The following is a 121,244-nucleotide window of genomic DNA, read 5'->3' on the forward strand; positions in this document are numbered from 1 at the left end:
ATTGAGAATTATGAGGTTGAGAGCTTCTCCCGAAAGTGTAGGACTGTAACTTCCTGAGCATAGGCAAAGCCGACGCCGCTCGTTTTTGTTTCCATATTTCGAGCACGTTTTGCATTCAGAAACTTACATTGTGCAGCTATTGAATAAAGATGAGGAGAAGTTCAGTCTTTTAGGATTTACTTTGATTATATTATTGGGCCATTTTTCCAGCAATAAACCAACCATTAGAATCCAATCAGTACTCATCAGGAACATCGCTCAACGATGAGCCAATACAACTTATTAATTTGTAGTATTCTCAACATCCCAAAGAGACACTAAATCATGATGAGCATTGGATCTTAACAATGTGACTACGGACTGTTTTTTCGACCCTATAAAAGCAGCAAGAACTGAAAATCCACAAAACCCACGCGCGCGCACAACACTTGAAATGAAGAAATTTTCTAGCCTAATAGTATGTGCCTTGATCTTGGCTATTGCGAAGAACCCAATCTTCGCGAATGCGGGAGATCCCGACATTCTGACGGATTTCCTGGTCCCTCCAAGCCTCAATGCAAGCAATATCACTGGGCAATACTTCACATTCACCGATTTCAGGTATTTTGAAGCAAAAGCAAATCTGACGGGATGAACCACGGCCCTCATAGCCAAAGCGACACAGAAAGAATTCCCAGCCCTCGATGGGGAGAGCGTCTCCGTTGCCAAAATCATCTACCCATCTTCAGGGATCAACCCACTGCACATGCACCCGCGGTCGGCCGAGCTCCTGATCGTCCTGGAAGGCATCCTGGAGTCGGGTTTGTCGACACGGAAAACCAGCTCTTCCTGCAGACCCTCCAGGCCCACGACCTGTTCATCTTCCCAAAAGGGCTGGTCCACTTCCAGGTCAACACGAAGCCTGACTGCAAGGCCGTGGCGCTCGGGGTGTTCAGGAGCGCGAGTGCTGGGACGGTTTCAATCCCGGCTAGCGTGTTTGGGAGTGGGATCGACATGGACATCCTTGCAAAGGCTTTCCACACAGATGATCAGATCATATCCGAACTAGTACAGGCCAACAAGTAACATACTGTAGATGAGGTTCATAATCTGCAGTCTGGTCCTTTATGAAGATCTCATTCCTACCTCAAACAGAGGTGTTCAACAAGTTAAATAACATGCCGATTGGATAAAAAGAAGATGTGTAATTGTGTTGGTCCAATGATTGTAATATTTGATAAGTAAATGTCTTGAATTCTCATGACACAATCAACTGTGAATGGACAAAATCTACGAAAAGCCCTCATCCTGGAGAGAAACCAACTGCACAAAACCCCCACATGATGTCCCAAATGCCCAACAAAAAGTCCCAAGAATCCCAAGTACTACCTAGGACCTACCACAAGTCATGATCTTAAACTACAAATTATCCAGCAACAGAAAAGTCCAAAGTAGCAGCACAGCAACATCACAACAGAATTCAAACTCTACAAATACAGTGACACCTATCGCTATCCACGTATTCAAAACAAGCCGCATTTCCATTTCCCGCAATTTACTTTTAGCCTCTTCAGGAACCTGTCTCTTGCAATCCGGCACCGAAGATTCAAATGCCACTCAAGCCGAAACCTCAATGGCCGACAAATCTCTTCCGAATTCCTCGTCTTCGCACAATGGTAGATAATGGCATTCCATGCAAGTTTTAGAAAGGTTATTTTCAGGCTCCTACTTGTGGAGTCTAGGAAAGAACAGACATTGCATTGTAACTTTAAGGTCCTCATGCACGTAAGCATCTTTCAATCTGCAAAAGCAAGGCAAGAAAGGGTAGACAGTATCGGGCAATGAAGTTGTCAGTTCTCCAACTTCAAATTCACCACTAAATCACTCAACATGATAATACAGAAGCATGAATGATGAATCCAGCAAGCAGCAAAAATATTGCGCTCAAGGTTTTAGATAAATCGACATCGCCATTTGAACTGAGAAACTCTTTTTAGTGCCACATCCCTGCACTTAGGATTTGCCTAATATTTGAACCATTCTAAGTCGAAATAATAAACCACTTTCTTCATTCTCCATTCATCAAAATAGCAATACAAGTTTAAGCTTTGTACAAGTCTGTCACCTAAATGATTATCAAAATATATGTGAGCTGAAAATTGTGGAAGTTCCCACGTCTCAATGGAAATCAGAAGTATAAACACTTTTTGAGATTGCCGTTCTGGGCGATGCCGTGTCTTGCAGTCACGGGACGTCAACGATGGCACTGTCAATATCGGATGCATCACCCTTGAGCTTAGCTAGGGACAACTATAACAGGACAGGAGTGGAAAATTATGAGGATGAGAGCTTCTCGTCCAAAAGTATAGGACAGCAACTTCCTGAGCATAGGCAAAACTGATTCTGCACAATTTTTGTTTCCATATTTCAAGCACATTTCGCATTCAGAAGCTTACATTGTGCAGCTATTGAATAAAGATGAAAAGTTCAGTCTTCTAGGATTTACTTGGATCAAATTAGTCGGCCATTTTCAGTAATAAACCAAACATCAGAATCCAATCAGTTCTCATCAGGAACATTGCTCAACAATGAGCCAATATAACTCATTACTTTGCAGTATTCTCCTCAACATCCGAAAGAGAAACTAAATCACGATGAGCATTGGATCTTAACAATGCAACTATGGACTGCTTTTCGACCCTATAAAAGCAGTAAGAACTGAGTAATCCACAAAATACTCACACACACCCAACACTTATAATGGAGAAATTGTCTAGCCTGATAGCATGTGCCTTGATCTTGGCTATTGCGAAGAACCCAATCTTCGCAAATGCGGGAGATCCTGACATCTAAAGGATTTCCTGGTCCCTCCAAGCCTCAATGCGAGCACAATCACTAGGCAATACTTCACATTCACCAATTTCAGGAATTTCAAAGCAAAAGCCAATCTGACGGGACAAACCACGGCCCTCATAGACAAAGCAATACAGAAAGAATTCCCGGCCCTCAAGGGGCAGAGCGTCTCCGTGGCCAAAATCATCTACCCGCCTTCAGGTATCAAACCCCCGCACACACACCCAAAGTCAGCCGAGCTCCTGATCTTCGTGGAAGGCATCCTGGAGGTCGGGTTCATTGACACGGAAAACCAACTATTCCTGGAGACCCTCCAGGCCCACGACCTATTCATCTTCCCAAAAGGGCTGGTCCACTTCCAGGGGCCGTGGCGCTCGGGGTGTTCGGGAGCGCGAGCGCTGGGACAGTTTCACTCCTGGCTAGCGTGTTTGGGAGTGGGATCGACGTGGACATCCTCACAAAGGCTTTCCACACGGATGATCAGATCATATCCGAGCTAGCAGAGGCCAACAAGTAACATACTGTAGATGAGGTTCACAATCTGCAGTCTGTTCCTTTACGAAGATCTCATTCCTAACTAAAACAGAGGTGTTCAATAAGTTAAATAACATGCCGATTAAATTAAAAAGAAGATATGTAATCGTGTTGATTTAGTGATTTTTTTTACATTTGATATGTAAATGTCTTGTATTCGAATGACTCAATCAACTGCGAATTAACAAAATCCACGACAAGTCACCCAGATGTACCTTAAAAATGTCCCAAGTGCCGTATATAATGTCCCAAATGCCCAACAAAATGTCCCAAGAATCCCAGTACTACCTACATAAATCATGATCTTAAACTACCAATGATCCAGCAACAACAAACTCCAAAGTAGCAGCACGGTAACATCACAAGTAAATTCAAACTCTCCAAATACAGCAACATTGATGACTATCGGCATTTCCGAAATAAGCAGCATTTCGATTTCCCGCAATTTACTTTTAGCCTCTTCAGGAACCCGTCTCTTGCAATCCAGCACCGAAGATCCAAAATGCCACTCGAACCAAAAACTCGATGGCCGACAATTCTCTTCCAAATTCCTCTGTCTTCGCTCAATGGTAGATAGTGGCATTCGGCATATTCGAAACAAGCCGCATTTCCATTTCCCGCAATTTACTTTTAGCCTCTTCAGGAACCTGTCTCTTGCAATCCAGCACCGAAGATCCAAATGCCACTTGAGCCGAAAACTTGATGTCCTACAAATCTCTCCTGAATTCCTCGTCTTCGCACAATGGTAGATAATGGCACTCCATGCAAATTTTAGAAAGGTTATTTTTCAAGCTCCTACTTGTGGAGTCCAAGAAAGAACGGACATAGCGTTGGAACTTTAAGGTCCTCATGCATGTAACCATCTTTCAATCTGCAAAAGCAAAGCAAGAAAGGATAGACGTATTGGGCAACGAAGTCGTCGGTCCTCCAACTTCAAATTGACTACTAAATCACTCATCATGATCATACAGAAGCATGGATGATGAATCCAACAAGCAGCAAAAATATAATGTAAAGAAATGGGAAAAAGCGTTATTATAATTTGGAAAAAGAAAAAAAAATGATCCGTTGTTGGGGGCAGTAGCCAACATTTTCGGGGGATTTGAACCCGACGTGAATCGAACACGCAACCTTCTGATCTGGAGTCAGACGCGCTACCATTGCGCCACGGATCCACCAGATGAATTTTATTGCCATCGAATAATATATAAACAAATTTCACGACACTTGCTCCTCTCCCTTTCTACATGGAAACAATGGAATCTGTTCGGACTTTCTTTAAGGGCTGATTGCTATTTGAGTATGTGATTCGTCAAATTAAAAAAAAGAATTTGCGATGTGGCGTGACCTATGCTAATTGGCCTAAAGCATGATGCCAAAGTATGTTGTGACATTTAACACTACCGAGATGATTAGCTTAGCGATAAAGACGTTCTTTATCTTTCGCGAGCTGGATTCACATTTTGAGAGAGCTTCTATTACTGCTTTACTTAACATCATCATATCTCACGTGAAGAGATTTCATGGTTGTTGGCATCATACTGGGAGACGGGCTCGTCAACTTCGGACTTTGCAGAGGGGGTCGCTAATCCCAGTCGTCTTTCCTCACCATTTTACCAATAAAAAAACATGTGCCCTCTAATTGACGTTGTTGCTGGTCTTTTTGCCGTTTCTTTTGTGCGCTTATTCGGATGTGCTTGTGTTATGTAACGCCCCTATGAATACAAATCAGAAAACTAATAGCAGTACTGTACATATGTAGCAGCTTCATACGGGACCGACCAAATCTAGTAGTGAGAATTTTTCGAAAAAACAACCGAACTTTAAGCCGTTGGCTCTGGCACTAGAACTGCTCCCAAAGCTACTCATCCCATCGTGAATAGCTTAATTAGTTAGACTTGCTTCATCGCTTACGTGATCGATCCAACCGTATAAGACCAAACCAATTCTGCGCATTTTGACAACGCCGTCCACTTTGGTAATCCAGTGAATGCAGCCAACCCTTTTCGCATCGTAGCTTAAACCCCATATAATATCAACCGTGGTTCTATTCTTTTGCCCAGCAAATTGTTCCTGACATTTTGTTCATTAGCCAAGTGATAGGACTATTCTACAAGCAGTAACCTCCATTTTCAGTGATGAAACACTGAGAATAGGCTTTTAAGATGATAAGATTGTAAAGGAAGAGTTTCAGGCAAAAGTGACTGAGCACATAACTTCCAAGTTCCAGCTAATACATGCTCCGCAGAAGCATTCGCCTTGCAACTTTGGATTCTACACAGCCAGCAAATGAGAACCCATGGAGATTATTCTTCGGTTTTAACCATCTTTTGTCTGTTGAGATCAGAACAAACTGTACAATCCTACCTATCGCGCTTAAGGTCTTAGATAAATCGACATCGCCATTTGAACTGAGAAACTCTTTTTGGTGCCACATCCCTGCACTTAGGATTTGCCTAATCTTTGAACCATTCTAAGCGAAATAATAAACCATTTACTTCATTCTCCATTCATCGAAATAGTCATACAAGTTTAAGCTTAGTACAAGTTTGTCACCTAAATGATTATCGATCGTGTCGAATGAATCAGAGAATGTAGGGTTCCTTGTAATATGTGAGCTTAAAATTGTGAAAGTTACCATGTCTCAATGGAAAATCAGAAGTCTAACACATTTTTAGATTGTTGTTCTGGTCTATGCCGTCTCTTGCAGTCGCGGGATGTCAACAATGGCACTGTCAATATCGGATGCATCACATCCTTGAGCTTAGCTAGGGACAACTATAAGAGGACAGGAATTGAGAATTATGAGGATGAGAGCTTCTCGTCCAAAAGTATAGGACAGTAACGTCCTGAGCATAGGCAAAACCGATTCTGCTCGTTTTTTGTTTCCATATTTCAAGCACGTTTCGCATTCAGAAGCTTACATTCTGTAGCTATTGAATAAAGATGAGAAGTTCAGTCTTTTAGGATTTACCTGGATCAAATTATTTGGCCATTTCCAGCAATAAACCGACAATTAGAATCCAATCAGTTCTCATCAGGAACATCGCTCAACGATGAGCCAATGTGACTTATTAATTTGTAGTATTCTCAACATCCCAAAGAGAAACTAAATCACGATGAGCATTGGATCTTAACAATGTGACTACGGACTGCTTTTTAGACCCTATAAAAGCAGCAAGAACTGAAAATCTACAAAACACACACACACAACACTTGAAATGGAGAAATTGTCTAGCCTGATAGCATGTGCCTTGATCTTGGCTATTGCGAAGAACCCAATCTTCGCGAATACGGGAGATCCTGACATTCTGACGGAGTTCCTGGTCCCACCGAGCCTCAATGCAAGCAATATCACTAGGCAATACTTCACATTCACCAATTTCAGGTATTTCGAAGCAAAAGCCAATCTGACAGGACGAACCACGGCCCTCATAGCCAAAGCGACACTGAAAGAATTTCCGGCCCTCGAGGGGCAGAGCGTCTCTGTGGCCAAAATCATCTACCCGCCTTCGGGGATCAACCCGCCACACACACACCCGCGGTCGGCCGAGCTCCTGATCGTCCTGGAAGGCATCCTGGAGGTCGGGTTCGTCGACACGGAAAACCAGCTCTTCCTGCAGACCCTCCAGGCCCACGACCTGTTCATCTTCCCAAAAGGGCTGGTCCACTTCCAGGTCAACACGAAGCCTGACTGCAAGGCCGTGGCGCTCGGGGTGTTCGGGAGCGCGAGCGCTGGGACGGTTTCGATCCCGGCTAGCGTGTTTGGGAGTGGGATCGATGTAGACATCCTCACAAAAGCTTTCCACACGGATGATCAGATCATATCCGAGCTAGTAGAGGCCAACAAGTAACATTATAGATGAGGTTCATAATCTGCAGTCTGTTCCTTTATGAAGATCTCATTGCTACCTCAAGCAGAGGTGTTCAATAAGTAAAATAACATGCCGACTGGTATAAAAAGATGTAATCGTGTTGATCTAATCATTTTTATATTTGATAAGTAAATGTCTCGTATTCTCATGACACAATCAACTCTGAATGGACAAAGCCCACGACAAGTCCTCATCCTGCAGAGAAACCAACTGTATAAAGCCCCCAAATGTTCCTTAAAAATGTCTTAAGTGGCGTATATAATGTCCCAAATGCCCAACAAAAAGTCCCAAGAATCCCAGTACTACCTACCACAAGTCATGATCTTAAACTACCAATTATCCAGCAACAGCAAAGTCCAAAGTAGAAGAACAGAATGCAAACTCTCCAAATACAGCGACACCGATCGCTATCGGCAAATTCGAAACAAGCCGCATTTCCATTTCCCGCAATTTACTTTTGGCCTCTTCAGGAGCCTGTCTCTTGCAATGCAGCACCGAAGTCCAAATGCCACTCGAGCCGAAAACCCGATGGCCGACAAATCTCTTCCGAATTCCTCGCCTCCGCACAATGGTAGACAGCTGCATTCCATGCAAGTTTTAGAAAGGTTATTTTCAAGCTCCTAACCGTGGAGCCCTAGAAAGAACAGACATGGCATTGGAAATTTAAGGCCCTCTTGCATGTAAGCACGCATGATGACATTATTTCAATCTGCCAAAGCAAAGCAAGAGAGATAGACGTATCAGGCAACAAAGTTGTTGGTCCTGCAACTTCAAATTGACCACTAAATCACTCATGTCATGATTATACCGAAGCATGAATCCAAGGAACAGCATAAAGCAGTATCATCACAATTTGAAAAAAATTAAAAAAGACAGAGCAAAAGAATTGATCCGTTGTTGGGGGTGTGGTAGCCAACATTTTCGGGGGATTTGAACCCGACGTGAATCGAACACGCAACCTTCTGATCTGGAGTCAGACGCGCTACCATTGCGCCACGGATCCACTTAGTGTTCTACCTCTGCTTTGTTTATACTAAGATTATTAATAGTGAAACTGGGCCGATACCAATCTTTAGGTCCAAAGTCTTTGTATAATGGACTAATACTGAAGGCTTATGGAACGAGCAAAGCCTGGCCCATATTGTGAATGGTCCCTTTGCCTACCACGCTGGACGAGAGCATGCACTGACCGGTGAGGTTTCTAAACTCATGACGAGACTTCTTTTTTACTTCATCAGGGAGTTCGAAGTGTGAGAGATCTTCACCTTCATGACAGTAAACTCCGTATAAAAACAATGTTGAGCATGTCCAGAAGACTCTATAGGGTCTCTTCTTTGTATTTCGAATCTTTTGATACTTTTATATGATTTTCTTTTCCAACTACGGTGCTTGATAACACATGAAAAATCATCAATCCTCATCGGACTAAAGGTGGGTTTCTCGTCACAAATTGCCCCTTCCTCTTCCTTTCACTTGGACAGCTCGGTTGTCCGTACGGTGGAAACAGGTATCTTTTGGCACAAGTTTAAATATTGTATTAAAGTGACATGGGGCCAACTTGGTTCCATGGTGTAGTGGTTAGCACTCTGGACTTTGAATCCAGCGACCTGGGTTCGACTCCCGGTGGGACCTGCAGGTTTTGTTGCAAGTATCATTCACCTTGTTTTTCCCTTTTTCAACTCATAGCAATTAATGAATAGAGAGATCTTTAACTATTGATAAATCGACGGTGATCTCGCATTTACAAGATGTTCATTGAGAGTGGACACAATACCTTCCTGTGACTAAGATCTTTTCATGACTTTTGATATATCTATTAATGTTAGAGTAGCTACTGTCATATCAGACCGAGGATAGCATAGTCAGACTTAAGAATTTGGTTCAAATTCAAACCGCTTTACATGAGACTATTTATCTTAATTCAGAGCAAGTTAGGAATGCTTCTTCTTCAAGGACTTTCGCTGTTACTTTGCCTTAGAGTAAGATGAGGTCCTATGCTCCTAAGGTCCGTTGTCACAAGTTGATTATGGTTCACCCTAACATTTCAAAACTTAAATAGTTTTATTTGTGGGCTTGCCATCTTGAACAGGTTTGCTTACGAGGGATGGGATTAAGAAGTGGAATCCTTCTTTAAAAGTATGTTGGTTCCTTTCCTGAGTATAGGAATCAAATATCTGCCGAATTTTTCTGAGCTATGCAATGGCCTTAGCTCATCTTGGAAGGGGAAAGCTACCAAGAGTGCCAATTTTGACCTAACTTGGTTTGCAACCATGTATTACATTTGGCCTCCAAGAGACAGTAAACTTCACGAGGCTGATTTCATTATTTCTAGCACTATTTTCACCCCGAGAAAATCAATGTTCAAAATCCGTTTTCAATTTAACAAATTTCAAAGGAAAGCATTATTCTCACGAACGTTCATATTACAATGATATACAATGGCACCCCTGAAAATGTTGCCTGAATGGAATGCCAGAAGAAGATTTAAATAAACAATGAAGAATACAATTCACCAATCGTTAATTCTACAACAACAGAACCCAAATCTAATGGTACAAAGACAATTAAATAACGGAGTGTGCATTGTTACCGCTGCTTGAGTAGATAGCTCGATGCCATTAAAGATTCACAATAAGGTTGGATACTTGGCATCTAGGAATTCTCTAAGAGTCCGAGCAACTTTCTGCCCGCCCATCAGTTCAGCTAAGCGATCCACGGGAAGAAGGGCGAGTTCCGCCAAGCTTTTACATCCATCCATTATGGCTCTATAATTTGAATCCGTCACACCCGGTAGACGTCTCAAGAATTCCACAGCAGATGTATTGTAGTTTTCAGCTCTGCATACAAGAATGTAAAGCAGAGTAGTTTCACCAGCTGATTCAGCTTTCTTTAGAGAAGAGTGGACAGAGAAACACAAATCTCGTGGTCGGAAACCTAATGACTTCTTGGAGCTTAGCAATTAGAAATGCATACCTCACATCATTTTCCACAATACCCTCTTCTGAGGGGACGCCAACTCTAATTGCCTTCGTCTCATCAGGTTCATCTTGATTTGCTTTCAAAGAGAAGAAAATTTCAGCAGTAGCATGAAGACTGCGTGACCAGATTATTCGCAAGCGCGGGAAATGCAAAGAGAGCAAGGATAACTTGGATATGATGCTATTGGGAGTTACGTCATCACCAATGTCACTTGCAGACTGCAAAACAATCAGGATGAGTCAGACCAGCCAAATATCAAATACCACACTTCCTATAGTTTTAGTAAAGTTACCTGAAAAGAGAAGCTCTTGTCTTGTGAAAATTCAATGAGAAGAACAGGTATTCTATAATAGCGCGCCATTGTTTCCACCTGGTGGAAGAGGCGACCTGACGTGAAGCTCGAAAAGAGATCTTGGATACTCTTTCTTTCTACACAAATCAAAGGTGAGAGTATATAATCTCCAACCTCCAAAGTAACAGGTATTATACGCATGCCTTTCTGGTGAAGGACATTTGGCAGGCTGCTCATGAACTCCCTCATATCCACGATAACCTGAAATATTACCAGTTCAATTTCAATCAACTGCCAGGGAGTAGCTGCCAGAGATGCTAGAAGAGGAAGAATGGAACCTGCATCTCTCTCTCAGCTTCTTTTCTCCCGCCAGCCTTTCTCGTTATAGAATTTTGGGAAGATGAAGCTTGTTGCTCCATGGAAGCATTCAGTCCAAGGGAGTGACCATCCTGAGGGAACCCACGATTAAAACAAAAGCCATAATGTCCTTACATTAAGAAAACATGGATACATCAGGTTCAAAACAGCAGGGAATTAGTGACAGTAAAATAATTTTTGGGAGATCTCCAAATATGCAAATCAACTACTAAACCTGCAAATTCATTAATATTGAGGATTAGAGAGAAATCATTTCATATGGATCAAGGATGAGTGAGAAATGAAAATTATGGAACCTGATCAACTGGTATCATCATCATTGATTTCTGCCTGATCAAAGATTCAAATGCTCCATTTTCTCTACGGATACTAGCCTCAAATTTCTGAACTTCAGTAGACTCCTCATAGAAAAGAAAGTATATTTTTAACCTTTTGGAGGGATTCTCAGCTTTGTAGACTTCAATCTCCCTGACAAAAGTCATGTCTGGGTGGTACACAATTATCACAGACGGCTTCAAGATATCCAATATCGGCTGCTCACTTTCTAAAGCATGAAAATGCAGAGGAGGCAGTGGCTTCACACTTCTGGATTCTGACCAGTCAGACTCCTTCTGGAGAACTGCTCTGTCTACAGAATGACCAGAGATGTTACCTTCACAATAACCACCAGATACCAATCCATCTGTTAAATGTTCATCTTCAGAAGCAGGTACTGCTTGATTACCATCTGTCACAACTTTCTTCCTACCACTGCTGCTTCTATGCCGAGAGCTCTTAGCATTTACTCTTCCTTTCTTATTTTTATCTTTTGTTCCATTGCTACGTCCTTCATCACCAACATGAGGCTGGCTACAGTCCCCGGGCTTTTCCAGCTTAGCTCTATTTCTCATTTCTGATACTGCGGCCAAAAGTGCATCGTGTTCCTGCTTACTAGTACTGCTAACTTCTGCAGTTGGTGTAGTTGTTACATGAAGAGTTCCATCAAGAATGCCAAAACCTTTAGGAACTTTAGGTTTCTTCTTGTAACGTGTTTGTGCATCACGCAGTTCAACTTTGCTGAGCAAGTACTTCTCCCACACTTCTCGCATCACCTTTATATGTAATAAAAAATACCAATTACGAACCTACAAGTGATGAATGCTTATTCACAACGAATATGAGGTTAAAACAGGTTCGAAAAGTGTTCCCTCCAATCACATGAATGCAGCAATCTCTCTCCAAGCATCTCTACAATTAAATATCTTCCTCCACCTTCCGAAATTTCATCTACCATTTGCATGAACAAGTATATACATACACTACCATGAATTTGGTCAACTAAAAGTTTTTTCTTTTTTATCACAATTGCACGAACATGTGTCAATAAAATGTGCGCTTGTGTGCCAGTATGATGCTTCTCAACTATGGTAGAAGAATATCCATTTTCACTTTCTTCAAGGTCAATCACAACTATTCAGTGGGTTCCAGAGGATAAAGCAGTCACACAGATAGCACCAACCAGAAGTGCTACTTAGATGCATCTGGAGAAATGTGAACATAGGTGCTATACAACTAATAATTATGGGATGCAACTAGCCAGACAAAAACCTTCAGAAAGATTGGGGAGATAGCTCAGAGGTGGGCACTAAAAGGGGGATCTTATGTCTTATGCCAAAAAAAAAATCACTAAACCTTCTGTGGGTTGTTCGTGATGATATCTTCCAGCTGCATACATGAACATTCATCTTTGCAGGTGATCAACACAATGCCACTATCACTTTCCTCATCCTCGACAAGACATTCCTCGCCAGTCAAAGTTGCCTTCTGTCTTTCCTGTTCTATCTCCTCAAGAACCTCCTGCCACAAAAACCACACCTCAGTTTCAACTCCATATTTGCGTAAATTCATCTAGTTGTTTTCTTATTAAAATAAATCAAAAACTGAAAGAGAAGAAAAAGAAGATCAAGCCATGAAAGCAATATATCAACCACATATAATATTGGCATACCAGTATTTAAAATATGTACATATGTGTGTGCGTGCGTAAGTGTGCACGTATTATAAGAACTACACACAAAGAGGAACTTCCTCACTCACACGTAAAACCTTCCATTTCGGTGCCTCCTCCAACACTTCCTCCAAAACTATAACACCTGTTGATGAAGAACCACCAGAGTCTACACATATGAAGGGGACAGAGGAATTTCAGATATAGCGCCCAATCATCCAAACTTACTAATGCTTTTAAAAGCTTGCTACTATTTCCTGGATAGAGTCTTTATGTATTAATCAGTATTCCTAACCCAATTCATCTAAAGAGATGGTCAATGAAACAAACAGAGAAAAAGAAATCTCTGTAAGAACAATATATCTTCTTCTTAAGCAGGATCAGAAGGCAGCAATAGAGTTGGCCTGAGTAAAGCTATACCTGTTTCTTCACGAATGTCTCCCCCTCTAAGTTTCCTTTTTTTGCTGGTTGTGCTCTTACCAGACCCATCAAGTTTAATTCCATCTGACCTCACAAATCGATAGACACGCTTCTTTGCAAGCTCAAATATCTTATAGCTGGACTCTGCAAATATCCAAACAGACCGAAAACTCTCTGACACCCGCAGTGTATCCAAATACTTCAAATAACTGACTGCATCATACCTATGCAGATTAATTACTAGACTAATCAATAACCAATCCTTGGAACAATAAGGCTGTATATTTAAATTTTCCTCTTTTATTTAAGACAATTCTCAATGAGGACGAATGAAAGATCACAATTACAGTAATCCATCAATTCACTTAACATTGAGTTCATGCATATCAACACTGATCAGGAAAATTTTCCCAATGGCAAGTAATTGAAAACAATTCTGCACACAAGTTATAACTAAAAGCAGAAAAAAATCAATTATGCACATTTCTTCCTATCCTGAAGATCAACTAATTATGAGCAAGAAAAATCCAAATTAAGCTGTAGAATTTCAATACCTAACAAGATAATCCAGCAACTTCCTTAAAGTCTTCAAATCCGAAACTAGCTGCTTCGTCTTCTTTCCCAACGTATGCCAAATAGGATCCAATTGCCTCCGCACAATCTCATCAAAAGACTTGAACAACCCATTCTCCACAGTCAAATCCTCCACATCCACCTTATTCGTCTTCCTCATCTCCTTCAAACACGCATCCATTACCTCAATAATCGCTTTCTGAATCCCCACCATATTCTTAGACATTGGAACCCTTATATCCATGACCACAGGCGGATCCTTCTCCAATTCTTGTGATACATACACCTAAAGACACACATATACACCTTCAAATAAACCAAGAAAAATTAAAGAAATAGAAAAGGCAATGTCAAAAATTTACTTACTCTAGAATATCCATGGAGCCTACTTGAAATTCAAAGTAAATGGTGTATGTTTTCCTATCAAGTCAAACTGAAGATGAAAATGCTTGACCCATCTCTATATTGTTTTTTGGTCGAAACCCATCTCTAGATTCAGCTGGACGATTTCATAAGATTATCAATTGGGCTAGTTGAAATGAAATTGTGCCTATTCAAAAGTAATCTCCAGTATTTCTTTTCTCAAAGCAAGTAAAAACTCGTCTCATCGTGCGCCATATCGAAGTGACTATGCTGATTTCTCTTCCACTCTAGAGTACCTGAAACCTCGGCCAGAGGTGCAACTTCCTAATGAACAAGCACTTCATGATCCGCTCTGCCTTGGCAAACCCCGCGACCATCGCTTGTGGCTTATCCGAGAACGCCCTCACGTACGCATTCTTATTCAACGACTTCAGAATCCTCACGATGAACGCCTCGGTGGAGGTCTCCGCGATGGCATGCGCATTCGGGATCACGATCCCGGCCACGGTCGAGGCCGGGACCCGGCTCGTCAGCAGGTCGACGATCAGGATCCTGGGGGTGATGAAGAAGGCGCCGCCGGAGGCGTAGAGGGAGTGGCGGTGGGGGGCGGGGAGGTCGGCGGTGATCTCGGCCGGGATCTGGAGGGGGGCGGCGGAGCGGGAGCGGAGGTGGTGGAGGAGGCGCTGCTTGAAGGGAGGGGCGGGGGAGAGGAGGAGGAGGGAGCCCTGGGGAGGGGAGTGGAGGAGGAGGAGGGAGGCGATGAGGGAGGAGAGGGAGAGGCCGGAGGAGAGGATCACGAGCCCGCCGTTGGCGTCGTCGAGGAGGTCGGTGAGGACGTGCTCGTGGAACTGGACCATGTTGTCATGCGGTGGCGGGCGGCGGTCGGCGGTGGCGGTGCTAGGGTTTCTTTTGGGGGGAGAAGAATGGCGGGAAGATGGAGAGGGACGGTGTTTGGTGGCTGACGGAGGAGGGATGGGTTTTCATCGGGAACGAGTCAGCAGTTGCAAAGTCAAAGCAGCGGAGGCCCTCAGTGGGTCCCACGTATTTTTTGAATTTGATAGGGAAAATGACATAAATAGCTCCCGAACTTTGGCCCAACGTGTAATTTGATCGCTGAACTTTTAATTTGTTCAATGTAGTCCCTGAACTTTAGCCGAATGTTAAATTTAGTCTCTAAACTTTTAATTTGTTAAATGTGGCTCCTGAACTTTTAGTACATGTTCAATTTAGTCCTTGAATTATATGAAAATATTCAATGTAGTCCTTCCATTAATTCAAGTTCAGGGACTACGTTGAATATTTTCATGTAGTTCAGGGACTAAATTGAACATGTACCAAAAGTCCAGGGACCACATTGAGCAGATTAAAAGTTCAAGAACCAAATTGAAGATTAGACTAAAGTTCAGGGACTACATTAAACAAATTAAAAATTCATGGATCAAATTGCACATCGGATCAAAGTTCAAGGACTGTTTGTGTCATTATCCCAATTTGATATAATATCACAAATGGTCTTGAACTTTAGTTTAATTAGACTTGTCAAATGAGTGAGTCGGGCCATGTTTTTGTCAGATCATAAATGGTCTAACCCAAATTGACCCATTAACCTATTTATGACGCGCAATGCAATTTTCTTGACCCATACCACCCATATTACTAAAACACTTATGTAGTTAACTAAATCTAGGAAAATTCATATCCAAACTAAGATAAGAATGCGAAGCGAGTGAGCACAAGATTGAGTGAGGACGAAAGAGATGAATTGAGTTTAAATCAATTGTAAACTCATTTATAACCCATTTATGACCCATTTAACACCCATATTAGACTTATACTCATTTATGACCTATTTACTAAATATAACTAACATATTTATGACTTATTTGCTAATATTTGGGTTAAAAAATGGGTTTATGACCAATTTTGATAAGTTTAGGTTCAATGTGCAATATGATTTATGAACTCAATCCCCGAATGTAAAATATGATCTCAAAACTTTTAATTTATTCAATGTGATTTCTGAACTTTTGGTACCTATTCAATTTGGTCCCTGAACTGTATAAAATGTTCAATACTATCCCTCTATTAATTCAAATTTACGGACAATATTTAACATTTCTATATAGTTCACAGACTAAATCGAATATGTATCAATAGTCCAGGAACCATATTAAATAATTTAAAAGTTCAAAGATGACATTGCACATTGAGCTAAAGTTTACGGAGTTCAGAGATAACATTACACATAGGGCCAAAGTTCATGAACCATTCGTATCATTTTCCCTTTGAATTTCCGTTCTCCAGTCAATCTCATCAATGGATTGTTCGCGTTGTGGGCCGTCGGATCAAATACGGCGGGAAAAGTAAACCCCGACTGGTTTTGCCGACGTAAATTTCTACTTTGTGGTGATTGTAATTCATTTTTAGCAAGAGATCTACCAATTTACGGTAAGTTCCTAGCCAAACGTGATAGATGATCAATACTTAGAATAAGCCGATTTTGTGACAACAAGCAAGATTGGTAAGTAACATCACAAAAGATCAGAAAGGACTCAGGGCGTGTAGCAAAGCTTCACCGTAGAATACGCTGATTAGACACTAGCAAAACTGCCGCGGAGTTTCATGCTTCATTATGGGGGAGAGGGAACTCCGATGAGGACACCGGACAATAGCTTCCTTTCCGGCGCCTAGTTTTCGAGCCACGGATTTTCTTTGCTTTTCGAGTCCGTGGCAATGTAGAATCACTTGCAATTAGCTCATCAGAGAGAGAGAGAGAGAGCACGAGAGAGAGAGAGCATAAGGCTTTGTTATTTTTCCAACCAGGACATCCAAAATTGAGTACAATCCCACACTGTAAGAAGGAACTTGTCAACGCCTGAAGATGGCAACCGCCGGAAATAAACCATCATTTCTGCCGTGTCTGACTTCATTTCTATTCAACTAGAGCCCCTGACGTCGCCGTTGCTCATCTTGATCCTTCGCAAGGCCAGAGAGACCGGTTTCTCCAGCACGGAGACATTGATGTTGTTCCAAACCTCCGATTTAGTCGGGAGCTGAGCGATTCTCTCTGCGATGCTCATGTCTTCGGGGAGGACCGAGCCGAAAGCGGTGTACTCCCTTTGCCACTCTTCGTGCTTCGCCAAGCTTATAAAGAACTCAGGCCCCGACCCGACCCATGCGACAGTCCCCCTCTTTATGGTCGGACAAGCTTCCTTCGGGGCGTTCCTAAATGGATTTCCTTGAGCTTCTAGGGTTCCTTGAATCAGTGCGAATGGAGGGCCAAACGGGGCCTGCAGAGAAACGCTTCATATCAGAAAATCGTGTCCCCCGAGGCAAAGTGTCCAGATGGGTGTTAAAGCTGCTAAGAAGAAGCTGTTTCTTCTAAGGTAACCTTTCCATCCACAGAATTCATTTATCGATAAACAACCAATGCCCCAAAGGTTGAAACTACAAAATTCAGAAAACTGGAGAAGAATGATGGACCGTAGACACTGAACTAACATTGCGAGTTTTAATCACGAAACTAGTTATTGCCGATGTGGCCAATCTAAATTTAACAGTTCATTATCAAACTCGCAGTATAACACAGATGGCAGAGGCAACGATAACAATTCAGAACCTGCAACCCCCTTTGTGAATATCGAGAAGCGAAAATGGGAATCTTGATTCGGGATGATAGACAAGGAATCTCAACTCTAAGGACTGTAAAATACATATAACAGACATGCATAGACCTAATAGAATTCACAGGAGTATCCTGCTTCACCCTACTGCATTGAAGTTTACGAGAACTGAAGAGGGAGAAAGAAAACGAGCCTTACATTTGGGACGTGATTGCCTTGTGAATCCCACAACTGCCCTCTACTCTCTGCGCGATGAAATTGGCAACCGGCACAGTGCCGCAATGCCAACAACTCATGGATATAAGAAACTGAGTGCGGGGCACAATCAGGATAAAGCTGCAGGAATTCTAAAACTGTTAGAAGCTCTATGTTATCCATAAAGCTTCACTCCAGAGGAACAATCCTCATCATCTATGCCGCGTTAAGAAGAAATAGTAAGTAGAGGAGTGGCCAAAAGAATATGAAGGTGTACCTTAATATGCATGGTACCGTATTCTGTTTCCAAGCCAATTATTCCCTGAGAAAGGAGAAAAGGAAATAAAGAAATCGAAGCAGAGAAAAGTCTCGATCTGAATAATCTCAAGACATTAACGTCTAAGACGACGAAGGACACTCTAAGGTTGACAAAATTTTAAGCGCATTGACCAATATTATAGAGGCCAAATTCTAGGGTCTTCGTAAGGGCCAAAGTCTTCATCTTAAAGCGCATATGCTGCAGGGCAATTGTCACACAAATATGCTTTTTCTGAAAATGGATGGGACAATTACAGACACAGTGCCACAGGGAAAGGCCCCAACTTGCTAATCTAAGCCATGTTCAGGTCAACTTGAATCTTTTGCAGATAAATGGCAAAATGTATTTCAAGACTCAAGAGCATCCTGTAGATGGGCATTCACCTCTCCTTTCCCGTATACAAGGCCAGAGGTCCAGATAACTGTTTGACCCGCCTCCTGACGATCAGGAGCCAAGGAGTCCTTCTGTTTCTTCAACCAGCACTGGAGAGCAAAAAATGCATGTTCAAGTAAAGCCGGACATATAATTTGCACTGGAAAGGACGAAAGAAAAATGCCTACAGCAGAACTAAAGTAATCGATTAAAACCTCAAAACATATGCATGAATTGGGAATGGCATCTAATCATAGAGCTCGAGAATAACAGCACAGTGTGACAGCCAGACATTAAATTCTGCCATTTAACTGGGTATCAAACACGTGAACAAATTGCAGGAACTGCTTCAGACTTAGAAGTGCATCATCTGGAGAAAAATTTGAGATCTAATAGAAGGCTCAGCAAAACCAACAAATCAAGATAAGCATTTGACAATCATGACACATCTCTTGCATCATGTACAGCACATGAGCTCTGCTTAACAGAATCAACCATCATCTGATTCATCCATCGAACACCGTATTCCAGACTTTTCAAGCATGTGACAGGTTACTTTTCCACTTTTTGAGCATCAGTCTAATTAACAGGCTTGACTGCCAACATGACGTAGCACACCAAATGACGCATTGATGGATGAGGTTTTACTAGTTGTCAGCACAAATGAATGCTTCTCTGCCTTTCAGCCACTATCAGACTTAAATCAACCATTCCTGGTCTTTTCAGAAATCTGTGTGTTTTTATCATACATGTCAGATTGTAATGCGCATAACACGGCATCAATCAGATTATCGCGCCATTTTGCATCACCTAGCACAGGCACCCGATTAATTCGACTACTCTGCCTCTCAATTACAAACCCACACCATAATGCATTTCAAAAATAGAGCACAGCTTCTGAATGAGCACCAAAAATCCAACAAATTACCAACACAAGCTAGAACACAAGATTCAAGAGAACAAACAAAAACGAAACCAGCTAACCTCACCGAATTTCGACCCGCACGCCTCCCTATTGCCGCAATACACCCACGAATCGCACAAGCACGGCCCGTCATTCCCGCCGCACATCGCCTTGCAAGCCCTGCAGCACTCCACCGAAGAATTGAACTTGAAATCGGAACCCCACTTCACCGCCGGGCCCCAGAGCTCCAAATTATCAATCCCTCTGCAACACTCCCCACTCCCAACCCCGAATTCGCCCTCCGCATTATCGCCCGGACCGGTCCCCTCGACCAGCCTCAGGGGATCGGAGCTCCAATTGCCCCAACCAGGCGCGAACGCCACGGTCGCCAGAGTGTAGACCAGGGTGCAGGAGATCACTCCGATCAAGAGCAGGATCAGAGTGGTGCATCGGCCGGGCTCTGCGTCGTTTTGCTTTCGACCCATTTGAAGTTAGGAACTGCAGAGCAAATCCCTGATCCCAAGATTCAGACTTGGGCGGGCGTTGACCGGAAGGGAGAGGGAATCTTGAGGAAACGGAGGTGGAGGGGTGGTTTCCTTATTGGGTTAATGGCGAAATTGAGGAGGGTTTGTCATTGATGGGGCTTAAACAAAGATGGAATCGAAGCTGGCAAAGTCAACGGCCGACGTAGACAAGGAAGGAACAAAGAGTGTGTATAATTCTACGAGAAGCTGACGAAGTTAGGCTTTGGTAGGGTCCAGATTCGCATGTCCCGTCAGCCAAAGCTGTGGATGCTTTAAAGAGACTGAGATTCAGGGACGGGAAGAAGCTTCCCCATCTAGCGACGGGTTCCAGCATCTTTTCTTTTTGTCAGCATTGCTTTGAAGGCTTTCTTGCTCAGGAAACAAGGAAGAATGCTCTGTCACGGGACAGGAGACGAGGATTTGTGAGCTTTATGACAACGAGATCTAACTGTGTTTCATATGGTACGTGGAAAGATGGATCATGGTCGACAGGTTACAACATAAATGAACCAGCTTTATTTATATGATTTGTACACAAACTATGGTTGTTCCACACATATTTCATTTTGTCGCTGCTATGCTGTCATATCATCTCTCTTTATGCTCCACTGTAGCCTTTATGCCAAATCCAGCTGATGCAGAGTGGAGGGTATTGGTTGATCTCTCATGGAATAGTGATGCCTGCAAGGTAGCAATCAGATAATGCACTGGGAAATTACGAGTGAGATACAACCAACAAGGAAAGAGGACACTGATTTTGGACAGTTGAAATTGGATTGTTTGTGAAGTGACTCCCTGTATTGTAACATGTTCATGAAATTAGCTGGTCCATCAAATTTGTCTTACAGTTCCTATTGGGGCCTACCTATGCACCATCCTTAATTCCCCCGACCTAATTCCGTCGGAAATCCTAACAAAAGTTGGGGCAATTTGGGATTGACTGTCATAATGAGAATTTTGGGGACTTGAGTTGACAAAGAATAATTTAGAAGATAATTTTTTTTTAGAAATGACCTAACAACATGAGAACCACTATTCTAGATATATTAGTTAACCGTGAAAGAGTGAAAGAAATTGCTGTTAGATTAGAGGATCAAGATAGAAGTCATTACTTCCACACTTGAATTGGGGAGGATCTTCCTCCCGCAGCCCTTGACGAGCTTCTTGGCCCGATCGACGTCGATCATCACAGCCACCTCCGGCGTGACCAACGGGCACACGCACTCGGCGTGGGTGACCCGGATGCGGGCGCAGCACGTGGCTGAGGGCGGCTGGCCCATCGCGATAGCCATGCACGCGCCGATCCCTTGTCGTATCTCATCTTGGCATTGGCTTGGACTCACCTCCTGACCCCAAGCCACATTGATTGAACCCAATTAAAGCAAGAAAAACACCGAGGCCCATGAGACATCGCCAGTACCCTTCATGTTTTAACACTTCGCTCTCTCTTCTCTACCTTTTGTTTGAGGCCCTATCGTCCTTATGGAACAACTCAGAACGTTTGGCCCATGTATTTATAATGCTCAAAGAGAATGTGCTCGAGGAAAGAAGAAGTGAGGTTTCATTAGTGGAATGGCCCATTAAGCATTTTGTATCATGAAGTGCAGAAGAAGATAAAGGAGGCTTCACCAACTCTGCAGCACTCGTGTAAACACTTCAAGACAGTTGAAACTACCCCATAAAGAGGCTCAAGTGGAGTGACCAAACTCAATTCTCACAGGCTTGTGGAAGGAAGCCAGATTCTTCGTTGTCGGGAGTTGCAAGTGTCAACCTTTGAAGCAATTTTTCGACCAAAAAAAAAAAAAACCTTCGAAGCAATTCCTATGTTGGTAACTCTATCCAGTGTTGGAATGAATTGGAACTTCGCACGATGTGGGGTATGAATTGCCCAGCCCTCAGACAACGCACTTTGCTTAAGTTGGTAATGTCTAGCATGCATTGTAAACTTTCACCTAAAGTGAAATTTCCATGATATTACTGTACTATGACTGTTCGAGACATTCTTTGACCTTTTGAGCCAAACCGACATTCTTGGAGAGTTTGCTCCGTGGTTTCTCCCTTACTGAATTTTCCACGTTAAATCCTGTATATTCCTGTTTTGCATTGCCTCGTTGAGTATAGTGTTTATTGAGTCCATCTAATTACACAGAGGGGAAAAGAAATTTCCTCGTCATGATAGCAGTTCCGTTACACAAGGTGTGATATGGTAACACCATGGTCTTTAACCAAAAGTTTTCACAGTACGCTAAAAATAGCCGCACAACAAAGTAACTTAAGAAGGCAGGCACAACAACAACTCCACATATATTATTGTGTTTTATCATAATCAGAGAATGCACATGCCATGAATTATCATCGCGAGCAACCACTCCGAAATTCAGAGGAGGTAGTGACTTCTTTACTTTTTATTCAAGTTGATGTGCGAAATTACCAACTGCAGCTTGGACAACCGGACAAACTGATCTAGGTATTGATCATCAAATGACTAGACAATTGCAGGAGGCTTGACGTACAGAATTTTGTTCAAGGTTCTCGGATCATCTACAGCTTTGATAGTGTAGGTGCTGATGTCCTCCTTACTAAACGCCACTGCATGGGAAACATTTTCGAATCAGGCCTACAAACATGTCGAAGAGCCACTTATCTCTGTAGAGCTGCTTTTTCAGTCACGTTCAAGTTAATACTTCTGTTAGTAACTAGATTTATTAGACAAATAACGACCATATGCATTTGTCATACCCTCTTCCAAATACAGGAAGATGACTGCTCGAGGTTATCATCAAAGTGTAGATAACCTTCCAAACTAGGAATATGCTGAGCATGCTCCATTTGCCAAGGAAATGCATGCACTGTGATATCATCAAATTAGTCACCTAAAGGACAAGCTAATGCAACATGAAAGCCCCAGCATCTCTAGACAAGCAGTTGCCTGGAATTGTAGTTCAAGCTTATTCTGGAATTGATCCTCCATATCCCACTGATGCAAATGAATTGAAGGTACATATAGAAAATTCCAAACCAAATTAAATCCGGTGCCTCCAATGACCAGTAACCTGCTCTTCCTGACCATCGGCGAGGTTTTCCCGGTAGCGTAGCTCTCTTCAGCGACTGCCAATTTTGGTAAAGGTTAGAGAGAGAGAGCGGGAGATTTCCAATTTCTGTTCGAGAAGTGCAACGTAAAATTGAAGGTCAGACTCCGAACGTTTAGGCTGAATGAGTGACATGGCAAATTAGATTTTGTTCGTTATGTGCAAGGAGAAGGAGAAGGAGAAGCAAAACAACAATAACTGTCTAAGAAACAAAGCAATCGATGTGAGGACATTATGGTCATTTCGAAACGGATTGTTGTTGTCGACAAATTTACGAGGATGTATGAAGAATTTGTAACAGGAGGATGCTTGACCAAGATTGACTTCCACAGGCTTCTGTGTTGAAGCCAGATTCTTCATTTTCTGAAGTGGTCTCTGTCAAAGGTTTGAAGCAATTCAATCAGAAACTCAATGCACTTTGTTTCGGCTTAGTACTGTTTGGCGTGGTGATGAACTAGCACTCCGATGCAAGATATGATTCATGGCTGTTGGCGACATTCTCTTACCTCTCAACCGATGAGTGCTAAGCTGATTCCTAAGAGAGATTCGGGAGATGATCACGTCCACCGTGAGTTTTACGATCGAAGAGAGATACAGGCTATTGCCCGATGCGATGATCGAGATGGGGTCGAGAGCAATGCATTTTACAAGACGGGAAAAGAAGTCATACAGATTATGAGTTCTTGCCGGCACAATCAGCAAAGGGTTGGAGATTCACTCCATTTTTCACACTGTCTCAGTCTCTTCACTCTCGAAAACGGCATACCTTATGTCTTTTTCTCTTTTTTCCTTTGTTGTTTTTTTGCTACTGCATAAGGCTTCGTTTTTTACATACTTCTACTATTGATTCAATACGGTCGTTCATGCGGGGACTAAAAATCACAGCTGACGTCGATTTCGGCTTCTAGATCAGCTTCTTCATCAGGGTCGGGTTCTGAGGCCGCACCCAGCCTGCCAGCTCTATGTCCTTGCCCCGGCGTCCGTGCCTCTTGTATGATCTGCATTGTTTCTTCCTCACTCTGAACGGGTTGGTCCTGTTCTGATTCGTAGTTCGATTTCTCACCTTCGATCAACTCCTTTGGCAAGTTCTTCAGGAACCAAGTATGCTGCTTTATCTCTGGGAGAGTGATCCTCTTCAATGAAGAAATAGAAGAGGAGTGTCAATATCAATTACTAATTATGAGAGCTATTCGTCAACTCTCATGAATATTTCCTTTTCATACTCGAACTTAATCTCCCCTTCAGAGTGGAACACTAGAGAAACTAAACATTAGTTTTAGCAAAAAAGTTCCCTGGCAGACCATAACCAATGTACTTTTCTAGACAGAATGTCTAGTAAGGCTTGTATCTTGTCTACCAAAATGCGATGACAATGCATGTGGCATTATTTGATTGTTATGTTTCCGACACAAGACCCACAATCAAGGAAGTTGGGCGTCGTAAAATGCTCTGCTCGTCCCTCTTCTAGGCAAGTTCCGAGATACCACTCATGCTCTGGCACATATGAAGAAATGAACAATAGTCACAGGGTTACCTCGGCAGGATTGGCGACAAATATGCGAGAAAGCAGTTGCCTGCAATCCACAGAGACGCGCACATAGTCTGGTATGGAGTATTGGACAGTCAATATTCTCTGTTAAGAATAGTGCAGAGTCAATACAGGTGAAAATCGATATGTTTTATTTCTCCAATGGGACAATGAAATGCATTCTACTTCACTTAAGGCGCAGAGTGAACTCACATCAATGGTCTTCCGGAAATTCCTAGGATCGTCAGGATCCTCGAATGGGTATGCTCCAACCAGCATCACATATAGAGTCACCCCGCAAGACCAAACATCTGCAATCTATTGAAGGCAGCCCCAGCGGCTAGTGTTATCGCACAAAGAGGACTCGATTATTTTACGGACTCAGCAGGACCCATTTTCAGGTATGGTTATACATGTCTCTCATGTTCAGCTACGGTCAAGTAAGAAAGACTGTCCTTTAGTATGATTGCAATAAACTACGTAGAAAGATCATGAAGCCACAGAAGTGCGTAGAAATTGAAACGACACGAGAGAAACAATAAGAAACAGAACATTCCGGATGAAACAACTAACGAATATGAGATTATTAGACTTAATCAATGGCAGTTATGGATAGGAATTTGATGATATTGGGATTAATTCCTGGACAAGACCGACCTTAACTATTGACAATTAGTTACACATAAACTTGCGACCATTCGGCTCTGAGCCGGACCTGATTGGTTCAATGCCTATCGAACAAGGAGTTCACATTACTGGCGACATAAGAGCTTTACTTAGCAGTCAATTACAAGCTACCTGACTGACACTACTTTATAACCCATGTAAAATCAAAACTTTAGTGTTTGTAGCTTTATTTAATTTTACATATCCCTGGGAAATCTGACAAGATGAATGATGCCTTAGTCATGTTATGTGCCTACCAGGATTATAAGAGAAGCACTTCCCTCCAAAACAATTGGAAACTGGGAAAATAGTATTGTACAAACCTTGCCATCATATTTCTTTCTTGACAGAACTTCCGGTGCAATGTATGCTGGCGTTCCAACTGTTGATTTGGGTTGTGAATGCAACAGACCAGACTGTGGTTTACATACACAAGCAATCACAGGCGAATATGAGGAGAAGAATCAAAGATTAGCAAGAAGTTGGCAAAAAGACAACCGGACCTTTGAGTAACCAAAGTCGCATATCTTGAGACGAGGCATTGGACTTCCGTCGAGTAGTGTGTTTTCCAGTTTAAGGTCCCGGTGACAAATTTCCTGCAATGAACAATAGAAACTACTTGAGAAAAATCCATTGTGACTTTGGAAGAGAGAAGCATCTATGCTTTGATTAGACAATTAAACCCAAAAATGAGGGAAAAAGAAGAGAGCGATGACGCAGAATCAAACCATGGTATGACAATAGCTGACTCCGGATATGAGTTGCTGAAAGAAAAATCTTGCCTGTCACATGAAAGGATCGATATGCAAACATAAGTGATGGAACCCTCTTTTGCACCAAATTGATTCGGATGAAGCCCGTTTTATGCTCAAAAGGGCCAGGCAAAACAAACCTCATCTTCGCTAAAACGACCTGCAGCACATATCCTCTCGAAAAGCTCTCCACCAGCCGCATATTCCATGACAATAGCCAAATGAGTAGGGGTCAACAGGACCTGTATTGAACAACCAAAGTACTTGCTCATTTTAGCCTCTTTTTACAAGCAGAAGTTCATTAGATTTGGCTCCTAAAGTTAGTTCAACCAAGCCTATTTCGCTGGGAACGTATGCATAAAGCACTTGGCTGCTCGGGAAGAGCTCAAATTATTGCCTCGCCTTTTCCAAGACCCAAATTATTGCATGAATATACTTAAACACAGCAATGTGACCAGGATGGAAACTTAAACCACAACCTCCTTAAATCTGACAATGTTTGGATGCCTCAAGGATCTGTGGTTGATGATTTCCCTCAGGACTTTCTCATCAATCTGATAACAGAAATTAGTCAGGGCATGTATCTGGTAAAATGATACTGAGGAACTCATAAGCTAGTACCTCGGATGAAATTGATGAGAAGGATATAGTAGTAGCTAAAACCGAGGTCTTAAGGATCAATCACTCCCTAATCAAATAAAAAATCCAACTTGCGATTCTCCTCGTTAAGTCTAAGATGCGATCATCACAATTGCCTTGAAAGCTAGAGAAATACTTAGTAATCTATTCACCGGTGCTAATAGAAAGATAAGAGTACTGCTGATTAAAGTTGCCGAGCCTACTCATAGAAGCAAAAAAACGAGGTTCCATTAAAAACGCCAAAGAAAGATGGGAAACATTTTGAATAGCTGCGCACATCTATCAGCAAGCAATTCTTGGTTCCCCACAACCTAAAGAGAAAGCATACCCTTAGCTGAGCGCACAATGAACCTCTAACGGTACCTTAGATTCAATGTCAATACAGCCATTATCAGTGGGTCATCAATAGACAGAGATCTCCTTGAACCGGTGACGCAGAATTAACACACGATAAAATAGAGTGAGAAACTGTTGTCTACAAGAAGGAAGGCAAAAAAATTAAACCTTGTTTCCCCTCTCTATATACTTGACAGCAAGAAGCTCCTTTGTCTTCCTATCTTTCACCAACCTCGCCACTCCGAAATTCCCAGAGCCGAGCTCCTTCAATGACTCATAACGCTCTTCCATTCTCCGCACTCTCGCTCGCCAATCAAACACACCACCTCAGCTGAAACTTCACCGATCATCAATCACAAACAACAATCACGTCTAGCATCCCAACAAGAAAAGCAAAACACTAAAACAACAGAACCCAAGAAAGATGCGATCATATGAGAAACAAACAGCAAAAGTTACGAAGATTTCTCAAAGAGACGAGCTCAACGAAGAAGAGAGATTCTTACAAGCCGACCCCAAGAAAAGGAGAAAGAACTGGTCTTCCGGAGGTCTTCAGGACTTGAACCGTGGAGAAACGCAAATTCCAAGAACCTTTCACTGGTTGGCACAACTGGTGGCTCAAGACATTTTCTAAAAGAAGAAAAAGGGTCTTGAAAAAAAACTAAACGAAGAAGAGAAAAGACAGAAAAACGAAGCTGAAGAGGTCGTCTACGTATGAAGATGATCTTCAATATCCAAGAGACTTCAAGGACACGTATGACATTATAATACTCGACTGACACTGACAACAGACCAACAGTTTCTGTCCACTTCAGCGACACGACACGCCGTGCGTATTGCATTGGTTCGCCTGGGGAGTGTTTCTTGAATAAACAAAGACATCATGTAGACTCATTTACGAAAAATCTGAGAGTTCAAGTCTAACTTAATGATTTCCTATATGAGTATTGCGTAAGGAAAGCAACAACAACAAAGCGGGCCGTACAAATCACTGTCAAAGACTCTAACATAGTCCAAGTCAACCGTATAGTTAATTAATTTATAATTTATGGGGAAAAATAGAATAGGCCAATCATTGGGTGCTATGCGATTTTAATACTCTGCCGACGCCAGTTCTATGAACTATTTGAGGCACGCTGATGACGCCCTTCCCCCTGTGCGGCCGTCAAGGAGACTAAGACAATGCCAACGTTCCAAATTATCAAACCAGCGAAATATCTCATTTTATGAAATTTGATGCTCCATTCGTCTCACGAAAAATATTACGTTTTTTAAAAATATTTTTCAGGAAGTAGGAAAATGACACAATTTTCCGATGTTCGATTGAAATCTAAAAAAGTTTCAAAAAATATTTTCCGTTGTTTGGTATGAAAAAGATTTTCTTTCTTGCACTACTTTTAATAATAATTTTATTTTTTAAAAATATATTTTTTTTTTTTTTCCTTCTTCTTCTTCTTCCTCAACCGGTCGCCGGCCACAGCGGCGGCCGGCGGCCGGCCAGCTCGAGCCATGCCACAGGCCGGCGAGGCTCAGACTCGCCTGATCCGGCGCGATCAACCTTGCCCAAGGCCTGTCGGGCGAGCTCGGGCCTCGCTAGATCCGGCGAGCTAGGCGAGGCTGGCAAGGCTCGCCTCACCCGAGGTCCCTAGACATCGGCGAGGCTCTAGCGACCTCAGGCGAGGCTCAAGCCTAGCCCAGCTAGCCGGATCTGGAGGGGCTCGAGCTCGGCCTCACCACAGGCCGACGAGGCTCAACCTCGCCGGAATCTAGCGAGCTCGAGCCTCGCCGGTCCTATGGCCGGTCGCCAGCCACTGCGGTGGCCGGTCGCCAGCCACTGCAGTGGCCGGCAACCAGCCGGAGAAAAAGATAGAAAAAAAAAGGAAAAAAAAAGAAAATTAAAATATTTAAAATGAATGGTGAAAGAAGGAGGGGGAAAATGTTTTCCTCTTTTCAAAAAGAGGAAAACATTTTCCTCAAAAGTGAAGGTGTTTTGTCCATTTTCTGAAAAATGTTTTCCGTGGGAAGTTATTTTTCGTGAAACGAACACCGAAAAATAAGAAAAACGTTTTTCTGAAAGTTATTTTTCGTGAAACGAACGGAACCTAAAGTTCTTTTCCAAGCCATCTTGCACCAGCGCACCATTTGGAAAAGAAGACCGCGATACATCGACGGAACCATAACGATGGACGAGCTTGCCCGTTCCCGAGGTCTTTAGAGATCTTTCGTGGGTATTGCTCGAACCGAACGTTTCGTAAGGAAACACATAGGATAGTCATGACTAAGGGCGATTATTTTCCGAACCTTTCATTAGCACGACACAACACTTAATCAAACAGCCAAAAGCATATAAAAGATCTACATGTTAAAACGACGACGGTTTATGAAAATCACAGAATCGGACAAATCCACTACACAGATTGCATAAGTTATGTAGTCTCGAATGGAGATCAGTCTCTCTTCTTAGCACGAATATACGGCTATACTACAGAAAAAGTTTCCGAATTGCCTCTTGACAATTGATATTCGTATACATAGTAGGGGAAAGCTATATGGATTGGGACAGGGATTTTAGGGGAAATGATCGCTTGATACGTCAAGCTCTTATTTGAACAAAAATTAAAAACCGCATACTTATCTTACGTCTAAAACTAGGAAATCGCGTAGTTAGCAGGCATAGGGAGCGCCCCAATTTAATAACTGTACCGGGGACGTAGAACGTTTAATATACAAAACTGGAGAAAGACAAACATCTCTCCAAGCGCAGCATATTCATAGTATGTCCTCAAATTTGGAGGTTGTACATGCCATGGGGAGCGACATTTCACACTAGGATCCTGAGAAGCAAAATCCTATATTGTTCGTGTTTAAGCCGATGCGAGAAATTACCATGCAGAGTCAGTTTTGACAATCAGACGATCTGATCAAGATATTGATCCACGGTGGTGTATTTGACATCGGGGTAGAGCTCTGAAGCTTCCACTCCGAATGATGGCTCAATCTCGACGCCGGTTTGGTCTCCTTTCACGAAAACGGAATGGGATATTGCCAACATCAAATTGAGTGGAAATGCCGCCTCTGCAACATGAGTGGACAAGTAGACCGGTCAACGTCAGAAGCTTTAAATCTCGGAGAGAAATCTAATAGCAACGCATCCCTGACCTTGAATGTTCTTCAGAACTTGCTCCTCTGGAACATAAACCCTCTCCAGGGTCTTGCCGATCTTTCTCTCCCACAAAGACACGAGATCATTAATCGAGTAGGTGTTGGCGGGAGGTTTGATGTACAGAGTTTTGTTCAAAGTCCTAGGATCATCCACAGCTTTGATGGTATAGGTGCCGATGTCATCCTCCTTGTTAAACACCGCTGCATATTGACAAATTCTTTTTTAAAATTTGGCTTAATAAATATAAACGGAGCCATTGATCAATTTGGCCTAGACGGGTGACTTTCGGCTCGCAATTTTAATTATTTTTTCAATTTTATCTTTTTTCTTTCTTCTCGGTAAGTCTCATCGGTCCTGGCAGACAAATGCATCCATATGTTCGCCTCGCCTCAACCACGGCGAACCTCGCCGTTGATCGGGCGAGGCTCAACCTCGCCATCGCGATAGATTGGACGGCGAGCTCGGGATAAGAAATCGAGCCCGCCGTTCGTCGCGACGGCGAGGCTCGACCTCTCGCCGAGCCTCGCCCTTTGGCGACTATGGATTTAAAGTCGGATAGGCCTCGCGCCGCCCTTGTTGCTGCCGACCGGCCGAGGAGAGAACCAGAAAATAAAAGAAGAAAAAAAAAAAAAATTAAAATTGAAAAAAATAATTAAAATTGCCACGTCAGCGTTGGGGATGAAGATGGACGGCGCACGTCAGCGCCGGCCGGCCAAAATTAGCCGGAAGGACTCAATTGACAAGCATTTAAAAGGTTTAGGACTGAATTGACAAACTTAAAAGGTTTAAGACTGAATTGGCCGTACAATAGGCTTAGACCGATTTGACAATTTTCCTCCACAGCTTTGATGGTATAGGTGCCGATGTCATCCTCCTTGTTAAACACCGCTGCATATTGACCAATTCTTTTTTAAAATTTGGCTTAATAAATATATCACGGAGCCATTGATCTTCCTAGAGTGACTTTCGGCTCGCATTTGAAGAAGAATTCTCTCGGTAAGTAGATTCATCAGGAAACTGGCAGACAAATGCATCCATATGTTCCTTTCTCAACCAAATACATTAAGATAACCTTCGTAATGTGGTGACCAGGCGGTATTGTGCCGAGATAACCCACATCTCTTTTATATCATCTATTAGTCTCCGAAAATGAAGACTACTGGATGTCAAAAACCCAACATCTCCAGAATTGCTTCTTACCTTTTGTATTTCCATCCCCTAAGATGACAACTTCATCTCTAGGGGGAGCTGTAGCCCCGGGCTGTGCCAATGTTAGAAGGAAGCAACCTGCAAAAGAGTTAAAAGACACATAGGTATAAGGGATTCCCTCATCCTCAACAAGGCGGCGGATCTTGGCCTTGATAGCAAACATAGCTTTTGCTGGCTCCACAGCATGGACACGATACGCATCATTTCCAAACTCTGAAGGCAAAAATCTCTAAAAAGAAACATAATGAAATCAGAAGAAACATCTTTATTAGAAAGAAACAGAAGACTAAAGCATATTCCCCTAACCCAACAAACTTTTATGAGTTCAGGCAGAAGAAAGAAACAAACTTATATGAGACTGACTTTCGTGTTTTTTCAATATGTTTCTATAACAGAGTAAAAGAACGATTATAAGTCCATCAATATATACTGCAATTAAGCAAATTCGACCCAAAGTGCCATTAGCAAAATAGAAGAAATAGGAGAGCAGCCAGAGAACTCTGTCAAGTATAAAGTATGCAAACATGCTGCTTGCTTGGACACTTTCTTAGGGAAAAGTGTCAAAAAAGTCATAAACCTTTTGTATTAGTGCCAATTTAGTCCTAAACCTTTTTTTTGGTGCCAATTCAGTCCTAAACCTTTTGCATTGGTGCCAATTGAGTCCTAAACCTTTTTTTGGTGCCAATTCAGTCCTAAACCTTTTGTATTTGTGTCAATTCAGTCCTAAACCTTTTGTATTTGTGACAATTGAATCCTAAACCTTTTTTTTATGCCAATTCAGTCCTAAACCTTTTGCAGTGGTGCCAATTCAGTTCTAAACCTTTTGTATTTGTGCCAATTCAGTCATTCCGATTAATTTAGCTCAAAAAGGTTTAGGACTGAATTGGCACAAATGCAATGGCACAAATGCAAAAGGTTGAGGATTGAATTGGCACCAATGCAAAAGGTTTAGGACTCAAGTGGCACCAAAAAAAGGTTTAGGACTCAAGTGGCACCAAAAAAAGGTTTAGCACTGAATTGGCACCAAAAAAAGGTTTATGACTCAATTGGCATAAATGCAAAAGGTTTAGGACTGAATTGGCACCAAAAAAAGGTTTATGACTGAATTGGCACCAATGCAAAAGGTTTAGGACTTTTTTTGACACTTTTGCCCACTTTTGCCCACTTTCTTAAGTAGTAAAATATCGGGTAAGTCCATTGCCTTTTGTGAGCATGCAGAGTTCCCCTCATTATTGACCGTCAGCCACCCAAAGCAACAACAACAACTAAGTACTATCCCCGTAAGTGGGGTTGCGTAAGATAATACATATTCGCAACAATGATAATACTACTGGAAAAAGACCATCTCAAGCATTAACTAGTTCATGTTTCCCACGAATTCATGATCGAAGAACTGGGCTAGACGTTTATAATCCATATCGAGCGCTCGAAACTTTTTAATTTTTTTGGCTGACCTAGAGGAAACCCAGCCACACGGATAATAAAGAAAAATCCTAGTTGGATTTTGATTCCTGTTTCCAGCTAAGGGCGGGTGGCATCTGGTGTTTGTGTACAGGGGATTCTTCAATTTGTCAAGGAAAGAACAAAGGAGTTCAGTCAGACATGGAAGCTCACTTCTTCGTTGCTGCAAGTGCACTTGGTCAGAAAAGAAAACTATTGCGGAACAACACCAAGAGATGCACAAATTGAAAAACTCAAATAGCAAGGATAAAAGCAAAATCGAACTACACGAGACACAAGATATACGTGGAAACCCAAAACGGGAAAAATCATGGGGAGAGAGAACGGTTTCACTATCTTCAACAACAAGTACAATCGAAAAGCTCAAAAAACCACTTGATGAGCCACAAGATCTAATGATCAAACAAGAAAATAGAAAGAACAAAGAAGGGAGAGAATGTGGAGGCTAGGGTTAGAGATGCGTTGCGCAAGACATCTCTTTTATAGTCCTCCTTCAAAAAACCCCTAAAATAAATATGCATGGTCCAAAATACCCATTATCAATTTGAAAGTCAAAACCCAACAAATCTCCACCTTGACTTCAAATTTTCGGAAGAGCGATATATCAAATGCCACAAGACATCTCTCCCTCACCACCAAAAGTGACCACACAAGGCCACCCCAAAATAGCGGAATTGACGATGTACACCCCTAAGCCTACGTGAGCGTACTCGGTGTAAGAAACAAGGGATGAAACGCCACCAACTCCGCTTAGGCAACTCAAATGATGAAAACATCAATTAAGTTCAAGCAATGCTTGAACTTTGTCAAAAGAACTGGTTTGGTCAACATATCTCCGGGTTATCGCGGGTACTTTCTACCGTACTCCTTAGCAACCTCATCACGCACAAAGTGGGTATGTTTCTTTCTCTGTGATATATTTTCTTGGTCAACTGGATCTACTTGGTTATCGAAAAGATAAATAACCAAACGCTTTAATCAAATAGCTTCCTTTAGCAACCTCATCACGCACAAAGTGATACCGGATGTCGACATCAAAGATCTCCTTTGTCGAGATCATAGTCATCTTCGAAACCAACAACCGAATGTCCTGTATCACAACTTCTATCAAAGACCAAACCATAATGTGCTCATGTTCATTTCACGGCTTGCCAATGAGCACCGGATGTGCCATATACCTCACAACACTAATAACTTGGGAAATATGTCATCAAATCATAGCATACATAAGACTACCCACAAATAAAATAAAGAACTCGAGTCATGTAATCTCCTTTCATTGGTTTAGGCGAGAAAGAACGACACTAAAATGATCATGCGCACTGCGTGAGTGGCCATGACTTAACATAAAGCTATCAAACCTCTTGTACCATTACCGTGGAGATTGTTTGAGACCATACAAAGAGCGTTTCAACCTGCAAATGTGATCTTTTTACCCTCAACAAAAAAAACCAGCGGGTTGAGACATATATATTGTCTCCTCAAGCTCGCCATGCAGAAAAACGGTCTTGACATCAAGTTGCTCAAGTTAAAGAGCCACCAACGCAAGCAACACACGGATGGAATTATGTTTCACAACCGGAGAGAACACTTCATTGAAGTCGATCCCCTCCTTCTGACTAAAACCCTTCGCTACCAAACGTGCCTTGAATCTTTCATCTTCAACAACCGGAATTCCGTCCTTTCTTTTGAAGATCCACTTGCATCCAACCGCTGTTTTGCCCTTAGGCAATTTCACAAGATCCCAAGTTTGGTTCTTATGAAGAGACTCAATTTCTTCATTCATCGCAACAAGCCACTTCTCAGATTTAGAACAAATGGTAGCTTCATGAAATGTAGAAGGTTCTTCAATACTAAGCTCTTCAGTAACTGTAAGAGCATATGCTACCAAATCAGCAAAGTCATATCTTTGGGGAGGCTTAACTTCTTCAACAGTCAAGGTCTCCCTGCAGCCAAGGTCTGAGGTTGCTTAACTTCTTCAATATCATCTTTGACCGAATCTGAGTCTTGTTGCTCACTATTACTTTCCGACTGAATAGGAATATCTTCAAATGTTCTTCGTGGATGCTCCACGATAAGCTCCACCTCTTTCCCAACATTTTCCTCCTGAATACCTATAAACTCAATAACAACCTTTCTTTGACTAAGCATGGAATTTTCATCAAAAGTAACATCCCTACTGATTATAAACTTTGGTGACTGAGGATCAGAACACCATAACCTATATCCCTTAACCCCGTCTGCATAACCAACGAAAATACATTTCTTGGCTCTAGGTTCAAGCTTACCATCTTTTACATGATAATAAGCGGGACATCCAAAAACTTTCAAATTAGAATAATCGGAAGGTTTACCTGACCATACTTCATTTGGAGTCTTACATTCAATTGCGGTTGAAGGAGAACGATTCACCAAATAACACGTTGTGTTCACGACTTCGGCCCAGAATTCTTTCCCTAGTCCAACATTGGAGAGCATACACCTAGCTCTCCCTAAAAGTGTCCTGTTCATGCGCTCCGCCACCCCATTTTGTTGAAGTGTGTGCCTAACTATTTGGTGTCGGACTATCCCTAAATCTTCACAGTACTTGTTGAAATCACCTTCGCAAAACTCAAGACCATTGTCTGTTCTGAGACGCTTTATCTTCTTTCCAGTTTGATTTTCAATCAACATCTTCCACTTCTTGAACGTATCAAAAACATCATTCTTACGTTTCAAGAAATAAACCCAGACTTTCCTAGAAAAGTCATCAATAAATGTCAGAAGATAAACTGCACCACCTTTAGATGTAACTTGTGCAGGTACCCACAAATCAAAGTGAATATAGTCAACCGTGCCCTTCGTCGAGTGCACTCCAGTACTGAAACTAACTCTGCGCTGCTTCCCGAAAACACAATGTTCACAAAAGTCAAGTGAGACCGTATGATCCCCACAAAGTAAACCACATTTACTCAAGATACTTATTCCTCTTTCACTCATGTGGCCCAACCACATATGCCACAACATTGGATTCTGAAGAGGATGATACATTTGAAGAACCCACAATGGTACTTCCCTGCAGGACATAAAGACTATTTTTCTTGTTACCTCTCATCACAATCAAGGAGCCCTTTGAAATTTTCAAAACTCTACCTCCACCTGCGTACATGCATCCAGTGGAATCCAAACTGCTCCACGAAATAAGGTTCTTCTTCAAATCTGGTATGTGCCTAATGCCTGTCAAAGTTCTTACTATATTGTCATGACATTTGATCCGCACCGTACCAATACCCACAATCCTGCAAACTGCATTATTGCCCATCAAAACTGAACCACCATTTACTTTCTCATATGTGTAGAACCAATCTCTATTTGGATACATGTGATATGAAAATGCTGAATCTAAAATCCATTTGTTGTCAACACGACAATCTGAAGACGAAACAGTAAGAACATTGTCTACATCAGCTGACTCGTTATCCTTCACCAGACTAGCTGAATCGGAACTTTCCATCGACTTCTTCCCCTTAGCCTTGAGCAAAGGACACTCATTTTTGTAGTGTCCGAATTTGTGACAATAGTAACACTCCACCTTACTCTTGTCTCGGCCTGATCTAGACTTCGAACGTTCTTTACTATTACTGCGCTTATCACGATGATTCGACCTTCCCCTAACAACTAAGCCTTCTGCTTTATCACCACTACCACTTGCATTCAACTTTGTACGCATCTCCGCAGAATTCAACGAGGCCTTCACATCTTCAAGAGTGATAGATTCCCTCCCATACAGCATAGAATTCACAAAATTCTCATACGAGCTCGGTAGTGAGCATAACACAATTAGGGCTTGGTCTTCATCATCTAATTTCAAATCTAGATTTTTCATATTCATCACAATCTTATTAAATTCATCTAGATGTTCTTGGATAGGAGTACATTCTTGCATCTTTAGCGTGTAAAAACGCTGCTTCAAGAATAATCTTGTTGTAAGAGATTTCTTCATGTAGAGGCTCTCGAGCTTATTCCACAATCCTGAAGCCGTTTCTTCATCGGCGACCTCATGAAGCACCTTGTCGGACAGAGAATTGGATAGTGCTATGCGCCCTCTCTTCCATCTCCTCGATCTCAGCCGTAGTCATGTCGTCGGGGTACTGTCCATCCAAGGCTCTAACTGAACCTTCGCGACGCAATAATGCCTTCATCTTGATCCTCCATAACCTGAAATTGTTTTGGCCATCAAAGGGTGCCAATTCGAACTTGATAGATGCCATCTCGAACAAAAGACCGAAATTCCTTGGCTCTGATACCAATTTGTCGTGGAACAACACCAAGAGATGCACAAATCGAAAAGCTCAAATAGCAAGGATGAAAGCAAAATCGAACTACACAAGACACAAGATATACGAGGAAACCCAAAACGGGAAAAACCACGGGGAGAAAGAGGGGTTTCACTATCTTCAACAACGAGTACAATTGAAAAGCTCAAAAAATCACTTGGTGAGCCACAAGATCTAATTATCAAATAAGAAGATAGAAAGAACAAAGAAGGGAGAGAATGTAGAGGCTAGGGTTAGAGATGCGTTGCGCAAGACATCTCTTTTATAGTCCCCCTTCAAAAAACTCCTAAAATAAATGTCCGTGGTCCAAAATATCTTTGTCATCAATTTTAAAGTCAAAACCCAACAAAAACCTTAGAAACGGAAAGTCAATTGTGGACTTGTCGCCGATTGGGTTAGAGCAAGAAGAGAAATCAAATTCTACTTTGCGCTGGACAAGTTTGCAGGACGCTTTCCTTAATCCTTTCTCCTTCTCGTACATTTGTCCCCCTTATATTTCCAAAGTTTCTATTTTTCGTTTGGTTCCAAGGCTCTTTATACGAGAAGAAAAAAGAATTAAGCTAACACCAACCAACATCATCAGCCAAATGCTAAACGAACAATAGTAACGAGGACGGAATCATTGGGAACAGCACCACCTTGACATTCCCGGCTGCTTTAATGGCGGCAACAATCTTGTCTTGGTCCTCTAGTTGTTCTGTCCCGACAGCAGAGACCACCACATCGACCTGCTTGATTGCATTCAGCAGACTCTCTCGATCGTACATGTCTCCCTGAGAATCAAGTGACCAAGAGCATCGATAAGCAATCAAATATCCAAATATCAACTCCGATTCTACAGCTGAAGACATTTCTCAGAATGACGAACAAGATCAGCGGCAGGTGACCAGACGTGGGAAGCGAACGCAATCGTACGGGAAGAACTACTCACCTCGACTAGATTGAAGCCTAAGCTCTTGAAACCTTCGACGATTTTGGCCTTGGCGGGGCTGGAGAGAGTGGATTCCCTCGCGAGAGCAAAGGTAGGGTGACCGGACTTAGCGCTCGCTTCCACGATGAACTTTCCGATGTATCCGGTGCCTCCGATCACCAGGACTCTGCTCTTCTCGGCCATCTCGGAGGCTTTTCACGGCGGAGGCGTGGTGTTTCCCGGCGAGCTTGCTCGGTCTCGTGCAGAAACTGCTTGGCGGGCTTGGAGACGAATCGTCGTTTTATCTTTGATTTCCAGGAGGGGCATAATTGTCTTTTCAGCGAATTGATTTTTCTTCATATCATCCTGCACTTGGAAAATGAGTACCTGCAAAGTGGAACAAGAAAAAACAGAGGAAAAATCAAATTCAAGGTAGACTTTTCTATCGATTTTGTCTATTTTGACCGATGATGTGAATTGTTTTTTAAAATAATAAGAAAATCTTAATTTAAGTTTGGATGGTGCTAAGGATTTAAGTTATCGTAAATTTTGAAGTGTTCGAAATTTTATTAAATCTTACGTTAGGATTTTATTTCTCGATCGATATTGAACCGTTTATAATTTACAATGATTTTCCATGTAATTGAGAAGGAAGAAGTTGAAACTGCTTTTACCATCATATGAAAAAAAAGAAAGTAAAAATAGCATGAAAAAGCAATGAGCTACTCTACATGCATATGCTTGCATGATATCATGGAGTTTCATAGTAGCTATATGATTGTTTTGACTTTTGAGGTGCACCAAATTCTTTATCCGAGAGAGGATTGATCATGCGATTATTATATTTTCAATTCATAAGTTCTTGAAAAAAAAAGAAGAAAAGAAATTAACCTTGTTAGATTGATTCAATGACGAAAGACTGAGTTAGGCATGTAGGCTTTGTCTGTTTCGTAGAAAATAAATAGTTTGAAAAATATTTTTGTAAAAACGATCGCTTATATCGAATTAACTAGCAATAGAAATTTCACCGTGCATTAAAACATTAGCAATTTAAGTTTACCCTTAATTAACGGGCAACAGAAATTTCATCTTTGCCGACTTTAAAAAAATAATCCGCCAAGTTAAACCTCAAGTTTCAATTATGAAGAGATTTTCGAGGACATATAAAGTATTTGATTTCGGAAAAGACCTTGCACGCATTAGAGCATATACGAATTAGGACCTTGCAAGTTAACCCTGTGGATTTCCACATGAATTTGCCACGTCACCATACCACGTCATCATGTGTCATCCACGTTGACAAATTTAACTGTAAAATTTTACCGAAGCTAAAGAATGGTAAATTTGTCACAGGTGTACCAGTTTGGAATTTTTCGTGATAAAAAAATTAAATTGGAGTAAATTTGTCACAGATGTACCAGTTTGGAGTTTTCGTGGTGGAAAAATAAGTTTTGAGTAAATTTGTCACAAATGTACTAGTTTGAGGTTTGTCGTGGTATTAACCCAATTTTCAAATGCGCATCAACTGTGGTCTGGTTTTATTAGCTGCGCTATGAACGTAAAAAAGGGAAAATTATACTTTCCACCCCTGTACTTTTACTGCTTCTCTAATCAAGTCCCTGTATTTTCAATTTTTCTAATTAAGTCTTCTATGGATTGCGGATTCAATTACGTTTAACCCAAATATGGGACATGGCAGCCCATAAACCCAAAACAACTCCAAAAACAGAATTAACTTCTCCAAGCACAGCACAGCACAGATGAGCACATATTCAGTATTCACAGTATGTCCTCATATCTGGAGGTTGTACATGCCATGGGATGATCAACGGGAGCAACATTTCAAACTAGGATCTTGACAAGCAGGATCCTATATTATTCACCGTTCACGCCGATGTGAAAAATTACCGAGCGCGGTCGGATTCGACAATCAGACTTTAACCGATCCATAGTGGTGTATTTGACAACGGGGTAGAGCTCCGAAGCTTCCACTCCGAACGATGGCTTGATCTTGAAGTTGGCTTGGTCTCCTTTCACGAAAACAGAATGGAATATGGCCAATGCTATATCGAGTGGAGCCGCCGCCTCTACAATATGACAGGACAAGTAGACCGATCGAAGGTTGAAGATAGAATAAATTTCGCGTGCTTAAATCTAATAGAAATGCATCCCTAACCTTGAATTGTTATGTTGGTGTTTGTTTGTAAAACAAACAAAAAATGCTATTTCCTAGTCCCACGTAGAAAAGAAAGGAAAGTTTTGGTCTATTTATAAGTTAAGGTATTATCCTTTATTATAAATGGAGAAAATGGGTGAATGTGCTAGACCCCACAATACCTGTGTGCGGGTGCGCGATTTTAACGCACGTATTATGCGTACTTAGCACGCATGCGCACCGTGGACCAAAATAAGCCTTAATGATTAATCAACAACTTATTTTTATTTTATTTATTTTTTATTTATTAAATTTCGAATTTATTATTATAAATAATTATTTTGTTCTATTGAAGCAATGTAACTGTTCGCAATAGAGTGGCGGTTATTTTTTAATAATTTAATTTCGAATTTTTATTTTATGCCTAACTATAATTAGGCTCTTTTACAACCTTTGGAAAGTTGTGTCTGTTCAGACAAAACTGTCCATTTTAGGGCACAAAAAGGTATGTCCAAAATTGACAGTTTTCATGTTTGAAAAGTTGTGTCCGAATTGCAACTTTTCGGATATGAACGGTTGTGTTCGAATGGCGGTTTTCGCACGCAAAGGGTTATGTTCGAATTGCAACTTTTCGGACATGAATAGGTGTGTCTGTATTGGTAGTTAGACACCAAGAGGTGTGTTCTATTTGCTTGTATATATTGGACAATTCTGTTCAATTGACAGAAGAATAGAACTCCCTTCATTTTCGTCTTCTTTAAGAGAAAAAACTAGACGGCCACTTTCTCAATTGTTTCGCAGAGAGTTTTAGGAGATTTACTGAAATTGCTATCCAATATTCTCACTGTGACTTTATTATATCCCGAAGGAAATTTGCCAATAACTTATAGCAACTTCGTGAGGTAAATTGATCCTAAAAGAGAGTGATTACACGCCTCAAAGTCCGACTACGTTCCGATTCTATTTCCTACGAACATATTTTCCCAACATGTTCTTCAGAACCTGCTCCTCTGGAACCCACTCCCTCTCCAGGGTCTTGCCCATCGTCCTCTCCCACATCTCCAGACAAAGTGGGTTGCCTGGAGTTCTCAAGCTTCAGGAACTGCCCCTCGCGCCGATCGCTACCGTAATTAAGTAGTGAAAGTTGTAGAGAAAAAATCTCAATGAATCGCTTCTCCCCTTTTGCATTACCATCCCCCAAGATGACAACTTCATCTCTAGGAGGAGCTGTAGCCCCGGGCTGTGCCAATGTTGGAAGGAAGGAACCAACCTGCAAAAAGAGTTGGAAGACACATAGGTATAAGGGATTCCCTCGGCCTCGACAAGGCGGCGGATCCCGGCCTTGATGGCGAAGCATAGCTTTTGCTGGCTCCACGGCACGGGCACGGTCCTCATCACCTCCAAGCTCCGAAGGCAAGAATCTCTAAAAAGAGAAGAATAATCAAATCAGAAGAAACATCTTTGTTAAAAAGCAACAGGCAAAGGACCAAAGCACATTCCCCTTGTCCAACAAACCTCCATGAGTTCTGGCAAGAGAAAGAAAACAATCTGATGAGAGACTGAATTTCATGTCTTTTTTCAAATACGTTACTATTACAGAGTAACAAAGAAAATGATTACAAGTCAATCAATAAATTCAGCAATTAAAAGTCAAATTCGACCCCCGAGTGCCATTAGCAAAATAGAAGAAATAGGACAGCAGCCAGATAACTCTGTCAAGTATAAAATCTGCAAACAAAGAAAATCAAACGGTTTAAAATTTGAATGTTAGAGGAATAGAGAGTTAACTTTTTAATTTTCCATGAATTTTGAGGGGCTCGTATTTTGACTTTTATATAATATGATACACTTGAAACTTTCCCAAGTATTCAAATATTTGTCGCGTAGAACCATATACGCGAGTTCGGAACTTAATATAATTTTTTATTTTTAAATGTTTTAGAGAAAGTCATAACTGGAAGTGATAAATAGGCAAAAACTGGCTCCAAGCTGGATTTTTCTAAGTGAAATGTTGTTAACCACGTAGACAAGCTAGCTACCAATTTATGATAGGTAAAAAGTTGCTCTTTTTTAATTGAAACTTACGAATCGCTCAGGCTCGGTCTATACTCGCTTTCCCAAAGTTAAAAAGTGTACAAACCAGGATGAAAATTAATTAGGTTAAGGAGTTGCCAAGCAAATCAACACGAACAAGTTACTTGACACTTTTGACCCAAAAAAAAATTGCCAATATGTCCAAAGTTATGAACCACTTTGAGGGACTCGAGTTCTCCATCCCAATTTGGCTGGCTTCGGGGTAATGCCTCTGGGTACAACACCTAATACACAGGCTCCGTTTGCTTCGCGAAATATGAATGATTTGAAGAATATTTTTCTAAAAGTAATAGATTGTATCACTTAAAATAATTAGTCAAAGGAAAGTATTTTTATTATCGCTAATAATTTATATCCAAATATCTTCGTGGACGATGAAAATATTTTTCCTTCATTCAATTTGTAAGAGATATAAGCGATTATTATTAGAAAAATAATTTTCTAATCATTCATCTTTCGCGAAACAAACGGAGTCACGGTTTCATTATTTCCGGACTCCACAAGTACAACAAATGTTGAAATAACTTCCTCACCATCTCAGGACGATGAGCTTTTAACTTATTCACCTTGCGCAAGTAACAGCAGGTCAAGCAAAAGACGCATTCCACCTGAAAGTTCTAGGTCACGATCAGTTTGGTAATGCATTGCACTTCGGAAGTTTGTACCAGGTCCGCTACGCCGAGATGCGCCATTAGAAGCCAAACATGGCTGAGAAGCTCTCCTCCTCTGCTCAGGCTCTCGGAGTGTTCGTAGCCTTTGCTTTGGCAGGCCGCGTATATCAGAAACTTCGCCCAGACCTTGCCGATCAAGCCCCATTTAGTGCTGAAGTCATTCGGCCCGATGGAATTCAACTGGAACGCGAGATAGCACGCGTCGAACAGCACCGACCTGCTTTTGCCGCCGCGTATTTTCTTAGCGGGCAGCTTAGTTCCCACTCGGAGCAGAAGATGGCAGAGTTTGCATAGATCGGACGACTCTGTCGACTTGTGCTCCTTTTCGCAGCTATGAACACCAGTGTCGACGCGTTTCTCTTTCTTGAATAATTTCTGTGCCCGCTTCATGATGCTGGTTTCTTTCTTTGACGACACCGCTAGCTTGTCCTCAAAGAACTTCTCAGCGTCGACCAAAGTATCTTCATATCGGAGCGCCCCTATCCCCGTTGGCAACATGGAAGGATGGAGTACTAAAAGATAGAGCATGTATCGAGAGATCAACTTACTCATCTTGAAGTTCGTGACGTCTTCCGCTTTTTGGCCCTGCCTATTGCCATGGTCCTTGTAGTGGCAGAGCTCAGTGGCTATGTGCCAGATGAGGATGCTCTGGTCGAACTCCATATCTTTCACACTCCAGTTCAGGTGATCGTGGTTTGACCGCTTCAGTACTACGCTAGCCTCCAGCTTAAGACTCGTCAACCCGCTCTTGAATCTGTCGTTCTGTTCCAGATAATTGACTGTATCCCTCGTGTGACTTAAGATCCATTCTTTCATGTTGCTCTTGAAATCTTTGTAGCCGATGTAGAAGTTCTTCACCAACTTATTGTCTAACTTGGCGAACCTCCGATACTTGCTGAAGATCCTGTTTCTTTTCCTGATAGATAATCCCAAGAGGCTGAACTGGGCCACCGAATTCGACCATCTTGGGTTCGGGCAGATCTGGAGAAAAGCCACGGCAGATGAAATTGTGGATCTCCCAGGTCTCTGAAGCCGCCAGTGCCCAACCCAATCGGATGAAATTGCAAGAAGAACCGAGTAAATCTCTAAAAGTATAGACACACTTATCAGCAAGAAGGTGATACAGATGTCAACTTTGGGGTAATCCTTCCTATCCTGTAAGGAGAAGAATACCAACACGGCAGACGGCACCGACAGATTAATGACCCAACGAATGATGCCCCAAGCACGATTCAGCAACAGTGCCTTGGTGTAGAGCAGATCGTACATGAAACCAAGCTCGATCTCCACAATCCCAAAAGCCGTCACCGAGTTCATTGCATCAGGGTTCATGAACATGCGCTTACTGGCCTCCAGGTCGCCAGAGTTGAGGATAAGGCCCACAAAGAGAAGCTTGAAGACCTTGAACAACTCATAGGCTTTGACCAGAGTCGTGGCTTGCTCTTCATCGCTGGCTTGACTGCATTGCACTGAGAAATCCTCCGGAGCCGGAACCTCCGTGACCTCGTCAATGCCAACTCGGTAACCCTCCTCTTTCTTCAGAGTGTACTGCTCCATTATCCTGGGGTATATGGGACCAAAATCGGGAAGCGAAAGCATCGAATCTCGAAGTCGACCTTCGCTTGCCAAGTACAAACACAATGTCCTCTCTGCATATTTGATGAACCCCACCAGGATCATGCCAGCCGCTAATATCGACAGTGTAGACCCCGACAAGGCCATGAAGTAGATGTAACAAGCTAGCCCTACCTGGATGCAAAGCCGTGCCAAATGCCTCAACCATAGCTCATTGTCCTCCAGGGCATACGCAGTGATTGTGTCGGGCCCACCCAAGTGGAGGAGAAGGAACGGCGCCCAGAAAGCAGTGATCTGGCTCGGCGGATCGATCGTCCCCTTCATTTCCTTGATGTTGGCCAGGCGGTTCGAGAGGACGCCAAGCGTGAGGGTCGCGATGGAGTCAGCCGATAGGTACGTCGTCCAGACCACGACTCGGATCCAGTACCTGTAGATGGATTTCCTCCGGAAGCCCTGAGTCACAAGGGTCAATTGGAGGAACAAGCTGAGGAGGATGAGCAACCGCAGCTCCCACTCCTTCCACAGTTCTCGAGTGTTTTGGGAAAGCAGCGAAAATCCCATGGTTGAACTCGATGTCGGCACCGAAAGGCGCAATGATCGGGCAACGTCTCAAAGGGTGGTCAAACTTAGGATCATAATTGGAGAGGACAGAGCAAGGCAAAACAGCAATAGGCTTGAATTTGCCTCAGCAACATCCTCAGAAAGGTCACTATTTATAACCAATAACTTGATATAGGAATCAAATACAAAAGCACTTATTTACCCAAAGCAGTATGCTTTTCGAAACACCCACGACACAATACTCGTGACTCCACTTTTGGATGCATAATTGCCAAGCAATTCTCTGCATTTGCCTGAGGGGGAAGTAAAGCTACAAAATCAGGTTCATGCATCCGTACCGGCATGAACATAATCTGCTTTAATTGAGAAGATATAGATATAGGCCTAGAGTTAAAGTTTGGTTTCTCAATCACTTCTCAAGATTTCGAATATTGTGAACTTCACTCTAATCACTGTGATCTTAACACTTTGTCTGGCACGCCCCACCAGCCCAACGTGATCCATGTGGAATATCGAAATCACCTGTTTGGCCATAACAAGAAGTAAAGACACGCAAAAAGGCCAAAAAGAGAGTGATAGATGCTTAAACAGCCCAACGTGATCCATGCGGAATATCGAAGTCACCTGTTTGGCTATAACAAGAAGTAAAGACAAGCAAAAAGGCCAAAAAGAGAGTGATAAATGCTCACTCCAAGTTAAAGCGATTCCGATGCATTGAGTTGATTGCTTCGATTCCCAGACAGCATATTTTTGTCCCTGGAAATTAAGAAATTCAACCCCAAGTGCTTTTAGAATAAAGAAGAAAAGAAAAGTGAAGATTTAAAATGTTAGGGCAACAGCCAGATGATTCTGTCAAGTATATAATATGCATACATGTTGCTTGCTTCGACACTTTCACAAGTAATAAGACATCAGGTAAGTCCAATGCCTTTTGTGAGCATGCTTAAATCCACTCATTATTGACCATCAACTACCCAAAGCAACGACAGCTACTAAGTACTGTTCCGGCAAGTGGGGTTGAGTTGCAACAATGATAATACCACTGGAAAAAGACCATTTCAAAGATCGACTAGTTCATGTTTCCCACGAATTCATGATCGAAGGGCTGGGCTAGACATCCATAATCCATATTGAGTGCTCAAAACTTCTTACATTTTTGGCTGACCTAGAGGAATCCCGATCACACAGGTTCTGGATAAATAAAGCCTCCTAGTCCTGGAGTATGTGGGCAGCCCAATATCAATACAAGGGTCAAGACAGGGGAGGGCGCGAGTTTGAGGTCAAAGATCCTTTGTGTGTGTGCGCGCGCGCGCGTGTAAATCCCTGAGTAATACATAACGCATATTTATGAGTTCATGTAGATGGTACACATCGTCCATCCATGATGACAGAATTCCCTACCCAGTTGAATACGTCAAAAAGCAATAGTAGGGATTCAGAGCAGCCCGCTTAGAAGCCCACACTGTCCTATACTTGGATTTGAAATAGTTATCCTCGAATTTCACTGATGATTTCTACACAAAGTCGTGACCACAAGAAGTTGAAGTCCACAGATAAATAAGTGAATCCATCCCATTTCATCAAAGCGAAGCTCACAAGGAGAACGTGATGCGCTTGTACCAGAAGAAAAAGAAGTAAGCTAACACCAACCTACATCATCAGCCAAATGCAAACAAGGACGACGTTATTCGAAACAGCATCACCTCGACATTCCCGGCTGCTTCAATGGCAGCAACAATCTTGCCTTGGTCCTCTAGTTGTTCTGTCCCAACAGCAGAGATTACCACATCATCAACCTGCTTAATCGCATTCGAATGACCGAGACCATCGACAAGCAATCAATGAAGTCAGCAATCATCGAAAAATCCTGTTTTTGGCAGTGGGAAGACTGAGGAAACGAGAAAATGCAGAGGAGCCTTTCAATACCTTTATCAGACGAGGAAACAATACAATATTACGGGGCATAAAAACAAGAAGCCGCTGTCCACAGAGTTCTCGTCCACACATTGCCTTCCGATCTTCAAAAGGTTACAACGATGAATCTTAACATGGCATCTGAACAACACAGGTCAGTCGTATTCGCTTCTACACAAGGAATTCATCCACACAGTACGTCAGGTATGGAAGTTCGTATCGGCATGCGAAGCTGAGGGCGATTGAGATGAAAATCAACTTCGATTCATCATTCCGCTACAGACATTTCTCAGAACGGCGAACGAGATTGACGGCATGTGACGCTTCGATTTCCTCGAACCAGGACCTGGCGTGGGAAACGAACATGATCGCGCGGTAATCACGTGAAAAAAATTTGATGACTATGCTCTTGGGACCTTCGGCGATGTCGGCCATGGCGGGATCGGAGAGAGCGGGACTCCCTCACGAGAGGGAAGGGAGGGTGACCGGAGTTAGCGCTCGCTTTGACTATGAACTTTCCGAGGTATCCAGCGCCTCCGATCACCGGGACTTTGCTCTTCTCGGACATCGGAGGGTTCTTCCCGGCGAACTTGCTCGGTCCCGTGCTGTAACTGCTCCCGGGAGATGGGGGGCAGGGAGGGGGTTCGAGATGAATCGTCATTTTTATATTGATTTCAGAAGGGCATAACTGTCTTTTATAGGAATCGGTTTTTACTTGACTTCGCCCATTAGCCGGAAAAGAAGTACATGGAAAGTGGAAAAATGAACCACTTAACCCCATAGCCCCACCTTCTTACTTGGGAAGACGGAAGCGGGGGAGCTCGTGGTAAGGACGTATAGTTTCAGATGTGAATTTTGACTTCTACGCCCTATAAGAGATAGAGCAAAAATCTGAAAGTAAGTTGAGAGTCAGAGTAGGACTGACAAAAAAAAAAAAGAAAACAGAAGAAAATCAAATATAAAGTACTTCGATAAAAAATAATTCTGTCTAGTTTGAGAGATGATTTATATTCTTGTGAAATAAGAAAATTTAACTCACCGAAAATAAGAAAATCTATATTTAAGTTTGGACGGTGCTAAAGATTTAAGTAATTGTAATTTTGAAAGGTTAGAGATTCTATTTAATTTTAATATTATGATTTTAATTCTCTATTGATATTAGATTATCATGACTCATAATGATTTTTCATGTAAATATTAATAAGGAAGAAGTTGAAACCATTTTAATCATCGTATGTAAAGATAAGTGAAAATGGTACGAAAGGGCAATGAGCTATTCGACGTGCATGCACTTGCACGGATGTCATGACGTTTCATGGTCATTAAATGATTGTTTTGAGGGCGCTCAATCCTTTCCAAAGGAGGGCCGATCACGAGATTACTATTTTTAATTTGACCAACGCAAGATCTTTATGTTTTCAAATTCATAAGTTCTTGAAGAAAAGGAGACCTACCTTGTTAGATTGATTCCGTGATTTTTTTTGGGTAGGAAATTGATTCCATGATTAAAGAGTGAGTTGGATGCAAATACATTAAGCACATAATAAGATAGTCTCTTTACCATTAAATGGAAAAGATTTTATGCTTAGATCATCCATTTGAAATTGCATTTTTACTTAATTTGTGAAGTTAACACGGTATTACGTCGAGTCGTTTAGGAAAAGGACAACGACGGGCTTCTCGAGTTTCAATTATGAGGAGATCTTCGAGGACATATAAAGTGTATGATTTCAGAAAAATATTGCACAAGTTTGAAGTATACATGATTGAGGACCTTGCAAAGTGACAAATAGCGGGCGTATTTTCAAAATGAGCATCAACTCTAGTCTCCTTTTACATGCTCCGCTTCGAGAATGAGAAAGGAAAAACTATACTTTTCACCCCTATACTTTGACCGCTTTTCTAATCAGGTCCCTCTACTTTTAATTTGTCTAATCAAGTCTTCTGCTAGACTGTGAGTTGAGAAACCCTCCGTCTTTTTTTTATTTATTTATAAGCTAGCCCCTAAACCCAAAACAACTCCCAATCAGAAGTAACTTCTCCAAGCACAGCACAGATGAGCACAGACCAAGTATTCAGAGTATGTCCTTATATCTGAAGGTCGTACACTGCCATGAGATGATCAGTGGGAGCGACGTTTCCCACTAGGATCCTAAGAAGCAGATTACTATACTATGTATGATTGCAAGCTGATGTGAGAAATCAAATCACGAAGCACAGTCAGTTTCGGCAATCAGACAAACTGATCAAGGTACTCAGCCACGGTGGTGTATTTGACATCGGGGTAGAGCTCCGAAGCTTCCACTCCGAACCACGGCTCAATCTCGAAGTTAGTTTGGTCTCCTTTCACAAAAATAGAATGGAGCATGGCCAATTCCAGATACTTTGGAGATTCCGCACCTGCAGTATGAGCAGACAAGTAGACCGATCGACGTCAAAAGGTTTAAATCTCGAGAGAATAGAGAAAATCTAACAGTAACGCATCTGTGACCTTGAATTTTCTTCAGAACTTGCTCCTCAGGAATATAAACCCTCTCCAGGGTCTTGCCGATCTTTCTCTCCCACAAAGACACGAGATCATTCATCGAGGAGGTGTTGGCAGGAGGTCTGATGAACAGAATTTTGTTCAAGGTCCTTGGATCATCCATGGCTTTGATGGTATAGGTGCCGATGTCATCCTCCCTGTTAAACACCACTGTATATTGACAGGGAGAATTTTAGAATTTGGCTTATAAACATATCGCAGAACCTTTGATCTTCCTAGAGTTACTTTCAGCTCACATTTAAAGAACTCTCTCAATAAATAGATTCATCAGAGACAAATGCATCCATACATTCTTTTCTCGACCAGATACATAAAGATAACCTTCTTAATATGCTGACCAGGTGGTATAGTGCCAAGATAACCAACATCACTTTCATATCATTTATTAGTCTCCGGAAGTGAAAACTAAAGGATGTAAAAAGCCCAACATCTCCAGATAGGGGAGTTGCCTGGAATTCTCAAGGTTCAAGAACTGCCCTCACTCTGATCACTGCTGTAATTAAATCGTAAAAATTGTACAGAAAGATCCCAACGAATCAGAATGCGTATTTCAATGAACTGCTTCTTACCTTTTGCATTACCATCCCCTAAGATGACAACTTTATCTCTAGAGGGAGCTGTGGCCCCGGGCTGTGCCAATGTAGAATGGTGCCAACCGGCAAGAAAGTTACAAGACACAAAGGTATACGGGATTCCCTCTTCCTCAACAAGGCGGCGAATGTCGGTATAGAAAGCAGCATAAAAAGTTCTTGCTGACTCCACAGCATGGGCACGATCCACATCACTTCCAAACACTGAAGGCAAGAATCTCTAAAAAGAAGAATAATCAAATCAGAATAAACATTTCTATCGGAAAGCAACGAAATTTAGAGCACATTCCCCTTATCCATCAAACTTATACGAGTTCAGGCAGAATAAAAAAAAACAAACTTATACAAGACTGAATTTCCTTTTTTTTCATTATGTTACTATAACAGAGTAAAAAATGATCATAAGTGAATCGATAAATTCAGCAATCAAGCAAATTCTACCCCAAGTACTATTAGAAAAATACAAGAAATGGAAAGTGAAGATTTACATGTTAGGCAGCAGCCAGATAACTCCGTCAAGTATAAAAAATGCAAACATGCTGCTTACTTGGACACTTTCACAAGCAGGTTAGTCCAGTGCCTTTTGGGATCATGCTGAGTTCCACTCATTGTTGACCGCCAACCACCGTAAGCAACAACAATTACTACTAAGCAATATCCCAGTGAGTGGGTTTAGGTAACATATATGCAACAATAATACTCCTGAAAAAGACCATTTCAAGGTTGAACTAGTTCGTGTTTCCCCCGAGTTCATGATCGAAGAGCTGGGAAACATGTCCACAGTCCAGATTGAGTGCTCGAAACTTCTTATGTTTTTCGGCTGACCTAGAGGAAACCCAAACGCACAGGTTCTGGATAAATAAAGCCTCCTGGAGCATGTGGGCAGCGCAATATCCACACTGTGCTATACTTGGAAGTGAAATTTCTCGAATTTCAATGACGACTTCTACACAAAGTCATGACCATTTAAGATGAAAAAAGAAGTGAAGTCTACAGATAGACAAGTCAACGCATCCCATTTCCTCAAAACGAAGCTCACAAGAAGAACGCAATGCACTTATACCAGAAGAAAAGAATTAAGCTAACACAGCAGTATCATCAGTCGAATGCTAAACGAACGATGATTACAAGGACAAAATTGATAGAAACAGCGCCACCTTTATATTCCCGACTGTTGTGATGGCAGCAACAGTCATGTATAGGACCTCTAGTGGTGTCTCGACAGTAGAGATTACCACATCAACCTGCCTAACCGCATTCAATAGAGTCTCTGGATGGTTTATACTTATGTCTCCCTGAGAATCAAATGACCGAGAGCATCAAAAAACAATCAACGAAGTCAGCAATCATAAACAAATCCTGTCTCAGCAGTGGGAAGACTAAGGAAAGGAGCAATTCATAATCCGATGAAGATAAGATGACAAATCAAAAAACGTAAAATACCACAAAAAATCCCAAACTATGCCACTTGTGACAAATTTATGCTGAACTTTTTTTTGTGATAAGAAAAATCTCAAATTATCTCACTTGTGACACGTTTACCCCACAATACTCCTGTTAAAAGGCATTTTCGCCTTTTTTCTTTTGTCTATTTTTGTTTCCTTTTTTTCGTTTCTCCTCTCTTCCCTCCGCCGGTTTTCGGTGCAACTTTCTCGCCAAACAACAAGCTACTATCCACAAAAGTCTGGTCCCCACATAGCCTGCCGATCTTCAAAAGGTAGTAACGAGGTATCTAAACACGGCATCCGTACGACAGGTCAGTGCACCTACCTAGCTATCGCTGTCTCATGAACAGCTAAAGCGTACGGAAGTTTCAACAAGATTTGTCTGAAAACGTGATCGTACGAATCAACATGCGAAGCTGAGATGATTCATCAGGCAGCGTGAAATTTCACCGACATACAAAGACGAAAACATCAGAAAACAGAAAGAGCAGCACCGAATCGCGACGCCACTCCATCGACTCGATCGAGCGACAGAGCTCGAGGCGGAAAAATCAACTCCGATCCTACGGCTGAAGGCATCTCTCCTCAGGACGGCGAACAAAGGTCAACGGCAGGCGACGCTTCGGTTCCTCAAAGCGGAACCAGATGCCGGAAACGAACGCGATGGCGCGGGAATAAGCTACTCACTTGAACTACATGGACGCCTAAGCTCGTGAAGCCTTGGACGAGGCTCGACGGAGCGGACTTCCCCACGAGAGCGAAGGTAGGGTGGCCGGACTTCGCGCTAGCCTCCACGATGAACTTTCCGATGAGCGCGGTGACGCCGATCACCAGGACCTTGCTCTTCTGGGCCATCGCGGCGGAGGAGGGGGTTTTCCACGGCGGAGTCGCTTTGCTTTTCCCGCCGAGCTTGCGCGGTCTCTGTAGCGACTCTGCTGTAACTTCTCGTTTGGGAGAGAGAGGGACAAGAGCGCGCTAAAATGCCGGGGGCCGGGGGGCTACTGCAGCCTGCAGGGAGCCATTATTTATATTAATGCCAGAAGGGCATAATCGTCTTTTCATCGAACTGTCTTTCCGGCGACTTGATTTTTCTTGATCTCTCATCCTTCGCTGGGAAATACGCACTTGAAACTAATTTTTGGGTTAATACCACTAAAAACTCTAAACTGGTACAGTTGTGATAATTTTACCCTAAATTATTTTTTTGACCACAAAAAACCCCAAACTGGTACATTTGTGATAAATTTACTCCAAACTATTTTTTTTACCACAAAAAATCCCGAACTAGTATACTTGTGACAATTTTACCCAAACTAATTTTTTAATATTATTTTTTATTCTTTCGAATTTTTTTATTAATTTTTTTTCATTTCATTTCATTTCTTTTTTTCCTTAATATTCTTCATCTTCAACCTCTAGCAGGTCGCCGGACCGGCGAGGTCGAGCCTTGCCAGCGGCCAGCGGGGCCGACCTCGCCGGCTTCCGCCTCTGGTTGGTCGCTGGTCTGGTGATCGGCCAGAGGTTGAAGACGAAGAATATTAAGGAAAAAAAGAAAAGAAAAGAAAAGAAAAAAAAATTAATAAAAAAATTCAAAAAAATAAAAAATAACATTAAAAAATTAGTTGGGGTAAAATTGTCACAAGTATACCAGTTTGGGATTTTTTGTGGTCAAAAAAATAGTTTGGGGTAAATTTGTCACAAAAGTACCAGTTTGGGGTTTTTTGTGGTCAAAAAAATGATTTGGAGTAAAATTGTCACAATTGTACCAGTTTAGGGTTTTTTGTGGTATTAACCCTTAATTTTTCTGTTACGTTTATCTTAAAATATTTTTTTTTTACTTTAAAAAATCTCAAACTGATATACTCGTATCATGATTTATCCAAACTAATTGTCAATATCACAAAAAAAATTCTAAAACTAGTATATTTATGATAAATTGATCAAAAATATTATGACAAAATTTGAGTAAATGTGACACGAATATACTTATTTTAGATTTGTTGTGCTGTTAGGTCTGGAAAAAATGGAAGAAAATCAAATATAAAGTACTTTTATGACGATGTTGTCTAATTTGAGAGATGATTTTACAGTTTTTGTGAAATGAGAAAAACTTAACTTACCAAATTTAAGTTTGGATGGTGTTAGAAATTTAAGTAATTCTAATTTTGAATGTTAGAAATACTGTTTAATTTAAATTATAGTTTGTTTTCTCAATTGATATTATCCTATTAAAATTTACCATGAATTTTCATGTAATTGATGACAAAAAAGTTGATACCACTTTTCAGGTTTACTTTTATCATATTAAAGAGGGAAAATTCCAATTAAGGACCCAAAGTGGGGTCAAATTCTCAAATAAGGACCCAAAGTGAATATTGTGTCAAATAAGGGCCTGAAATGCACAATTAGTCTCAAATAAGGACCCGAAGTGTCCAAAAAATCTCAAATAAGGACCTGGGTCCCCAGCCGGCCAAAATACCCGCCGGCCGGCGAGAAAGTTACTGTTCCGGCAACGAAACAGTAATTTTTCATTTTTTTATTGTTTTTTTCTTTTCCTTTTCCTTTTCTTTTTTTTTTCTTCTCTTCCTCCGCCGGCCATAGCCGGGGCCGGCGGAGGTCGCCGGCCTCAGGCGAGGCCGCCCTCGCCGAGATCCGGCGAGGGCTCGGCCCGCCCGGCGTCGGGCGAGGTCGCCTCGCCGGCGTGGGCGAGGCCGGCCTCGCCCCACGCCGGCGAGGGCGACCTCGCCGCAACCGGCGAGGCCGGCCTCGCCCGGACGCCGGCGAGGGCGACTCGCCCTGACGCCGGCGAGGCCGGCCTCGCCCGACGCCGGCGAGGGCGGCCTCGCCGGCAGCCGGCGGGGGCCGAGCCCTCGCCGGATCCGGCGAGGGCTCGGCCCCGCCGGCCGCCGGGCGAGGCTCGACCTCGCTCGCAACTAGCGAGGCCCGACCTCGTCAGAATCGGAGAGGCCGGCCTCGCCCGGCCCAGGCGAGGCGGCCCTCGCCCGACGCGGCGAGGGGCGGCCTCGCCTGAGGTCGGCGACCTCCGCCGGCCCCGGCTATGGCCGGCGGAGGAAGAGAAGAAAAAAAAAGAAAAGGAAAAGGAAAAGGAAAAGGAAAATAAAAAAACAAAAAAAAAAATGAAAGTTAATGTTCCAAGGTGCCGAACAATAACTTTTGCCCGGCCGGCGGGTATTTTGGCCGGCCGAGGACCCAGGTCCTTATTTGAGACTTTTTGGGCACTTCAGGTCCTTATTTGAAACTGATTGGGCACTTCAGGCCCTTATTTGACACAATGTTTACTTTGGGTCCTTATTTGAGAATTTGACTCCACTTGGGGTCCTTAATTGGAATTTTCCCTATTAAAGAATAAGAAAAAATGGTATGAGAGGACAAGGAGCTACTCCACATGCATATGCATACATGATATCATGGAGTTTCATAGTCGCTACATGATTGTTTTGAGGTGCAAATTACTTTTTAAATTTTTTGACTTCTACGCCCTGCAAGAGGCAGAGCAAAAATCTGAAAGTAAGTTAAGAGTCAGAGAATGACTGACAAAAAAAAAACGAAAACAGAAGAAAATCAAATATAAAGTACTTCGATAAAAAATAATTCTGTCTAGTTTGAGAGATGATTTATATTCTTGTGAAATAAGAAAATTTAACTCACCGAAAATAAGAAAATCTATATTTAAGTTTGGACGGTGCTAAAGATTTAAGTGATCGTAATTTTGAAAGGTTAGAGATTCTATTTAATTTTAATATTATGATTTTAATTCTCTATTGATATTAGATTATCATGACTCATAATGATTTTTCATGTAAATATTAATAAGGAAGAAGTTGAAACCATTTTAATCATCGTATGTAAAGATAAGTGAAAATGGTACGAAAGGGCAATGAGCTATTCGATCGTGCATGCACTTGCATGGATGTCATGATGTTTCATGGTCATTAAATGATTGTTTTGAGGGCGCTCAATCCTTTCCAAAGGAGGGCCGATCACGAGATTACTATTTTTAATTTGACCAACGCAAGATCTTTATGTTTTCAAATTCATAAGTTCTTGAAGAAAAGGAGACCTACCTTGTTAGATTGATTCCGTGATTTTTTTTGGGTAGGAAATTGATTCCATGATTAAAGAGTGAGTTGGATGCAAATACATTAAGCACATAATAAGATAGTCTCTTTACCATTAAATGGAAAAGATTTTATGCTTAGATCATCCATTTGAAATTGCAATTTTACTTAATTTGTGAAGTTAACAAGGTATTACGTAAAGTCATTTAGGAAAAGGACAACGTTGGGCTTCTCGAGTTTCAATTATGAGGTGAACTTCGAGGACATATAAAGTGTATGATTTCAGACAAATATTGCACAAGTTTGAAGTATACATGATTGAGGACCTTGTAAAGTGACAAATAGCGGGCATATTTTCAAAATGAGCATCAACTCTAGTCTCCTTTTACATGCTCCGCTTCGAGAATGAGAAAGGAAAAACTATACTTTTCACCCCTATACTTTGACCGCTTTTCTAATCATGTCCATCTACTTTTAATTTGTCTAATCAAGTCTTCAGCGAGACTGTGAGTTGAGGAACCCTCCGTCTTTTTTTTATTTATTTATAAGCTAGCCCCTAAACCCAAAACAACTCCCAATCAGAAGTAACTTCTCCAAGCACAGCACAGATGAGCACAGACCAAGTATTCATAGTATGTCCTTATATCTGGAGGTCGTACAGTGCCATGAGATGATCAGTGGGAGCGACGTTTCCCACTAGGATCCTAAGAAGCAGATTACTATACTATGTATGATTGCAAGCTGATGTGAGAAATCAAATCACGAAGCACAGTCAGTTTCGGCAATCAGACAAACTGATCAAGGTACTCAGCCACGGTGGTGTATTTGACATCGGGGTAGAGCTCCGAAGCTTCCACTCCGAACCACGGCTCAATCTCGAAGTTAGTTTGGTCTCCTTTCACGAAAATAGAATGGAGCATGGCCAATTCCAGATCCTTCGGAGATTCCGCACCTGCAGTATGAGCAGACAAGTAGACCGATCGACGTCAAAAGGTTTAAATCTCGAGAGAATAGAGAAAATCTAATAGTAACGCATCTGTGACCTTGAATTTTCTTCAGAACTTGCTCCTCAGGAATATAAACCCTCTCCAGGGTCTTGCCGATCTTTCTCTCCCACAAAGACACGAGATCATTCATCGAGGAGGTGTTGGCAGGAGGTCTGATGAACAGAATTTTGTTCAAGGTCCTTGGATCATCCACGGCTTTGATGGTATAGGTGCCGATGTCATCCTCCCTGTTAAACACCACTGTATATTGACAGGGAGAATTTTAGAATTTGGCTTATAAACATATCGCAGAACCTTTGATCTTCCTAGAGTTACTTTCAGCTCACATTTAAAGAAGAACTCTCTCAATAAATAGATTCATCAGAGACAAATGCATCCATACATTCTTTTCTCGACCAGATACATAAAGATAACCTTCTTAATATGCTGACCAGGTGGTATAGTGCCAAGATAACCAACATCACTTTCATATCATTTATTAGTCTCCGGAAGTGAAAACTAAAGGATGTAAAAGGCCCAACATCTCCAGATAGGGGAGTTGCCTGGAATTCTCAAGGTTCAAGAACTGCCCTCACTCTGATCACTGCTGTAATTAAATCGTAAAAATTGTACAGAAAGATCCCAACGAATCAGAATGCGTATTTCAATGAACTGCTTCTTACCTTTTGCATTACCATCCCCTAAGATGACAACTTTATCTCTAGAGGGAGCTGTGGCCCCGGGCTGTGCCAATGTAGAATGGTGCCAACCGGCAAGAAAGTTACAAGACACAAAGGTATACGGGATTCCCTCTTCCTCAACAAGGCGGCGAATGTCGGTATAGAAAGCAGCATAAAAAGTTCTTGCTGGCTCCACAGCATGGGCACGATCCACATCACTTCCAAACACTGAAGGCAAGAATCTCTAAAAAGAAGAATAATCAAATCAGAATAAACATTTCTATCGGAAAGGAACGAAATTTTAGAGCACATTCCCCTTATCCATCAAACTTATACGAGTTCAGGCAGAATAAAAAAAAACAAACTTATACGAGACTGAATTTCCTTTTTTTTCATTATGTTACTATAACAGAGTAAAAAATGATCATAAGTGAATCAATAAATTCAGCAATTAAGTAAATTCTACCCCCAAGTACTATTAGAAAAATAGAAGAAATGGAAAGTGAAGATTTACATGTTAGGCAGCAGCCAGATAACTCCGTCAAGTATAAAAAATGCAAACATGCTGCTTGCTTGGACACTTTCACAAGCAGGTTAGTCCATTGCCTTTTGGGAGCATGCTGAGTTCCACTCGTTGTTGACCGCCAACCACCGAAAGCAACAACAATTACTACTAAGCACTATCCCAGTGAGTGGGTTTAGGTAACATATATGCAACAATAATACTCCTGAAAAAGACCATTTCAAGGTTGAACTAGTTCATGTTTCCCACGAGTTCATGATCGAAGAGCTGGGAAACATGTCCAGAGTCCATATTGAGTGCTCGAAACTTCTTATGTTTTTTGGCTGACCTAGAGGAAACCCAAACGCACAGGTTCTGGATAAATAAAGCCTCCTGGAGCATGTGGGCAGCGCAATATCCACACTGTGCTATACTTGGAAGTGAAATTTCTCGAATTTCAATGACGACTTCTACACAAAGTCATGACCATTTAAGATGAAAAAAGAAGTGAAGTCTACAGATAGACAAGTCAACGCATCCCATTTCCTCAAAACGAAGCTCACAAGAAGAACGCAATGCACTTATACCAGAAGAAAAGAATTAAGCTAACACAGCGGTATCATCAATGGAATGCTAAACGAACGATGATTACAAGGACAAAATTGATAGAAACAGCGCCACCTTTATATTCCCGACTGTTGTGATGGCAGCAACAGTCATGTATAGGACCTCTAGTGGTGTCTCGACAGTAGAGATTACCACATCAACCTGCCTAACCGCATTCAATAGAGTCTCTGGATGGTTTATACTTATGTCTCCCTGAGAATCAAATGACCGAGAGCATCAAAAAACAATCAACGAAGTCAGCAATCATAAACAAATCCTGTCTCAGCAGTGGGAAGACTAAGGAAAGGAGCAATTCATAATCCGATGAAGATAAGATGACAAATAAAATAAGGAAAAATACCACCAAAAACCCTAATTTATGCCACTTGTGATAAATTTACCCTTAACTTTTTTTTGCGACACGAAAAATCTCAAATTATACCGTATGTAACATATTTACTTCATAATACTTTAATCTTATCGAAAGGCGTTTTCGTCTTTTTCCTTTTTCTGTTTTTCGTTGTTCTTTTTTTTTTCCTTCTTTTCTTTTCCTTCCGCCGCCATGGCGGAAGGAAGTCGGCGAGGACGGCTCTCGCCAGCGTGGGGGGTTTTCTGTGGTACTTTCCTGCCAAATAATAAGCTACTATCCACAAAAGTCTGGTCCCCACATAGCCTACCGATCTTCAAAAGGTTGTAACGAGGTATCTAAACACGGCAATCCGTAAGACAGGTCAGTGCAGCTACGTAGCTATCGCTGTCTCATGAACAGCTAAAGCGTACGGAAGTTTCAACAAGATTTGTCTGAAAACGTGATCGTGCGAATCAACATGCGAAGCTGAGATGGTTCGTCAGGCAGAGTGAAATTTCACCGACATACAAAGAAGAAAACATCAGACAACAGAAAGAGCAGCACCGAATCGCGACGCGACTCCATCGGCTCGATCGAGCGACAGAGCTCGAGACGGAAAAATCAACTCCGATCCTACGGCTAAAGGCATCTCTCCTCAGGACGGCGAACAAAGATCAACGGCAGGCGACGCCTCGGTTCCTCGAAGCGGAACCGGACGCCGGAAACGAACGCGATGGCGCGGGAATAAGCTACTCACTTGAACTACGTGGACGCCTAAGCCGGTGAAGCCTTGGACGAGGCTCGACGGAGCGCACTTCCCCACGACAGCGAAGGTAGGGTGGCCGGACTTCGCGCTCGCCTCCACGATGAACTTTCCGATGAGCGCGGTGACGCCGATCACCAGGACCTTGCTCTTCTCGGCCATCGCGGCGGAGGAGGGGGTTTTCCACGGCGGAGTCGCGGTGCTTTTCCCGCCGAGCTTGCGCGGTCTCTGTAGCGACTCTGCTGTAACTTCTCGTTTGGGAGAGAGAGGGAGAAGAGCGCGCTAAAATGCGGAGGCAGGTTCTACAGGGAGCCACTATTTATATTGATGCCAGAAGGGCATAATCGTCTTTTCATCGAACTGTCTTTCCGGCGACTTGATTTTTCTTGATCTCTCATCCTTCGCTGGGAAATACGCACTTGAAATTAATTTTTCTGTTACGTTATCCTAAATTAATTTTTTTTATTCCAAAAAATCTTAAATTGATATATCCGTATCATAATTTACCCAAACTAATTATCTGTGTCGCAAAAAAAATTCTAAAACTAGTATATCTATGACAAATTGATCAAAAATGTTAAGGCAAAATTTGGATAAATGTGATACGAATATACTTATTTGAAATTTTTCGTGGTGTTAACTCTCGAAAAAAATGGAAGAAAATCAAATATAAAGTACTTTTATGACGATGTTGTCTAATTTGAGAGATGATTCATAGTTTTTGTGAAATGAGAAAAACTTAACTTACCAAATTTAAGTTTGGATGGTGTTAGAAATTTAAGTAATTCTAATTTTGAATGTTAGAAATACTGTTTAATTTAAATTATAGTTTCTTTTCTCAATTGATATTATCCTATTAAAATTTACCATGAATTTGCATGTAATTGATGACAAAAAAGTTGAAACCACTTTTCAGGTTTACTTTTATCATATTAAAGAATAAGAAAAAATGGTATGAGAGGACAAGGAGCTACTCCCACATGCATATGCAGGCATGATATCATGGAGTTTCATAGTCGCTATATGATTGTTTTGAGGTGCAAATTACTTTTTAAATTTTTTGGCCAACAAAAGATTATTTTATAAATAATTCATAACTTCTTGAAGAAAGAAGAATAACCTTGTTAGATTGATCAATTAACTAAATAGTGAGGTGATGCAAGTAAATTAGGCATATATTATAACGATAATCTCTTTATCATTAAATGTGAAAGATTTAATGTTTAGACCATTTATTCGAAATTGAAATTGCAATTTACCGATTGTGTTTGTTTAGCAGTGAAAGGTTTTTTGGAATTTGTCTTTCATAATTCACATTTTTGGATACCGAAAATGGATGAACTAACGAAATACCATTTGCGATAAAGGAAAACATCCACGCTAAAAAGGGAGGAAGCTTTTCTCTACCCTCCGAAGAGGAGATCATTGCCAAGTTAATAACCAACCAAGAGTTGAAAATGATATCGGGATAAAGCATTTTTCTTGGACTTGAATTTTTTTTTGTTTGGGAAAACTTCATCATAAAGGAAAACCGTTTTCGGAAAAATCACTTTTTAGGAAAATGTTTTATTCCTTTCAGATTAGGAAATTCAATTTCCTAACGTTATACATGCATATTTTCTTTGACAGGAAATGATTTTTCCGTTAATCGATAATTTTCAATCAACCAACCGCACAAAAGTCAAATAAGCTAATTTACGGGAAAATCTTTCACTCAAAGAAACACATCGTTAATTTGTGAAGTCCACACGGAATCGCACAAACACCGCCTTATCGGTTTCTCGACAAGAAAAGGACACAAGAGTCCATAGGAATTTGGTTCGAGAGCTGTCCCAGCTTCATCGAGCATTTGCCTTTTGTTTTCTTCGTGTTTGTTCCCTGCCTATAAGGGTCCTTGAACATTAACAATGACCTAACATCGTGAGATATTCATCACTCGGATTAAACTTCTTATTCTTTAAGTTCATCCTTAATCAAACTCACAACAGAGATTTCATCCTTGCTCACTTAAGAAATAGATCTGCTAAGTAAATCCAAAGTTTCAATTACGAGGAGATTTTCGAGGACATATGAAGTATTTGATTTTGCGATAATGGTCGCCAACAGACAATTTAAACATGGAAAACTACTTACTCTAATGCAAAATGATCTTTTAGTCCAAGACTACGAAGCCGAGTGTTGAATTATCAAAAATCATTAGTGGCTCCAATTCAAAACCCACGCGGACGACATAAAATGTATTATTGAAAGGATTTTACTAACATAATAGTTTTTGGGCTACTATAAAAACATTATATTGTGAATCCCAAATTTTTGAACGAGTTGACTAGAAAAAGAAATTCATGAAAAAGTGTACGCTACAATAATTTTTAATTAATTATTAATTTTTTTTATCTGAAACAGGTTATTAATTTCATAATTAATTAATAATAGACTTTCTCCGATCTTTTGTTGAAATAAAATAAAATTGATTTGAGTTATTGAATTGTCAACACCTCTTTGAACAGAAAACCTATGCCTAGCTAAAGGGACAAGCATTAAATTCCTTCAGATGACAAATTGAAGAAGGGATGCAATATTTTCCTCGCGCAGCAGCTTTTTGTAACCATGACTGCTGCGAAGTCAAGGAGTTGGCCACGAGCAAATGCAGTACGAGCTTCAGATCAGAGAAAGAGAAGAGAGGTTGCGCGTACGTGAGGGAGAGAAAAATAAAAGAAGTGGAGAGTGTGCTTTTGTATAAGCAAGTTTTGCTTTTAAGTGTTTTGTGTATGGTGTCAGAAAGTATATTATAATAGTTGAGCGAAACAACATATATATACTTGTGATGCAATTTGGTATAATAAATGTGTCTTGAGTTGTATATTATAAATTCTCGTTTTACCACCACCACAATGTTTTCGCAACCCAACAATTGATATTAGATTTCCGCTCAACTGCAACTTCCAAAGCTAAATGAAAGAAATTTTAACAACTGATTTGTCCAGACGAAGATTCTTTTCAAATCATAATATTTATGGAATCTAATGGAGAATGGTTACACTGAAGTGGCCATGCTGAAGCATTCAATGCATTAATAAAGGAGGATAAAGATTCATTGGTGGAGTCCCGAAAGAAGGATAACAAACATTGTATGCAATCATTCAAGCCGTGGAGGAAATAATATTTGAAAAGATATCTAGTGCAAAGACCACAAAAGTGGGGTACAAAGACGATGGTCGTGTCAAACGGGTGTGACTTCAAACACTTGGAAGTGATTTTAAGTCTTTACGCACGAATGACTTTAAATCAATCTCTGCATATTTAATCGTGTGCAGACCATTGTTAAACAATTGAGGATTAATGGTGAAGAACTCCAATAAGTACACGTTGTGGAAAAAATCTTAAGGTCTTTGACTAAAAGATTTGACTATGTTGTCACAGAATCGAGGAAGGGCAAGATGTGCCAATGTGCCAGCCTTGGCGTTGGAGTGGTTAATGGGTTCATTGTACTCGCATGAGTAAAGAATGAAACAAAAATCCACCCATTCGAATCCCGAGCAAGCATTGCAAAGTCAGCTTGGTAATCAAGCCCAGAAGTCTTTCAAGGTGGAAGATGTGACATCCCAAAATGCCACGTGCGACACGTATCTTTTTTTTGTTATAATTCGTAATAATTAATAGCATGCGAAAGACAATAAAATATTCACAACATCCCATACGAGAAATTCCTTAATATTAATTAATATACATATGCATTTATATTAGGGAAATTTTCAATTTGGGGTCTAAAGTGAGCCCATTTTCTCAAAATGGGGTCCTGTCAGTCTCAAAATGGGGTCCCAAGTGCCTAATCAGCCTCAATTTGTCACGGGTTCGCTACTGGCCAAATAGTCACCGGCGAGTTTTTTTGTTCGGGTGGCCGGAACAGTAATTTTTACTTTTTAATTTTTTTTTTTTTTTCTTTCTCTATGGCGGCGAAGGCGCCCTCACCAAGCCGGGAGGGCCGCCCGCGAGGGCCGCCAGCCTTCCCCGACGGCCTCGCCCGACGCCCGCAGGCAGGGTTGCCCTCGCCGACGTCGGGAAGGCCGGGCGGCCTCGCCCGACGCCGGCAAGGGCAACCTCGCCCGGGCGGCGAGGCGACCTCGCGGCTGCCGGGCGAGGGCCGCCCTCGCCTCTGGCCGGGCGGGCGAGGGCCGCCTCACCTCGACCGGGCCGGCGAGGGCCGACCTCGCCCGCCAAGCGAGGTTGCCCTAGCCGACGTCGGGAAAAGCTAGGCGGCCCTCGCCCGACACTGGCAACGACGACCCTCGCTAGATCCGGCGAGGGCACCGCGTCGGCCACATGATCGACAGGAGCTAGAGCACGCCAAGGGCCGCCCAGCCTTCCTCGACGTCGGCGAGGGCAAGGGTCGCCCTCGCCTCGGCTGGAGGGTTGCCCTCGTCGGCGTCGAGCGATGGCCGCCTAGCCTTCCCTGACGTCGGCGAGGGCAAGGGTCCCCGACGCTAGCGAGGCAGCCTCCGCCGGCCATAGAGAAAAGAAAAAGCAAAAAAATATTAAAAAGTAAAAATTACTGTTCGGCCACCGAATGCGAAAAACCGCCGCCGGTGACTATTTGGCTGGACGGCGAACTCGTGTACCAAATTGAGACTGATTGGACACTTGAGCACCTCATTTTGAGACGACAGACTGACCCCATTTTGAAAAAATGGGCTCACTTTGGACCCTAAATTGAAAATTTCCCTTTATATTAATACCACTAGTTAAAATCTTGACATAGTATTCAAACAAAACACAATTACGTAACAATGTTCTGGGAAGGGCTGGGTCACCTAAAATCATCATGCCACTCCTGCTCCAAAAATTTGCCTATACAAAAGTCAAGATATTCGCTAACGATTGACAACCTCGCCTATTGATATGTCGCCATCACTATTAAAGCCCTAAGGCAGCCGAAGTAACTCACTGCAAATGTTGAAGTACCAAGCTACTAATCGATGGGGAGCCCACTCTAGTAACCCCATGACGACCTGTACGATAGAACTACCCAGTATATACTATTGCCAATTCAGAGACAAGCATATCTTGGTATTCACACTCAAAATACACATGAACTCCAAACCGTATTATTGGAAGGTGATTCATCCTGCAGATCTGAAATAAAAAAGTGAACCGAAGCCTAGTAAATGAAATATCTAAACCACTCATCCTGATATCAACAAACAAACGTAAGTTTAAGACAAGTGGATGTAGAAGCAAATGCTCTATCTTCCCTATCATGATATGCCAATGGAAACCATTAACAACATTATATAAGATGGTTCTTTCAAATGCAAGAGAATGGCATAACATATTGTCATGCACGATTATCACCAATTAGTTCATGATATAATAATTATCTGCATTTATATTGATTACTTGATATTTACAAGGAGTTGTGAAAAGATATTTACAGAATTTAGGGAGGCTATGACTAGCTATGACTAGCCAATACGAGATAACAAATTTGGGGTTGATGTCCTCTTGGCCTTGAAGTGATTATATTCATTTCACATAAAAAATATGCAAATGATACTTGAAGCAATAAGTGGTGGAATGGCTCAGACCAATTTGGACTCCAGTAGCAGAGCGGTTGGAACTAAAGAGAGAAGGAACGGATGAACCGATTATGATTTCTTTCATGGATCAGGAGCAATTTCTTGGTTATCGAAAAAATAGCAAGTTGTTACACTCTTGACAGTTGAAGCTGATTACATGACATTAGCTTCGGTAGCATGTGTAGGATAATTTGTGAATACATGAACAAAAAGTTCCTACCATGCAACAATAAATTGGCTATTGCATTAGCCAAGAATCCTATTTTTTATTGTAGGAGCAAACACATCGATATTAAGTATCACAATATTCATGAGCAAGTAAAAAATGATGAGATAGAGCTTAATTTCTGCAAATTGAAATATTAGATGGCAAATATTTTGATGAAATCATTGAAAGTGAATTCTTTCAAAAATTTAAAGATGATACTTGGGGGCGCATGAATATACCATTCTCGTGTCCGGAATTATTTCGAACAGAAATGATTTTTTTTTATTCTTGTGCTGAAATAATTTCTCGAAAGCATTTGAAGGCGTTTGATAAACCGTCCAAAATTTCTATTCCTAGAAAAGAACGTAAATGCGTTTGAGTAACTACACAAAATTTCTTTTTATTAATAATATTTTGAATTGTTTAATTTTTTTTTCTTTCTACCCATTTTCTTCTTTGCCATGGCCATGGCATGGCGCGGGGGGGGGGGGGCCCCCCCCCCCCCCCCCCCCCCCCCCCCCCCCCCCCCCCCCCCCCCCCCCCCCCCCCCCCCCCCCCCCCCCCCCCCCCCCCCCCCCCCCCCCCCCCCCCCCCCCCCCCCCCCCCCCCCCCCCCCCCCCCCCCCCCCCCCCCCCACCCCCCCCCCCCCCCCCCCCCCCCCCCCCCCCCCCCCCCCCCCCCCCCCCGCCCCCCGCCCCCCCCCACAAAAAAAAAAAAAAAAAAAAAAAAAAAAAAAAAAAAAAAAAGAAAAAAAAAAGATTTAAAGCATTTTGTGATTTCTTTTAAAAAATTTAAAGATGATATTTGATGTTGTTGATTTTCAAAATAAATTTTAAGGGAGGCGGATGAAATACAATAAATTTGATTTGGGCTTTTGAATTGTCAACACCTCCTCTTGAAATCAATACCAAACCTATGGCTAGCTAGGGGGACAAGCATTAAATTCCTTGAGAAGACAGATTAAAGGAGTGTTGTTCACAATCTCAAGTGAATCTTGGTTCTTGACTTCAATTTATTCGTCTGTAATATTTTCCTCGTGCAGCAGCTTTTGTACTCATGCCTGCCCACCAGTGCTCTATAAATAGAGTTCTATGCTAAGTTTAGGAGCGAGCAGCCTGAGCTTCATAATAGAGAGAAAAGAGAGGCTGCTCGTATGTGAGGGGGTGAAAAGTAAAAGGATATATATAATAGAAATTCTAAAATTTATTACAAAAATATAATTGAGTCTTAAAATTTATAAAAAATGCAATTGAGTCATAAAATTTATCAAATTGATTCAATTGAATCATAAAGTTAACACTGTCTAATTAATTAACGGAAAATGTTGATGTGGCACTAGCGCATCGTATTTTATTACTTTTCTTGAGACATGTGGCGTTCAACAAGCGCCACGTCAAAAAAAGTTAAAGAAATATAAAATAAATTAGAAAAAGCTAAAAGTTTAAAGAGAGAGAGAGAGAGAGAGAGAGAGAGAGAGAGAGAGAGAGCCACAACCCGCAGCTGCGGCAGTAGCCAAGCTCTTGCTGGTGGTCGCCGCGACAGCCGTCGGGAAGGGCCGGCGGAGGCCCCCTAGGCCTTCTTGAAGCCCAGAGACCCTCGTTGGCCTCGGGCGAGGCCCCAATCTGGGGGAGGGCGCAACCCTCACTTAGATCTGGGGGGAGGCCTGCAGGCCCTCGCCGGGGCCTTGCTCGGGGCCGGCGAGGGTCATCAGGCTTCGGAAAGGCTCAAGCGACCTCCGTTGGCCCTTCTCAGTAGCTATGGCGGCGGCCACTGGCTAGGGCTTGGCTACCGCCACAGCCGCTGGTGGGACTTTTTTTCTTTTTTCTTTTTATTTTTTTATAATTTTTTTATAATTTTTTAATTTTTCTGACGTGATGCTTATTGGACACCACATCATCGTCACATGTCTCAAGAAAGTAGTAAAATATGACACGTCAGTATTTTTCGTTAGTAAATTAGACGGTATTAACTTTATGACTCGATTGAACCAATTTGATAAGTTTTAGGACTTGATTACATATTTGTAAGTTTTAGGACTCAATTATACTTTTATGACAAGTTTTAGGACTTATACCGCATATATCCCAAAAGTAAAGTAAAAGAAGGTGAGAGTGTGCCTTTTTATAAGCAAGTTTTTCCGAGTGTCTTGTTAGTGGTGTGAGAAAGTATATTGTAATAATCGTGTGAGACTATATTTTATTTGAGTGTTATGCTTGTACTGAAATTTGGTATAATAAGTGTGTCATGAGTTACCTTGTACGGCAAATTGGTATAATAAGTGTGTCATGAGTTACCTGTTGCAAATTCTCGTTTTTCCACCACCGCAACGTTTCCGCAGCCCAATACGCATAATATACGGAAATAGAGACACCCCTCTTTCTTTTAGCTTTGCCCATAAACCAAAATCAACTCCAATAGAGAAGTAACTTCTCCAAGCGCAGAATAGATGCACACATATTCAATATTCATAGCATGTCCTCATATTTGGAGGTTGTACATGCCGTGAGATGATCGGCGGGAGCGACATTTCAGACTAGGATCCTGACAAGCAGAATCCTATATCGTTCATGATTCAAGCTGATGGGAGAAATTACCAAGCACAGTTGGTTTCAATTATCAGACAATCTTATCAAGGTACTGATCCACGGTCGTGTATTTGACATCGGGGTAGAGCTCTGAAGCTTCCACTCCGAACCACGGCTCAATCACAAAGTTGGTTTGGTCTCCTTTCACAAAATTAGAATGGCATATGGCCAATATCACATTGAGTGGAAATACCGCGTCTGCAATATGACGGGACAAGTAGAACGATCGATGTCAGAAGCTTTAAATCTTGGAGAAGAGAAAATTTCACATGCTTAAACCTAATAGAAATGCATCCCTAACCTTGAATGTTCTTCAGCACCTGCTCCTCCGGAACATACACCCTCTCCAGGGTCTTGCCGATCTTTCTCTCCCACAAAGACACGAGATCATCCATCGAGTAGGTGTTGGCAGGAGGTCTGATGTACAGAGTTTTGTTCAAGGTCCTTGGATCATCCATAGCTTTGATGGTATAGGTGCCAATGTCATCCTCCTTGTTAAACACCGCTGTAAATTGACGGGGAGAGTTTTAGAATTTGACTAATAAATGAAGTACAGAGCCACCACTCTCCCTAGAATTACTTTTGGCTTGCATTGAAGAAGAATCCTCTCGGTAAACAGATTCATCAGACAAATGGCAGACAAATGCATCCGTATGTTCTTTTCTCAACCAAATACATAAAGATAACCTTCGTGATCTGCCGACTAGGTGGTATTGTGTCAAGTTCAACCACATCACATTCATATCATCGATTAGTCTCTGAAAGTGAAAGACTAACTAATGGATGTAAAAGGCCTAACATCTCCGGACAGGGAAGTTGCCTGGATTCCTCAAGCTTCAAGAACTGCCCCTCACTCTGATCACTACGGTAATTAAATCGTGAAAAATGCACAGAAAAATATTAACTAATTAAAATGCGCATTTCAACAGATTGATTCTAACCTTTTGCATTTCCATCCCCTAAGACAACAACGCTATCTCTAGGGGGGGCTGTAGCCCCGGGCTGAGACAATGTCAGAAGGTAGTAACCTGCAAAAGAGTTAGAAGACACATATGTATAAGGGATTCCCTCGGCCTCAACAAGGCGGCGGATCTTGGCCTTGATAGCAAATCCAGTTTTTGCTGGCTCCACAGCATGGACACGATCCACATCATTTCCAAACTCTGAAGGCAAGAATCTCTAAAACGAAAATTAATTGAATCAAAAGAAACATTTTCATTAGAAAGCAAGAAAAAACTAGAGTATAAGCCCCTCATCCAATAAACTTACATGAGTTCTGGCAAAAAAAGAAACCAAACTTATATGAGACTGAATTTCACTTTTTTTCTTCAATATGTGACTGGAACAGAGCAAAAAAAGAAAACAAACTTATGTGAGACTGAATTTCACTTTTTTTTTTCAAGATGTCACTATAACAGAGTAAAATGATTATAAGTGAATCAATAGAAGCAATTAAGTGCTATTAGAAAAGTAGAAGAAAAAAAAAAGTGAAGATTTAATTGTTAGGGCAATAGCCAGATAACTCTGTCAAGTATAAAACATGCAAAGATGCAGCTTGCTTAGACACTTTCACAAGAAATAAAATATCAGGTAAGTCCATTGCCTTAGGTGAGCATGCTGAGCTCCACTCATTATCGACCGTCAACCCCCCAAAGCAACAACTACTAAACTATCCACTAACTGGGTTTTGGTAACTTATTTGCTACAATAACAATACTACCAAAAAAGACCATTTGAAGGATTAAGTAGTTCGTGTTTCCCATTCACAGTCAAAGAGCTGGGTAGATGACCATAATCCGTATTGAGTGCTAGAAACTTTTACTTTTCTCGCTGACCTAGAGGGAACCCAACCACACAGGTTCTGGATAAATAAAGGTCCCTGGAGTATGTGGGTAGCCCAATATCAGGCGCGAGTTTGGCATCGAAGAACCTTTTTGGTTGTGTAAAGATGTAGATCTCCAAGTAAATACATATGCATATGTATGAAATCATGTAGATAAGGTACATCGCGCATCCACGATGACATAATTTCCTACCCAACTGAATCCATCAAAAAGCAATAGTGTGCATTTAGAGTAGGCCACTTAAAACCCCGCATCATCCTATACTTGGATTTGAAACAGTTATCCTCCAATTTCACTGATGACATCTACACAAAGTCGTGACCATTTAAAAAGGAAAGAAGTGAGGTCTACAGATAAATAAGTCAATCCATCCCATTTCATCAAAGCAAAGCTCAAAAGGAGAAGGCGATGCACTTATACCAGAAGAAAAGAATTAAGCTAACACCAACCTATATCATCAGTCAAATGCTAAACGAACAATAGTAACTTGGACGGAATTATTATAAAAAGCACGACCTTGATATTCCCGGCTGCTTTGATGGCAGCAACAATCTTGTGTTGGTCCTCTAGTTGTGCATGATGCCCCACGGCAGAGATTACCACATCAACCTGCGTAATCGCATTCAACAGACTCTCCGGGTCGTACATGTCTCCCTGAGGATCAAATAATCAAGAGAGCATGGACAAAACAATCAATAAAGTCAGTCAGCAATCATCAACAAATCCTATTTTGTCCATATAACGCTCGTCCACTCATTGCCTACCATGACAACTGAATAACAGGTCAGCCAAATTTACTTCCATATAAAGATTCATCCACACAGTACCTAAGATATGGAAGTTTCATAAGATTTGTCTGAAAATGTGCTCGTTCGCATCAGCACGCGAAGCTGAGATAACTCGTCAGCTAGTGTGAAAACGAGAGGAAGAATGTTTCTAATTCCACCAGAGGAGAGAAAGAGAAACGCCCAATCGTAACGCGACTCCATCGACTCGATCTTGCGAAAGATTGAGATAAGCATCAGCTCCGATTCTACGGCTGAAGACATTGCTCGGAACGACGAACAAGATCAACGGCGGGTGACGCTTCGATTCCTCATCGAAGCAGCACCAGATGTGGGGAAACGAACACGATCGCACGGGAATTGCTACTCACCTGGACTACATTCACGCCTAAGCTCTTGAAACCTTCGTCGATTTCGGCCTTGGCGGGGTCGGAGAGAGTGGACTCCCTCACGAGAGCGAAGGTCGGGTGGCCGGACTTAGCGCTCGCCTCCACGATGAACTTTCCGATGTATCCAGTGCCTCCGATCACCAGAACTTTGCTCGTCTTCTCGGCCATCGGAGAGTTGTCACGGCGGAGTCGTCGGTTTTTCCCGGCGAACTCGATCGGTGTCGGTAGTGACCGGTGCTGTTAACTGTCGAGAGAGCGCTAAAAAGCGGGGCTCTTGCCTTCATGACGGAACGTTATCCCGGAAGGGCATAATTGTCTTTTCGTCGAAATGATTCTTCTTGTCGCTATCATCCTCCGCTGGAAAAAGGGCCCATGGAAATTGCGAAAATGAACAGAAGATAAACGTTTTTGTCTAGCTTCAGATATGATTTAAATTCTTGTGAAATAATATAAATTTAACTTACCAAAAAATAAAGAAAATTCAATTTTGATGGTGCTATAGAATTTAAGTAATCGTAAATGTGAAATGTTAGAGATCCCATTCAGTTCAGGCTTAATCCATCGTGAATGTTCTTACATGAGATGCCGCATCAGGCAATGGTTAGGCCATATAGTCGTACTTGGTCGAGCCATTTTGTCAAGAGTACTACCAGAGTTACTAAAAGTGTCACTAAAGAGTTCTCGCTAAATGGTGTTCGCAATATCTATGGCCTTAGGCAAAGTGCGCGACTTCATTTAATTCATGCATTGTGCGCGCGCGAGGCGATCTCTTTGAGTTTTGAAAAACTCAATTGCATTAAGAATGAAGAAGGCGGGCATTGTTGGCAAGTACAGAAAGGATCTTGGTGATCTTATAAGCAACTTTTGGGTGCAAATAGCTGATTATAGAACTAATACATGGCATCGACCATGCCTCGTGAATTATAGGCATTGGTTTTGGAAAGATGTGGATATGAAAGTCGGATCGAAGACCTCTGTCGATGAACTTGGATATGATGAAATAGTGTAGAGGCCTATTAGCATTGCTTCCTTTCTGATTTAACTCTATGATGTATAAGGCCTAACGGGGGGTAAATTTATTACAGATGTACTAATTTAGGGTTTTACTTCTCTGCTTGTCACAGATTTATCAATTTGTGATTTTTCATGATATGAATCTAATTTAATGGAGGATAAAGTTGTCACATATATACCAGTTTGAAGTTCTTCATGGTATTAACCCAAAAGAATAAACCAATTAGTTTAGCTTAGTTGTGGTTTACTTGTCCCCATTTCAACCGGAACACTGTTAAACAACTTGACGTAGCGTTCAGCAAATAATTCAAGCAAAACCTTGCTTAGAGAGAAAAATCTCGAAATTCAATATTGATGATAATAATGTTCACCTCAAAACAAACCCTAAACACCCTTTTATAGGGGTTAAACCTAATTACAATAGGAAACCTAATCATAATAGGAAAGTTACCTAATCTGAATTAGAAACCTAATCATTATAGGAAAGTTAATAAGTATCAAATAGCAAAATTACAAAAATGACCTTTAAAATTAACTCATAAAAAATACTAAAATAATAGGAAAAAAAACCATCTAATCGCATTACCGTTTCGCTTTTCGTTTGGACTTCTGTTTGTCCAATCGGTCCAGAAACGCACCACTAATAAATTCCGCATTATTCTCCTCCACTTGAAAAGAACTCGTCCTCGAGTTAAAATCAGGATCTGGATATAACGGCTCTGTGGACTCATGAAATGGTGACAAATCAGCAACATTAAAAGTGTTGGATATGCCCATGCTATGTGGAAGGTCTCTAACATAAGCATTATCGTTGATCTTCTTGCTGATAGCGTAAGGTCCACACTTCTTTGGCTGTAATTTACTGTAAGATCCAGCTGGTAATCGCTCTTTACGAAGAAAAACCGTGACTTGATCACCTACCGCAAACACCTGCTTCCGCTTGTGCTTATCTGCTCCAGCTTTATACTTCTGATTAGCTTCCTCTAGCTTCTGTTTGACTTCATGATGCACTTCCACAATCTGTTTAGCCATATGATCCGCTGCTACACTTTTATCCGCTTGCTTAGGCAACCTGTACCAAATCCAGTATCTTTGAGGCGCCTTTGTATAAACAACGAAAAAAGGCGACCGCCAATAGAACTATGTTGCATTATTATAAGCAAACTCGCTTGTGATAAAGCAACATCCCATTGCTTCGGCTTATCTCCACAAATGCTTCGAATCAAGTTTCCCAGAGTTCTATTAACCACCTCTGTTTGCCCATCAGTCTGCGGGTGAGCTGTGCTACTAAAATTCAAAGATGAATCAAACAACTTCCACAAAGTCCGCCAAAAATGCCCCAGAAATTTGCTATCCCTATCTGAGGTAATAGACTTGGGCACACCATGCAAACGAACCACTTCCTTAAAGAATAATCTGGTCACACTTACTGCATCAGAAGTTTTCCTACAAGGAATGAAGTACGCCATCTTGAAAAATCTGTCAATCACAACGAAAATAGAATCCACGCCTCTTTGTGTCCGTGGTAAACCAAGCACAAAATCCATGGACAGATCTTTCCATATATTGTCAGGAATAGGTAATGGCATATATAAACCTGTGTTATTAGATTTCCCCTTAGCAGTCTGGCAAACATAACACTTTTGTACGTACCTGCTGACATCTCTACGCAACTGGGGCCAGTAAAATCGCTCACGAACTGCAACAATAATTTTATCACGACCCAGGTGTGCAGCTAATCCACTATCATGTAAATCACGAATTACCTTCTCTCGTAATGATGTTCGAGGAAGGCAAAGCTGATTGCTACGCATCAAATAGTCATTCTGCACATAAATTCTTGCACAGGTTGACCAGCAGCACATGACTTCCAAATTTGCCCAAAGTCATCATCATCTGCATAACAATCTTTCAACTGCTCAAACCCCAAGATGTCTTGGCTTAATGTAATCAACAAGCCAGCTCTCCTACTCAATGCATCTGCTACGACATTATGCACACCTGACTTGTGCTGTAATCTGAAAGAAAATTTTTGCAAAAATTGATACCATCGCGCATGCATATCTTTGCTAATCCTCTTTTGACTATTTAGATACTTCAAAGCTTCATGATCAGAATAAAGAACGAATTCTTTCCCAATCAGATAATGTTCCCAGGTCTTCAAAGCCCTTATGGCATAACAGAATTCTTTATCATAAGTGCTTCACTTCTGCCTTGCGTCACTGAGCTTCTCACTAAAATAGCAAACTGGTCTGCGCTCTTGAGATAAAACAGCTCCTATACCCACTCCACTAGCATCACAATCCACTTCAAACAGTTTATCAAAATCAGGTAAAGCAAGAACAGGTGCAGTACATAACTTCTCCTTCAAAATAGCAAAACTATTCTCAGCTTCCTCTCCACATAGAAATTTGCCTTTCTTCATACATTCAGTAATTGGGGCTGCGATAGTACTAAAATTCTTAATAAATCGCCGATAAAAAGTAGCCAACCCATGAAAACTCCTAACGTCAGAAACTGTTTTAGGAGTCGGCCACTCTCTGATTGCTCTTACCTTCGCCTCATCTACCTCTATTCCTTCAGCAGTAATAATAAATCCCAAGAATAACAGCTTATTAGTTAAAAAACTGCACTTCTTAAGATTAATATACAGCTTATTAATCTGTAAGGCTGTCAACACCTCCCTTAAATGCATCAGATGATCCTCCTCGGTCTTACTATAAATCAGGATATCATCAAAATAAACTACAACAAATTTGCCAATAAAAGATTTCAGAACCTGATTCATAAGCCTCATGAAAGTGCTTGGAGCATTGGAAAGTCCGAAAGGCATCACCAACCATTCGTACAACCCCTCCTTTGTTTTGAAAGCTGTCTTCCACTCATCTCCAGGCCGAATCCGAATCTGATGGTACCCATTCTTCAAATCTAGCTTCGAGAACCACTTAGCACCATGCAACCTATCCAGCATGTCATCCAATCTCGGAATTGGAAACTTGTAACCCACAGTTATTTTATTAATGGCCCTGCTATCTACACACATCTGCCAACTCCCATCTTTCTTAGGAGTCAACAAGGCCGGAACAGCACATGGGCTCATGCTATTCTGAATGTGCCCCTTTCGCAACAACTCCTCCACCTTCTCTTTTATAATCTCGCTCTCTTTTGGACTCATCCTGTAGTGCGGTAAATTTGGCAGACTAGCACTAGGAATTAAGTCTATATGGTGCTGAATATCACGCATAGGCGGTAACCCATCTGGAATCTCTTCAGGCATCAGTTCGCTAAATTCCTTCAATAAAGGCCCGACTGCTTCAGGTTGCTCCTCCACTTGTAATTCAACCTCAGTCTCAATTGCTTGTTTCACGACCAGCACGTGAATCGTCGGGTCTCCTTAACCTCGCCTTCAAATTTCCTCGTAAGGGTAAGGAAATTATTTTCAGCGACTTGTTTTCCTTTGTTCTTCGGTGGCGCAACGTATACTTCACTCCATCCTTCACAAGGTTATACTGATTGCTTCTTCCCGAATGCTGGGCATCTACATCAAATTGCCACGGCCTCCCAAATAACACATGACATACATCAATGTCTACTACATCACAATACAGCTCATCATTATACTTACCGATGGAGAATGGAATTTTACATCGCTCAGTTACCTGAATGCTTTCCGCTCCAGATTTAATCCATCATAACATATAAGAATTAGGATGCTTCTCCACGGGTATCCCCAGCTTCTTCACTGCCTCCTTCCCAATGATATTCTCCATACTTCCACTATCAATAACCACAGCAAATATCTTTCCCAAAATGGTGCACCTGGTTCGGAATAACTGATGGTGCTGCGAATCATCTTCCTGTTTTGGGGCCAACATCATTCTGCGCACCACACAGTTTACTTGCTCCTCTTCTTCATCTTCAAAATCATCGTCCTCACCATCCGGCGCACAGCAATATCCATCTTCTTTATCTTCTCTCGCTGCTACGTTTACGGTCTTTCTCTGAGGGCATTCATTAGAACGGTGCCCAGGCTGATTACACCTGTAACACTTTATCGCGGCTGGTTTAGCATAAGGGTTAGGGTTCACAGTTTTCTGTGCTTGCGTTCCCTTATCCCTCTGCTCGTTCATAGGGCGCTTTTCTACCACCTTATCTTCCTGATTTCGCCCTGCGTTAAAGCAATTATTGAAACTGCTCTTTTCTACCGAACTGCTCGAACTGCTACCTTGATAATTTTCGTAGCCTCTTCTTCCCCTGTCTTGCTGCATCAATTCTGCCTTCATCGCCATATTCTTGGCTTCAGTTAAATTTCGCAGAAACTGCACTTCAATTTTATCTCGAATGAAGGGTTTCAAACCATCAAGATATCTGGCCACCTGCTGTCCCTCCGTCTCTGATAAATTATTCCGCTCCGCCAATCTCATAAATTCGGCCGTATATTCATGCATAGTCCGATTGCCCTGCTGGCATTGTTGGTACTGTTGGAACATAATCTGTTAATAATCGGGTGGAAGGAATTCCTGCTTCAACAGCCTTCTCATTCTAGTCCAAGTTCGAACTCTATCTTTCCCTTCTCGCTCCCTCTTATTCTGCAATCTTTCCCACCATGCAGACGCACCCCCCTTTAATCTACATGCCACTAATCGCACCCTTTTCTCACCAGGGGTCTCCATATAGTCGAAAAATCTATCTATATCAACAAGCCAATCCAGAAATTCTTCTATGCCCAGACTTCCATTAAAATAAGGAATATCAATTTTCAATTTAAAATCGTTACCTTCACGATCGTCGTAACGTCGTCTTCCATCTCTCCTATCATATCCTCTTTGAAATCCTCCATGACGATGTCTGCCGCCATAATCAGCACATTCCGCATCAAAATAATCGTTTTCTTCTTCTTCCGAACTCTCTGAAAACAGAGGGTTATGCAACCTGCGGACAGGAACAGGCCTATCAACAGGATCACCGCGAGCAAGATCTGCACCTGGCCTTCTGTCGTTCCGCCGATTCCGGTTCACATCAACGCCGAGACTTTCGAACCGATCTGTTAACTCGTCAAATCGTTCTTCGAAACGACGAAGACTTTGATTGAGTCGTTGATCCAAGCGTTCCATTAAACGTTGCTCCAAACGTTGCTCCAAACGTTGCAGCGCGTCGTCCCCAAGGGTTGGGGCTCCAGTCTCCTGAGCATCGTCACGAAGACCACCGCCAGTCGCCATAGGCTTTGATACCACCTGACGCAGCGTTCAGCGAATAATTCAAGCAAAACCTTGCTTAGAGAGAAAAATCTCGAAATTCAATATTGATGATAATAATGTTCCCCTCAAAACAAACCCTAAACACCCTTTTATAGGGGTTAAACTTAATTACAATAGGAAACCTAATCATAATAGGAAAGTTACCTAATCTGAATTGGAAACCTAATCATAATAGGAAAGTTAATAAGTATCAAATAGCAAAATTACAAAAACGACCATTAAAATTAACTCATAAAAAATACTAAAATAATAGAAAAAAAAACCATCTAATCGCATCACCGTTTCGCTTTCCGTTTGGACTTCTGTTTGTCTAATCGGTCCAGAAACGCACCACTAATAAATTCCGCATCACAACTATGGACATTCATCATTTATATGAAGAGTATGTACTAAACAAAGCAACCAATATTCTCTAATTTTTACGTATAAATGTTACTTTCCATTAAAGGCATGACATTAAATTTGCGACACGAATATCAAACCGGTGCAATTTGGATGTAATTTGTGCGATCTTCCGTCATTTGGTTCGAAGAAGCGTATAGAATCGGGGGATATTAGAGATATTGAACAACTAGAGTTTCCAAGGAAAGGACACTCAATAATGTGCAGTCAGAGCAGACAAGCACATTTATTACATGAAGAAACGAAACAAGGGCGCAAACAAAGTGAGATTTGCAATGGAATTTGCACGTAGGAAACCTGTCCGTCTCGGCACAAGTGTCCTGGAACCTTATTTGGCCAATCCCGGCCACTGTAGACACCATGCCAGGTTGTTTGATCATAAGATAGAGCATGTAATCTGACAAGACCTTACTGGTTTCGCGGTGGCGGTTTGTACTTTCATCAGTATCGCTGTCAGTGTTGTAACAGAGTTTGGTGGCAATGTGCCACAGTAAAAGGCTCTTATCATAATCAACATCACGGATGAATGGAAGCAAGATTTCGCAAACTTCGCCTGTTTTAGTATGCTCCAGAGCCCATTTACCTCGAGCAGCACACATCACTTTTATGCTTTGCAAATCTTTTGCAATTGTTGCCTTCCGTGTCAGCTCATCAAAAATCAGTTCACCTAATTTTTCACTGTATTTTTCTACTCGTCCAGACTTCAAGTCATCAAACAATTCTCTCAGAGGGATGAGACTAAGGGGTTCCTCAATCCATTTTGGCCACTTTCTCAACCGAGCATCTATTAGTTTCTCAATCCATTTGGCCACCTTCTCAGCCGAGAATCTATCAAATTGTACTGGAAGACAGATTTAGACCATCAAGCACTTAGCATATGCAATGAAAACGGTGAACTTTCGGATTTGAATTTGAGAAGGAACTCGATGAAAATGCTTCCTCGAAACAAACTTCTACCATGTTTCTCAGATGTCCCTATTTTTGCAATTGTCCAGTCACAGCAAATAATCATACCAAGGATTGCAAATTCCAGGCCAATGGCTCCGAGGAGCAAGGCGTATGTAATCTGTACTTTGTATTCGGGAAAACCATGCTTGTTCAGGACATGGAAACTTGCAAAAGCAGCAACAATGCAGCCAACTGAGATAGGGCGGTAAATGTACCCTGACAGACGGTGAACAATGGCAGACTTGGTATAAAGAAGATCATGAAAGAAGTTGAGCTCAGCCTCAAGGACCCGAAAAGCATCCTTTGCAGTCCTGCTGCTGAAAAATCTCATGCTATCGTCGCGTTCATGGAAGCTGAAGATGAGATCCACAAGGAGGCCTTGGAACTTTTTGAAGTAAAAAAACGCCTCTAGTGTCACTGTTCTGTCGTCCAAACTTTTTTCGCCTCCTGTTCTCACACGGCGGGAATGATGCCGGGCCGTCAGCGACGAGGCTATTATAGGTTGGATATTAGCTTCCTCCTGAGCAATGGCTATGTATGATTGCAAGCTGATTACTATACTATGTATGATTGCAAGCTGACGTGAGAAATCAAATCACGAAGCACAGTCAGTTCCAACAATCAGACAAACTGATCAAGGTACTGATCCACGGTCGTGTATTTGACATCGGGGTAGAGCTCCGAAGCTTCCACCCCGAATGATGGCTCAATCTCGAAATTGGTTTGGTCTCCTTTCACGAAATAAGAATGGAATATGGCCAACATGGCATTGAGTGGAACCGCCGCCTCTGCAATATGACCAGAAAAGTAGACCAATCGAAGCTTGAGAATAGAGATTATTTCACATGCTTAAATCTATTAGAAATGCATCCTAACCTTGAATGTTCTTCAGAACCTGCTCCTCTGGAACATACACCCTCTCCAGGGCCTTGCCGATCTTTCTCTCCCGCAAAGACACAAATCATTAAACGAGTAGGTGTTGGCAGGAGGTCTGACGTACAGAATTTTGTTCAAGGTCCTTGGATCATCCACAGCTTTGATGGTGTATGTGCCGATGTCATCCTCCTTGTTAAACACCGCTGTATATTGACACAGAGAGTTTTAGAATCTGGCTAATAAATAAATCGCAGAGCCATCAATCTTCCTAGAGTTTCTTTCGGCTTGCATTGAAGAAGAATTCTCTCGATAAACAGATTCATCAGACAACTAGCATCCGTATATTCTTTTCTCAACCATATACATCAAGATAACCTTCTTAATATGCTGAACAGGCGGTCCTATGCCAAAATAACCCACGTGAAATTCGTATCATCTATTAGTCCCCAAAATTGAAGACTAATGGATGCAAAAGGCCCAACATCTCCAGACAAGGAAGTTGCCTGGAATTCTCAAGCTTCAAGAACTGCCCCTCACTCTGATCACTACCGTTAGGAAATCGTTAAAGATGTACAGGAAAATCTTGATGGCTTAAAAAGCGCATTGCAACTAATTGCTTCTTACCTTTTGCATTTCCATCCCCTAAGATGACAACTTTATCTCTAGGGGGAGCTGTAGCCCCAGGCTGTGACAATGTCGGAAGGAAGTAACCCGCAAAACAGTTCGAACATACATAGGTATAAGGGATTCCCTCTGCCTCAACAAGGCGGCGGATCTTAGCCTTGAGGGCAAGTAATGCTTTCACTGGCTCCACAGCATGGGCACGATCCACATCACCTCCAAACTCCGAAGGCAAGAATCTCTAAAAGGAAACATAATCAAATCATGAGAAACATCTTTATTAAAAAGCAACAAAATTAAGAGCATATTCCCCTAAACCAACAAACTTTAATGAGTTCTGGCAAAAACAAGACGAAGACAAACTTATATGAGACTGAATTTTGTGCTGTTTCAATATGTTATGATAATAGAGTAAAATGTGATTATAAGTGAATCAATAAATTCAGCAATTAAGCAAATTCGACCCTGAGTGCTATTAGAAAAATAGAAGAAACAGGGCAACAGCCAGATAACTCTGTCAAGTATAAAATAGGCAAACATGCTGCTTGCTTGGACACTTTCAAAAGTAATAAGACATCAGGTAAGGCCACCCCAGCAAGTGGGATTGGGTAACATAGTTGCAACAATGATAATACTACTGAAAAAGACCATTTCAAGGATTTACTAGTTCGTGTTTCCCACGAATTCATGATCAGAGAGCTGGGCTAGACGGCCATAATCCATATTGAGTGCTCGAAAGTTTTTACATTTTTGGCTGACCTAGAGGAAACCCGACCACACAGGTTCAGGATAGATAAAGTCTCCTGGAATATGCGGGAAGCCCAATATCCATACAAGGATCGAGACAGAGGAGGGCACGAGTTTGGGATCAAAGAACCTTTGTGTGTGTGAAGATGTAAATCTCTGAGTCAATACATGCGCATCCATGATGACAGAATTCCCAACCCAATTAAATACGTCAAAAAGCAATAGTGTGGATTCAGAGCAGCACACTTAGAAGCCCACACTGTCCTATACTTGGGTCTGAAATAGTTATCCTCGAATTTCACCAATCACTTCTACACGAGGAGAACGCGGTGCACCTATACCAGAAGAAAGAATAAGCTCACACCAACCTATATCATCAGTCAAATGGTAAACGAACAATAGTAGCAAGGACTAAATCATTAGGAACAGCACCACCTTGACATTCCCGGCTGCTTTAATGGCGGCAACAATCTTGCCTTGGTCCTCCAGTTGTTCTGTCCCGACAGCAGAGATTACCACATCAACCTGCCTAATCGCAATCAGTAGACGCTCTTGATCGTGTATGTCTCCCTGAGAATCAAACAAACAAGAGCATGGACAAACAATCAATAAAAATCAAGTGAAAGATTGAGATAAAAGTCACCTCCGGTTCTATTGCTACAAACATTTCTCAGAAAGACGAACGAGATTAACGGATGCAGCCACGAACACAATCCGCACGGGAATAATTACTCACACGAACTACATTGACGCCTAAGCGCTTGAAACCTTCGACGATGTTGGCCTTGGTGGGGCTGGAGAGAGTGGACTCCCTCACGAGAGCGAAGGTAGGGTGACCGGACTTAGCGCTTGCCTCCACGATGGGCTTTCCGATGTATCCAGTGCCTCCGATCACCAGCACTTTGCTCGTCTTCTCGGCCATCGGAGAGTTGTCACGGGGGAGGCGTGGTTTTTCCCGGCGAACTTGCTCGATCTCGTGCGGTAACTTGCTGGTGTTGGCGGGCATGGAGATGAATCGTCATTTTATTTCGACTCCAAAAGGGCATAATTGTCTTTTCGTTGAATTGACTTTCCGCCCTATCATCCTTCCCTTGGAAAATGAGTACATGCAAAGTGGACCACGAAAGACAGAAGAAAATTAGATGCAAAGTACTTGTCCATCGATTTTATCGAATTTGACCGATGATGCGAACTATTTTGAACAACTCGGGCATGCTTGGTAACTCTCTTATTTTTCTATTTTTATGTTCTTTTGTTATTCACTACAGAAAAAGAATAGAAATACGCATGATAATGTCATCTAATTTTTCTATTCTCCGGAATAAAAAAGTAGCGAGGAAATATATTTGGAATAGAAACAAGAAGTAAAAGAAATTTATTTTTTTGTTCAAATGAACAATTTCTAAAACAAGGTCATTTTCTTTTCTCTTTTTCTTCATTCTTCTTCCTCCTCTAACCGGTCGCTGGGCCTCGGCGACAGGCTAGAGATGAGGGCTGGCAAGGTCAACCTTGCTGACCTCACAGGCCCTTGTCTCTAGTCGAGGCCTGGTGACCAGCTACGAGAGAAAGAAGAAGAAAAGAGGAAAAAAAGAAAAGAAAAACAAGAAAAATTCAAAATATTAAAAAAAATCAGACAATTATTAAAAGACTAAAAAAGATTTCCATGTCACAAAATTTTTTTAGGATTGTACCAAACGTTTTTCTGTTCTTTTTCTATTCTAAGAAAAGAAATTTTGTGCAGTTACCAAACGCATTTTTCTACTCAGAAACTCATCTAAGGAAAAGAAATTGTTCTCGAGAATAAAAATGTTATCAAACGCATCCTTAACTTACCAAAAATAAGAAATTTTGAATTTAAGTTTATTTGAATAATATAAAGTTGATTTTTGTGTTGACAAAATCTCCATGAAGATTTCCTTACCAAAAAAAAAAAATCTCCATGAAGATTAAAAAATAAATCAAGAGCCCTGAATTTTATGGTTGAATGCATTGTTCTGCACGGAATTTAAGATTGAAAACTTCTCCGCTGAAGAGAGGAGTTGGTGGTTACTTTATGACAAAGTAAGCTATTTTACCTTTCTTCATTAAATATTGTTGACTTTGTGCTTAGCTTGTGTACGTTTAGCTTTTATAAATGGCTGTGAAGCTGCGAGTTGTAGTACGAAGCCGGCGGCCGGACAACCTAGGGCCCCCATGGTCCTCTTGTATCTTTATCTTCCTCGAAGGAGGAAATACCTTTTTATTATTTTACGTTAAGAGATATCGAGGTCTGCACGAGGCTCGAACGAAGCATTTTAAGAACATGATCGAGTCCAAAGCTTAGAGTTGGAATACGATGCCCAAGAGAAAGCATTCCTAATAAAAATGTTCTCCCTCCAATGTTTTTTGCTCCAATTCCAAATTTTCAAAGTTCATATTAATATTCTTTTGGTTCCAACAGAGTTCGGAGGGTGTTAGAGATTTAAGTAATCATTATCTTGAAGATATAGAGATTCTATTAAATATATATTATGATTTTATTTTATTTCTCGATTGATATTGTACTATTATAATTATTACAATGTTTTTTCATGTAATTGAAAAGGACGAAATTGTATTTACTTTTTGGGTTAGCTTATCAAATAACAAAAAGGGGTTAAAATTGGTATGAAATGGCAATGAACTATCATGATATCATGGAGTTTCATAGTCGCTATGCCATCGTTTTGGGGTGCACTAAATTCCTTTTCCAACGAGGGTCAATCACGAGATTAGTATTTTTTTTTTATTTGGGAATTGAAATTGCACTAAATTCCATTTTGTTAGCATGGGCCAACACAGAAGTAACCTCTCCAAGCACAGCAGAGATGCGCCCACATTGAATATTCATACTTCATAGTATGTCCTTATATTTGGAGGTTGTACATGCCATGAGATGATCAGCGGGAGCCGGGAGCGACATTTCACGCTAGGATTCCGAAAAGCAGAACCTTATATTATTTATGATTCAAGCTGATGTAAGAGATTTACAAAGCACAGTCGGCTTAGATAATCAGGCAAACTGAGCAAGGAACTGATCTACGGTCACGTATTTGACATCAGAGTAGAGCTCTGAAGCTTCCACTTCGAATGGTGGCTCAATCTCGAAGTTGGTTTGGTCTCCTTTCACGAAAACAGAATGCAATATGGCCAACCAGGTATTGAGTGGAACCGACGCCTCTGCGATATGACAGGACAAGTAAACCAATTGAAGCTATAGACCAATTGACAGGACAAGTAGAGACGATTTCACGGGCTTAAATCTGATAGAAATGCATCCCTAACCTTGAATGTTCCTTCAGAACCTGCTCCTCTGGAACATACTCGTTCCCCAGGGCCTTGCCGATCTTTCCCTCCCACAAAGACACGAGCTCATTAAACGAGTAGGTGTTGGCAGGAGGTCTGATGTACAGAATTTTGTTCAAGGTCCTTGGATCATCCACGGCTTTGATGGTATAGGTGCCGATGTCCTCCTCCTTGTTAAACACCGCTGTATATTGACAGGGAGAGTTTTAGAATCTGGCTAATAAGTAAATCGCAGAGCCATCAATCTTCCTAGAGTTACTTCCGACTCGCATTGAAGAAGAATTCTCTCGGTAAACAGATTCATCAGACGACTAGCAGATAAATGCATCCGTATGTCCTTTTATCAACCAAATACATGAAGACGGTTTCGTTTCAAAAATTAAAGACAATGCTTGGTGCCGTTGAATTCTAAAATAAAAATTAAGGAAGGCTGTCAGAATAATATATAATCGATTGTTGTGTTGACAAAATCTCTATGAAGATAAAAAAAAAGAAATCAACAGTCAGTGATTTATGATTTATGATGAGCTGCATGTTTCTCCATGAAATTCAAGAATGAAAACTTCCCTGCCGAAGATTGAAGTTGGTGGTTGCTTTTTGACAAAATAAGCTAATTTTATCTTTCTTCACTAAATATTGTTGACATGAGTTCGGGCTGTTTTCTTCATCAGATATTATTGACATTTGCGCTTTGTTTGGGACGCTCAACTTTTATTAAAAGCTGTGAAGCTGAGAGTTGTGGTACGAAGCCAAAGAGAAAGCAATCTCAATAAAATAGCTTGGATGGTGCTAGAGATTTAAGTTATCATTATGTTGAAGTGTTAGAGATTCTATTAAATTTATGCTATGAGTTTACTTTGTTTCTCGATTGATATTGTACTATTATAATTATTATAATGGTTTTTCATGTAATTAAGGAGGAAGAAATTGGGGAAAAGTGTCAGAAAAGTCATAAACCTACTGCATTAATGCCAATTTAGTCATAAACCTTTTTTTGTGCCAATTCAGTCGTGGTCACTGGCGAGGGCGAGCGAGCTTCACCAGCGGTTGGGCGAGGCTCACTTTCGCCATCGCTGGCAAGGGCGAGCCTCGCCGGCCACTAGCGAGGGACCTCACCTGCCCTGGCCTTCAGCCGGTCGCCGGAGGAAGAAGAAAGGGAAAGGAAAAAAAAAAAGAAAAAGAAAGAAAAGAAAAAATTAAATAAATAAATTCGAAAAATATTAAAATATTATTTAAAAGTTGTCCACCTCATCGCCAGCGGTGCCACGTAAGCCGACCGGCGTCCACGTTAGCAATATCTGGCCAAAATTAGTCGGAAGGATTGAATTGGCACAAAGGCAAAAGGTTTACGACTGAATTAACACAAAAAAAAGTTTGTGACTAATTGGCACAAATGTCATAGGTTTAGGAATTTTATGAAACTTTTCCCGAAGAAATTTAACCATTTTTTGGGTTTACTTTTTCAAATGGAAAAAAATGAGTGAAAATGGTATGAAATGGCAATGAGCTATCGTGGAGTTTCATAGTCACTATGCCGTTGTTCGGGGTGCACTAATATCCTTTTCCGACGAGGGTCGATCACGAGATTAGTATTTTTTATTTTTTGGGATTTGAAATTGCACTAAATCCCTTTTTGTTAGCTTGGGCCAAAACAGAAGTAACCTCTCCAAGCACAGCAGAGATGCGCCCACATTGAATATTCATACTTCATAGTATGTCCTTATATTTGGAGGTTGTACATGCCTTGAGATGATCGGCAGGAGCGACATTTCACGCTAGGATCCTGAGAAGCAGAACCCTATATTATTTATGATTCAAGCTGATGTGAGAAATTCACCAAGCACAGTCGGTTTCGATAATCAGGCAAACTGATCAAGGTACTGATCCACGGTCGTGTATTTGACGTCGGGGTAGAGCTCCAAAGCTTCCACTTCGAATGGTGGCTCAATCTCGAAGTTGGTTTGGTCTCCTTTCACGAAAACAGAATGCAATATGGCCAACCAGGTATTGAGTGGAACCGACGCCTCTGCGATATGACAGGACAAGTAAACCAATTGAAGCTATAGACCAATTGACAGGACAAGTAGAGACGATTTCACGGGCTTAAATCTGATAGAAATGCATCCCTAACCTTGAATGTTCTTCAGAACCTGCTCCTCTGGAACATACTCCTTCTCCAGGGCCTTGCCGATCTTTCCCTCCCACAAAGACACGAGCTCATTAAACGAGTAGGTGTTGGCAGGAGGTCTGATGTACAGAATTTTGTTCAAGGTCCTTGGATCATCCACGGCTTTGATGGTATAGGTGCCGATGTCCTCCTCCTTGTTAAACACCGCTGTATATTGACAGGGAGAGTTTTAGAATCTGGCTAATAAGTAAATCGCAGAGCCATCAATCTTCCTAGAGTTACTTTCGACTCACATTGAAGAAGAATTCTCTCGGTAAACAGATTCATCAGACAACTAGCAGATAAATGCATCCATATGTCCTTTTATCAACCAAACATATAAAGATAACCTTCTTAATATGCTGAACAGGCAGCCCTGTGCGAACATAACCCACATGACATTCATATCATCGTTAGTCCCCAAAATTGAAGACTAATGGATGCAAAAGGCTCAACATCTCCAGACAAGTAAGCTGCCTGGAATTCTCAAGCTTCAAGAACTGCCCCTCACTCTGACCACTACCGTTATTACATCGTGAAAGATGTACATAAAAATCTCAACGCCTTAAAAAGCGAATTTCTACGAATTCCTTCTTACCTTTTGCATTTCCATCCCCTAAGATGACAACTTTATCTCTAGGGGGAGCTGTAGCCCCCGGCTGTGCAAAGGTCTGAAGGATATAGCCCGCAAAACAGTTACAACATACATAGGTATAAGGGATTCCCTCAGCCTCAACAAGGCGGCGGATCTTAGCCTTGATGGCAAGTGAAGCTTTCAATGGCTCCACAGCAAGGGCACGATCCACATCACCTCCAAACTCCGAAGGCAAGAATCTCTGAAAAGAAACATAATCAAATCGGAAGAAACATCTTTATTAGAAAGCCACAAAAATTTAGAGCATATCCCCCTTAACCAACAAACTTAAATGAGTTCTGGCAAAAAAAAAAAGGAAGACAAACTTATATGAGACAGAGTAAAAAGTGATTATAAGTGAATCAATAAATTCAGCGATTAAGCAAATTCCACCTCAAGTGCTATTAGAAAAATAGAAGAAACAGGGCAGCAGCCAGATAACTCTGTCAAGTGAAATAGGCAAACATGCTGCTTGCTTGGACACTTTCGTAAGTAATAAGATACCAGGTAAGTCCATTGCCTTTTAGGAGCATGCTGAGTTCGACTCACTATTGACCGTCAACCACCCAAAGCAACAACAACTACTAAGTCCTATCCCAGCAAGTGGGATTGGGCAACATATTTGCAACAATGATTATACTACTCATAAAGACCATTTCAAGGATTAACTAGTTCGTGTTTCCCACGAATTCATGATCAGAGAGCTGGGCTAGACGGCCAGTATCCATATGGAGTGCTCGAATTTTTTTACATTTTTGGCTGACCTTGAGGAAACCCGACCACACAGGTTCTGGATAGATAAAGTCTCCTGGAATATGTGGGAAGCCCAATATCCATACCAGGATCGAGACAGAGGAGGGCACGAGTTTGGGATCGAAGAACCTTTGTGTGTGTGAAGATGCAAATCTCGAGTTAAAAATATGCGCGTCCATGACGACAGCACTCCCTACCCAAATTAAATACGTCAAAAAGCAATAGTGTGGATTCAGAGCAGCACAATTAGAAGTCCACACAATATACTTTGGGTTTGAAATAGTTATCCTCGAATTTCACCAATCACTTCTACACGAGGAGAACGCGGTGCACCTATACCAGAAGAAAGAATAAGCTAACACAGCCTATATCATCAGTCAAATGGTAAACGAACAATAGTAACAAGGACTAAATCATTAGGAACAGCACCACCTTGACATTCCCGGCTGCTTTAATGGCGGCAACAATCTTGCCTTGGTCCTCTACTTGCTCTCTCCCGACAGCAGAGATTACCACATCGACCTGCCTAATCGCATTCAGTAGACGCTCTTGATCGTGTATGTCTCCCTGAGAATCAAACAACCAAGAGCATGGACAAACGATCAATAAAAATCAAGTGAAAGATTGAGATAAAAGTCACCTCCGGTTCTACTGCTACAAACATTTCTCAGAAAGACGAACGAGATTAACGGATGCAGCCACGAACACAATCCACACGGGAATAACTACTCACTTGAAGTAAATTGACGCCTAAGCTCTTGAAGCCTTCGACGATTTTGGCCTTGGTGGGGTCGGAGAGAGTGGACTCCCTCACGAGAGCGAAGGTAGGGTGGTCGGACTTAGCGCTCGCTTCCACGATGAACTTTCCGATGTATCCAGTGCCTCCGATCACCAGCACTTTGCTCGTCTTCTCGGCCATCGGAGAGTTGTCACGGGGGAGGCGTGGTTACTTGAGTCCATACAAAGAAGTTAGGTATCATTTGCCTGAGTTTCAACGAGGTCCGGCACCTACAGGCTATAAAGAAGTGTTCAACCGTGCCCATTCCTCATTTCGATCAGAAATTGAGTGTGCCTTTGATGTATTGAAGAAGAAGTGGAAGATTCTAAAGAGTATGCCAAATTATCCATACAAAAAGCAAGTAAAAATTGTGATAGAGGCAATGACTTTGCATAATTATATACGAAAAAAATATTGTGAATGATGCACATTTTGCAGAAGTAGATTTTGATCTCAATTTATATACTGATGATGTAAATGAGGAGAGCAATGCTTCAAATGATGAATCTCCTTCTAACATGGCACGTTTACATGATCAAATAGCTATAAGTTTAGGAAATATTTAAGGATGTTTGTAATTTTTAAGGATACTGAATTTCTTTCGTTTGGGCATATGTTTCCACAATTATTGTAATAAAAGTATTCTTTTTTAATTGAGAAAGAGACCACTTTGATGTGAATTTTCCATTTGAATTTTTTTTAGCAAAAATACGAAATTTTATTTTTTTAATAAAATTGTTTACATGATATCTGTTAACATTGTTGTCAATATTTAAATTAAAAAAGTTGCAGACATTTTTTTCCATTTTAAACCAATTAAAAATCAAAAACTTTAAATTAATCACTCAAATGGACTTTCCAAATGTGCTTTCACCAAATAGCTTTTATCTCAAAGTTGCTTTTCAAAGCAGAGTATAACAAACAGTCTTTGCATTTCCCCAAAATCCTTTAAGCTAAACTGCTTTGCATTTTCCCAAAACCCCTTCAAAATGCTGAACTAAACGCACCAGTTGTCTAGTTAGTAGTTTGGGAGATGATTTAAATTATTGTGAAATAAGAAAATTTTACCTTACCAAAAAATAGGAAATTTTAATTTTGATGCTGCTATAAAATTTAAGTGATCATAAATGTGAAATCAATTTAATATTGTGATTTTATTTCTCGGTTAATATCAAATTATTATAATTCACCATGATTTTTCGTGTAATTCATGAGGAAGTAGTTGAAACCACTTTTTAAAGTTGACTTTATCATATGAAAAAAAAAATGGTATGAAGTGGGCAATGAGCTACTCTACATTCATATGCTAGCATGATATCATAGAGCTTCATAGCCGCTATAGGATTGTTTTGAGGTGCAATAAATTCGTTTTCAAGGAGGGTTGATTACAAAGTTACCCTTCTTTAATTTATTGGCCCACATGAGATTACTTTATATGTAATTCATAACTTATAAAAAAAAAAGGAAAAAAGAGAGCAACATTGTCATTATTGAAACATGGAATGATTATCAAAAAGTCCTAAGCCTATGAAATGAAAACCAGTTCAATTCTAAATTTTTCGATTTCACCAATTTAGTTATAAAATTTTAATGATTTGTCCATGTACTTTTTCCAATCAAATTTGACCGGAAATCGTTGATTGTATTGCTGAACGCCGGCCTTCTCACGTGGTTTGTCGATACTGTGGTAGACAATTTTTGAAATTTTAAAGAGATGGCGGGCGACGGCCGGGCAATTGCACAACGCCCTCACCAAGGGTCGACTTCACATGCCTGGGGCGAGGCTCGAGCCTTGAACTCATCATTAGCGGCTCCAATTCATTAACCACTCCAAGGACGTATAACGTATAATATACAAAATTATAGAACTCATGTCTTTCTTTTAGCTTGGCCCATAAACCCATATCAACTTCAAAACAGAAATAACTTCTCCAAGCACTGCATAGATGTTGGTTTTCTACGGAACATGCATAGTTAAAAATATAAACGCAGCGGAAAGATATAACCACACATGTATCTCCAAAGGCGTTGTTCGTGCGTTTCAATCAAAAATCGAAAGACCATAGGGGGTTAAACGGATTACCTCTCGTAGCGTGCCCAAAATGATTTTGGTTCGAATGTTCTTCAGTTCGAGCCCCACAACCGTCGGACCTCTAGTTCAGACACACCACCAATTGCACGACGAACGGAAGGAAGAACTTGCGGATAATCACCAATAGAATTGTGCTAGCAATCTTGTGGTGACAATTCTTCGCACTCTCGATATTTCAGTCACGGCGTCGGAAGAGAGAAAAACGTATTTTCTTGACTCTCACGAACACACTCTCGTAGCGTGCCCGTGAACCATAGCCATCCAATATACAAGTCAACACTGTACCTCAGGTCTAAGGATTATTTACACAAAACCAGAGCACGAACAATTAGACATTGACCACGCTAAAAGTTTCCATGTTGCTAATCGTTCTATGCATGTCACGTTCAGTGAACTTGTCTGATACAAGCACCTGTGTTCTAACTCGGATATCGCAATATCCAATGACTCGTGACTCGTCATTCCCTTAAGTATCCAATACTTATTGGTGAAGTTACGAACACACCGGTCTCAACAGGATCATTAATATCCACTCAACGATCCATCGACCGAGAACAATTTAAAGATAGATTCAGTCTAACTGTGAACCTGTCACACATATTCTTCACGTCTCAAGAATAGGTCCAGTCACAACTGATCTTATGAAATCATTCATATATTTAAATAATTGGACAAATGAATGAATGCGTCCTTGCCATTAAATAAATAATGTAATTGAAAGTACAACTTAAATCCCTAACATGTAACTATTACATGGTAACTTTAGGGCATACATCTAACAAATGCGCACATATCGAACGTTCATATTATGTCCTTATCTAGTAAAAAAAAATTACTATGTCCTTATATTTGGACGTTGTACATGCCATGAGATGATAAGCGAGAGCGACATTTCGCGCCAGGTCCTAACAAAGCAAAATCCTAGATTATTCATGATTCAAACTGATGTGAGAAATCTACCAAGCACGTTCAATTTCGACTATCAGACGAACTGATCAAGGTACTGATCCACGGTCGTGTATTTGACGTCGGGGTAGAGCTCCGATGCTTCCACTCCGAACGATGGCTCAATCTCGAAGTTGGTGTGATCTCCTTTCACGAAAACAGAATGTGATATGGACAATAACACATTTAGTGGAACCGCCGCCTCTGCAATATGACCGGACAAGTAGACCAATCGAAGCTTTCAATCTCAGAAAAAATAGAGACGATTTCACGTGCTTAAATCTAATAGAAATGCATTCCTAACCTTGAATGTTCTTCAGAAGCTGCTCCTCTGGAACATACACCCTCTCCAGGGTCTTGCCGATCTTTCTCTCCCACAAAGACACGAGCTCATTAAAAGAGTAGGTGTTGGCAGGAGGTCTGATGTACAGAATTTTGTTCAAGGTCCTTGGATCATCCACAGCTTTGATGGTATAGGTGCCGATGTCATCCTCCTTGTTGAACACCGCTGTGTATTGACAGGGAGAGCATTAGAATTTGGCTAATAAATAAATCACGGAGCCATTGATCATCCTAGAGTTACTTTCGCCTCACATTGAAGAAGAAGCCTCTCGTAAACAGATTCATCAGACAACTAGCAGACAAATGCATCCACATGTTCTTTTCTCAACCAAATACATAAAGATAACCTTCGTGATCTGCCAACTAAGTGGTATTGTGCCAAGTTAAACCACATCACATTCATATCATCAATTGGTCTCTGAAAGTGAAAGACTAATGGATGTAAAAGCTCAACATCTCTGGACAGGGAAGTTGCCTGGAATTCTCAACCTTCAAGAATTGCCCCTCACTCTGATCACTACCGTAATTAAGTGTGAAAAATGTACAGAAAAATCTTAACAAATTAAAATGGGTGTTTCAAGAAATTGCTTCTTACCTTTTGCATTTCCATCCCCTAAGATAACAACTTTGTCTCTAGGGGGAGCTGTAGCCCCGGGCTGTGACAACGTCAGAAGGAAGTAACCTGCAAAAAAGTTAGAAGACACATGGGTATAAGGGATTCCCTCGGCCACAACAAGGCGGCGGATCTTGGCCTTGATAGCCAATGCAGTTTTTGCTGGCTCCACAGCAATGACACGATCCACATCAATTCGAAACTCCGAAGGAAAGAATCTCAGAGAAGAAAATTAATTGAATCAGAAGAAACATTTTTAATAGAAAGCAACAAAAAACTAGAGTATATTTCCCTTATCCAACAAACTTACCTGAGTTCTGACAAATAAACAAAACAAACTTATATGAGACTGAATTTCACGTTTTTTTTTTCAATATGTCACTATAACAGAGTAAAAATGATTATAAGTGAATCAATACAAGCAATGAAGCAAATTCGACCCCAAGTGCTATTAGAAAAATAGAAGAAAAGAAAAGTGAAGATTTAACTGTTATGGCAATAGCCAGATAACTCTGTCAAGTATATAATATGCAAACATGCGGCTTGCTTGGATACTTTCACAAGTAATAAAATATCAGCTAAGTCCATTGCCTTTTGTCAGCATGCTGAGCTCCACCCGTTATGGACCGTCAACGCCCCAAAGCAACAACAATAAACTATCCACTGACTGGGTTTTAATAACTTAATTGCAACAATAATAATGCCACCAAAAAAAGACCATTTGAAGGATTAAGTAGTTCATGTTTCGCATCCATGATCGAAGAGCTGGGTAGATGACCATAATCCATATTGAGTGTGTTGACACCCGAAATTAATTAGAGATTTCGTCGTGAGGATATATGAATAAAAGGACAAGAGATGACATCACCTGTACTAAAATGACAGCTGGTAGGTACGGACAGTCATAAGCGGGAAATTTGAAATTCAGATAGAGAGGGATGAAAAATGCCGAAGGTATTTTCGTCGAAGATATCAACAAGAAGAAGACGGAGAGAAGCTATAAAAGATTCGATGAAAGCCTTTGTTCCAGAAAAGACAGATATCCAAGTGCTAAAAGTGCTTCTCATCGATGAAATCGATGAAAAGGGTGATGGATGTTAAGCCAGAAAGGCTCGACGAAGGTCCTCATTTCCAATGGACAGGTGTCAAACGGAGGAAAAGTTCGATGACGGTTATCATCTCAAGAGACAGGTGTCAAACGGAGAAAGAGTTCGATAAAGGATATCATCTCAGGAGACAGGTGTCAAACGGAGGAAAAGTTCGATGAAGGATATCATCCCAGGAGACAGGTGTAAAACGGAGGAAAAGTTCGATGACGGTTATCATCGCAGGAGACAGGTGTCAAACGGAGGAAAAGTTCGATGACGGTTATCATCCCAAGAGACAGGTGTCAAACGGAGGAAAAGATTGATGACGGTTATCATCCCAAGCGACAGGTGTCAAACGGAGGAAAAAATCGATGACGGTTATCATCCTAAGCGACAGGCGTCAAATGGAGAAAAGGTTCGATGACAGTTATCATCTCAAGAAACAGGTGTCGAATGGAGGAAAGGCTCGATGACGGTTATCATCCCGAGGGATAGGTGTCAGACAGAAAACCAATGGGCTCGATGACGGTTAACGTTTCAGAGACTAAATGGGCTCAAAAGCAGTTCTCACTTCGTACGAAAGATAAGATCGATAACCGTTGATAAACAGGTGTCATCACATGAACGGTAAAGATGAAATCAACGGTAGAGATTGGATACAACACCAAGAACGGTTACCAAGTCTGCTCTATAAATAGCATCTGATTACCAACAGAAAAGCCCCCCGGCACACATGAACAAAACAAATGTTGTCTTTTATCTTTACTTCCCAGTTTCGCACTTTTAGCTTTCATAATTATAGTCTTTATTCTCCAGTTTCGCACTTTCAGTTTCTTTAGCTATAGTTGCTCAGCTCTTTGTAACGTTTGGACGCCACCAGCAATTGGATGGATTCGTCTAGATCTTCCGTAAAACTCAAGTTCCTTATTCACGCTTGGATTGCTCCTGTTCGGAATTAGATCTAGAACTCAGTCTCCTTTCATTAAGAGCCGAAGAACGACTTTCGGTGAATTATATTTCGTCGTGAGGACATTTTTCGACGAAACATAATTTTGGCACGCCCGGTGGGACTTCTTAGATCAATTGGAGGAGTGACAATGGCACGAACGAGAAGTCAGAGCCAATTAGACCAGAATAACAATGTTCCAGGGAGCAGTGCACCCCCGAATCCTGCTGTAGAACGAGTGACGCGCGCAAAATCATCAAACAGGCGAACAATCACAGAGCAGGTCAGGTAGGAGAGAGAGACGTTCCCAGACACCTTACTGAAGAGCAAAGAAGGCAACTGGAACCAAATCCAGTTACACTTGCTACTATGAGAAGAATCATGGAAGAACAACATAATGATTTGGCTAATCTGGTTACTAGATGCGTGGCTGACACTGTTAGGCCATTGTTTATCAACACGGTTCAAGAGATCACTGGAAGGCCGAATTTGTCGATGAATTCTTCTCAACCATAGACTGTCCCAGTTGTACCTCCAGGTGCAGTTGGAGGTCTTGGACAACCCATAGTTACGAACTCTGGCAGTGCAACAGCAGGGCAAATTATGCCTCTTGCGCCAGTAAGAATTCTTCAGAGAGGGGAAAATGCATTGGCAAATCAAACACACGCCCACTTGTCAACAATTGAAGGTAATGCAGTTAATCCAATACATCGAAACAAGAATATCAATACGGGTCAACTAGCAGCCAATGGAGCAAACTCGTCTGGTTCAGTTCAAACAAATGTGACTACTGCAAATTTGGTTCCTCAGAATACTGTTCCGTATCAATTGCACGACAACACGGTGTCTGGTGGTTTTGCGGCTCAACCAAACATTCCTCAGATGTTGTTCAGGCCAAATGTAAATACAGATAGTCTGGGGAGGAATGTAACACCACCACAGCCAATTCCACAATATCCACAACCACCATTGCAAAACACAATTCCACAATATCCACAACCACCATTACAAAACACAATTTCACAATATCTGCAACCACCATTGCAAAACACAATTCCACAATATCCGCAACCACCACTACAGAATCCAGCTGCACAGCATCCACAGCCAGTAGCACAATATCCATTACTACAACCAAGACCACAAGTGCCAATACCCCAATATCAGATGCATCAACCTCTGCAACAAAATGCACCACCAGTTGTAATCCCACTAGGACAAAATCATCATATAGTTGATCCAATGTTACGGCAATACGGTGGTGAACCAGGAGTTTTTAGACAAGTGTACAGGAAGCCTTACCCGGAATGGATGGATACCATTCCGTACCCAAGGGGGTTTAAGATGCCGGAATTTAGTCTGTTTACTGGCGAAGACGAACAGTCAACATAGGAGCATATCAATCGATTCACTGCTTTATGTGGAGATGCTACGTATGGAGATCATTGGAAGTTGAGCTTATTCTCATTATCATTGTCCAAAAACCGCTTTTACCTGGTACACATCTCTACCGCCTCTTTCTATAACCTCTTGGGATCAAATGGAAATGATGTTTCATAGTCAGTTTCAAAGGGCAGTGCCAGACATGTCTGTGGCAGATTTATCAGCAATGAAACAGTATAATAATGAATCCGTTGATCAGTTCATGTTTCGATTCAGAAAGGCAAGAAATAGATGCCTTGTACCATTACCCGAGAGGACGTTTGCTGAATTTGCCTTTAATGGTTTAAAGTTTGCCATTAGGGAAAGAATGGTAGGTCAGGCCTATTACAATTTGTTTTCGTTGACTACCATTGCTGTGAAGCATGAAAACTTTTTGAAAGAAAAGGATAGGAAGCATACTAGACACGAGATGAACTTTGTCGATGAAACACTAGTCGATGAAGACGAGTCAGAGTACGCTGAGGTGGCAGTTGCCAAGATGATAATAGAAAAGCCATACACTTGTCCTGCTTTGAAACCAGCTAAAGCAAAGGAAAAGGGTTCTGTCATGGTCAAGTCAAAGGATGTCCAGTATTATTCTTTTGACATAAATAAGGTCGATGAAATATTTGATTTTCTTTTGGCTGATGGGCAAATCAAGCTTACTGAAAGCCAAGTTATACCAAGTCTAGAAGATATGAGAGGAAGAAATACTGTAAGTGGCATCACTCATGGAGTCATAACACGGTTGATTGTATTGTGTTAAGAAAGAACATTCAAGAAGCAATTTGACAAGGCAAAATTAAATTTGCGGATGATAAAGAAAAGGCTCCTATGGAGGTAGATGTTGATCCTTTCCCCGTGATAACGAGAATGGTGTCACTAAAACCTAAAGGTAAAATGATGCAGCCGCACCTATGTGCTTTGTGTAAAGAAGAAATCAATTATGATCGACGAAGAGAGCATTTTTCGAAACAGGAAGTCTCACAAGAGAAGACTTTTTGGGATCAATTTGGATCCCAGAATTATAACAAAAAAACTAAATATTGGGGTCGTCCCCGAAATGTTCAAGATAGCAATAGACGTTCGAATCAGGAGTGAAATGCTCGGGTTGTTGATAATTCGACAACGTACCCAACAAAACGGAAGTCTTTCAAGCAACGCTATGAAGAAGGTGACCCTAGGATTGGAACATTGGGAGAGCCCAGTGGTAAATTCGACTATTACGTCGACTATGGCCCACCTCCTATACATTCAGAAGAAGTGGTTGCAACTGGATGGGGTGAGGAATTCGATGATCCACCTAAAAAAGAGACCGAGGTAACTCTGATACCTCATCGAACTAGGACTTTGAAAATACCAAGCGATCCACCAGAAGGTGAATGGTTCGAAGCAGGAGAAGTTCAGGGTCCAGGGGCCAATGTAACAAGGACTCAAAAAAGAAGGTTACAAAGAAAAAAGAAGATGCATGAACTACAAAGACAGGTTAATCAGATTTATATTACTCAAAATCCATCAATGCCTTATAAACCTAAGAAATTCCGAGCTAGAAATTTAGTATGGAGGAGGAATCCTGGAAATTCTAGTCAGGGTAAATGCAATAATGAGGAAAAGGCTAAGGACAAGATGGTACTTAGACCTGCCGTATTATCGAGATCTATTTCGCCTTTGAGTTCATGCATGGTCCAAGCTAGACTCCCATTACAATATAGAGTGACATCTGTAGACTCAACAACCAATGGAGGTTCAATTATCGATGAGGAAGACAAGGCAGAATTTCAATTTGAAAATGAAGAAGATTTAATGGAGTTTGAAAAACCCTCTTACGAAGGATCCAAACATTTGAGGGCACTTAATATAAACGCCAGGATAGACGGTCGTCCGGTTTCCAAAGTTCTGGTCGACGGAGGATCCACTTTAAATTTGGTTCCATATAGGTTCTTCAAAAAGATAGGAAAAAGAGATGAAGAAATTATCCCATCGAATATACAACTGTCGGATTTTACAGGAGAAGTAACAGAAGTCAAAGGAGTATTTGTGGCTGATCTGACTGTAGGATCTAAAACTTCTAGAACAGCTTTCTGTGTTGTCGAGGCAGATGGTTCATATAATGTGCTGTTAGGAAGAGATTGGATCCATGGAAATCAGTGTGTACCATCGACCCTTCACCAAATGTTAGCTTTCTGGAACGGAAGCAAAGTTGAATATGTTAAAGCTAATAGTAAGGCTCATGTGTCATGGGCACATGCTTTAAGGATTGATCGAGAAGTAAAAAAGATGCCAGATGTTATCGAACCACCAAGAATCGATTCAAGGGATGTTGCATTCTGCCGGTTTGACAAGGAAAATGTCCGTTGGATTCCCAAAACTGAACTGGCGGGGTGTTTGGACAAGGTTGTTCATGGAGAACCTTATATTATTAGGCGACCTCAATAAGAGGTATATGGCCTATTAGGCCGAAGTAAGTGGTCAAGATTTTAACGGCTGCATTATGGAGTTTGAAGAATCACCCCTCAGGGAAGATAATAAACTTATTGAGGCCCAAGACCCGCTATTAGAGGTTGATATTGGAGATGCCCAACACCATCGACCAATTTTTATTAGTGCGTTGTTAGATGGGGTGGCAAAGTCCCAGTTGATTGAGTTATTACGAAAGTTCACATGGGATTACCATGAAATGCCAGGATTAGGACAAGATGTGGTTGAGCATAGATTGCCAATTAAGAAAGGATTCCGACCACACAAACAACCACCAAGAAGGTTTGCACCAGAAATTGTACAGAAGGTCAAGGAGGAAGTTGAACGCTTGTTGGCAGCAGGCTTTATTAGAACTGCAAGATATGTCGAGTGGTTATCAAATGTCGTGCCAGTTAAAAAGAAGAATGGGAAGATAAGAGTGTGTATAGATTTTCGTGATCTAAATGCAGCAACCCCAAAGGATGAGTATCAAATGCCAATGGCAGATATGTTAATCGACTCAGCATCCGGCAATGAAATTATGTCATTAATGGATGGTCATTCGGGTTATAATCAGATATTTATATCAGAGGAAGATGTGCATAAAACAGCATTTCGATGTCCAGGAGCTATCGGGACATTCGAATGGTTAGTGATGCCATTTGGATTAAAAAATACCGGAGCAACCTATCAGAGGGCTATGAATTTTGTCTTCCACGATATGATTGGGGATTTCATGGAAGTTTACATCGATGATATCATCATCAAATCACATCAGGTAAGACATCTAACTTATCTTGAGCGTGCTTTTATAAGGATGCAGAAATTTAAGTTGAAAATGAATCCTTTTAAATGTGCTTTCGGGATAAGAGCCGGCAACTTTTTAGGGTTTATGGTTAATCAAAGAGGAATAGAAATAGATAAGAATAAAACTAAAGCTATTCTAGAATTGCCGCCACCCGTAAGTAAGAAACAATTGCAGATGATCATAGGGAAGATAAATTTCTTGCGTCGATTTATTGCTAATTTGTCAGGTAAGATAGAAATATTTTCTCCATTGTTTAAACTTAAGAATCAAGATCAATTCGTTTGGGGAAAAGAGCATCAACATGCTTTTGAGCAGATTAAAAAATATTTGATTAGTCCACCAGTTTTGATGTCACCCAAGCCAGGTAGACCGTTAAAGCTTTACTTGTCGGCAACTAACAATACCATTGGAAGTATGTTGGCACAGGAAAATGACAATGGAAAAGAGCAAGCAATATATTATCTCAGCTGGATGTTGAATGATACAGAAAAAAGATATACTCCGGTGGAGAAATTATGCTTGTCATTATACTTTGCTTGTACAAAATTACGTCATTACATGTTGCCGACAACAGTTCAGGTAATTTGTAAGACGGATATTATCAAATATATGTTAACTCGCCCGATTATCAGAGGAAGAATTGCCAAGTGGGCCTTTGCTTTGTCTGAAATACATTTGATATACGTGCCGCTTAAAGCAGTTAAAGGGCAGGCAGTTGCTGACTTTATTACAGAATATCCATGTGTACATCTGGAAGAGGAGAATGTCGAGGGATCGATATAGGTGGTGCCATGGACATTGTATTTTGATGGATCAAGTACGACAACAACATCTGGTATTGGGGTCATGATCGTATCCCCTCAAGGACACCGAACAAAACTTATGTGTCGACTTGATTTCGATTGTTCCAATAATCAAGCAGAATATGAAGCGTTAATTGTTGGCCTTAATATATTGGCTGACATGAACGTTAAGTTTGTAAGAATAAAAGGGGATTCCCAATTAGTGATCAATCAGTTATCGGGAAATTATCAATGTTTCAACGAGAATATTGTTCGATACTTCGATATGGCGAAAGTTTTATTGAACGAGTTCTTTGATTATGAACTGGATCATATAATAAGAAATGATAATGCGGAAGCCAATGAGTTAGCTCAAATGACATCTGGGTATAAAATATCAAAAGAACTAGCAAATTTTATTGTTACACAAACAAAAACTTTGCCATCGATAGAAAATCGAATTATTATGGTACAGTCCAATAGGGAGCATATCGATGTCGATGAAGAAGATTGGAGAAAACTTATCATTTAAAATCTAGAGAACCTAGTTTCTAATGATAAGACGTTTAAAAGACAAGTGTTGAAATACTTGTTGATGGATGGAGAGCTATATCGGAAGACAATCGATGATGTTCTGCTTAGATGTTTAAGCAAAGAAGAGTCACTTATAGCAATGGCGGAGGTACATGAAGGAATATGTGGTGCGCATCAAGTAGGTATAAAAATGAAATGGTTATTAAGGCGCCATGGTTTATTTTGGCCAACAATGACTCAAGATTGTATTGATTATGCTAAAGGGTGTGAGACATGCCAAAAACATGGACCACTGCAACATGCCCCTGCAGCCATTATGCAACCCATTATTAAACCGTGGCTATTTCGAGGATGGACAATGGACATAATTGGAAAAATATATCCTTCATCATCTAAAAAACATAGTTTCATATTAGTTGCAACGGATTATTTTACCAAATGGGTCGAAGCTGCTTCGTATAAGAACATAACCCAAAAAGAAGTAAAGAAATTTATAGAGGAAAGAATTATTCATCGATATGGAATACCAGAAACTGATGGCAGCACCCAGAAGCCCTAGATTTAAATCATACGACAGCATGCTGGCTTCTAAAGCGGTATCAATACCAGCTCTTATCCAGGCAAGGCGAGTAGTTATATCTCCCTTCAGTTTTACGTACCAGCGGTGAAAACCCACCTCAGGAGAAGGAAACCCCCGAAATCGTGAGGTTTCTGGAAACCAGATGTCTGCAGCTGATGACTATTGAATAGGAAGCAGTTCTCCTGTCCTCTTTGGAAAACAGGAGCGAAGAGATGCGGGAATCTATTAATGATTATGAAAGCAAGGACCCAGAATGAGTTGGTTGGGGGATTCGTCATCGACCAAGTGTAACAGTCGAAAGTCACAGTTCGAGGATGCTTGGTCGTGACGTAGTTGATCAAATTTCTCAATATATGACTTGGGAGAGTATTTGCGGGCCGTGAGCGTACAGATTGAGTGAAAAATCTGAATGGAAAGCGAAGGAGCAAAAGATTGAGACGAAAACCTAGAATCGAAGAAGGAGATGGAAAGTCAAAAGATGCAATTTTTCGCCAAGATACGACGGTTCAAGTGATACGCTATCATGAAGATCTGCTAGGTCATAAATGATCAAGATGACGTGTCAGAAAAAGGCGCAGCGTTTCAGGAAGGATGGGCAAATACAAGTTACAAGGTATTACGGGTAAGATTATTCAGGTCAAAATTTGTTTTAAAAGAATTAATTCTTTTAAAAGGGGGCATATGTTGACACCCGAAATTAATTAGAGATTTCGTCGTGAGGATATATGAATAAAAGGACAAGAGATGACATCACCTGTACTAAAATGACAGCTGGTAGGTACGGACAGTCATAAGCGGGAAATTTGAAATTCAGATAGAGGGGGATGAAAATTGTGAAGGTATTTTCGTCGAAGATATCAACAAGGAGAAGACGGAGAGAAGCTATAAAAGATTCGATGAAAGCCTTTGTTCCAGAAAAGATAGATATCCAAGTGCTAAAAGTGCTTCTCATCGATTTAATCAATGAAAAGGGTGATGGATGTTAAGCTAGAAAGGCTCGACGAAGGTCCTCATTTCCAATGGACAGGTGTCAAACGGAGGAAAAGTTCGATGACGGTTATCATCCCAAGAGACAAGTGTCAAACGGAGAAAAAGTTCGATGAAGGATATCATCCCAGGAGACAGGTGTCAAACGGAGGAAAAGTTCGATGAAGGATATCATCCCAGGAGACAGGTGTCAAACGGAGGAAAAGTTCGATGACGGTTATCATCCCAGGAGACAGGTGTCAAACGGAGGAAAAATTCGATGACGGTTATCATCCCAGGAGACAGGTGTCAAACGAAGGAAAAGTTCGATGACGGTTATTACCCAAGAGACAGGTGTCAAACGGAGGAAAAGATCGATGACGGTTATCATCCCAAGCGACAGGTGTCAAACGGAGGAAAAGATCGATGACGGTTATCATCCCAAGCGACAGGTGTCAAACGGAGGAAAGGCTCGATGACGGTTATCATTTCGAGAGACAGGTGTCAAATGGAGAAAAGGTTCGATGACGGTTATCATCTCGAGAAACAGGTGTCGAATGGAGGAAAGGCTCGATGACGGTTATCATCCCGAGGGATAGGTGTCAGACAGAAAACCAATGGGCTCGATGACGGTTAACGTTTCAGAGACTAAATGGGCTCAAAAGCAGTTCTCACTTCGTACGAAAGATAAGATCGATAACCGCTGATAAACAGGTGTCATCACATAAACGGTAAAGATGAAATCAACGGTAGAGATTGGATACAACACCAAGAACGGTTACCAAGTCTGCGCTATAAATAGCATCTGATTACCAACAGAAAAGCCCCCCGGCACATATGAACAAAACAAATGTTGTCTTTTATCTTTACTTCCCAATTTCGCACTTTCAGTTTTCATAATTATAGTCTTTATTCTCCAGTTTCGCACTTTCAGTTTCTTTAGCTATAGTTGCTCAGCTCTTTGTAACGTTTGGACGCCACCAGCAATTGGATGGATTCATCTAGATCTTCCGTAAAACTCAAGTTCCTTATTCACGCTTGGATTGCTCCTGTCCGGAATTAGATCTAGAACTCAGTCTCCTTTCATTAGGAGCCGAAGAACGACTTTCGGTGAATTATATTTCGTCGTGAGGACATTTTTCAGACGAAACAGAGTGCTAGAAACTTTTATTTTTTTCGCTCACCTAGAAGAAACCCGACACAGGTTCTGAACAAAAAAAGCCCCCTGAAGTATGTCGGAAGCCCAATATCCATACAAGGATCGAGACTAGGGAGCACACGAGTTTGGGGTCAAAAAACCTTTTTTGTTTGTGTAAAGATGTAGATCACTGAGTAAATACATACGAATATGTATGAATTCATGTAGATGGTACACCATGCATCCATGATGACAGAATTTCCTATCCAATTCAATACGTCAAAAAGCAATAGTGTGGATTTAGAGTAGTCCACTTAAAAGCCCACCCTGTCCTATACTTGGATTTGAAATAGCTATCCTCGAATTTCACTGATGTCTTCTACACAAAGTCGTGACCATTTAAGAAAGAAAAAGAAGTGTGAAGTCTACAGATAAATAAGTCAATCCATCCCATTTCATCAAAGCCAAGCTCACAAGGAGAAGGCGATGCACTTATACCAGAAGAAACAACCTATATCATCAGTCAAATGCTAAACGAACAATAGTAACTTGGATGAAATTACTATGAACAGCACGACCTTGATATTCCCGGCTGCTTTGATAGCAGCAACAATCTTGTCTTGGTCCACTAGTTGTGCACGCCCCACAGCAGAGATTACCACATCAACCTGTGTTGGAAACAGACGCGGAAAAGCAAATACAGATCGGGTGATGAACCGGACCGATCACAAAACTCTCCGAAAATAAAATTCTCTATATACATCAATGAGAAAATCTAGCCGCGGTACAAATAGTGCTCCCCAAAAAATTTCCTCGGCCCAACTCTCCGTGTCGCGAACTAAATCTCAATTTTTTCTCCACTTTCGGATCGCACAAAAATATGTCGGATCGGGTGATGAACCGGACCGAGTACATAAAATTCAAGACATATTTAACAACCTGCTTAATCGCATTCAACAGACTCTCTCGGTCGTATATGTCTCCCTGAGAATCAAATAATAAGGAGCATGGACAAACAATCAATAAAGTCAGTCAGCAATCAAAAAAAAGAAATCCTATTTTGATCAGTTGGAAGACTAAGAAAAGGAAAAATACATAATCCGATGCAGATATAACATCAATACCTTCATCAGATGAGACGAAGTATTATGAACAAGGTATCTTACCATGACATCAGAATAACAGGTCAGCCAAATTTCAATCTATATAAAAATTCATCATCTACACAGTACGTAAGACTATGGAAGTTTTCGTAAGATTTGTCTAAAAATGTGCTCGTTCGCATCACCATGCGACGCTGAGATGAGTCGTCAGTTAGTGTGAAAATGAGAGGGAGATTGTTTCTAATTTCACCAATAATACGAGGACAAAATACCACAGAAGAGAAAGAGAAACACCAAATCGCAACGCGACTCCATCAACTCGATCTAGTGAAAGATCGAGATAGAAATCAACTCCGATTCCACCGCTAGAGACATTTCTCGGAATGACGAACAAGATCAACGGCAGGCGACGCCTCGATTACTCGAAGCAGCACCAAATGCGGGGAAACGAACACGATTGCACGGGAATAGCTACTCACATGGACTAAATTCACGCCTAAGCTCTTGAAACCTTCGACGATTTCGGCTTTGGCGGGGTTGGAGAGAGCGAACTCCCTCACGAGAGCGAAGGTAGGGTGACCGGACTTAGCGCTCGCCTCCACGATGAACTTTCCAATGTATCCAGTGCCTCCGATCACCAGGACTTTGCTCTTCTCGGCCATCGGAGAGTTTTTCCGGCGGAGGCGTTGTTTTTTCCCGGCGAACTCGATCGGGGTCGGAAGTGACCATGCTGTGAAGCGGGATTCTGGTCTTCCTGACGGAGCGTCATTTGGCTTTTGATTGCAGAAGGGCATAATTGTCTATTCAATGAAATGATTGTTCTTGTTGATATCATCCTTCACCGGAAAAAGGGTACATGGAAAGTGGGGAAATTAACAGAAGATAACGACTTTGTCTAGTTAGTAGTTTGGGAGATGATTTAAATTATTGTGAAATAAGCAAATTTTACCTTACCAAAAAATAGGTAATTTTAATTTTGATGCTGCTATAAAATTTAAGTGATCGTAAATGTGAAATCAATTTAATATTGTGATTTTATTTCTCGGTTAATATCAAACTATTACAATTCACCATGATTTTTCGTGTAATTCATGAGGAAGTAGTTGAAACCACTCTTTTAAGTTGACTTTATCATATGAAAAAAAAATAAGAAAAAATGGTTTGAAGTGGGCAATGAGCTACTCTACCTTCATATGTTAGTGTCACGGGTCGGTCGATTCACGACAATCCTACACTCGTGCGGCCTTAGGATCTCTCATAAGTTAGCCTTGCACACACATACACTCAATTCACAAGAATAGAGAGAAAGTGGCGTATTTATATTTCTTGCAAAATGAGCATGTACAAATGAAGGAGAAAGGTCTCCATATATATAAGTGCGAGTCTAATTTGATCCGTTAATCCCCTCATGATCCAACGGTGGTGTTTGAACCGATACAATCATTACATAGCTATACCAGAAGTTCCAGAGGCCTTAGAAGCGTGGGGAAGCTCAAGGGACACCTGCCAAGGGAAGCTGCAGGGTCGTGTGTCAGAAGCAACTGAAGGGTTGCAGACGGTGCTCGCGCCTAATCACGGATGGGCCAGGTCCCATGCACGAATGGGCCACGTCCCATGCACGTAAGGGTCTGCGTCTCGTTCACGGACGGGCTCGGAACCCTTCACTCCCTTGGGCCGTTTCATTCTCCCCCACCTAATCGGGCGATGCCCTCGTTGCATCTTCAGCATGAAATGGTTAATATGCTTCTGGAACTGCCAAAGAGCTTCAGAGGGTTCCCAGCTTGCCTCTCTTAGGATACTCCCGAGCCATGTGTGGCCCATCGTAAAAGAAGCACTTAAAGGTGCGTACCTTCTGCTGTCCCCACCCGCTCGACTCCGATTGGGCCCTAGGTGGTGCCGGTATTGGCTTGCCTCCATTCAGGCGTTTGTACTTATTTCGGTCTCCCCCACCATTGGCCCTATCCTTCGGACGAAAGTCGGACTTGGCTGTGAACGAAACTTTAGGTTCCTCTAGGACTCCGCCACAGAAGTGGCCATTTTGAGATCTTTCACATTGTACCATTTGAGCTCTTGTTTGGCCCACAGCTTGAGACCACTCATGAATTGGTGATATGCCTCCATGTCATTCATTGACGAGATCTGGAGTAGCAACTCCGAGAACCGCTTCACACACTCACGGACGATGCCCCTTTGTTCAAAGCGCTTGAGCTCGTCGCGAGCTTCCTCCTCCACATAGGCGGGATAATAGTTCCGCCGAAATTCCTCAACGAACTTGGCCCAGGTCGTAATAGGGTCGCTACTCCTATCCTCTGATTTGCGACGCCACCATAGCAAAGCATTATCAGCTAAATACATTACTGCCGTGTTTACCTTGGTCCTGTCGTCGTTCATTCCCGTAGCCTGGAAGTACCGCTCCATATACCATAGGAAGTTGTCCACGTCTTTGGCCACCCGCGAGCCTTTGAACTCTCTCGGCTTGGGTGCATTCATACATGGTTGCACGGTGATCACCCCATTCACGCATGCTGCTTCTACGTCTACGAGCTTCCCCTTGAGCTCGGCGATCTCCGCGCGCATGGCCGCCATCGCGGCCTCCCAGGTCTCTTCCCGCTGCAGCAGTTTGTGAGTCACGGGGCCCAATACCTTGTCGCGAAGCTCTCCCATGCCGGCTTTGAGCTCTTGCATCTCGGCCAAGAGCTCCTCCCTTCTAGCTTCCACTCCTCCCTTCTGGCTTCCACTCCTTCGACAGTCTGTTGTAAGTCATCAACCATCCCTTGGACGTCCATGACGGTTCCCTCTAATGTCGTCATTCAACGTTCCAAGTCACCCATTTGATCCCTCGAGCTGGAGGTAGCACGACTCCTCTTAGTTTGAACGCCAACTCTCTCGGTTGCCCTTCTATGATCCTCGCGATCCTCACCTTGGACATTCGTGGCGCTGGAACATGGGTCAGCCATTGCGCTAACGAAGGCTCTGATACCACTTGTCATGGGTCGGTCGATTCACGATGATCTCACTTCCGTGGCGGAGTCCCTAGAGGAACCTAAAGCTTCGTTCACAACTAAGCCTGACTTTCGTCCGAGGGATAGGGCCAATGGTGGGAGAGACCGGAACAAGTACAAACGCCCGAATGGAGGCAAGCCAACACCGGCACCACCTAGGGCCCAATCGGAGTCGAGCGAGTGGGGACAGCAGAAGGTACGCACTTTTAAGTGCTTCTTTTGCGACGAGCCACACATGGCTCGGGAGTGTCCTAAGAGAGCCAAACTGGGAACCCTCTGAAGCTTTTTGGCAGTTCCAAAAGCACATTGACGCATTTCATGCCGAAAACGCGACGAGAGCGTCACCCGATTAGGTGGGGGAGAATGACATGGCCCAAGGGAGCAAAGGGCTCCGAGCCCGTCCGTGAACGAGACGCGACCCTTTACGTGCATGGGACCTGACCCATCCGTGACTAGGCGTGAGCACCGTCCGCGATCTTTCAATTGTCTCTGACACACAACCTTACAGCTTCCCATGGCAGGCGTCCCTTGAACTTCCCCGCGCCCCTAGGGCCTCTGGAACTTCTGATGTAGCTATGTAATGATTGTATCAGTTCAAACACCTCCGTTGGATCATGAGGGGATCAACGAATCAGATTAGATCCGCACTTGTATATATAGGGGAACCCCCTTCATTTGTACATGCTCATTTTGCAAGAAATACAATTACGCCGCTTTCTCTCTATTTTTGTGAATTGAGCGTGTGTATGTGTGTGTGTGTGTGCAAGGCTGATTTGGGAGAGATCCTAAGGCCGCACGGGTGTGGAATCGTCATGAATCGACCGACCCGTGAGACTAGCATGATATCATAGAGCTTCGGAGCCGCTATACGATTGTTTCGAGGTGCAATAAATTCATTTTCAAGGAGGGTTGATTACAAAGTTACCCTTGTTTAATTTATTAGCCCACATGAGATTACTTTATATGTAATTCATGACTTATAAATAAATAAAAAAAGGAGAGCAACATTGTCATTATTGAAACATGGAGTGATTATCAAAAAGTCCTAAGCCTACGATACGAAAACCAATTCAATTCTAAACTTTTCGATTTGACCAATTTAGTTATAAAATTTTAATGATTTGTCTATGTAGTTTTTCCAATCAAATTTGACCGGAAATCGTTGATTGTATCGCTTAACGCCAGCCTTCTCACGTGGTTTGTCGATACTGTGGTAGACAATTTTTGAAATTTTAAAGAGATGGCGGGCGACGGCCGGGCAATTGCACAACGCCCTCACCAAGGGTCGACTTCACAAGCCTGGGGCGAGGCTCGAGCCTCGAACTCATCATTAGCAGCTCCAATTCATTAACCACTCCGAGGATGTACAACGTATAATATACAAAATTAGAGAACTCATGTCTTTCTTTTAGCTTGGCCCATAAACCCATATCAACTTCAAAACAGAAATAACTTCTCCAAGCACTGCATAGATGCGCACATATCGAACGTTCATATTATGTCCTTATCTAGTAAAAAAAAATTATTATGTCCTTATATTTGGACGTTGTACATGCCATGAGATGATAAGCGAGAGCGACATTTCGCGCCAGGTCCTGCAAAGCAGAATCCTAGATTATTAATGATTCAAACTGATGTGAGAAATCTACCAAGCACGTTCAATTTCGACTATCAGACGAACTGATCAAGGTACTGATCCACGGTCGTGTATTTGACGTCGGGGTAGAGCTCCGATGCTTCCACTCCGAACGATGGCTCAATCTCGAAGTTGGTGTGATCTCCTTTCACGAAAACAGAATGTGATATGGACAATATCACATTTAGTGGAACCGCCGCCTCTGCAATATGACCGGACAAGTAGACCAATCGAAGCTTTAAATCTCAGAAAAAATAGAGACGATTTCGCGTGCTTAAATCTAATAGAAATGCATTCCTAACCTTGAATGTTCTTCAGAAGCTGCTCCTCTGGAACATACACCCTCTCCAGGGTCTTGCCGATCTTTCTCTCCCACAAAGACACGAGCTCATTAAAAGAGTAGGTGTTGGCAGGAGGTCTGATGTACAGAATTTTGTTCAAGGTCCTTGGATCATCCACAGCTTTGATGGTATAGGTGCCGATGTCATCCTCCTTGTTGAACACCGCTGTGTATTGACAGGGAGAGCATTAGAATTTGGCTAATAAATAAATCACGGAGCCATTGATCTTCCTAGAGTTACTTTCGCCTCACATTGAAGAAGAAGCCTCGCGTAAACAGATTCATCAGACAACTGGCAGACAAATGCATCCACATGTTCTTTTCTCAACCAAATACATAAAGATAACCTTCATGATCTGCCAACTAAGTGGTATTGTGCCAAGTTAAACCACATCACATTCATATCATCAATTGGTCTCTGAAAGTGAAAGACTAATGGATGTAAAAGGCCCAACATCTCCGAACAGGGAAGTTGCCTGGAATTCTCAACCTTCAAGAACTGCCCCTCACTCTAATCACTACCGTAATTAAGTTGTGACAAATGTACAGAAAAATCTTAACGAATCAAAATGCGTGTTTCAAGAAATTGCTCCTTACCTTTTGCATTTCCATCCCCTAAGATAACAACTTTATCTCTAGGGGGAGCTGTAGCCCCGGGCTGTGACAACGTCGGAAGGAAGTAACCTGCAAAAAAGTTAGAAGACACATAGGTATAAGGGATCCCCTCTGCCTCAACAAGGCGGCGGATCTTGGCCTTGATAGCAAATGCAGTTTTTGCTGGCTCCACAGCATGGACACGATCCACATCATTTCCAAACTCTGAAGGAAAGAATCTCTGAGAAGAAAATTAATTGAATCAGAAGAAACATTTTTAATAGAAAGCAACAAAAAACTAGAGTATATTTCCCTTATCCAACAAACTTACATGAGTTCTGGCAAATTAACAAACAAACTTATATGAGACTGAATTTCACGTTTTTTTTTTCACTATAACAGAGTAAAAATGATTATAAGTGAATCAATACAAGTAATGAAGCAAATTCGACCCCAAGTGCTATTAGAAAAATAGAAGAAAAGGAAAGTGAAGATTTAATTGTTAAAGCAAATAGCCAGATAACTCTGTCAAGTATATAATATGCAAACATGCTGCTTGCTTGGTTACTTTCACAAGTAATAAAATATCATCTAAGTCCAATGCCTTTTGTCAGCATGCTGAGCTCCACCCATTATGGACCGTCAACGCCCCCAAAGCAACAACAATAAACTATCCACTGACTGGGCTTTAATAACTTAATTGCAACAATAATAATGCCACCAAAAAAAGACCGTTTGAAGGATTAAGCAGTTCATGTTTCGCATCCATGATCGAAGAGCTGGGTAGATGACCATAATCCATATTGAGTGCTAGAAACTTTTATTTTTTCGCTCACCTAGAAGAAACCCGACACAGGTTCTGAACAAATAATGCCCCCCCTGAAGTACGTCGGAAGCCCAATATCCATACAAGGATCGAGACTAAGGACAGCAGGAGTTTGGGGTCAAAAAGCTTTTTTGTTTGTGTAAAGATGTAGATCACTGAGTAAATACAAACGAATATGTATGCATTCATGTAGATGGTACACCATGCATCCATGATGACAGAATTTCCTTTCCAATTCAATACATCAAAAAGCAATAGTGTGGATTTAGAGTAGTCCATTTAAAAGCCCTCCCTGTCCTATACTTGGATTTGAAATAGCTATCCTCGAATTTCACTGATGTCTTCTACACAAAGTGATGACCACGTCTACAAATAAAAAAAGTCAATCCATCCCGTTTCATCAAAGCCAAGCTCACAAGTAGAAGGCGATGCACTTATACCAGAAGAACAGAATTAAGCTAACACCAACCTATATGATCAGTCAAATGCTAAACGAACAATAGTAACTTGGACGAAATTATTATAAACAGCACGACCTTGATATTCCCGGCTGCTTTAATGGCGGCAACAATCCTGTCTTGGTCCTCTAGCTGTGCTTGCCCCACGGCAGCGATTACCACGTCAACCTGCTTAATCGCATTCAACAGACTCTCTCGGTCGTATATGTCTCCCTGAGAATCAAATAATCAGGAGAATGGACAAACAATCAATAAAGTCAGTCCGCAATCATCAAAAAAAAAAAATCCTATTTTGAACAGTTGGAAGACTAAGAAAAGGAGAAATACATAATCCGATGCAGCTATAACATCAATACCTTCATCAGATGAGACAAAGTATCATGAACAAGGTATCTTACCATGACATCAGAATAACAGGTCAGCCAAATTTAAATCCATATAAAAATTCATCATCTACACAGTACGTAAGACTATGGAAGTTTTCGTAAGATTTGTCTAAAAATGTGCTCGTTCGCATCAGCATGCGAAGCTGAGATAATCCGTCTGTCGGTGTGAAAAATGTGAGGGAGATTGTTTCCAATTTCAGCAATAACACAAGGACAAAGATCGAGATAGAAATCAACTCCGATTCCACCGCTAGAGACATTTCTCGGAATGACGAACAAGATCAACGGCAGGCGACGCTTCGATTCCTCGAAGCAGCAACATATGTGGGGAAACGAACACGATCGCACGGGGAATAGCTACTCACATGAACAAAATTGACGCCTAAGCTCTTGAAACCTTCGACGATTTTGGCCTTGGCGGGGCTGGAGAGAGTGGATTCCCTCACGAGAGCGAAGGTAGGGTGACCGGACTTAGCACTCGCTTCCACGATGAACTTTCCGATGTATCCAGTGCCTCCGATCACCAGGACTTTGTTCTTCTCGGCCATGTCGGAGGGTTTTCCCGGCGAACTCGATCGGTTTCGAAAGCAACTCTGCCGTAACTGCAGAGAGAGCGCTAGAAAAGATGGATTCTCGTCCTCACGGTAGAGCATCAAATTTATTTGGGATACGTGCCACCAAAGTCCACTATCCGCATATGGTCGGGCTTCGAGGTAGGAATTTGGTTCGAGAAATTGTCCATGTTCATCGTGTATCTGCCTTCTCTTCTTCTTGTTGGCTCCACGCCTATAAAAGTCCAATATTTGGAGGTATTCATGAACCGCTTAAATTTCTCCGATCAAGTGGTTCTGTTCACACAAAATGCCTAATCGATCTCTTGGGCACCAAATTCGGCCAAGTCCAACTATAGGGGTGTCAACAACGAACGGTATACCCAAACCGGAACATGAACCGACCCGACCCGACCCAACATTTCGGGTATTTTCGGGCCGGGTCTACTTTATGTTCGGGTATTAGCTAAGCAAACGGGTATCACAATGGTTTCAGTTCGGTTCGTGTTTATGAACACAAACCGAACCGAAACACATAAATTGTTGTTTTCATTTTTAGTTTTAGAACCAAAACCCAAAGTTAAAATCATTTCTTCTCAATGGTTTATGTTAGTCAAAACTTTTCGAAATAATCTCTCTTCTCTTAATTGACTCAATTATAAATTCCAGCCAGGTTCCAACAACGTGGAAAAAATAGCGGATTGGAGCACAAACTACTCCAATATTAACAACAATCTCATGCAGTGAATCTCGACCAAATAAGCTTCTTCTGCTAAGAAGGTTTTAAGCAGGCAATTATCCTATCTGTATGCTTAATTGGATGCAATATACATCCTGTTAACGACATAAACATTCTCCATTAACCACCGATGATGAATGTACATCCAATATGTGTGCTGCATATTCATAAATTATGATAATAGCAAATTTGCGCAATCAACAGTCGTCAAAATATCTGAACTAATTTTCCTATATACTAATCCCTTTGAATGTGAAAATTCAAGCTTGGATGGCATCTTCAACATTTTTAAACCACCAGAGATCTTTTTGAGACAAAGAAAGTGATGCAGTCAAAATGTAGAATCTACAACTATAGCACATTAACCTAGAAAGTCTGATTGCAACACCAAACCTTCCATATGGAACACAGAGAGAAATCCAACCCCGTTGACACCATATCTGTAATTGTATTCTTCTCCGTTAGCGGCTGTCAAAGTATGGATCTTTTTTGTTAGACACATCAAGGCGGCAACTATAGTAATTGCTTATATTTAGGATTCTTTTGTAGTCTTAATTTAGAGAAAAATGGAAATCCTTCGAGTCCATTGTAACATCGTCAACTATTAGCTTGAACCCCAAAAAAAAAACACAAACACACACAAAACCCCGAAAACCCAACCCGAACCGACTCAACCCATTGACACCCCTACCAACTAACATGTATGTCGAATGATGCCAGAATGTGATGTGGATCATATTGCCTATGTGAAAACCCACGGTGGTAGCCGAAATTTTTTTCCAAAGCTTCGTCCTCCATAAATTTTATAATCAAGTAATTTTTTTGTTATGTCCATAACGGGTGTTTATATAGCCAATATTTGATCAATGTCACAATTCAGCGTCCTTCAACGATCACATTGATCAGATTTGATGCCGGAAAAACTTGATTAGATGTTTTATATAAATAAAAGGACTTTAGAATAATTTAAAGTGTGAGGACTTTATTGGAAAAGTAGTGATGTACATGAAGCAAAAGTATGAACCTTCCATAAAAATATGAAAATATTGCATGGTTAGTATTGAACAGGCAGCTTGTGCAATTTCGATTGTACTTTTTCCACTTATCATTTATGTAACGACAACCATATAAATGGGCTTTTTAAAATGGTTTTCGACAAAAAAAAGCAGTATTTGATATAATAAGAAAAAAAGGCAAATTTTATATTAAAAAATCACATATTATGTCCACTCTGACACATTAAAAAACCCTAAATTTATACATATGTGACACATTTACCCTCCTCTGTTAAAGTTCCATTAGATTATCTTTTAGCCAAAACAAGATCGCTTTTCATTTCACCTAAGCCACACGAGCGCCATGCCGAAACTATTTGTTTCTTAAACGTGTCATGCGGGTACAAGTTTTGAATTTTTATATCACGGAAAAAATTTTAGGGGTAAATGTGTCAAGGTAATCGTAATATGGGATTTTGGTGACTATAGCTAAAAAAAATCTTAAAATTGCTGGGCTAATTGGAGATAGCAAGGAATATAGTCTATGAAACTGTCTAGGTTCATGTTCGAAAGGTGTAGGTAGTCGTGTTTGCCTTTTCGCCTTGTTCCATCTAGGGAAGTCTCCGAAGCATCAATGAAGTGGGAACCTTTCTCAGGCTACGTTTGATAGTCAGGATAAAATTTAGGATTGGATAAAATTTATCCTATCCAAGATAGAATACAATCGGATATAAGAGGGATATAGCAAAGATAAAATTATCCCATGAGGAAGGTGGGATAAAGGTAGATAGGATTTCTAATATCTATTATATAAGAATTATTTTTTTCGAATAACAAATTTGTTAAATTAATAAAATTAAAATAATATTTGAATTCTAATATTAAAAAATTGAAAATAACAACAATTTCGTTTTTATTTATTCCTTTTTTATTTATATATTCATTTTTTTCTATTTATGATATATATTCCATATATATTTATTCTTTATATTTATTACATATTTTAGGTATATTGATATAGTTTACTATTTAACAAAATTTTATTAGAGAACGATGGAAGAGGAAAAAAGAAATAAAAAATAAAAATATTAAAAAAGGGAAAAAAATAAGCAAATAAAAATGAAGTAAGCAAGAGTGTCATGAGAGATTTTTACCATCTCCGTTTATACAATTTTTATATTCATTTACACTTATATATCGTTCATAACAAACAATGGACATGACAAGACGTGAAAATATCCGGCTTTATTACTATTATTCACTAAACAGTAAATAGGATATAGCAAATCCCATGGACTTCATATCAAGGTATTGGAAGAAGGGTATATGGCAAGTGGGAAAATAAACAGAAGAAAATCAAATATGTGTAAAGATTAGCCGAAATAAGAAAATATAAATTCGAGTTTGGATGGTGCTAGAGCTTTAAATAATCATATAATTTTGAAGTGCGAGAGACTTGAATTAGTTTCATATTATGATTTTATTTCTCGATTGCACCGATTTTTCACGTGACTGATAAGGAAAAAGTTAAAACCGCTTTTTAAGTTTACCTTATAGTATCGAAAAGAACAAGTGAAAATGGTATGAAAGGACAACGAGCAAATGCATGCGTCAATCACGGGACTACTGTTTTTCCATGTTTGGCCTACATAAACTTTACTATACATTACCCACCTATGGGTAGCTCAGTTGGTTAGGGCGTACTTGGGATTATGTGGTTAGGCGCACTGGTTCCAAGTTCGATTCCCCAGCTGAGCACCTGTGATTTAAGTGGGGGGCCATGGCGGTGGGTTGCTGTGCTAGTCTCCCCCGAGGAATAGTCGAGGTGCGCGCAAGCTGGCCCGGACACCTCGGTTACCAAAAAAAAAACAAAAAAACAAAAAAAAACTTTACTATATATTTAGTTCACAGCTTCTCGAAAAAATAGAAAGAAAGGAGAGCAACCTTGTTAGATTCGTTCGGGTATTGAAGAGCGAGCACGACGTAAGCAAATTAGGCACGCGACGCGATAATCTCTTTATCATGAAATGTGAAGGATTTTAAGTCTGGACCGTCCATTTGAATTGAAAATTGCATTTTTACTTAGCTTATAAAGTTAGCAAGGTATTTCACGGTACCGTCGTCGAGAAAAAGGGCCCAAGAATCTGCGACCGGCGGTCGGTAGGAGAGTGCGCGAAATGATTGATTTGTTCAGTCCACTGTCCGCAAAGGGTCAGGCTTAGAGATAGGAATTTGGTTCGAGAAATTGTCCAGGTTCATCGTGCATCGGCCTTCTCTTCATCTCGTTGGCTCTACGCCTATAAGAGCCCTTGAAACATTAACAAGTTTCAATTATGAGGAGATTTTCGAGGACCCATTAAGCACTCGAAGTTAAATTCATCCACGTACCTTCGCTACTTTTTTAATCGAGTCTCTATAATTTTAATTTTTCTGATCAAGTGGTTCTATTCAAACGACATGCCCGATCGATCTCTCTGGCACCAAATCCGGCCAAGTCCACCTAACATGGCTATCGAATGATGCCAAAATGCGGTGTGGATCATATTGCCGTGTGAAAACCCACGGTAGTTGAGTTTTCCCAAGCTTCGTTCTCCATAATTTTTCTAATCGAGTATTTTTTTCGTTATATACATAGTGGGTATTCATGTAGGCAATATTCCATCCACGTCACATTATGGCAGTCCTTCACCAGTCGCGTCGATACTTTCTATCTCATCCGAAGTAGTGAACCAATGAATGAACAGGCAACTTGAGCAATTTCAATTGAACTTTTCCACTGTTCACATATGTAACGACAACCATGTAAATTGGCCTTTTGCAGCGGTATCTGATTTAATAAAAGGAATCTTTAAATTGTTGAACTTATTAAAAGTAACAATGAATATGGTTCGTGAAATTGTCCAGGTTCATTGTGCTCGACATGGGTAGGCAGTCATGTTTGCCTCGCTCTTCTTTTCCATCTACCTGAAGTCTTTGGAGCATTGATGATGTTGGGACTTCCTAAGGTATTGAACAACCGGTGTAAAAACTGTTAATTTTTATAAAAAAAAGAATATTGGTAAAAGTGGAAATAACACTTGGAAATTTTTTTTAAAAAAAATTACACATTTTAATAAAATGATTAATATCACGAAAAACCCAAAATTGGTACCCTCGTAACAAATTTATCTCAAACTAATTTTTTTACTACAAAAAACCCCAAACTGGTACATTCATGACAAATTTACCCTCCATTAATTTTCGTTAAGTTCAGGAACAATATTGAAAATTTCATATAGTTCAGGGATCAAACTGAACATGTACCAAAAGTTTATGGACCATATTGAACAAATTATAAGTTTAGGGACCACATTACACGTTAGGCTAAAATTTATGGACCATACTGAATAAATTAAAAATTTATAAATCACATTAAATATTAAGTCAAAGTTCACGGATCATTTATGTTATCTTTTCTTTTAAAAAGAAGTGGAAGAGAGCAAGCGGGGGACTAGGAGACAACTACAGGCATGCATTGCACGAGACCCACCAAACGAAAGCGAATAATTCGACGGGGTTAGGTTAGGTGGGTAATGCTCCTCGTACATGCAATGATGAATTTCATGACAACGTTGGTACGAGATGAGTCCGCGGAAATTACTCGGGAACAGCTCGAGCTCGGCTCGCTTTAATTCCGAGTCGAGCCCGAGTTCGAATTCCTCGAGTATCTTATCGAGTCGAGGTCGAGCTTTTCGATATATGAAGATATAATATTCGAGCATAGAATACTCGAGCTCGAGTTTTGTTTGTGAGTTTGATCATAATCGAGAGTTTTTGTTCGTAAGTTTGATCGCGATCAAATCGCGCTCGAGTATTTTGATACCCTAACCGAGTAAAAAATTCGAGCGGGAAAATTAATACTTGGAAGAGCTCAAGCACTGGGAATGCCAGTCGAGCTCGAATTTGGCAGTGGATCGACTCGACTCGGCTCGATTACACTCCTATCGAAACACTCATCGCCATGAAAAATGTTTAAAACTTTACTTTTGTACGCAATCTTCCTATTAGTTAAAAAGAAATTATATTCAAACTGGCTTTCGTTAGCAAATTTCTCCACCAAACTGTTGCAGATTTTCTCTAAATCGATTCGATAATTTTAAAAAAAAATTTCCCCGGCACTCACGTATTTGTTTCAAACAAATTCGTTGCCTCTTTTACACATATGTGTCTCTAAATATGAATATAAATAAAATATGTCATTTTACCTTAAGAAGCACAACGTGTCGTATGGACATGAAATATGCAAAGAAGACCTTAAAGATTTGAAAGTTGTAAGCATGCTTTCGCCGCAATGCTCCTGGCAAGCTTCGCTTCTCCTTCTTTAGAAAGTCATCCCCCCGGAGCATTGAGTTCTTCGACCAACTCATCGTATGAGATCTCCGGAAAGTCGTTATTCTACCGTAAGAGCATGGATTCCCCGAGCTTCGAGAGATGAAGTGTCATTGTCCTCTCCGCATTTTTATGACCATTGCAAGAAACACTAGCGTTGTTGGGTACATTAGGAGGAATAGTGGGAAACGTGTATAATAAAGTCCAAATCGCTAGTACAAAATTGAAGCCCAAATGGCCATGTTCCTCTACTTTGCTGCTGGTGCATTGCTGCCCATCCCAACCTGTCCAAGAGAAATGATGCGGTGCTGTTCTTTTAAGGTGCAAAGTAAATCATACAGTTGTTATGTTCTCCCTAGCAATGCTGTGTATCCCGATAATTGGTACATTGAATGTATATAATATATATATATATATATATATATATATATATATATATATATATATATGTTGAGATGATTCCTTGCTTATTTGTTAGAAAAGCGAAGAAGGTAAAAGAATCGTGAACCAACCATTCCACGAATAAACATAATGAATGTATCTCATGCATTAAACGACAGAAGAAAAGTATCTCATCATAGATGAAACCGATTGCTTTGTGTCCGGTTGATGTTTCATCGTCAAATCGGATCCATCTCAATTCTTCTTGCGCGTCTATTGTTAACCACCCAATTTTCAAACTGTTAAATTTCAGTATCCTCGACCTAGTTTAGCAAAATGTTTGGAGATACCACATCATCTAGATCCAACGAGACACTTACAAGATACCATCTAACCACTCATATTGAGCATGCTCGTACAAGATAAGCAAGGCTCATCCTCTCGTGTCGGGGAAAATAAAATCCTCCCAAACCAACTTAGGATCATCATAGCCTGTCAAGTCTTCTCTCTCTTCTGTCGGAACCTCGTGACATGCACAATGTTTTGTTGTTAGAATCCGACAATCATGATCGCGTCGCCGACTATAGAAAAGCAAGTGGACCACAAAGAATTCGAGCAAGAAACTCCACGCTGCTTCCCTTCTTTTTCTTCTTCAAAAAAACGCAGAATGAACAGCGGCCCACCAAGGGAATATACTGCAGGATAAGAACCATTGTTTACGTAGCAGCTGCGGGACAACTTGCTTCCCTAACTTCCCAGCTCGTCGATCGGATCTGGCACAGTCCGCAGGTCAGAGGCTAACGCGCGACTGTTAGATAAGAAGATGACCAGAAGAATCCGTTGAATCGGCACCGTACGCGAAATTTTCAGACGGGATCCGCCGGGTTCTCCGATCAAAGCCAAGTGCAAGCTGGGCGTTCAGCGGGGATAGGAGCCTCCGTTCCGTGGGAAAATTATCCAAAAAGTCCTAAATTTATCGCATTTTTGTCGATTCAATTCCAAAATCTTTCGATTTTGCCAATTGAATCCTAAACATTTTCACATTTTACCAATTGAGTCCATCCGGCCAATTTTAACCGGAAATCGTTGATGTGCACACCGTTAGTGCCACGTAGGATGGTCGGCGCTGATGATGATAATTTTTCTAAAAAAATGGATTTTTTAATTTTTTTAATTTTTTTCTTTATTTCTATCAAGTCTGACGAGGGCCGCCCGGCGACCCTCGCCGTTCACTGGGCAAGGGCTGGCAAGCGGCCCTCGCCGGGCTTGGAAGAAGAGAAAGAAAAAGAAAAGAAAAAAGAACAAAAAATAATTAAAAAATTCGAAAATTTTATTAAAAATTGTCCATAGTAGCGCCGGCGGGTGTCCACGTCAGTGATTTTTTGTTAAAATTGACCGAATGGATTCAATTAGCATCACATAAAAAGATTTAGGACTCGATTGGCAAAATCGAAAAGTTTGGAATTGAATTGACTAAGTTTAAGACTTTTTGGACAATTTTCTCCCATTTTGCTCATTCATAAGCTTTGTGCATTCCCGATTCGACTCTAACCCAACCGCCCTTACCACGACGGTGGTTCCCTCTACGGAATAACTCCAAAGCGATGGCAACGTTCATTGTTATCCGGCGGCCAAGAACAAAAGCAACTTGATTCTCGGACACTAACTCGAGTAAGAGGGGTTTGAGACGGTTAGCCAAAAGTTTCGAGATCCATTTAGAAGCGACGTTACACGACCTAATAGGCCCGCCAATCCTCGGCTTTATAAGCATTCTGTCGCTTTGGAATCGGAGAAATGAGTGTCTGACTGAGTTCTTTAAGCATATGACAATGGCTAAAAATACCCGGCGCCACTTGAAAGATGGATACTGCAAACAGCGATAAAATGAGTTAGGCACACCGTTTAGGCCCGATACCGTCGAGCGATGGATCTCGAACAAGGTAGCTCCAATTTTTCCTCGAGAGAAGGCACGCACGGTTGGTACTTATCAAATATAGATATGTATATAGACGGCGAAGGATATTCTAAAGTATCCATATGTATGGTCCACTATGATATTATTGGTTGGTAGCACAATATACCCTACTTTTCAATGCCGTAGTTGATGAATTCAGGTCCTCCTAAGTCAAAATTCTATCGTGTGCCTTAATTTGTCAAAACGGGTTATAAATCAATTTCTTAGCCCATACATGATAGGTTGAGTTATTATACGGGTTAATTTTATACAGTAAATGAGTTTAAATATAATATGGGTATTAAATGGATTATAAATGGATCATAAATGAGTTTACAACTTACTTAGACCTACCATATCTTTATGATTATCTCTTTATTCTCTCTCGCCCTCACTCGCTCCATACCACCTCAATTTGGGTATGAGTTTTTATAGATCCAATTAATTATAAAAATGTTTTAGCAATATTGATCAGGTCGAGCACATGTCGTTAAATTTGTATTGCATGAAAATGAATTCATTTGGACGGACTATGTTC

General features: G+C 41.3%; 13 protein-coding genes, 3 non-coding genes and 4 pseudogenes across 19 annotated transcripts; 4 read left to right on the forward strand and 16 right to left on the reverse strand.

The window, feature by feature from the left end:
- The first annotated feature begins 433 nt into the window (after positions 1 to 433).
- On the forward strand, positions 434 to 1,065 carry LOC115685389 (germin-like protein 9-3; annotated as a pseudogene).
- Positions 1,066 to 2,739: 1,674 nt separating this feature from the next.
- LOC115685356 (germin-like protein 9-3) lies at positions 2,740 to 3,349 on the forward strand (annotated as a pseudogene).
- A 1,120-nt stretch (positions 3,350 to 4,469) lies between these two features.
- TRNAW-CCA (transfer RNA tryptophan (anticodon CCA)) lies at positions 4,470 to 4,541 on the reverse strand. The gene has a single exon. It is a non-coding gene; the product is annotated as a tRNA-Trp (tRNA).
- Positions 4,542 to 6,587: 2,046 nt separating this feature from the next.
- On the forward strand, positions 6,588 to 7,416 carry LOC115685337 (germin-like protein 9-3). The gene has a single exon (XM_030610391.2). It carries the CDS (start codon positions 6,588 to 6,590, stop codon positions 7,218 to 7,220), a length of 633 nt encoding a protein of 210 aa, XP_030466251.1. The 3' UTR covers positions 7,221 to 7,416.
- A 756-nt stretch (positions 7,417 to 8,172) lies between these two features.
- On the reverse strand, positions 8,173 to 8,244 carry TRNAW-CCA (transfer RNA tryptophan (anticodon CCA)). Its single transcript has one exon. It is a non-coding gene; the product is annotated as a tRNA-Trp (tRNA).
- Positions 8,245 to 8,801: 557 nt separating this feature from the next.
- Positions 8,802 to 8,873, forward strand: TRNAQ-UUG (transfer RNA glutamine (anticodon UUG)). The gene has a single exon. It is a non-coding gene; the product is annotated as a tRNA-Gln (tRNA).
- An 838-nt stretch (positions 8,874 to 9,711) lies between these two features.
- On the reverse strand, positions 9,712 to 15,185 carry LOC115685422 (DNA repair endonuclease UVH1). Its single transcript, XM_030610500.2, has 10 exons — positions 14,530 to 15,185; positions 13,852 to 14,156; positions 13,298 to 13,521; positions 12,967 to 13,046; positions 12,562 to 12,726; positions 11,187 to 11,981; positions 10,851 to 10,961; positions 10,513 to 10,773; positions 10,215 to 10,438; positions 9,712 to 10,078 (listed from the first exon to the last, which is right to left on the reverse strand). The coding sequence occupies exons 1-10, from the start codon at positions 15,088 to 15,090 to the stop codon at positions 9,868 to 9,870; spliced, it is 2,937 nt and encodes a 978-aa protein (XP_030466360.2). The 5' UTR covers positions 15,091 to 15,185; the 3' UTR covers positions 9,712 to 9,867.
- Positions 15,186 to 17,015: 1,830 nt separating this feature from the next.
- LOC115685460 (uncharacterized) lies at positions 17,016 to 20,603 on the reverse strand. The gene is made up of 5 exons (XM_030610543.2): positions 19,727 to 20,603; positions 18,754 to 18,852; positions 18,329 to 18,373; positions 18,055 to 18,192; positions 17,016 to 17,523 (listed from the first exon to the last, which is right to left on the reverse strand). Exons 1-5 carry the CDS (start codon positions 20,129 to 20,131, stop codon positions 17,170 to 17,172), a joined length of 1,041 nt encoding a protein of 346 aa, XP_030466403.2. The 5' UTR covers positions 20,132 to 20,603; the 3' UTR covers positions 17,016 to 17,169.
- A 3,279-nt stretch (positions 20,604 to 23,882) lies between these two features.
- LOC115685346 (serine/threonine-protein kinase SAPK3-like) lies at positions 23,883 to 27,887 on the reverse strand. 4 transcript variants are annotated; one of them, XM_030610403.2, is made up of 10 exons: positions 27,687 to 27,884; positions 27,349 to 27,517; positions 26,685 to 26,759; positions 26,346 to 26,447; positions 26,182 to 26,235; positions 25,957 to 26,049; positions 25,777 to 25,869; positions 25,001 to 25,105; positions 24,794 to 24,892; positions 23,883 to 24,392 (listed from the first exon to the last, which is right to left on the reverse strand). In XM_030610403.2, exons 2-10 carry the CDS (start codon positions 27,469 to 27,471, stop codon positions 24,132 to 24,134), a joined length of 1,005 nt encoding a protein of 334 aa, XP_030466263.1. In that variant the 5' UTR covers positions 27,472 to 27,517; positions 27,687 to 27,884; the 3' UTR covers positions 23,883 to 24,131. The 4 variants fall into 4 exon arrangements, with proteins under 4 accessions (XP_030466263.1, XP_056160669.1, XP_030466264.1 ...); XM_056304694.1 differs by having other exon boundaries at positions 27,349 to 27,552; XM_030610404.2 differs by having other exon boundaries at positions 27,349 to 27,511; positions 27,687 to 27,882.
- A 2,201-nt stretch (positions 27,888 to 30,088) lies between these two features.
- LOC115685366 (phenylcoumaran benzylic ether reductase Pyrc5-like) lies at positions 30,089 to 38,497 on the reverse strand. The gene is made up of 5 exons (XM_056304603.1): positions 38,261 to 38,497; positions 37,968 to 38,102; positions 31,544 to 31,781; positions 30,340 to 30,543; positions 30,089 to 30,255 (listed from the first exon to the last, which is right to left on the reverse strand). Exons 1-5 carry the CDS (start codon positions 38,441 to 38,443, stop codon positions 30,089 to 30,091), a joined length of 927 nt encoding a protein of 308 aa, XP_056160578.1. The 5' UTR covers positions 38,444 to 38,497.
- On the reverse strand, positions 38,456 to 47,990 carry LOC115685388 (eugenol synthase 1-like; annotated as a pseudogene).
- On the reverse strand, positions 42,943 to 45,073 carry LOC130135416 (uncharacterized). Its single transcript, XM_056304598.1, has 2 exons — positions 44,909 to 45,073; positions 42,943 to 44,808 (listed from the first exon to the last, which is right to left on the reverse strand). Exons 1-2 carry the CDS (start codon positions 44,940 to 44,942, stop codon positions 43,106 to 43,108), a joined length of 1,737 nt encoding a protein of 578 aa, XP_056160573.1. The 5' UTR covers positions 44,943 to 45,073; the 3' UTR covers positions 42,943 to 43,105.
- Positions 47,991 to 49,346: 1,356 nt separating the features above from the next.
- On the reverse strand, positions 49,347 to 52,759 carry LOC115667796 (phenylcoumaran benzylic ether reductase POP1-like). The gene is made up of 5 exons (XM_056304602.1): positions 52,477 to 52,759; positions 51,502 to 51,639; positions 50,324 to 50,564; positions 49,701 to 49,904; positions 49,347 to 49,609 (listed from the first exon to the last, which is right to left on the reverse strand). Exons 1-5 carry the CDS (start codon positions 52,642 to 52,644, stop codon positions 49,443 to 49,445), a joined length of 918 nt encoding a protein of 305 aa, XP_056160577.1. The 5' UTR covers positions 52,645 to 52,759; the 3' UTR covers positions 49,347 to 49,442.
- Positions 52,760 to 56,542: 3,783 nt separating this feature from the next.
- On the reverse strand, positions 56,543 to 60,031 carry LOC130134692 (phenylcoumaran benzylic ether reductase POP1-like). The gene is made up of 5 exons (XM_056304601.1): positions 59,749 to 60,031; positions 58,718 to 58,855; positions 57,538 to 57,778; positions 56,912 to 57,115; positions 56,543 to 56,820 (listed from the first exon to the last, which is right to left on the reverse strand). Exons 1-5 carry the CDS (start codon positions 59,914 to 59,916, stop codon positions 56,654 to 56,656), a joined length of 918 nt encoding a protein of 305 aa, XP_056160576.1. The 5' UTR covers positions 59,917 to 60,031; the 3' UTR covers positions 56,543 to 56,653.
- Positions 60,032 to 67,891: 7,860 nt separating this feature from the next.
- On the reverse strand, positions 67,892 to 71,419 carry LOC115685364 (phenylcoumaran benzylic ether reductase POP1-like). Its single transcript, XM_030610442.2, has 5 exons — positions 71,121 to 71,419; positions 70,481 to 70,618; positions 69,062 to 69,299; positions 68,422 to 68,625; positions 67,892 to 68,318 (listed from the first exon to the last, which is right to left on the reverse strand). The coding sequence occupies exons 1-5, from the start codon at positions 71,304 to 71,306 to the stop codon at positions 68,152 to 68,154; spliced, it is 933 nt and encodes a 310-aa protein (XP_030466302.2). The 5' UTR covers positions 71,307 to 71,419; the 3' UTR covers positions 67,892 to 68,151.
- Positions 71,420 to 78,123: 6,704 nt separating this feature from the next.
- Positions 78,124 to 81,975, reverse strand: LOC115685387 (phenylcoumaran benzylic ether reductase Pyrc5-like; annotated as a pseudogene).
- A 2,060-nt stretch (positions 81,976 to 84,035) lies between these two features.
- On the reverse strand, positions 84,036 to 85,399 carry LOC130135379 (phenylcoumaran benzylic ether reductase POP1-like). The gene is made up of 4 exons (XM_056304371.1): positions 85,391 to 85,399; positions 84,588 to 84,639; positions 84,328 to 84,512; positions 84,036 to 84,236 (listed from the first exon to the last, which is right to left on the reverse strand). The coding sequence occupies exons 1-4, from the start codon at positions 85,397 to 85,399 to the stop codon at positions 84,036 to 84,038; spliced, it is 447 nt and encodes a 148-aa protein (XP_056160346.1).
- A 570-nt stretch (positions 85,400 to 85,969) lies between these two features.
- Positions 85,970 to 88,824, reverse strand: LOC115665357 (phenylcoumaran benzylic ether reductase Pyrc5-like). The gene is made up of 5 exons (XM_056304600.1): positions 88,616 to 88,824; positions 88,315 to 88,449; positions 87,094 to 87,331; positions 86,460 to 86,663; positions 85,970 to 86,354 (listed from the first exon to the last, which is right to left on the reverse strand). Exons 1-5 carry the CDS (start codon positions 88,799 to 88,801, stop codon positions 86,188 to 86,190), a joined length of 930 nt encoding a protein of 309 aa, XP_056160575.1. The 5' UTR covers positions 88,802 to 88,824; the 3' UTR covers positions 85,970 to 86,187.
- Positions 88,825 to 91,535: 2,711 nt separating this feature from the next.
- LOC115668389 (phenylcoumaran benzylic ether reductase POP1-like) lies at positions 91,536 to 105,225 on the reverse strand. The gene is made up of 6 exons (XM_056304599.1): positions 104,956 to 105,225; positions 104,313 to 104,357; positions 103,952 to 104,041; positions 92,635 to 92,872; positions 92,002 to 92,205; positions 91,536 to 91,901 (listed from the first exon to the last, which is right to left on the reverse strand). Exons 1-6 carry the CDS (start codon positions 105,136 to 105,138, stop codon positions 91,735 to 91,737), a joined length of 927 nt encoding a protein of 308 aa, XP_056160574.1. The 5' UTR covers positions 105,139 to 105,225; the 3' UTR covers positions 91,536 to 91,734.
- A 3,689-nt stretch (positions 105,226 to 108,914) lies between these two features.
- Positions 108,915 to 112,317, reverse strand: LOC115685365 (phenylcoumaran benzylic ether reductase Pyrc5). The gene is made up of 5 exons (XM_030610443.2): positions 112,084 to 112,317; positions 111,411 to 111,545; positions 110,052 to 110,289; positions 109,417 to 109,620; positions 108,915 to 109,316 (listed from the first exon to the last, which is right to left on the reverse strand). The coding sequence occupies exons 1-5, from the start codon at positions 112,264 to 112,266 to the stop codon at positions 109,150 to 109,152; spliced, it is 927 nt and encodes a 308-aa protein (XP_030466303.2). The 5' UTR covers positions 112,267 to 112,317; the 3' UTR covers positions 108,915 to 109,149.
- Positions 112,318 to 121,244: the final 8,927 nt, after the last annotated feature.

This window comes from Syzygium oleosum, unplaced genomic scaffold, assembly GCF_021117445.2.
Source record: "Syzygium oleosum isolate NSW1041296 unplaced genomic scaffold, Sole_v2.1 Sole_v2.32, whole genome shotgun sequence".
Lineage (NCBI taxonomy): Eukaryota > Viridiplantae > Streptophyta > Magnoliopsida > Myrtales > Myrtaceae > Syzygium > Syzygium oleosum.

What these genes read in the sequence shown, in the direction of transcription:
- LOC115685337 (XM_030610391.2), top strand. Translation starts at nt 6,588, where the DNA reads ATGGAGAAATTGTCTAGCCTGATAGCATGTGCCTTGATCTTGGCTATT.
- LOC115685422 (XM_030610500.2), bottom strand. Translation starts at nt 15,090, where the DNA reads ATGGTCCAGTTCCACGAGCACGTCCTCACCGACCTCCTCGACGACGCC. An exon ending in TCACGAACAACCCACAGAAG is followed by an intron (nt 11,982 to 12,561) that starts GTTTAGTGATTT and finishes TTACATATAAAG; the next exon opens with GTGATGCGAGAAGTGTGGGA. An exon ending in ACAAGAGCTTCTCTTTTCAG is followed by an intron (nt 10,439 to 10,512) that starts GTAACTTTACTA and finishes ATTGTTTTGCAG; the next exon opens with TCTGCAAGTGACATTGGTGA.
- LOC115685460 (XM_030610543.2), bottom strand. Translation starts at nt 20,131, where the DNA reads ATGGGTCGAAAGCAAAACGACGCAGAGCCCGGCCGATGCACCACTCTG. An exon ending in GCGGGTCGAAATTCGGTGAG is followed by an intron (nt 18,853 to 19,726) that starts GTTAGCTGGTTT and finishes TTTGCTCTCCAG; the next exon opens with TGCTGGTTGAAGAAACAGAA. An exon ending in AAGGCAATCACGTCCCAAAT is followed by an intron (nt 17,524 to 18,054) that starts GTAAGGCTCGTT and finishes GTTTCTCTGCAG; the next exon opens with GCCCCGTTTGGCCCTCCATT.
- LOC115685346 (XM_030610403.2), bottom strand. Translation starts at nt 27,471, where the DNA reads ATGGAAGAGCGTTATGAGTCATTGAAGGAGCTCGGCTCTGGGAATTTC. An exon ending in TCAGCTATTGTCATACCATG is followed by an intron (nt 26,050 to 26,181) that starts GTTTGATTCTGC and finishes TGTTCATTGCAG; the next exon opens with GAAATTTGTCACCGGGACCT. An exon ending in TTGTCGCCAATCCTGCCGAG is followed by an intron (nt 24,393 to 24,793) that starts GTAACCCTGTGA and finishes TCTTCATTGAAG; the next exon opens with AGGATCACTCTCCCAGAGAT.
- LOC115685366 (XM_056304603.1), bottom strand. Translation starts at nt 38,443, where the DNA reads ATGGCCGAGAAGAGCAGAGTCCTGGTGATCGGAGGCACCGGATACATC. An exon ending in TAGGCTTCAATCTAGTCGAG is followed by an intron (nt 38,103 to 38,260) that starts GTGAGTAGTTCT and finishes CTTGATTCTCAG; the next exon opens with GGAGACATGTACGATCGAGA. An exon ending in AAGCAGCCGGGAATGTCAAG is followed by an intron (nt 31,782 to 37,967) that starts GTGGTGCTGTTC and finishes GTTTCTTTTTAG; the next exon opens with AGATTTTTGCCTTCAGAGTT.
- LOC130135416 (XM_056304598.1), bottom strand. Translation starts at nt 44,942, where the DNA reads ATGGTTGAGGCATTTGGCACGGCTTTGCATCCAG. An exon ending in TGGCACGGCTTTGCATCCAG is followed by an intron (nt 44,809 to 44,908) that starts GTAGGGCTAGCT and finishes TCAAATATGCAG; the next exon opens with AGAGGACATTGTGTTTGTAC.
- LOC115667796 (XM_056304602.1), bottom strand. Translation starts at nt 52,644, where the DNA reads ATGGCCCAGAAGAGCAAGGTCCTGGTGATCGGCGTCACCGCGCTCATC. An exon ending in AGGGGATGGTAATGCAAAAG is followed by an intron (nt 49,905 to 50,323) that starts GTAAGAAGCAGT and finishes GTCAATATACAG; the next exon opens with TGGTGTTTAACAGGGAGGAT. An exon ending in AGTTCTGAAGAAAATTCAAG is followed by an intron (nt 49,610 to 49,700) that starts GTCACAGATGCG and finishes CTCATACTGCAG; the next exon opens with GTGCGGAATCTCCAAAGTAT.
- LOC130134692 (XM_056304601.1), bottom strand. Translation starts at nt 59,916, where the DNA reads ATGGCCGAGAAGAGCAAGGTCCTGGTGATCGGCGTCACCGCGCTCATC. An exon ending in AGGGGATGGTAATGCAAAAG is followed by an intron (nt 57,116 to 57,537) that starts GTAAGAAGCAGT and finishes GTCAATATACAG; the next exon opens with TGGTGTTTAACAGGGAGGAT. An exon ending in AGTTCTGAAGAAAATTCAAG is followed by an intron (nt 56,821 to 56,911) that starts GTCACAGATGCG and finishes CTCATACTGCAG; the next exon opens with GTGCGGAATCTCCGAAGGAT.
- LOC115685364 (XM_030610442.2), bottom strand. Translation starts at nt 71,306, where the DNA reads ATGGCCGAGAAGACGAGCAAAGTTCTGGTGATCGGAGGCACTGGATAC. An exon ending in TAGGCGTGAATGTAGTCCAG is followed by an intron (nt 70,619 to 71,120) that starts GTGAGTAGCAAT and finishes TTTGATCCTCAG; the next exon opens with GGAGACATGTACGACCCGGA. An exon ending in AAGCAGCCGGGAATATCAAG is followed by an intron (nt 69,300 to 70,480) that starts GTCGTGCTTTTT and finishes TTTTCGTTTTAG; the next exon opens with AGATTCTTGCCTTCAGAGTT.
- LOC130135379 (XM_056304371.1), bottom strand. An exon ending in TTCTTCAATGCGAGTCGGAA is followed by an intron (nt 84,513 to 84,587) that starts GTAACTCTAGGA and finishes GTCAATATACAG; the next exon opens with CGGTGTTTAACAAGGAGGAG. An exon ending in AGTATGTTCCAGAGGAGCAG is followed by an intron (nt 84,237 to 84,327) that starts GTTCTGAAGGAA and finishes ATTGGTCTATAG; the next exon opens with CTTCAATTGGTTTACTTGTC.
- LOC115665357 (XM_056304600.1), bottom strand. Translation starts at nt 88,801, where the DNA reads ATGGCCGAGAAGACGAGCAAAGTGCTGGTGATCGGAGGCACTGGATAC. An exon ending in TAGGCGTCAATTTACTTCAA is followed by an intron (nt 88,450 to 88,615) that starts GTGAGTAGTTAT and finishes TTTGATTCTCAG; the next exon opens with GGAGACATACACGATCAAGA. An exon ending in AGGGGATGGAAATGCAAAAG is followed by an intron (nt 86,664 to 87,093) that starts GTAAGAAGGAAT and finishes GTCAATATACAG; the next exon opens with CGGTGTTTAACAAGGAGGAG.
- LOC115668389 (XM_056304599.1), bottom strand. Translation starts at nt 105,138, where the DNA reads ATGGCCGAGAAGAGCAAAGTCCTGGTGATCGGAGGCACTGGATACATT. An exon ending in TAGGCGTGAATTTAGTCCAT is followed by an intron (nt 104,358 to 104,955) that starts GTGAGTAGCTAT and finishes TTTGATTCTCAG; the next exon opens with GGAGACATATACGACCGAGA. An exon ending in GCTTCTGAAGAACATTCAAG is followed by an intron (nt 91,902 to 92,001) that starts GTTAGGAATGCA and finishes GTCATATTGCAG; the next exon opens with AGGCGGCGGTTCCACTAAAT.
- LOC115685365 (XM_030610443.2), bottom strand. Translation starts at nt 112,266, where the DNA reads ATGGCCGAGAAGAACAAAGTCCTGGTGATCGGAGGCACTGGATACATC. An exon ending in AAGCAGCCGGGAATATCAAG is followed by an intron (nt 110,290 to 111,410) that starts GTCGTGCTGTTT and finishes TTTTCTTCTCAG; the next exon opens with AGATTCTTTCCTTCAGAGTT. An exon ending in GCTTCTGAAGAACATTCAAG is followed by an intron (nt 109,317 to 109,416) that starts GTTAGGAATGCA and finishes GTCATATTGCAG; the next exon opens with AGGCGGCGGTTCCACTAAAT.